Source organism: Mobula hypostoma, chromosome 23 (genome assembly GCF_963921235.1).
Source record: "Mobula hypostoma chromosome 23, sMobHyp1.1, whole genome shotgun sequence".
In the NCBI taxonomy this organism is placed as follows: Eukaryota; Metazoa; Chordata; class Chondrichthyes; order Myliobatiformes; family Myliobatidae; genus Mobula; species Mobula hypostoma.
This window is the reverse complement of record NC_086119.1, coordinates 53,553,947-53,673,647: the sequence shown is the minus strand read 5'-3', so window position 1 is coordinate 53,673,647 and position 119,701 is coordinate 53,553,947. Positions and strand designations below refer to the sequence as shown.

Here is a 119,701-nt window from a genome sequence, read left to right as displayed (position 1 = left end):
CTGTCCTACCACATACCCCAGCTATGTGACCTTAGCGTGGCCGAACTCACTTTTCGCGAGATTCACTGTCAGGTTGGCTTCAGACAGCCGTTTAAACAGTTCCTCTACTGCCACAATGTGCTCCTCCCACGTGTCACTCCAGACCACCAAATCGTCAATATATGCTTCTGCGTCCTTTAACCCTTTTATCACTGAATTAATCATTCTTTGGAAGGTCCCTGGGGCGTTTTTCATGCCAAAAGGTAAAACATTATACTCGTATAACCCGGATGGAGTGACAAATGCTGAGATTTCTCTAGCCCGGTTGGTTAAAGGAACACACCAGTACCCTTTTAGCAAATCGAACTTTGTGATGTACAGAGCTCTCCCCACTTTATCGATGCAATCGTCTACCCTTGGGATGGGGTAAGCATCAGTTTTTGTGATGGCATTCACCTTTCTGTAATCTGTACAGAATCGTGTGGGCTCATTGGGTTTCAGGACAACCACACAGGGAGAAGCCCATTCCGATCTGGGTGGCCTAATAATACCTGTGGCTATCATGTGTTCAATTTCTTTCTCCACTAGCTTGCCCTTCTCCAAGTTCATCCTATAGGGGTGTTGCTTAAAAGGGTGATCTGATGTAACGACAACATCATGTACCATCCCCTTGCATCACCTCGGGACATCTGGACACACATCTGCATGCCGGTTAATTAGCTTTATCAGCTGCTCGCTCTGTTCAGGGGTTAAGTGAGAGACCTTTCAGCAAACAACAGGAATTCTGCCCATACTGGAAATTCAAGCAACACACATAAAAGTTGCTGGTGAACGCCGCAGCAACTTTTATGTGTGTGGCTTGACCTTTCAGCAAAGTTGGCCAAAACAATAGAGTTCTCCAATCTGGTTGGCACCATATTTATCTTTTCAAGATGGGTTTTCCCCTTATCATTTGGCACCCCAGCCTCACTATATTTTTGTGATAACACCAACTAGATCTGCTTTCTGACCGTGGTAAGCTTTTAACACATTAATATGTACTAATTGGGTCAGCTTATGTCCATCCAGCGTTTCAATAACATAATTCAAAGAGTCTATCTTTTTAATGACTTTGTACGGACCGTGGAATCTTGCCTGGAGGGGGTTGGTTACCACTGAAAACAGAACTAAGACCCTATCGCCCACTTGAAATGCTTGTTCGCGGGCACATCTATCATACCACTGTTTCATTTTAGTTTGGGAGTGTCGTAGATTTTCTTTGGCAAGGTCACAGATCCTTTTAAGCCTCTCACAAAATTTAAAACATAATCAATCACATTGATTTGTACTGTCGGACTGGACCATTGCTCTCTCAGTAAGGTCAGGGGTCCTCTGGGCCGATGACCGAAGACGAGCTCGAATGGGCTGAACCCCAATGACTCCTGAACTGTGTCCCTTACGGCAAATAACAAAAAGAGGCAAGGCATCATCCCAGTCTCAAGTGTTCTCTTGACAATAAGTTTTAATCATGGTCTTTAATGTTGCGTAGAATCTTTCCAATGCCCCTTGGGACTCCGGGTTGTATGCAGAGGCCAAAATCTGCTTTGCTCCCATCTCATCCAACATCCGTTGGAATGTGTGAGATGTGAAGACACTCCCCTGATCTGACTGGATTTCCCTGGGCAGCCCCACCGCAGTGAAAAATTTCACAAGTGCCTTTTCCACTGCGGGAGCCTTGACGCTTGCCAGGGGCACAGCCTCTGGGTACCTGGTGGCGGTGCACATCATAGTCATCACATACTCCCGCCCACTCGCAGTTCTGGGCAGGGGACTGACAAAATCTACAATTATTCAGGAAAAAGTTTCCCCGAAAGCAGGTATCGGTCGAAGGGGCGCTTTAGGCAGGACCTGGTTCGGCTGACCTACCACATGACAGGTGTGACACCGTCTACAATACCCAATAATATCCTTCCTCATGTTCGACCAGTAAAACTCTTTCATAATTCTATCGACTGTTTTCCTCACCCCAAAATGTCCACCAAGGGGTATCTTGTGGGCCAGGTTAAAAATCTCGTCCCTATAAATTTTCGGCACTACCACCTGGTGTACCACCCCCCACTCCTCATCTGCGGGCACGGTACTTGGTCTCCACTTCCTCATCAGTACTTCCTCCTTCATATAATAGCCCACTGGTTCCCTTTTTATTTCAGCTTCAGAGAGAGCTGTCTCCGTCAAAACCATCAGCTCCTCGTCTCGTTCCTGTGTCTGTATAAATTCCTTCCTCGCTAATGATAAATCTACCTCAACTCCCTCACTTCCTTCCGCTCCACTATGCTCCTTCTCACTTTCTAACCCCTCCTGGTACAAGGCTGGTAAAAACGTCTCAGCTAAATCTACATTCGCTTCGGCAGCCTTTCTGGACATGCGTCAAGTTACTGCACAAATAGGATAAACTTGAGAGTCCATGGGCGGGTCCTCAGTCCTGGCGGGTTTGCTCATCAGCTTTACTGCTGGGTACACATCTCCAACTGCAAGGTCGTTACCGAGTAAGACCGCCACGTCTTTCATCAGTAATTCAGACCTCACCCGTATCATGACCGGTCAGGAGACCAAGTCACTTTTCAGGTATATCTGGTGCAAAGGTACTGCTTCAGTCCCCTTCCCAATGCCTTTTATCACACTGACCTCCCCAGTCTCAGTCTCTGCACTGAATTCTAACACCCTCCTTAAGATCAATGACTGACAAGCCCCAGTGTCTCTCCAGATCCATACTGGAACTGGGTTTGACCCCCCCCCTTCACTGACAATCAATCCGGCCAAAATAAACTTCTTGCGCCCTTCCTGAACTCTATCAGACCTCTTCTCCCCTAGCGGTTTGTTTGCCGGCTCAATACAGCCAGTCGGAGTCGTCATTTTTCCTTTCCCCGTCTCCTTCTTTGGGGCAAAACACCGGGACGCAATGTGACCGGCTTTCCCACAATTATAGCATATGACCCCAGGAGACCACCTACCAAACTGCTTCCTGTCTTCCTTATCCCTCTCACTAGTCCCCGGCTTACTTTCTGGCTTTTCTGCTGGACTTGCTCCACCCTCTCGACTACCCTTCTGGTAGCTCTTACTCGGGGTAAATTTTGCTTTGTGTGTCAACGCGTACTCATCCGCTAACTTAGCAGTTGTGGCTAAGGTGTCTGCCTCTTTCTCGTCTAGACAGGGCCTCATACCTTCAGGGACACAACCTTTAAATTGCTCAATCAGTATTAGCTGTAGCAGTCTGTCATAATCCCCATTGACCCCTTTCGAGGTGCACCAACGCTCACCATACATTTGCATCTCACAGGCAAACTCTAAATACATGCGGCCCCACTGTTTCCTCGCATTCCGGAACCTCTGCCGGTATGCCTCTGGGACCAACTCATAAATCCTGAGTATCGCCTCTTTCACCACATCATACCTCTGGGCATCTTCTGCTGACAAGGTCGAGTAAGCTTGCTGGGCTTTTCCTTTAAGTAGGCTCTGAAGCAAAACAGCCCACTTATCCCTCGGCCAGTCCTGACTTGCAGTGACTTTTTCAAAATGTAGAAGTACTGATCAACATCGGCCTCCTCAAATGGGGGAACCAACCTAACCTCCTGGGTCGCCCTGAACCCTCCACCTTGGTTCGGCATGGGCCCCTGTGCTAGCGTCATCCTTAACTTCTCCAGCTCAAACTCCCTTTCCTTCTCTCTCTCTCTTCCCGTTCTAACTGCTTCTCTTCTCGTTCTAACTGCTTTACTCTGAACTCGTTCTCGAGTCTTAATTTTTCCATCTGCAGCTGCACTGCCTCTCCGCCAGTTTTGCTCATAGACACCACCTCCAGCTCCCCGTGGGGAAACACACCTTTAGATACACGATGCTCAACAATAGCTCTGTGCATCTCCGCTCTCCTCATTGTTGGCTGCCCCTGAAAAAGATTCAACTGTTTTGCAACAGTCGCCAATTCTGATTTCCTGGCATCCTCTAATGCCTCCAAGGTTAGTGCCTTTAGAAATTCCTCAATCTCCATTTCTGCTGTTTGCCCTTTTTCTTTCGGGAATTTTAACCCAATCAATTTACGCAGTCCCAATTTTGGCGTTCAAAATCCCAGACAAGATCCCCACTTATGTTATATACCCCGTAACTGGATTACCGAATCAGCAGAAATGGACGCTCGTTGGCGTCTGTGATTACTAGGAATTATTAAAGAAATAAGTAATAATCGCAAGGATATAAATGTAACAGGTTAGCAATGATAATACACACATAAACACAGAAATCGGGTAATAGGAATCAACCAAGCTCTGTCGCAGTCCAGGGGTAAAATGATCAGTCTTAAGTGAAGCAGAGTTCAGTTCAGTTTAGTGCAGTTCGAAGTAATCGCTGTTGTTGTACCATTGGATTTGGGCAGACCTTTTGATGTCTTCTGATCCCGCTGTGGTCACCGACTGTGACCCCTCTGTTCCGGATAGGATCGCTCTTCCACGGTGAACCCGGCACCCAGGCAAGGGCGGACACACACCCCAGGTCCCCACCAATCGTACCTTTACACCCTGTGAGTCCCTGACCGATTCCCGCAAACCGGTCCTCCAAACTCCCACCAACTTGTGGGGGCACACTGCTCTTTCCAGGGTCTCGTGGCGTTCCTCGTGCCTTAGCAAACCTGCTCTTTTTATCCCCCTGCTGGGATATCACCTGTCCATCAAACTTCAAACAGTTCAGGTTCAAAGCAAACGGTCTGTCAATATCTGAATTGTGTTTCTTGCTCGTTAATCTCTCTCTTCTCTCTTATTAGCATTTTGAATGTTTCTCCATTGTCTTCCGTTATCTCTCTCATTAGCATCATCCGTCCGGTAGCTCTGCTTGGCATCACACATGACAACAGTAACAGAAATTTTGACCAGGAGTGCCCAAACTTTTGCATGCCATTGTACAACCTTCATACCTCCGGGTTCGCATCCACACCACAGACATCCAAATTAATTTTAATCAGCATTTCTGGACTGGGATTCACAGCTTTTAGGAACCCATTGTTAAGAGCTGCACTCCAAATTAAATGCATATTTTCAGATGTGAAGACTGGTAGCCAAAATCAATTGCTAAATGTATATGTCCTAAATCTAAAAATCACTAACAGAACTCAGTAGGTCAGTCAGCATCTTTAGAGGGGAACAAGCAGTTGATGTTTCAGGCATTTCGATTCTGACATGTCAGTCTAAGGCCTCTTCTGCTACCATGATGAGACCACTCAACCCCTAGCCTCCAAACTGGCATGAACATTGATTTCTCTAACTTCTGTTAATTTCTCCCCCCTCTCTTTTTTCATTTGCCATTCTGGCTCCCCTCTTACTCTTCTTTCCCTCACTTCCCTCTGGTACCCCTCCTCTTTCCCTTTCTTCCATATCAGATTATTTCTTTCTTCAGCCATTTCACCACTGAGCTTCTCACTTCATTCACCTTTCCCCTAACTTGGTTTCACCTATCCCCTCCCTACATCTTATTCTGGCATCTTTCCTCTTCCATAATTATAGGGCTCTTGTGATGGGTAATTTTAACTTTACTAATATTCACTGACATCTTCTCAGAGCAAGGGGTTTGGATGGGGTGCATGTTTGTTAGGTGTGTTCAGGATGGTTTTCTGATGCAATATGTAGCCAACTAGAGAAGAGGATGTACTTGATCTGGTATTGGGAAATGAACCTAGTCAGGTGTCAGATCCCTTGGTGGGAGAGCATTTTGGAGGTAGTGATCACAACTCTGCCTCCTTTACAATAGCACTGAAGATGGATATGAGCAGACAATTTATGAAGATATTTAATTGGGTAGGGTGAAATATGATGGTATTAAGCAGAAACTTAGGAGCATAAATTGGGAGCAGATGTTCTCAGGGAAATGAAGGTAGAACAACGGATGTAGTATATATGGATTTCAGTAAGGCATTTGATAAATTTCCCCATGCAAGGCTCCTTCAGAAAGTAAGGAGGCGTGGGATCCAAGGATACCTTGCTTTGTGGATCCAGAATCGGCTTGTGAACAGAAGGCAAAGGGTGGTTGTAGATGGTTCATATACTGCATGGAAGATGGTGACCAGTGGTGTTGTGTAGAGATCTGTTCTGGGACCCCTCCTCTTTGTGATTTTTATAAATGACCTGGATGAAGAAGTAGAAGGGTGGATCAGTAAATTTGCTGATGACAACAAAGGTTGGGGGTGTTGTGGATAGTCTGCAGGATTGTCAGAGGTTACAGTAGGACATCGGTAGGATGCAGAAACTGGCAAATGGACCACAACCCAGATAAGTGTGAAATGGTTCATTTTGGCAGGTCCAATATGATGACAGAATACAATATTAATGGTAAGACTTTTGGCAGTTTGAAGGATCTGAGATCTTGGGGTCCATAAGAAATAGGAGCAGGAGTAGGCCATCCGGCCCATCGAGCCTGCCCCGCCATTCAATATGATCATGGCTGATCTGTCCATAAACTCAGCTCCATCCACCTGCCTTTTCCCCATAACCCTTAATTCTCCTACTAAGTAAAAATCTATCTAATTGTATCTTAAATATATTTAGTGAAGAAGCCTCAACTACTTCCCTGGGCAAAGAATTCCACAGATTCACCGCTCTCTGGTAAAAACAGTTTCTCCTCATCTCTGTCCTAAATCTTCTCCCCTGAATCTTGAGACGATGTCCTCTAATTCTAGTCTCACCTACCAATGGAAACAACTTTCCTACTTCTATCTTATCTATCCCTTTCAAAATTTTGTATCCATGTCGATAGGACACTCAAAAGGCAAGCCAGTTCTGGATCCACAAAGCAAGGTCTCCTTGGAACCCATGCCTCCTTACTTTCTGAAGAAGCCTTGCATGGGGAACCTTATCAAATGCCTTACTGAAATCCATATACACTACATTCACTGCTCTACCTTCATCAATGTGTTGTCACATCCTCAAAGCATTCAATCAGGCTCGTAAAGCTCAACCTGCCCTTGACAAAGCCATGCTGACTATCGCTAATCAGATTATGTCTCTCCAATTGTTCATAAATCCTGCCTCTCAGGATCTTCTTCATCAAATTACCAACCACTGAAGTCAGACTCACTGGTCTATAATTTCCTGGGTTATCTCTACTCCCTTTCTTGAACAAGGGAACAACATTTGAAACTCTCTAATCCTCCAGTACTTCTCCCATCCCAATTGATGATGCAAAGATCATTGCAAGAGGCCCAGCAATCTCCTCTCTCACTTCCCACGGTAACCTGGGATATATCTCATCTCGTCCCAATGACCTATCTAATTTAATGCTTTTCAAAAGTTCCAGCACATCCTCTTTCTTAATGTCTATATGCTCAAGTGTTTCAGTCCACAATTGCCAAGGTCTTTTTCCATGGTGAATACTGAAGCATTCGGTAAGTGCCTCCGCTACCTCCTCTGACTCCATGCACACTTTTCCACTGTCATATGTGATTTGCCCTCTTCTCTCATGGCTTATCTTCTTGCTCTTCACATACTTGTAGAAGGCCTTGGGGTTGTCCTTAATCCTGTCTGCTAAGGCCTTCACATGGCCCCTTCTGGCTCTCCTAATTTCATTCTTAAGCTCCTTCCTGCTAGCCTTATAATTTTCTAGATCTCTATCATTACCTCCTGAGAGTAAACCCTGAGGACAAATCAGGAGCTGGAGTCCCTAAGGCAGTCGGTCGTTGCTTTCAATCTCACTCTGGCAACTCCAGCGACGTCACTGGTGCCAAGCTGTATCAGCGTTGCCCTTCCCTTGGACAACATCGGTGGCATAGAGAGGGGAGACTTGCTGCTTGGGCAACTGCCGGTCTTCCATACAACCTTGCCCAGGCCTGCGCCCTGGAGAGACTGAAGCAAGACTTTCCAGGCGCAGATCCATGGTCTCGCGAGACTAACGGATGCCATCTATCATTATCTGGATTTTGAACCTATCATATGCCTTTCTTTTCTACTTGACTAGATTTACAACAGCCTTTGTACACCATGGTTCCTGTACCCAACCATCCTTTACCTGTCTCATTGGAATGTACCTATGCAAAACACCATGCAAATATCCCCTGAACATTCGCCACATTTCTGCCGTACATTTCCCTGAGAACATTTGTTCCCAATTTATGCTTTCAAGTTCCTGCCTGATAGCTTCATATTTCCCCTCACAACACGCTGGAGGAACTCAGCAGGTCGGGCAGCATCCGTGGGAACGATCAGTCAACATTTCGGGCTGGAACCCTTCATCAGGACTGAAGAGGGAAAGGGCAGAGGCCCTATAAAGCAGGTGGGGGGAGGGTGGGAAGGAGAAGGCTGGTAGGTTCCAGGTGAAAAACCAGTAAGGGGAAAGATAAATATAAAGGGGTGGGGGAGGGGAAGCAGGGAGGTGATAGGCAGGAAAGGTGAAGAAGGAATAGGGGAAAGCACAATGGGTAGTAGAAGGAGGCGGAACCATGAGGGAGGTGATAGGCAGCTGGGGAAGGGGGAAGAGTGAAATAGGGATAGGGGAAGGGAGGGGGAGGGAATTACTGGAAGTTGGAGAATTATTTGTTCGATGTATGAGGTATTGTTCCTCCAACCTGAGTTTAGCCTCATCATGGCAGTAGAGGAGGCCATGTATGGACATATCCAAATGGGAATGGGAAGCAGAGTTGAAGTGGGTGGCAACTGGGAGATGCTGTCTGTTGTGGCGGACCTGTTCTCATGGTTCCGCCTCCTTCTACTACCCATTGTGCTTTCCCCTATTCCTTCTTCACCTTTCCTGCCTATCACCTCCCTGAATCCCCTCCCCCACTCCTATATAAAAACCCTTACTGGTTTTTCACCTGGCACCTACCAGCCTTCTCCTTCCCACCCTCCCCCCACCTTCTTTATAGGGACTCTGCCCCTTCCCTCTACAGTCCTGATGAAGGGTTTCAGCCTGAAATGTTGACTGATCGTTTCCACAGGTGCTGCCCAACCTGCTGAGTTCCTCCAGCGTATTGTGAGTGTTGCTTTCACCCCAGCATCTGCAGAGTATTTTGTGTTCATATTTCCCCTTACTCCAATTAAACACTTTCCTAACTTGTCTGTTCCTATCCATCTCCAGTGCTATGGTAAAGGAGATAGAATTGTGATCACTATCTCCAAAATACTCTCCCACTGAGAGACCTGACACACGACCAGATTCATTTCCCAATACCAAATCAAGTACAGCCTCTGTTACATGCATCAAGGAGATCTGTTTTTTCTGTGAGAATGACGTAATGGTCTTTTGGAGGTCACCTGATGTAATTTTCCCGCCAATGTGAGGTCACATGATGACATTTGCACCACGGATATATAAGGGAAGACCCCAGATGACACAGTTAGTTTTTAGTTTTTAGATTTCTAGCTAGAACATACTGTGTCTCCGTTTCTGTTGCGTATTTGTTTTTAATGATGCAGTTTCATTTTTAAAATGGAGTGTTGCATTCTGTTGCAAGGTACAATATTACTGAACTGGAAATTTTTGCTAGATGTGTTGGTGTACCTTATTCTAGCAATAGAAGGGAGAGTGAAGACGTTATCGAAGTACAGGACCCGAAGGATTGAGAGGAGTCGGTTTTGTTCGGCAGTTTAACAAAGGATCGACCTTATTGAGTCTTCGTTGAAGGAGTAGTGACCTGCATCGAAGATAACTCTTGCCAAAAGAGCAAAGAGTTCATGCAAAGGTTTGCTCTCTCTAAAAGAAATTAAGGTCAGTTGTTTTAAACTGTTTTATTTCCTGCATCGTGAATCCTTTGGACAGAACCAGCAGGAAAGTCGCGTCTATGAAGAAATCCTTCTCCAGAGAAATCTCTCCAAATTGAACGTATAAATCTGTTGGACTTTCGAATTTACCATTTTAAGAACTATATCTGACTTTACGCTTTAAGAACTGTTTTCGCATTTAACATTTTAACAACCAGTGCCGAGTGACGATTTGTTGAACGGCTGCATAGGGGTTAACTTCTGGTTAAGATTTTCGTTTTTTTAATCATTTATCCGTGTTTAATAAATGTTTGGTTATTTTTATATAACCTGTCTGGATTGATATTCCTTGTTGCCGGTTACGTAACATAATCTGTGGGGGCTTGCAGGAGATATTCCGATTTTGAATTTAAGTGCTGGTAATTGCCATTTTGATTTGGAAAAGGGAAATAGCTGATTTTTTTTGGTTTGATTGGTGTGTGTGTTGTATTCGGCAACAATGGATATTGACGAGTTTTTGGAGATGCCTGACTCGGGGTCTTTAGAGAATGCGAGAAAACCTGAGGTATTGGAGATTGCTAGGGGGTTGGATATTAAAGGATTTACGAAGAATTCCACCAAGGCTTTCATACAAAGAAAAATTGCTGAGCATTATATTACTTTGAAGTTGTTTGATGACGAGGTGTTAGATAAGTTTCCAATGAGTAATCTGGAAATGCAGTTACATCTTGAACAAATAAAGTTAAAGCAATTAGAAGCTAATTTGGAAAAGAGTTGGTTAGAAGCTGTAAATAAACAGAAGGAATTCGAGGCTAGAGAGGCTAACAAAATAAGGGAATTTGAAGAAAGAGAGGCTAATAAAAAAAGGGAATTTGAAGAAAGAGAAGCTGAAAACCAGAGGAAATTTTAGCTAGAGATGCAGAAACTAAAGTCCGGGAATCAGTCTTCTGGTTCTACGAAACAGTTTATTGCTAGTCGTGAGGTTATTTTGGCTCCTCCATTTAATGAAGATGAAGTGGACAAATATTTCCAGCATTTCGAAACCATTGCTCTGTGTTTAAAGTGGCCGAAAGAGCAATGGCCAGTGATGTTACAAAGTGTAATTAAAGGCAAGGCACAACAAGTTTATACAGCTTTAAATGCTGAGCAAGCACTGGATTATGATATTGTTAAACAGCTAATATTAAAGGCATATGAGTTGGTTCCAGAAGTGTATAAAGAAAGATTCAGAAATTTGAAGAGATCGGTGGAAAAAACTTATGTGGAATTTGCCTGTGAGAAATCTGTGTGTTTTGAGAGATGGGTTTCCTCTAAAAATGTGAATGGGGAGTATAATAAATTAAAAGAGCTGATTTTGCAGGATGAATTTAAAAGAAGCATTCCCGTTGAAGTGAGAACATACTTAAGTGAACAGGACACTGCTACATTGCAGGAGATTGCTAAATTAGCTGATGAGTATGTTTTAATTCACAAAAATACATTTTCTCCAGGTAAAATTTTTAAAAGGAAAAATAGCACGGAGAGTCAAGGTAAATCAGAAATTAAACCTGAAGTTAGTGAGACAAGTAAGGATGAAGGGAGTCATGTGAAGGAAAGACATTTTGGTGTTATTTGTAATTATTGTAAGAAACCTGGACATGTAGTAGCTAACTGCTTTCGATTGAAAAAGAAAGAGAAAGAAGCCGTCCCAGGTGCTTGTGTGCAGCATATTGAAAAACCTGTAAAGCCACAGGATTCAGAAAATATTAATGAAGATGTGTCAGAGTCTGACCAAGTTAAGAAGGAATATGAAACATTTATAACAGAAGGATTTGTATCCTTGAAAGAAGGATCCAATTCAGTACCATTAAGAATACTTAGAGATACTGGAGCTTCTCAATCACTCATATTAGACAGTGTGCTAAAGTTTAGTGATGAGTCTGACATTCGTGAGGTAAATTATATAAGAGGAGTTGGGAGTGCCCTTATGCCAGTACATTTACATAGAGTAAATTTAAGGTCAGGATTAGTTACAGGGGTTGTTAAAGTAGGATTACAATCCAGTTTACCTGTGAATGATCTTTCTCTTTTGTTACGGAATGATTTAGCAGGTGGACAAGTTTTTCCTGAAGTGCATTTGACAAAAAATTCAAATTCTGAGGAACCACAGAGGGATTCTAACACAGATTCTTCCTGTGTTGTAACAAGAGCTATGGCTAAAAAGACTGGTGTAAAGGATGAGGTTGTTACCCATGACAGGTCAAATCAAGATTCAAATTTTGAGAATGTATCAGAAACTTTCTTACCTACATTATTTGATCAGGATTTTGGTGGTAAGTCTGACCAGAAAGATTTGTCTTTATCTCGGAAGGAGATGATAGCAGAGCAGGGTAGAGATCCTGAGGTAGTTAAATTAAAGGAACAAGCTCATCCAGATAGTGAAATTGGAAAAGTACCAGTAGGATATTATTTTGAAAAGGGGGTATTAATGAGAAAGTGGAGATCGCCTACAATTCCTGCTAGTGAGGAATGGGAAGTTAATCATCAGGTAGTAGTTCCTAAAATTTACGAAATGAGATTTTAACTATGGCTCATAGTATTCCTTTGGGTGGTCATTTAGGTATAAAGAAAACTATGAGCAAAGTTTCTAAACATTTTTATCGGCCTAGTTTAAGTCAAGCTGTGGCGACATTTTGTAGAATGTGTCATACATGTCAAATTGTGGGTAAACCTAATCAGGTTACTCCAGTGGCCCCACTGCAACCAATTCCAGTATTTGGTGAGCCGTTCTCAAAAATCATTGTAGACTGTGTAGGTCCGTCGCCAAAAACTAAAACTGGACATCAATATTTATTAACTATTATGTGCACAGCCTCTAGGTTTCCAGAGGCAGTACCTCTTAGGAATATAACAGCCAAAACTGTGACAAAGGCTCTTATAAAATTCTTTACTTATTTTGACTTGCCTAAGGAAATACAATCGGATCAAGGTAGTAATTTTATGTCTGGATTGTTTCAGCAGATAGTTTATAACCTGGGAGCAAAACAGATTATTTCCTCAGCCTATCATCCAGAATCACAAGGAACTTTGGAGAGATTTCATTCTACACTAAAATCTATGATTAGGACATATTGTGTGGAAAATGAAAAGGACTGGGATGAAGGTATACATTTACTACTTTTTGCAGTAAGGGAGGCAGTACAGGAATCATTAGGTTTTAGTCCTTTTGAACTTGTGCTTGGATATAGAGTTCGAGGACCTTTGGCCTTGTTGAAGGAACAGTGGATTAATAAAGAAGTACACACTAATTTGCTGGATTATGTTTTAAAATTTAAAGAAAGATTGTATAAAGCTTGTAGCTTGGCCAAGGAAAATTTAAAGCTAGCTCAAGAGAAGATGAAGACTTGGTATGATGAGGAAGCTAGGATGAGGTCATTTAAGCCTGGAGATAAGGAGTTGGTTCTTTTCCCAGTGCAAACGAACCCATTACAAGCTAAATTTCAGAAAGCATGACCTGCCTTTCACAAAGCCATGCCAAATATTCCTAATCATATTATGCCTCTCCAAACGTTCATAAATCCTGCCTCTCAGGATCTTCTCTATCAACTTACCAACCACTGAAGTAAGATTCACTGGTCTATAATTTCTTGGGCTATCTCTACTCTCTTTCTTGAATAACGGAACAACATCTGCAATCCTCTGGAACCTCTCCCGTCCCCATTGATGATGCAAAGATCCTCCCTCGCCTCCCACAGTAGCCTGGGGTACTTCTTGTCTGGTCTCAGTGCCTTATCCAACTTGGTGCTTTCAAAAAGCTTCTGCATATCCTTTCTTAATATCTACATGCTCAAGCTTTTCAGTCCGCTGTAAGTCATCCTTTTTCGGTAGTGAATACTGAAGCAAAGTACTCTTTAATGTTTTCTGCTATGTTTTCCAGTTCCATACACACTTTTCCACCGTCACACTTGATTGGTCCTATTCTCTGAAGTCTTATCCTCTTGCTCTTCACATACTTGCAGAGTGCCTTGGGGTTTTCCTTAATCCTGCCCGTCATTCCTTCTCATGGCCCCTTCTGGCTGTCCTAAATTCTTTCTTAAACTCCTTCCTGCTAGCCTTGTAATCTTCTAGATCTCTATCATTACCAAGCTTTTTGAACCTTTTGTAAGCTCTTCTTTTCTTCTTGACTAGATTTACAACAGCCTTTATACACCACGGTTCCTGTACCCTACCATCCTTTCCATCTCATTGGAACGTACCTGTGCAGAACTCCACGCAAATATCCCCTGAACATTTGCCACCTTTCTTCTGTACCTTTCCCTGAGAACATCTGTTCCCAATTTATGCTTCCAATTCCTGCCTGATAGCCTCATATTTCCCCTTACTCCAATTAAACGCTTTCCTAACTTGTCTGTTCCTATCCATCTCCAGTGTTATGGTAAAGGAGATAGAATTGTGATCACTATCTCCAAAATGCTCTCCCACTGAGAGACCTGACACCTGACCAGGTTCATTTCCCAATACTAAATCAAGTACAGCCTCTCTTCTTGTAGGCTTATCTACATATTGTGTCAAGAAACCTTCTTGAACACACCTAACAAACTCCACCCCATCTAAACCCCTCACTGTTGGGGCATGCCAATTGATATTCGGGAAATTAAAATCTCCCACCACGGCAACCCTGTTATTATTACACCTTTCCAGAATCTGTCTCCCTATCTGCTTCTTGATATCTCTGTTACTATTAGGTGGTCTATAAAATCCTCCTACTACATTTCAATGGTTTTCCCAAACTATATCTTGTTTAAATTTAGAAAAAATCAGAAGTGTCACTTTTGACCCTTCGGTTTAATTTAAAGAGACTTGGAGGCCACTTATTCAACACTTTTGTATGATGTAACTTGACCTTTGCCGAAACCTTTTTATTAACCTTAAATATATGGACTGGGGAGCGAAGTTAATGACATTAATGATTGTAGCCGATGTAATATAATAGCCCAGCTTTATTTAGTTTAGTTTTCTTTAGTTCTTTTTTTTATAATTTGTTTTTTTTTTCCCCTGACATTTTTTCATTTTTCTTTTTATCGTGTTTAATTACATTAAGAGTTGGGAGGCTTGGTATATTTGTTATCCGTAGTTTAAATTCGCATATGCTAATTATCAATGTAATCCCAATCTCTTTGTACTAATATTGTTATGTTTATGAACTTGAAAATTAATAAGATTGATAAAGAAAAACACCCAGTAGAGTTATTGACCCCTTCCTCTTCCTAACTTCCACCCACAGAGACTCCATAGACAATCCCTCATCTTCCTCCTTTTCTGCAGCTGTGACACTATCTCTGATCAACAGTGCCACGCCCCCAACTCTTTTGCCTCCCTGTCTGTCCTTTCTGAAACATCTAAAGCCTGGCACTTGAAGTAACCATTCCTGCCCCTGAGCCATCCAAGTCTCTGTAATGGCCACAGCATCATAGCTCCAAGTACTGATCCACACCCTAACCTCATCCGCTTTGTTCATAATACTCCTTGCATTAAGATAAACACATCTCAAACCATCGATCTGAGCGCGTCCTTTCTGTCACCTTCCTATTCCCCCTCTCGCACTGTCTCCAAGCTTTCTCTATTTGTGAGCCAACCGCCTCTTCAGTTTGGTTCCCACCCTCCAGCAATTCTAGTTTAAACTCTCCCCAGTAGCCTTAGCAAACCTCCCCGCCAGGATATTTGACTCCCTGGGATTCAAGTGCAACCCATCCTTTTTGTACAGGTCACACTTGCCCCAAAAAAGGTCCCAATGATCCAAAAATCTGAATCCCTGCCCGCTGCTCCAATTCCTCAGCCTCGTATTTATCCTCCGCCTCATTCTATTCCTATACTCACTGTCGCGTGGCATAGGCAGTAATCCCGAGATTACTACCTTTGAGATCCTGCTTCTCAACTTCCTTCCTAACTCCCTGTTCAGGACCTCCTCCCTTTTCCTACCTATGTCGTTGATACCAATATGTACCACGACCTCTGGCTGTTCTCCCTCCCACTTCAGGATATCATGGACATGATCAGAAACATCCCGGACCCTGGCACCTGGGAGGCAAACTACCATCCATGTTTCTTTCCTGTGTCCACAGAATCGCCTGTCTGTCCCCCTAACAGTCCCCTGTCTTCCTTTCCCTATTCTTCTGAACCACAGGGCCAGACTCTGTGCCAGAGGCACGGTCACTGTTGCTTCCCCCAGGTAGGTCATTCCCAACAGTACTCAAGCAGGAATACTTATTGTTAAGAGGGACAGCCACAGGGGTACTCTCTAGTATCCGATTCTTGCCCTTCCCTCTCCTGACTGTTACCCACTTACCTGTCTCCCAAAGCCTACAGCTCCCCTCTATCACCTCCTTACTTTCCCTGACCAGACAATGGTCATCGAGCTGCATCTCAGTTCCCTAACACGGTCCCTAAGAAGCTGTAGCTCAATGCACCTGGCGCAGACGTGGCTGTCCAGGAGGCTGGGAGTCTCGATCAAAGCGCCAAAGAAAAAATGATTCCCTTTTCTACTCTTCTCACTGGTCTAATTCACTGACGTCCACATGCCTGCAGTCTTTCCTTGGTCTAATATGCCCCTCCTGATTAAAAAGTTCTTGGTTTCTGCTCCAACCGGTCACACACCAAGTATTTATCCGGATTAATTTTTAGTGGTAGTGAGGGTTTCTGCATCTACCACCCTGTCAGTCAGTGAGTTGCGGACCTTCACCAGACACCGGGTTCTGTTTTAAAAAAATGGTTTCTACTATCTATCAATCTGTGCTTTATTGTTTTTGACTTCTGCATAGGGAAGGTAAATGTGGTGCCATCCTGCCCTTCATAATTGTACATATCCTGTTCAGACATCCTTTTTTCACATAAACCCTCGCCTACCCACTGTGCCTCTGATGCTGCCGCGAGAGTTCTGTACTTGCACACATGACAATAAAGTGGATCCTCCCCTTTTGCTACAATTTTACAATTTTGGTAACATCCCCAAATCTCTGCACTCTTCAATCCTATCACATTTCTCCTGTTGTGGTCAGATCCGTGTTGGCGCGTGGCCAAGTGGTTAAGGCGTTCGTCTAGTGATTTGAAGGTCGCTAGTTCTTGGCTGAGGCAGCGTGTTGTATCCTTGAGCAAGGCACTTAACCACACATTGCTCTGCGACGACACTGGTGCCAGGTTGGATGGGTCCTAATGCCCTTCCCTTGGACAACATCAGTGGCATGGAAAGGGGAGACTTGCAGCATGGGCAACTGCTGGTCTTCCATACAACCTTGCCCAAGCCTTCACTCTGTAAACCTACCAAGGCGCAAATCCATGGTCTCATGAGACTAATGGATGCCTAAAGAAAGGTCAGATCCATATGCAGTAAATAAGTTTTTCCAGCATAATTCCTCAGCTGTTCTATTCTAGTCATGCTTTTCTTTTTGCAAGCTAGGAAGAGGCCATTTGGCCCATCAACTTACTGGCAACTCTGAAGACCTATTTCACCATCAATAGTTCCATTTAATATCAGAATGCATTCTATATCCTGAAATTCTTGGTTCTTCACAGAAATCCACAAAAAGTTATCCAAAGAATGAGTAACAGTAAAAACATTGGAACCCAAAAGCCCCCCCACGCAAAAGCAGCAGCAAATCAATGACCTTCCCCACCCCCACGTCTTTCATTTCTCATGCTATTAACACTCCTTTGATCCCTCTATCACTTAGCTACATCAGGGGCAATTTACAGTACCCTTTCAGCACACCATTGGAATGTACAGTAAACTAGAGTGCCCAATAAACTGGGTGTGCAAACTTCACACTGCCTGAGTGGGATTGAATCATAATTGTTTGAGCTGAGGAGGCAGCCACATTACTTCTACTCAAATGACTATTAAAAACCTCGTCATCCTGCTGCCTTTAAAGAATCACAGCAACTCTTGTCTCTTCCACCATATCACCGATGTCCTCCCATCTACTGTGTATTCTGTTATTTGTTCAATTTCCCCTCCATAGGAAAGGGTCCAGACAAGATTCATGAAGATGTAACCAGGAGCAGAGGGTTTATAAGGATAGGCTGCCACTATTTCCCCCAAAGTAAGAGAGTCTGAAGGGTGACTCACATCACATCACGAGCTGCATGCTGGCCTTCATCGGTCACAGCTTTGATTTTAGGAGTAGGGACATTATATTGCTGGTGAGCTGTACTTGGGAGTATTGTGTACAGTTTTGGTCTCCCTGTCATAGGAGAGACAGCCTCAGGCTGGAGAGAATGCAAAAGATATTTACATAAGATTGATGCCTGAATTATAGGAAGAGGTTGGTCAGGCTGGATCCTTGGAACATAAGGAAATGAGAGATGACCTCACAGAAGTTTAGAAAATCAGGAGTATAGATATGGTAGACCATCAGCCCATGGTTGGGGAATCCAAAACCAGAGGGCAGAATTAAGACAGGAGAGATTTAAGAGATCTAGGAGGTAACTTCTTTATACCCAGGGTAGTGCTGGGAGGAGCTGTTAGAGGAAGCGGTCGGGGCAGGTACAGTTGCGATATTTAAGGCTTGAAGGGCTTGGGCCTAACACAAGTAGGGAGAATGCTGTGGTTTGGCCAAAGGGCCCGTTCCTGTGCTCTAACACAGGGGTAGACAGTCCGAGGTGAATTACTTAATAAATTTACCATAGAAAGCAAGCTTTATTGAGTTTTGCACTACATAACTAGTTTCCTAACATTTTCAAAAGAATTCATACTGTTCAATATGTGCAGGATCTCAGAACACTTTGTACATCACTTTTCCCACTTACTACACTGGCCATTTTCTTGCCCTTTGAATGAGTAAAAATTAACAATATTTTAAGTAATTTTATGTATTGTGTCTCAGACAAGAAAGAGAATGGTCTATTTCGCAGTAAAGTTCACAACTCTTCAATTTACAGCATGACTCATATCCGGAAGATGACCGATCACCTGATCTGACCTCGATTACATTTTGTGTTGCATCAATCGCTTTTTATTCATGCACTCTCAGCTCGCATCTGTCTTAATTCATCCTTGTATTGCTCTTCAATTTTTGCAAGCACTGCTGGGATGTTGAGGGCCAAGTCTGTAACAAAGGCCAGGCTCTCTGGAATTCTGCTAATTCCATTCTCCTTCCACACATGATCCAAGCTGTTCAACCAGTGAATCCTCTGCTCCAGTTTCAGCTCAGCCATCTTTTGCTCTTCCAACTCACTAAGAAAGGCATGCTTGGCTGCTATTTCACATTTATAACATTGTTGAAGCTGAGAGATTTCCATCAAAAGTTCCTGGTACTCTTCCTGTGTGTGTAAGTGCTGCTCTTGAACATGGTCTTCAGGAAGCAGAATATTTTCAGGAATACAAAAAATATGCTGCAAAATTCCTTGTTCAACCTTTTCAAAGATTGCGTCCAAACGATCTTTCATCAACTGGAGAAAACTCTCTGTACAGGCACGGAGTTGAGATGGTGTGATGCTGTTGTCTGGGAGCTCTTTCAGTTTCTTAAGGATTACTCGTTCCACAACAAGCATCACATCAAGGAGAGAATCTTGGATTGCACTGTGAATTCGGAGAACACAAGTCTGAGGAGAAAACCCAAAGAACTGGGTTTCGTATGTCATCAGCCTATCTGCCATTTTAAAATCTAGAAAATAATTAAAATTAAAAAATGAATAAAAATGTAGATGGCCTCGGAACAAACAGTCCCCGACAATTCATAAATCAAAAAATATCTAAATGACAGGGAAGCAATGGAGCTGACAACAGACAAACATGCGGCTACGGTTTTCCACTCTAATGACCCTCCCTCTCACCGCCTTCATCAGCAGACACAAAATGCATCCAGAGAGGGAAATGAACAGTTAACATTTCAGGCCAAGACCCTTCATCAGGACTAGAAAGGAAGAGGGCAAAAGACAGAATTAAAAAGGTGGGGTGAGGAAACAATGCGAGAAGCTGGATGGTTATAGGTGGGGAGGGCATGGTGGGAGAGAGCAGTGGACGGTGGAATAAAGGGAAAGAAGGAGGGAAGAGAGTGAAGGTAATGGGCAAGTTCTGACGGCGTGGAGGACCCTGCTCCAGCACTTTGTGTGCGTTGATCGGGATTTTCAGCATCAGGATCTGCAGACTGTCTCTCTGCCTCCACGCCACGGCCTCTCCCACCTCCGACCCCCAGCCCAGCCTGCTCTTCCACCCGACCCTCCTCACCCTTCACGAAGCGTTCAGCCGCCCGTTTGACCGGTTCCGTTCTCCCGCCGAAATCCCACACATGCGCACCTGGCTGGGGGTGCCCGCTCGACGGTGTCCGTGTGCGGAAGTGACGCCAGCGGCACTGGCCGGAAGTACGAAGATGGCGTACCAGAGCCTTCAGCAGGAGTACCTGCAGATCCCGCTGGTGACCCGGGCTTATACCACGGCCTGTGTGCTCACCACCGCCGCTGTGGTAGGATCGGGGGCCGGACTCGCTCACACCTGGAAGGCGGGGGGCAGAGGCGAGAGCGGCCTGTACACGGAGGGGGTGTAGCGAGTGGTCGGCATGTGGAGGCTGGGCCGGAGGTTCAGAGTCCTGGCCGGGGATCTGGGTAACTTGGAGACACGGGAGTCTTCGACAGCAAGCGATCGAGCAGCGTCTGTGGGGCGAGGAGGGGATTGTTCGTTGGGGTGATGCAGAGTTTTCACCCGAATCATCGACACTCTCTTCCGACCCACAGCTGCTACTCGACCGACTGGGTTGTTCCGGCAGTTAGTTTGTTGATGTGGGTAACGTGGCTACACTGGCTTCCGGCTGGATGGAGAGCTGACGTGTTTGTCTACGAGGCCGGAGTCCAGTATCGGGTCCTGTTCTCCGGAGTCGAGGCACAGGGTTTGGGGCACGGGGGGAGCTGTGAGGACTCGAGTGCGGTGCAGAAAGTGTCATCGGGTGCAAAGGTTGAACATCAGCCGACATCATTGGAGAAGACGAAGGGTTTTCAACCTGAAACATTGACCATCTCTTCTTACACATAAGCTGTTGCATACTGAGTTTAGTATTTTCTGCCCTTATTTCATTTACTATGATGGAACTCGCAGAGGTTCCTTTTCAGTCTTTGCTGGCTGGATTTTCCCATTGCTGTGAAAGGAATTAGCAGATAATTCAGCAATTACAAATCTGTTAATTTAGGTTCAATGGTCGGTAAATTATTGGATTCGATTATGGTACAGTGTAGTGCAATAAAGAAAATACAAGATGAACTCAGGCAGCATCTGTGGAGGTTGACATTTTGGGTTGAGATTCTCCAGCTAGATTTGCAATGTAGTTCTTGTGATCGAAAAGAAAAACAGTGATTAATCAGTAGAGGTTGGTTTGGATTATGGGTATTTTTGGTGTTTTATCAAAGCACTTCTGAAAGTGCAGACAAACAAGATCAGCAGCACTGCCCTCTTGGGTACTTTTGTAGATAATGTAGAATAAACGTTTTAATTGGAAACAGTAGCTCTGAAATTACAAGATGTATGAGACATGATATGCTCCTTCCACCACTTATGCAGAGATTAGACCTATTCCTGAAGTATGACTGCCTTCTCCACTTTGTACAGTCATGGGCTCGATGTACCAGGAGTCAGTGCAAATGTTGCACTTTTTGCAGAGACTTTTGGCACGTCCTTGAATCTTTCTTTCCATTCACCTGATGATCTCTTCTGATGAAGCTGAAGATATTCTCTAGTTCAGGTCTAATGTCAGGCATGCTACCCTTTTACTGCAAATGCATTTGTAAAAAGCTTTTTGTGTATTTTAAGTTAACTCTTTGCTGTTTTTCTCTCTTTCAATCTCCTACTTGGTCTCCCTATATTTATGATGACACAGTGGCCTAGTGGTTAGCACAACACTTTACAGTACAGGAACCCTAATTCCTTTTGCTGCCTATAAGGAGTTTCTACGTTAACAGAGAATAGTGCAACATGGCTACAGGCCATTCAGCCCACAGTGCTGTGGCGAACCAGCTAGAAAGCAAATCAAAAACACCCAAATAAGGTTCAAAGGTGCATTTAATGTCAGAAAAATGTATACAGTATACATCATGAAATACTTTTTCTTCACAACCATCCACGAAAACAGAGGAGTGCCCCAAAGAATGAATGACAGTTAAATGTCAGAACCCCAAAGCCCCCCAGCTCCCTCCTCCCATGTGTAAGCAGCAGCAAAGCAACAATCCCCCCTCCTCCCCCCCCCACCGAGCACTACATGCAGCAAAGCATCAATAAAGACACAGACTTGCAGTACCCCAAAGAGTACTCGTTCACCTGGTATTCAACATACCACAGGCTCTCTCTCTCCCTAATAAGGGAAAAAGAGGTGTCGCTGTTTCACAGCGAGAGGGGAAACATAACCAACAACTCGCTGATTTAGGATGTTAAAAGTCCATTGCATCGCTTTTTCTGAGCTCTGTGCCCAAAGAACCCTGGTCTCTGGGGACACAGCTTGCTGCTTTCGATCTTCTGTTTCCCACGACACACCGACTTCCTGCAGAGGTTCTGACCTCGAGTCTGCCAGCCTCCAGAGAAATGAGATCCTGAAACTCTGCAGGCGCGCTTATCTTCTAGGCCGTGTCCTTGGTATAACGGCCAGTTGTGAAACCCCGAGAAGACCGGGTCCCATTCCCACAAAGAACCAAAGTCAGCATGTAACTCCAGGTCAGGGTCTTCAAAAGAACCCTGAAAGGGAAAAATTAAAGATAGAATTAGAGCTGTTTCTGAAGATGCAGGCAAAGGAGTCGGCGTTAGGCGCCGTTGTCTCCTACATTCCACCCCTTACTAATTCCTCCTACCTACACAATGTCCATATCCCTCCATCTTCCTTACATCCATGTGCCTATCCAAACGTCTCTTAAAAGCCTCTACCACCATACCAGGCAGCACATTCCGGGCATCCACAGCTGCGAGTATAAAAAAAAAACTTAACACTCACATCTCCCTTAAACCTACCCCCTGTCACCTTCAATGCATGCCCCTGGTATTAGACATTTCAACTTTGATAATCAGATGCTGTCTGTCCACTCTATCAATGCCTTCCATAATCTTGTAAACCCCTATCAGATCTCCCGTCAGCCTCTGGCGCTCCAGAGAAAACAACCCAAGTTCTTCTAGCCTCTGATGATAGCACATGCCCCCTAAACCAGACAGCATTGTGGTAACCTCCTTCTGCACCCCTTCCAAAGCCGCAGCATCTTCCCTATGGTGGTGGGTGAACAGAACTGCAATACTCCAGATGTGGCCTGAGCAGAGTTTTATACAGTTGCAACATAACTTCCTGACTTTTGAACTCAGTACCTCAACTAGTGAAAGCAAGCATTCCAAAAGCCTTCTTAACCACCTTATAGACCTGTGTAGAAACTTTCAAGGAGCTGTGAACTTGGATCCAAAAATCTCTGTGCTCTGCCCTTATCAGTGTACTATCAGCTTGTATTGGCCCTACTGAGGTGCAACTAAGACTGCATGCGTTTCCTCCCACAGTCCAAAGACGTACCGGTTAGTAGGTGACTTGGTCATTGTAAATTGTCCCGTGATTAGCTGGGTTTAAATCCAGGGGTTGCTGGGCAGTGCGGCTCAAAGGGCCAGAAGGGCCTGTTCCATGTTGTATCTCTTAGTGTCCTGCTGCAATATTAGTCTTACACATGTTGTATTTCACCTTTTCATTTGTCTTCAAAGATTCAGAAACCCTACTTTTCCTTGGATGGGATTATGTCTAATTCCACCAGGATGTTTCTTTAATATCCCATGTTTAATTATGCTTTATAATCGTATTTTGTGGGTCCTTTATTAATCATTGAAATTAGTCCCTTTTTAGTTAAAAATTTTCACTTCAGTTGATACCTTTCCCTTCTAAAGCTTCTTGTTGTTTCATCCAGTCCCATGTCAGCAGCTGATACTTGCCTAAGATTCTGGTGATCACCAAACCTTCAATCTCCTGCACACCACCAAACCTGGTCTCCTGCAGGGGTTGGTGTTGGGACAGGTTCTTTTCAGTTATATATCAATGAATTGGATGATGGAATTGATGGCTTTATGGCCAAGTTGGCTGATGATATGAAAGTCGATAGAAGGGCTGGTAGTGTTGAGGAAACAAGGAGTCTGCAGGAGGACTTCAACAGATTGGGAGACTGGGTAAAGAAATGGCAGATGGAATGTCGCTTAGGGAAGTGCATAGTCATGCACTTTGCTGAAGGAATAAAGGCGTTCAACTATTTTCTAATGAGAAGAAAATTCAGAAATCAGAGGTACAAAAGAACTTGGGGAGTTTTCGTACAGGATTTCCGAAAGGTTAACTTGCAGGTTGAATCAGTAAGGAAGGCAAATGCAATGTTTGCATTCATTTCGAGAGAACTAGAATATAAAGTCAAGGATGTAATTCTGAGGCTTCGTTATGCATTGATCAGACCATACTTGGGGTATTGTGTTCAGTTTTGGATCCCTCATCTAAGAAAGGATTGGAGAGTGGCCAGAGGAAGTTCACAAGAATGATCCCAGATATGAAAAGGTTAACTTACAAGGAGGATTTGATGCCGCTGGGCCTGTACTCGCTGGAGTTCAAAAGAATTGGGTGGGTGGAGGAGATATCTCTTTGAAACCTACTGAATATTGAAAGGCCTAGGTAGAATGGTGGTAGGGAGGATGCTTCCTATATAGGAGAGTCTAGGACCAGAGGGCACAGGTTAAGAATACAGGGACATACCTTTAGAACAGAGAATAGGGGGAATTTCTTTAGGCAGAGGGTGGTGAGTCTATGGAACTCTTTGCTACAGATGGCTGTGGAGATGAAGTCATTGGGTATTTTTAAATGGAGGTTGATAGGTTCTTGAGTAGTCAGGGCATGAAGGGATATGGGGAGAAGGTAGGAGATTGGGTCTGAGAGGGAAATGGATCTTAACCACACAGTCAGCTTGCGCAGAAGCTTTGAGTGTCCTAGGGACTCAGACCAGACAAGATCCCTCTGATCCTCCAAACTGCCATACTATATTCTGCCATGATATTTGACCTACTAAAATGAACCATTTCACACTTATCTGGGTTGAACTCCGTCTGCCACTTCTCATCCCAGTTCTGCATCCAATCAATGTCCCACTATAACCTCTGACAGCCCTCCACACTATCCACAACACCCCCAATCTTTGTTTCATCATTTGACTTCTTCCCCCTTCCTTTCCAGTCCTGATGAAGGGGCTCGGCCAAGACGTCAACATTTTTTCCCATCCGTAGACGCTGCTTGACCTGCTGAGTTTCTCCAGCATTTTGTGTGTATTGCTCCGGTAAACCTCTCACTTGGAGGGAAGCAATGATCTCTTGACGTCGGTGACATATGGCTATGGGAATATAGTATAAATAGATTGAGGGAGAAGAGGCTAAACAAACATATACAGAAGAGAAGCCGCAAATGAAGCTGGTAACAACCATAAATAAGTCTGAGGCAAAGGTGGATGATCCCACCCAATACCCACAGTCCTCAGCCACTGAAACATTTCACTTGATCCTGGTCGTTCCCCCTAATGAGAAACTGCATTCTGTTCCATTTCCAATGAAAGGCTGGCAATCTGAAAGGTTAACTCTATTTCTCTCCCCCCAGATGCTGAGGGCGTACAGTCTTTTCTAATTTTCTGCGGGTTTGCAGGATCTGCAGTGTTTTAGTTTTGCAGCGTTGCTTCATTTTTGATTCAGGTGGAATGCACTCAACAAGGAATTTCTGTTGTTCATGTTTCGTGAATCCATTCCCCTTTATGGCCTTGTGACTGTGCTGTCCCAGTCTGCATTAAGATAATGGACACCATCACTGCTCTGGCCTTGCGTCTTTTCTGTTCGTTTACAATATAACAGCTCTCCTGTTGTTAATTGGTCCAAACATCATATTTTTGGATTCAACCCTTTTCTATATTATATCATAGCTAAATCAATCAGTAATCAGCCATGTTTTTCCTGTATATCTTTTAACAAAGAACATCAGACTCCCAATTTTTCCTTTGAGCTAGATCTATGTTATTCACATTGCACCATTGTTTTATGGGATGCAGGTCTCAAAATCTCCCGCAGGATATAGTGTGCACGAGCTGACATTCAGCCCCACCAGTCTATGCCAGTGTTTTGTCTGCTCGGGGCTCCTTCCATCTTTCCGCAGATAATGAGGTACCCAGAGTATCTCTTTGTGGGCATGCTGTGAACACATCCTCAAGTGTGCTGGGATGTTAATGCAAATGATGCATTTCTCTATGTTTCCATGTACGTGTAATAAATAAATCTAAATCTGAATCTTTGTTCCCTTTCGTCCCCTATGCTTGTTGAGCCTCTCTCTAAGTCTATTTCTACTATATTCCCAAGCTTAACTAGCAGCAGGATTTCAACCTGGTGTACGGATTAAAACTTCTGGTTGTTACTGTTGCCCTAAAAAATACTGTAGCGTTACCCTGCCTGACTTTTGTTGGCATTTGTAGAGAATGATAGTCTGTTCTACTGTCTGTCAATGCTGGATGAGGACTATATTGCTACACTTTGCTCTAACTTCCCTTGTTTCCCCACTTTGCTGTTGACTGTTGCCCAAGACTTTGTTAAATTTATTGTTTTCATGTTTGTGGAAGCTTATAAACAAATTATTTGATTTTTCATGTATCGCAACTGACTGCAATTGAAAAGCGATTCATTGTCTGGGGTGGTTTAAGGTAGCTGTTGTGTGCAAGTATTTTGGAAGAAAGCACTATTTGTATGTGCTTCCATTTTTGTTGATGAAAATCATGTAATTCATTTTTCAGCAATTAGAAATAATCACACCATTTCAGCTGTACCTCAATCCAGAGTTAATATTCAAACATTATCAAGTAAGTGTTGTGTTTCTATCTCTAATGTATTATGACTCAATGTATGTGCTCATCTTTCTGATTTCCAGTGCAGCAAAGCCTTTCCTATTGTAAATTAGTACAATACTGCACATGTAAAATCCCCCTTCTAACTGAAGTAGCTGCTTTCATTTGTTCTGATTATGTCTTAAAATAATGGGATTTCTGAGTCTCTTCCCCAATGTCAAAATACCTAATAACTATTAAAGTTACTACATTGAGGCTAATTTTTATCTATCCCATTTCCCCCATCTGAAGTCTCAGTGTCTTAGTGACTGACTTTCAACCTTTTGCAGACCATTTGTATTTCCTCACAATTTGCAAATCCATCTATTTTTTCACATCATCAGCAACTTTGGCTGGAGTCCACTCAACCTTTCCATCCAAATCTTCAGTATAGTTTATAGATGGTTCAGTCCTGGCAACAACCCACAAGCATCCACTAGTTATTGAATGCTAAACTGAAAATGATGTATATCTTGACTTCCTGTTCGTTGTTAAGCAATGTTCCATCTGTCTATTTATGCTATTATATTAGCCCAACTCCATGTACTCTTGTGCTGCAAACTTTTAATATGACAACTTGTTGAGGCTTTCCGCAAATCTAAATGCACTACATTCTACTTGTTCCACATTATCTATCCTGTTTGTTACATCCTTTAGGAATGGTAGTTGAATTGTCAATTTTGCCTTCATACAACTTGCTTGATTTTGTGATTTTCTGTGATGTTAACCTGTGCTTGTTTTTGTAGGTTTGGCGATTAATTACAAATTTCCTGTTTTTTGGTACAGTGGGATTTAATTTTTTGTTTAATATGATCTTTCTGTATCCTTTTAACGGTTGTATGAATAGACAATTAGAAGTTTGATTTAAAAAAAAACTGCTTTATTGCACAGAACTATGCTGTTCTGTTTAACCAGTGACATGTCCATTTTTACTTGCCATTCTTTTATTTTGATGCATTCCCTTAACAGTTGTAACTGCAGATACCGGTACTGTCGCATGCTAGAGGAAGGATCATTCAGGGGCCGCACTGCAGATTTTGTCTTTATGTTTCTTTTTGGTGGCTTTTTGATGACCGTATCCTTCAGCCTTTGTTTAATGGCCTTTTTCTACAAAATTGTAAAAGTGAATAGAATACGAAATTCCTTTAAAGATTAGTAAACTAACTAACTGAATGTAACTTTTTTGAACTGTGCTTCTAAACTGTGGACTTCAATAACTAAAACTATAAAGGATGTAGACTCAGTTGACACTTTTAACCACCAACTCAGAACCTATTTATTTAACCTTGCTTTTAATGAACATCTTTTCGTCTTTTATTTTCATGTTTATTTTTATTTGAACTACATTGTCTGTTTGAAAAGTGCTCTGTAAATGAAGTTTTATTATTATTTCTAGTGTTAGATTAACAGTACAAAGCATTTAGGGTTGAGACCTGCATCAGGATCAAAAATATGGAAGGAAATATAGTCACTATAAAGAGGTGAAAGGGAGTGATGGACGATAAGGAGGGAGTAACAGGTGGATTGTGTCAGATGGGGGAAGAGGGGACTTTATAGACAGAAGCCACTGGGTTCCCACCAGCTTCTGTCTGTGAACTCCCCCACTTCCCCTCCTGGTGAAACAGCCAGCAAACTCAAAGACCTTTTCCCACCCTAGCCATACTCTTTTCCATACCCCCCCCCCCACTTCCATTGGGCAGAAAACACAAAAGCCTCTAAGGACAGCTTCTCTCCAGTTGTTATAGGACTGTTGAACAGTTCCCTAGTATGATAAGATGGGCTTTTGCCCTTACAGTCGTCTTCTTTATGACCTTGGACATTACTTCCTGTAACTAACACTTCATTCTGCACACTGTTATTTGACCTTGTACTACCTCACGGCACTGTTGTAATGAACTGATCTGCATGCATGGTAAGTTTTTCACTATATCTCAGTACACATGATAATAAATCAGTTTATCTGCCCATCATTCTTTAACTGATTCCGCCAGTCACTTACCAGCCCCGTCTCACCCCTGCCTCTCACCTCTTTATACTAGCTATTTTCTCTTTACACTCTCAGTTCTAGTGCAGGGTCATGATTTGAAAGGCCTATCACCCTTTTGCCTCCCCAAATGCTATTTGACCCACTGAGTTTTTGCTGCAGGTTCCAGTGTCCACCATCTCTTGTGTCTCTGTTCTTGTTAGACAAGATTTCGGTCAGCAGGCAAATTGGAAAAACCATACGATTTATCAAGTGCGATGCTAATTGTTTTATCCTTTCTCCTCTCCCCGTTTCCCTTACTAGATTCTGCTACTCTCATTGAAAACAGTTACTCTCCTTAATTTTGTTCCAGGTTTTTGGCTCGTTTGTCAATCTGGTGTTCCTGGGACAAGCTTTCACCATTATGTTAGTGTACATTTGGAGCAGAAGGAACCCTTATGTCAGGATGAACTTTTTTGGACTCCTTAATTTTCAGGCTCCGTTCCTGCCTTGGGTACTAATGGGATTCTCATTATTACTTGGCAATGCAATCATAGTGGATTTGCTAGGTAAGAAAACAATATCACAATCAAAAATATTTGCCAATGTGAGAGCTTTCAATTTCATTGTCTGTCTAGGCTTGTATCTCATTATTTTCTTTTGTCTTTTGGGGAGGGCACTGGAGGGAAACTCATGCCTCATTTAAATCAAATGTTTTCTTTAATCAAAATATGACCTGTGATTTTATTTGGAGCCTACATCATTTTCATGTAGACTGACCCAATATATTTATTAGGTTCGTCTGCCATTTTTTTAATCCCCCATTACTAGCAGTCCAATATCCACTCTGGTCTCTCTTTTACTTTCTATATCTAAAAAATCTTTTTTTTTCCCCAGTCTTCTTTTGTAATATTGGCTAGCTTACCTTCATATTTCATCTTTCTTTATGGCTTTTTTTAGTTGCCCTCTGTTGGATTTAAAAGCTTCCCAATCCTCTAATTTTTGCAATTTAATATGCACTCTCTTTTGTTTTTATGCTGTCTGACTTGTCAGCCGTGATTGCCTCAACCTCCCTGTAGAATACTTCTTCATCTTTGGAATATATATTTCCAGCGCCTTCCAAAGTGCCCCCAGAAACACTAACCTTTGCTGTTCTGCTGTCATCCCTGCTAGTGTCCCCTTCCATCAACACTCAAGAAACTTGACACCATTCAGTACAAGGCGGCCCACTTGATTGGTACATCTTCCACAAGCATCCAATCCCTCCACCATCGACAAACAGTTGCAGCGGTGTGTACTATCTACAAGATACACTGCATCAACACACCAGAGTTCCTAAGGAGGCACCTTCCAGACTCATGATCACTACTATCTAGAAGGACGAAAACAGCAGATACCTGGGAACACCACCACTTGGAAATTCCCGCCCATCCCCCATAAGTCACTCACCAACCTGACTTGGAAACATATTGATGTTTCTTCATTGTCACTGGGTCAAAGTCATGGAATTCTCTCTCTAACAGCACTGTGGGTGTACCTACACCTCAGGGACTGAGCGGTTCCAGAAGGCAGCTCATCACTACTTTCTCAAAGGCAACTAGGGATGAGTAATAAATGCTGGCGTAGATGGCAATGCCCACATCTTGTAAGTGAATTTAAAAATGTTAACTTTGGCCAGCTCCTCTCTTATGCCTCTGTACTTTCTTTTACTCCACTGTAATACAGGTTTCCCCCGCCATCCAAAGCTAGAGCCTTCCTATGAAGCGGTTCATAAGCCGGAATGTCGTAAAGCGAAGAAGCAATTACTATTTATTTATATGGGAAAATTTGTGAGCGTTCCCAGACCCAAAAATAACCTACCAAATCATGCCAAATAACACATAAAACCCAAAATAACAGTAACATATAGTAAAAGCAGGATTGGTATTGTAAATACACAGCCTATATAAATTAGAAATACTTCTCCACAATCATTACTGCACTGTTCTTCGTAGCGAAAATCTCACGCAAGCGCCGTCAGCAGAAAATCTCACGCAAGCGCTCTCAGCAGAAACACTCTCTCCAGTAACCTTCAAGCTATGAAGCTGCCAAATCATACCAAATAACACAAAAACACACAGCCTATAGAAAGTAGAAATAATGTATGTACAGTGTAGTATCACTTACTGGAATTGGGACAGCGCCAAGCACACTGATGATGGTGTGTTAGGCTGAGTCAGAGTTTGTGTGGTGCAGTGGCCCCCACCTTCCAAGCAGCGAACCGATACGGATCCGTGAAGCGTGCAGGGGTACAGCGGCAGCCGGGACGCACCCAGCATGTCTTTAAGAAAAAAGCCGAAACAAACAAGCTAATTAATTAGGTGCCACCCGGCACATAAATGCCGGCCCTGATCAGAGGCGAATTGTCTCTGATCTGGGCCGACATTTACGTGCCGGGTGGCACCTAATTAATTAGCATGTTCATTTCGGCTTTTTTCGTAAAGACGTGCTGGGTGCCTCCCAGCTACCGCTGCATTCTCCGCGAATTGGTATCTGCAGCCCGGGGGTTGGGTTGGTGGGACACTGGGGTGTCGATTGTTATCCTTTCCTCTTCCAATTGCATCAGCTCTTCATCTATCAGTTCTTGGTCATGGGATGCCAAAACCTCTTCAACATCATCTTCGTCAGCTTCCACAAGCCAAACTCACTTTGTCCTTACTTCGTTCACCACGATCGAAACGCTTAATTATGTCTAGTTTACACTAAGTGTAACACCCTTACGAGCTCTTTCAGGCTTTTCCAATACCTCAGAACTCATCTTGTAAACGGCTGCTCACAGGCACGTACTTAAGCAATGCTGGCTAGAATGCCTGGGGAGAGCACCTGCTCGGGGCGCACACTGCCTTTTATTGCGCACTGCTTTTTTTGTAACAGTGAAAACACCTTCTGTTAGCGAAAACAGGGAACTATTGTAAGTCTTTCATAACAGTGAGGTTTCGTAAAACAAACGTTCAAAAAGCAGGGGACACCTCTGCTACATCTGACTTTAGCTTCTCCCTCTCAAACTACAGGGTGAATTCTATCATATTATGATCTCTGCCTCATAAGGGTTCCTTTACCTTAAGCTCTCTACTCATTTCCAATTTATTACACAATACCCAATCCAGAATTGCTATCCCCCTAGGGGGCTCAAGAACAAGCTGCACTAAAAAGCCACCTTATAGACATTCTACAAATTACCTTTCTTGAGATCCAGCACCAAACTGATTTTCCCAATGTACCTGCATTTTGAAATCCACCATGATTATCACAGCATTGCCCTTTTTACATTCCTTTTCTTTGTCCCATAGTAATTTGTAGCCCACATTCTGGCTACTATTTGGAGGTCTGATAAGATATTGATTCCGGTAAGAAGGCACTTCATGTGAGCAGCTCCAATGGATTCTACATCTTCTGATCCTAAGTGACCTCTTTCAAAGGTTTTGATTTCATTTTTTTCACCAACACACACCCCACCCCCCTCTACCTCCCTGCTTGTATTTTCGATACAATGTGTATCCTTGGGTGTTAGGCCCCAACTGTAATCATCTTTCAGCCATGACTCAGAGCTGCCCACATCATACCTGCCAATCTCTGACTGCTACAAGATTACCTACCTTATTCTGTATACCGCGTGAATTCAGTCTGGTATTCATCGCCCTTTTGATTTTGACCCCTGCTACACTTTAACATCTCATAGACCGCAATTTTGCCATATCATCTGCCTGTCCTTCCTCACAGTCTCACTACTCATTGCATCTAGTTGTGTATACCGGTTGTCCCATCCTCAGCCCTATCACTCCAAATCCCATCCCCCTGCCAAATTAGTTTCAACCCCCACTCACAGCTCTCACAAACCTGCCCACAAGGATTTTGGTCCCCACTGGGTTCAGGTGTAACCTGCCCTTTTTGTACAGGTCGTTCCCTTCCCAGAAGAAATCCCAGTAGTCCAGAAATCTGAAATCCTGTCCTCCTGCACTAATTCTTCAGCCACATTCATTTGCCAAATCATCCTGTGTGGCACAGAGATTACTACCCTAGGAAGTCTCAGCTTTCTGCCTCACACCCTATATTCTCTCTTCAGGACTTCCTGTCTTTATCTACCTATGTCATTGGTATCATATACATACAATGACTTCTCGCTGTTCACCCTCCCACTTCAGAGTGCCGTGGACCCAATCTGGGACCCTAGTACCTGGGAGGCAACGTACCATCCGAGTGTCTCTTTCACATCCACAGAATCTGCTGTTGGCTGCTCTAATAATGGAATTTCCTATCACTAATGCACTCCTCCCCCCTTGCCTTCTGAACCACAGAGCCAGACTCTGACCATGACTCCTCCCTGGTAGGTAGTTCCCCCCCCCCCCGCAACAGCAATATATTGTTGAGGGGAAAAGGGTACTCTGCATTGGCTGCCTGTTCACTTCCCCTCTGTTGACAGTCACCCAGGTACCCTCCTGCAACTTTGTGGCAACTATCCCTGTGGCTCCTATCTGTCACCTCTTCATTTTCCCAAAGGTCATCCAGCTGCAGCTCCAGTTCCTTAACACAATCTCTTAGGAGCTGCAGCTCGGTGCACTTCATGCAGATGTTATCAGGGAGACTAGAGATCTCCTGGAGTTCCCACATCTCACCAAAAGAACATACCAGTACCTCCAAACACATGCTCAGCGCACTAGCTATGTACTAACAGGAAAAGATTACTAGAAACCTTATTACTTACTTGGAACCTCCCCTTGTACTTGCTCAGTCCTGTTCTTGCCTCAGCCTGTTGAGCCAAAGCCTGACCACTCTAACACTGGTCCACTCACGCAGTGGCCGCTCTACTTGCACCTCCCTTCTTTTTATTGGCCCTGCACTGATTTCAGCAGCCAAAAAGAGCCAAAACCAACAAGAGCTCTTTTTAAGCCTCACACTGCAGCACCAATGAGCGACCACTCACGCTGATTTCAGCCCGCCAAGAACATCAGATGAGCCCTTCAAAGTGAATCCATAGGTTGTGGAAGACAGAAGAGCAAATATGTAAAAAAATTACTGGGATTACAAAATTAGCGAGGTAAAATATCTGCTACCCTAATATCGACAGACAGCATCAAAGAAAAGGGTGCAGAAGGTTCAAAATAACAGGAAAAAATATTGGTGGTTAAAATTAAGGAAAACCTAAATGTTTTCTAAAGGACACAGGAAAACAAATTATTGGTTCCCCTCCAGTACTGTTTGCAGCTGAACTGGAGGAGGAACATCCTTGTAGGAAGGTTCAGGGGTTTAAACTGGAGTAGGACGAGAACCAGAGTGCCAGGACAGCTCATGGAGTTGTTGTGGGGAATGTAGATGTTAAGCTTACATCTACAAAGGCAGGAATTAAAAAGTAGAACATGGTGGGTATTGTGTTCTGAGTTGTTTCTGTTTCAATGCAAGGACTATTGTAGGTAAGGCAGGTGAGCTTAGAGTGTGCGTCAGCATTGTAGCTATTTGAGGGACTTGGTTGCAGGAGGGGCAGGAATGGTAGCTCAATAGTAGACCATAGAAGGGAAGGTATTAAAGAGGGAGGAGTGGCATTACTTGGCAAGGAAAATGTCATGACAGTACTCAGACAGGACGGTCTGGAGGACGTCCATTGAGGTGATATGGGTGGAATTGAGGAATAAGACTGGTGACCATGTTGATCAGAACTCCCAAGAGTCAACAGAATTTAGAGAAGCAAGTTTGTAGAGAGATAGCTGACAGTTGCAAGAAATATAAGGTTGTGATTTCAGCTTTCTACATATTGGCTAGGATTCCTATACTGTAAATGACTGGGTGGGGTAGCGTTTGTCAAGTGTGTTCGGGAAAGTTTTCTTAATCAATATACAGAGGTCACAACCAGAGAAAGTGTCATACTGGGTTTCTTTATAGGGAATGAGAAAGGGCAGGAAGTATGCGCAAAGGAACATTATGATCAAGTAATCGTAATTCAAGATAATTATGGAGAAGGATAGGACTGGTCCTCAGGTTAAGATTCTAACTTGGAAATAGGCCACCTTTGATGGCATCAGAAAGTATCTGACAGGTCTGGATTGCATAGGTTGTTTCCTGGCAAAGGGATGCTTGGTAAGTGGGAGTGCTTCAAAGGTGAAATATTGGGGGTATAGGTTATATGTTCTTGTTAGAATAAAAGACAAGGCTTACTGCTTAAGGGAACCTTGTTATTGAGTGGTATTGAGGCCATGGTTAAGAGGAGGAAGGAGGGGCATGTGGCAAATATAGGCAGCAAGGATCAAGTGAGGCTCTGGAGTATCAGAAATGCAAGTGAATACTTGAGAAGGAAATCAGGAGGATTTCTCATTTCAATGAGAAGACTTGACAGGGTATATTGTAGTGGTTAGTTTACTGGTCTATTAGCCAGAGTTCTGAACTGCTCATCCTGACGTGAAAGTTGGAATCCCACAGTGGTAGGTGGTTAATTTACATCCAAGTAAACAAGTTTTCATTTTTTGTGAACTTCTGCTGTCGGGATTGTAGTAGAGTGGGTGGAAGGTTGGTAGAGGATCTCAGTTATTTTAACAATGGTTGTATGAAAGGCCCATTCTCTCATTTGCTTCATTGGACATATTGGTTATGACTTGCGACTTGTGCTTGGAAATCCTCCCAGGTGTGTAAACACTGCCACCTTGCAAGACCAGGCCAGCAAAGTTATGGGACCACATCCAGGTTTGCAGTAATACTCAGATAGTAGTTTGGCACCCAGCTCACTTATTAGTCCGGAACCTAAGCTGATCGCTGAGTGGAGTTTGACCTGAGCTTGGGGTCTTGACTATGGGCTGATTGCATGGCTTGTGCCAGTGTTGGGATTTGAAACCCAAGGGGGCAGCAGTGTGCTGGGAGCCAGAGTCGAGAGTGCTTGCATATTTCCTGCTTCCTTTGAACTCATTGGAAAATTTAACGTACAACTGTGTAGCATGTAAAAAAAAAGTAAAATAAAAATGTCGTTGAGAATTAGTGGAATAACATCTCATTTTGGAAAATCTGCTTGTCCCAAAGCCTTGAGATTTCCAGATTATTGGAGTTCTACTGTGCACAGTTATTCTCTCAGTGTTGCTGAAGCTTCTTAACTAAACAGCAGTGTGCAGAATCTAGGGTAGAGTGCAAGCATTCTAAAAGATGTCTGATCATCACCATCTTGAGGTCACAGTAAGTTAATGGGGATAACTTAACAGCGGACTGAAACACTTGAGCATATAGACATTAAGAAAGAAGATGTGCTGGAGCTTTTGAAAAGCATTAAGTTAGATAAGTCGCTGGGACCAGTTGAGATAGATATACCCCAAGCTACTGTAGGAAGCGAGGGAGGAGATTGCTGAGCCTCTTGCGATGATCTTTGTGTCATCAGTAGGGACAGGAGAAGTACCAGATGATTGGAGGGTTGCAAATGTTGTTCCCTTGTTCAAGAAAGGGAGTGGAGATAGCCCAGGAAATTATAGACCAGTGAGTCTGACTTTAGTGGTGGGCAAGTTGTTGGAGAAGATCCTGAGAGGCAGGATTTATGAGCATTTGGAGAGACATAATCTGATTGGGGATAGTCAGCATGGCTTTGTCATGGGCAGGTCAAGCCTTACAAGCCTGAATGAATTCTTTGACGATGTAACAAAACACATTGATGAAAATAGAGCGGTGGATGTAGTGTATATTAAGGCATTTGATAAGATTCCCCATCCCAGGCTCCTTCAGAAAGTAAGAAGGCATGGGATCCAAGGAGACCTTGCTTTGTGGATCCAGAATTGGCTTGCCCTCACAAGGCAAAGGGTGGTTGTAGATGGTTTGTATTCTGCATGGTGGTCGGTGACCAGTGGTGTTCGGCAGGGATCCACTCTGGGACCCCTCCTCTTTGTGCTTTTTATAAATGACCTGGATGAGGAAGTAGAGGAATGGGTTCGTAAGTTTGCTGATGACACAAAGGTTGGGGGTGTTGTGGATAGTCTGGAGGATTGTCTGGGGTTACAGTGGGACATCGATAGAATGCAGAACTGGGCTGAGAAGTGGCAGATGGACTTCAACCTAGATAAGTTTGAAGTGGCTCATTATGGTAGGTCCAATTTGAAGACAGAATATAATATAAATGGTAAGACTCTTGGCAGTGTGGAGGATCTGAGAGATCTTGGGGTCTGTGTCGACTGGACACTCAAAAGCTGCTGCAGAGGTTGACAGTGTTGTTAAGAAGGTGTGTGGTGTGTTGGCATTCATCAACCGTGGGATTGAGTTCAAGAGCCATGAGGTAATGTTACAGCTATATAAGACCTTGGTCAGACCCCACTTGGAGTACTGTGTTCAGTTCTGGTCACCTCACTACAGGAGGGATGTGAATACTATAGAGACTGTATAGAGTATAGAGATTGGCGTCCTGTCGTACTCACTTCAATAATAAGCAAATATTTTGAGAGGCTGGTCAAGGATTACATCTGCAACTTGCTACCACCCAGACTGGACCCCCTACAATTTGCCTACCGACACAACCGATCGACAGATTACACAATAGCCACAGCTCTACATACCGTTCTTACACATCTGGAGAAGACGGATGTTTATGTGAGAATGCTGTTCTTGGACTACAGTTCAGCATTCAACACCATAGTTACATCCAGGCTCGACAAGAAGCTCAGAGACCTCAGCCTTCACCCTGCCTTGTGCAGCTGGATCCTGGACTTCCTGTCAGATCACCAGCAGGTTGTAAGATTGGACTCCCTCACCTCCAACCCTCTGACTCTCAATACAGGAGTTCCTCAGGGCTGCGTACTAAGTCCCCTCCTTTACTCACTGTATACCTATGACTATCGCCACCCACAGCTCCAATCTGCTAATTAAATTTGCCGATGACAGCTTGGCCTTGTCTCGAACAACAACGAGGTGACCTACAGGGAAGAAGTCATCTCTCTGACACGGTGGTGTCAAGAAAACAACCTCTCCCTCAATGCTGTAAAAACAAAGGAGCTGGTTGTGGATTACAGGAGGAATGGAGACTGGCTAATCCCTATTGACATCATTGGATCTGGGGCTGAGAGGGCAAACAACTTCAAGTTCCTCAGTATCCACATCTCCAAGGACCTCACGTGGTCTGTACACACCAGCTGTGTGGTGAAAAAGGCACAACAGCGCCTCTTTCACCTCAGACGGTTGAGGAAGTTTAGTATGGGCCCCCAAATCCTAAGAACTTTCTGCAAGGGCACAATTGACAGCATCCTGACTGGCTGCATCTCTGGGAACTCTACAGGACTCTACAGAGAGTGGTGTGGACAGCCCAGTGCATCTGTGTTGTGAACTTCCCATGATTCAGGACATTTACAAGGGCAGGTGTGTAAAAAGGGCCCGTAGGATCATTAGGGACCCAAGCCATCCCAACCACAATCTATTCCAGCTGCTACCATCCAGGAAGAGGTACCGCAGCGTAAAAGCCAGGACCAACAGGCTCCAGGACAGCTTCTTCCACAAGGCCATCAGACTGATGTACTCACGCTGATTTAGGTGTACTCTATATATTACGTTGACTGCTCTATTTATTATAAATTACTATGATTGCACATTTAGATGGTGACGTAATGTAAAGATTTTTACTCCTCATGTGAAGGAGGAGTATGTGAAGGATGTGAGAAATAAAGTCAATTCAATTCAAAGGAGATTTACAAGGGTGTTGTCTGGATTGGAGGGTGTACCTTATGAGAATAGGTTGACTGTACTTGGCCTTTTCTCCTTGGAGTGACGGAGGATGAGAGGTGTAAAAGATGATGAGGGGCATTGATCGTGCAGATAGCCAGAGACTGAAATGGCTAACACGAAGGAGCATTGCTTTAAGGTGCTTGGAAGTGGGTACTGAGAGGATGTCAGGGTAGGTTTTTCACACAGAGGGTGGTGGGTGCGTGGAATGCACTGCCAGTGGCGGTGGTGGAAGCGGATACAATAGGGTCTTTTAAGAGCCTCTTAGGTGGGTGCATGAGCTTAGAAAAATAGAGGGCTATGTGGTAGGGAAATTCTAGGCAGTCTCTAGAGTAGGTTACATGGTCAACACAACATTGTGGGCCAAAGGACCTGTAATGTGCTGTAGATTTCTATGCTCTAAATAAATAGAAACTTGCTGGGATAGTGTGATTGGGATAAAAGTGGATTGTAAGGAGAAAGGGTCACAAATTTATTTATAACTTTCAAAAGCACACAAAATTGGATAAGAGGTGAATAGGCAAAAGTGGTAGCGTTACAAGGAAAGACGAGAGGAGTGACGGAGTGAGACAGATTGTGCTTCAAAGAGCTGGTGTGGTGTAATGGGCTGAATAGTCCCTGTATGGTTTGGTTCTGGGTGTTGCGTGTAGGGTGCAGGTGATAATGCTAAGGAGGTGATAGTTCTTTTGGAATCATGCTCTACCTCTAACTTCCGCACTTCTGTATCTACCTGCTTGTTTTTCACTTCAGGAATTGCTGTGGGCCACATATATTACTTTTTGGAAGATGTATTTCCAAACCAACCAGGTGGGGGACGGCTACTTAGGACTCCGAGCATTTTGTAAGTATTACCAAAGCTTTTGTTGAATGTTTCAGTACAGGCAATTCCATTGGATTTCAATTGAAGCAATTCCACTGACTGTCTCAGTTTATAGTAGCAACCGAACGATGGTATTTATTTCAAACATTGTTGAATCATTTAATTTATCTACCTTTCCCATTGAAAGATGGGTCATCCAATTTGTGTTTGTTTTCACTGGTGTAAAAGAGATCACAATGTGAACACTGAGTGCTTGACATAAGATTGGAAGCAGGTGCAAGTGAAGCAATACTTCACTTGGAAGGACTGTGTGGGTTCCAGCACAATGGGAAGGGAAGAGGTGAAACGACAGGCATCTTCTGCAGTTGCATGGAAAAGTGATTTAAGAAGGGAAATAATAGTTGGAGGGGCTGAAGAGAAAATGGATGGAAGGGCAAGGTGTGTCTGGGTGTGGAATTTTATTCGAGTGGTGGAACGGGTGGCTGCAGAAACTGGTGGATTGGAAGGAAAACACCAAGGGAAAACACTTTGCTCTATCCAAGAGAAGAGTAAAAACAGGAGTGCTCTTGTATTATTATGAGATGCAATTCATGCTTGAGAAACAGTGCCTCATTTTCTGTTTTGGCACTCTGTAACCTTCAGGACTTGATACTGAATGTTGCACCCTCAGGTAACGTGCTTGCTCTGTCTGTATTAGCACTTTCCGCAGTAGGTCATCTATCCGCAATATTGACTGTTTCCCTCTACCTTTTTCTGACCCATTGGGCAAGATGTCTCCACAATGAACTCTACTGACATGGATGTCTACACAGAAATTTCTGGTTTACAAAAGTGCATTGTATATTTGCAGAAGAAACTCCTTATTCTCTGCCTCACCATCCCCATTCTCCCATCTTCCTCCTCTTGATGATAATTGGCCTTCTAAAGCTCTTCACCCTCCCCATTTCCTATCTTCCTTCTCTTGATGATAATTGGCCATCTAAAGCTCTTCCATTATTCTTCAAATCTCCTGAGTTTGCAGTCTTTAGTTGGAACTAAAATTACATTAAGCCAAGTCAGCAGTGAAATTGCATGTCACTCTTGATTATCCTTGTACTCAGTCATCTATCCTCCAGCTCTCTTCCCCATTCCATCCCAAAGCAACCCTTGAGCAGCATGAAGAAGTGGGGATCAGAGATAAATACTTAATAAGCAAGAGGGAGAAAGTTTACTGCAGGTTACTGGGGAGATATAGTACTGTGCAAAAGTCTTAAGACACCCTAGATTTTTTTAAATGACTTTAGTTATAGGTGTCTTTTTGTCTTCTGCATTAGTGTGCCAGTAGAAAAGAGTAAATTTCAGATTTACAATTATTCATTTTCCAAAAAATAGTTGCAGAGAAATTGTGTATTTTGTTAAAGAAAGTAACATATTAATAGAACACTTTTCAAAATCTTTATGACTTTATAGGTATATAGCCCAGTACATGTTTCAACAAAGATTAAAAAGACAGGTGCTAATGATAATGACATAATGACAAACTGATTAACTGAAACAGAATGGAAGGAATCAAATTAAGTGAAACTAAAAGGTGAGGGTATGGCAGATATGACAAGTTAACCTTCAAATAACCGTGGCATTTTTGAGCATAGCAACAAGACACAAGGTGGTCATGCAAGGTCTCTCCCAAGCAGAAATTTTACAGCAGGCAGGATTTTTAAGATCTGCTGTTCAAGTTCATCTGAAGAAACACAAAGAAACTGACAAGGCTGAGGAACAGAAATACCATGGAAACCAAGTACAGCTGATGAGATTTAGCAAACTGAAGTGCCTTCTAAATCAGAACTGCTATCAGCTCTGAACTCACAGAAAGCCCTCCACAGTCCAGAGAAGTCTTGTCAGAAATAGTCTGCATGGAAGAGTTGCTGTCAAAAAGCCATTCCTCCAAAGTGGAAACAAAGTCAAGAGACTCACCTGAACACAAGGACACACGGTCTGGGGTGCTGAGCAATGGCAGCAAGTGCTCTGGACCGATGAGTCAAAATTTAAAATGTTTGGCTCGAGCAGGAGGGAGTTTGTCCATAGAAGAGCTGGAGAGTGCTACATGAGTGAGTGTCTGGAGCCAACAGTGAGGCATGGTGGAGATTCCCTGGAGGTTTGGAGCCGCATTTCTGCAAATGGAGTTGGTTGTCTGGTGAGAATTAATGGAGTCTTCAATGCTGAGAAGTACAAGCAGATTCTCATCCATCACGCAATATCATCAGGGAGGTGTATGATCGGTCTCAACTTCATTCTGTAGCAGGACAATGACCCCAAACATATGACCATGGTCATAAAGAACTACCTTCAGCAAAAAGAAAAACAAGGAGTTCTGCACAGATGGTCTGGCCTCCACAGAGCCCTGATTTCAACATCATCGAGGCTGTCTGGGATTACACGAGAGACAGCCACAGTCCGCAGTGGAACTGCGGCATGTTCTCCAAGATGCTTGGAACACCTACCAGCCAATTTTCATATAAAACTGCACAACAATGTACTGAAGATAATTGATGCAGTTTTAAAGGCAAAGGATGGTCACACCAAATACTGATTTTGGTTTTTTATACTGTACCTCTCGTTATAGTAATTTTTTTGATATTTAGAAACTTTTCATTTCATTACTTTTGGAAGCATTTTTACTGTACAGGATTTTTTTACACGTGCGTAGGACTTTTGCACAGTACTGTGGAGATGAAGATACAGTTAGCTCAGTCATAGTTTTATTAAATAGTGGGTCATACTCAAGGTTAATGGCTTACTCCTGCTGCTAATTCATGGAATTGTATGCTGGAAAATAAAGGATGAGTGAAAAACGCTGCTGAAAGTGTGGTGTACAAACAAAGAAGCAAAACCCCGCAGCACAAAACCTGGCTGGAGTGCCTAACACCAGAGGTCATTCTCAAAGCTAGAGGATGTCATTTCTGGGATGAGAAATTTCTTCAACAGGGGAAAGAGAATAATTAGAATTTTTTGCTTGGGAGGGCTATGGAAGCTCAGTCACTCAGTACCAAAAATGAGTGCGATATTAAAATACGGAAACTCAAAGGATATGGTTAAGTTTTGGTAAATGTTGCTGAAGTAAGCATGATTGTATTGGAAAAAAAAGGAAGTAACCACAAGAGGCCAAATGGCCCACTCCTGTTTCTTATAAACAGTCAGTCAACCTTATCTGCACTTTCAATGAGGTAAGTGCATTCCTCTTTAAATGAGGAGACTGAAACTACAGATGATACTCCAAGTGGGCCCACCATACCCTGTGCAGTTGAAATAAGTCTAAATTCTTCTGATAATCCAAGCACCTTGCAATATGGATGACAAGAGTTTAATGTCTGCTAAGAGAGGAGATACAATGGTGACTAATATTCCATTACAATTAAGGTCTTTGGATTAGCTTTTGCAAGTGTGGTTGGATTGACCAGTGTGGCCCTCTCTGAATGCAACTGCTTCTCAGGAACATCCTTCTGTTGTACAGTTTGTAATCAGAGTGTATCTTGACATATCAAGTTATCTGAGCTGACCTTTATCAACCTGTTTGTCTGCCTATGTGACATTCTGCAGATGCATCATTAGCGAAGATTACCACTAGGACTTTTGTTGTCAACCATCTTTTGAGTCAAAACTCAGACAAAGATAGGTCTTGTCCCAACAGACACAGATAACTGCTGAACACTAACTCAAACTATGTACCCACGAAGTTTCAACCGGCCACACCCCTGTTTTCAACTGTACTCTCCCCTTCCCACCTTGTTCCTATAGACCCAAAATAATCTGCAGATGCTGGGGTCCAAGCAACACTCACAACACGCTGGAGGAACTTAGCAGGTCAGGACGAAGGGTTCCGGCCCGAAACGTTGACTCGTTTCCACGGATGCTGCCCGACCTGCTGAGTTCCTCCAGCGTGTTGTGAGTGTTGCCTTGTTCCTATAGACCGATGTTTTCCCAGCAAATTTCTAACAGATGCGAACGCCCCATCAGCATCTGCCACGAGGTCCCATCCCACCTAATGTTGCTAATGCAGCTCCACTGGTCACTTTGCTCCATTGTAAGGAAATGCAGCTCTTTTATAATACAAACTACTCCATTTGGAGAGGACGTCTCACTGTATGTTTTACTCCCTTGTACTTATTTGAAAAGTAGTGATGGCTTTATTAATGCAGTGGCCACGACACTTTGCTGTGTTTAGGTAACAGTGGTAATTCTAGCTTGGAGATGGACTGTTTACTTCTGCTGCCAGCTTGGAAATCTAAAAAGCTGCAGATACTGGTAGTCTAAAAACAGAAAATGCTGGAAATACTCAGCAGGTCAGGCTGTATCATTAGGAAGAGAAACGATCAACATTTCAAGTTGGAAGCACTTCAGATCTAGGAAGGAGATTAAAGAAGCTCATGGTGCATGCCTCTGATAAGTTATAAGTGAGGTTACCAAGCGGGTAAACTGTGAACGTGGTTACGTAATCAGTGAGTGAATGGGAGCATTTAGACAGTGAGAACATAGAGTGGACCCTAGAACATAGAGTGGAGTTTTGAAATGCAGGAAAACATATACTGTTACTATAGAGCCTACACACGAGTCATACCCCATCCATTCTCTGCATATTCACGTGTCAGAACTCTGGACTTGCCCTCCCTCCATCTTATTCCAGCTTTTGCGCCCTTCCTTTCCAGTCCTGATGAAGGTTCTCACCCCAAGACAACAACTGTTTCTTCCTCTCCATTTACGGTGCCTGACTTGCTGAATTGCATTTTGTGTGTGTTGTTCAACATTTCCAACATATGCAGAATCTCTTTTGTTTATTCTATATGATATTTGTGTTCACAAATCACCCCAGCATTAAGCTCTGTTTCTCATTGGCAGGAAAGCTATTTTTGACATTCCTGAAGAAGATCCCAACTACAATCCATTGCCTGAGGATCGACCTGGGGGCTTCAACTGGGGTGAGGGGCAGTGACTTGGAGGCTAGCCATGAACAACTGCTAGCCACACACACTCTTTGGAACCTCAGAGGACAGATTTGTTCTCATTTGCCTCCCTACTGCTTGCCGTGACCTTGGTTCATTACAAAGAATACAATCTTACAGATTGCCAATGACCCACCAACCAGCAAGCACCTCCTGCGAAATGGATAATTGCCTTTCCTGATGGCCAATGGTGCCTATGCCTGTTATACTGGAATAGCTGATAGTTTCCATAAGGTCTACTCAATGGAACTGGACATCTGCGATTTACATTAATTGTTTCACAGAAGATCAAATATCTGAGGTTACAGTCATAAGTGTGGCCATAATTTTTATAACTTTTTTTATGAACAGTGGCTGACTGGTTTCAGAAGTGTAAGTATTATTTGACAATGAAATTGGAACCCGACTATCAAACTTTCTCTGATTCTTGACATTAAATTACTGAGCAAAAAGCGAACAGATGGAGCTTTTGATCTGTGTTAACATAGTCCTCTGTTAATACAGTTTATTTAGACCAAGTTTACTCCACCTCTGCAGTCAGTATACTTTAGAGAATACTTAAACCCTTAGAGAAACTGAAACCCTTGCGGCATAATCCTGCACTTACGTGATTTGGGCAGCGCAAGATTGTTAGCGTCGTTAAATAGGCTAATCCACAGATGAGTTTTAACTTGATATGTGAGGCTGCTTTTAGGTAATTGCCCACTGGTGGTCTGAGGATATCTGCATATCCATATTGCCAGCAGTTGGCGGTATTTCCAGTTGAGAGAGAATGATGTGAGTTCAAACCTCCCTCCAGAAATCTGAAGATGAAAGTATATACTGATATTTCTAAGCAATATTAGGGGAATATAACACTGGAAAGCTCTGTCTCTAAAATGAGACATTAAAATGTCTGTCTTTTCAAGCAGAGGTGTAAAATTGCAAAGAAGTTCAGGGTCTTATTCCCCCAATTGACTTTGTTAGGCAGATGTAGGGATCATTTATCATTCTGCCATTAACGAAGGTTGTTGTGCTCAAATTTCGAAGTAATGAAGTTCTATAATGTCCTGTTTTAGTTAACTCACCCTCTGCTGCATCAATTACCTTGCTAGGTTGATGGCCTCACACTGCATATGAAAAGTACTAGACAGTGCGCTGGTAAGGGTGAAGAATGTATAAAATGCCAGGTCAGATGCTGACTTCCATTCATTTCTTGCACTTGTACATTAATTAGCAGCATCCAAGTGTAAAAGAATATCTGGAACAAACTGCTTATAAATATGCTTAATTCATTCTGGTGTGATTGTATTAAACATTCATGCTTCAGTTTGGCCATTAAGGTCATAGCTTGTTATTTATAATTTCCTACATAGATTTTAGCTGACTAGCTCCTTGTGTGAGGTTCCCAACCTCCTTGAATCTGAGCAAGCCTTTAGTTTCTTGGGTCATGGAAAACATAGTAGAAAATGTCATGGGCAATAGGATGGTTTATGTCAGAGGAACTGGAACTTTGCAGTAGTGCGACACTGTGTTCATTTGCTGAAAGGGTCACCTCTGGTGATGCAACGCAGGTGGAATGATTCTGGGGATTGGTTGGAAAGATTGCAAGCTGGCAAAAAGCTTTCTCACCAAGTGTACTGCACTGAGAGCTGTTCTCCACGGCTGTACTCACATCCAGGGCTGTGGTCCCACTCCAGAAGTTTGAAATTGCAGGCCAGATTGCCATCAGCGAAGTAGCAGGGGACAGCAGCACTGTTGATAGAGCAATCCTATCATAGCATGATTTGCGCTCTCAGATGAACGTAAAGGTCTGTGCGTTACTTTAAAGGTGAAGAGAGATGAATATTTATACCCTTGTTATCATCAAGAGCAGTCTGTATCTTTGTTAATCTGACTGCTGTTCTGAATCTCTGACTGAATGAGAAATATATTAGCTGCCTCTTTGCTGCGGGCAGGTTGAGAGGATGTGGATTGGCAGTCTATAATGCAAGTTCATACCAGTCTGACCCTGGTACTCTGTCAAGGTGAGTGAATTAAGGTCCTGTCAATGTAGGTCCCAACAGCTACTGAGGCAGAACAAGTGTTTACCGTTGGGAATATCCCTTAAATTCACAATGGAAGCTCAGCTGGTTCATTGTCAACTGGCCTTGGCATTTGGTCTGATTCATGAAGGGTTCAGCATTCCCACTACAGCTTCAGTTCGCAGGGTCACAGGTTGCCAGTGACTGCATCCTCATTAAAACTGAGACCTCCGTTTTATCTGATTGTAATCCTAATTTTATGTAGCTAGTGAGCTAAGATTTAATCAGATGGTCTTACTGTTTCTTTTCCCTTTATTGTTGGTAGTGTGAAATCCTTCCTGATCACTGAGTTTCGATGTGATTGATCGGTGAGCAGGGAAGCAGGTTCAGGCTGCTGCTGCTCTGCTTTCTGATTTCAGCACCCAGCCTGGGTCGTGGTTTGTATGCATCGACCAGGCTCAGCTGGTCAGTACAGTCAGCTGCCTGATTAATGGCCCGTACCCACTGCACTTGTACCTCATCATTCTGTCCCTGGCTACCTCATGAAGCTGAACAAGGGTACTGTCTGAACTGCTTGGAGACTGGATCTGGCCACCTGTATCACTGAGCCTCACACCTATGGAGGTGACAGCTAGATGTGGGCATCACATGGAGCTGCAGCTGCAGCTACCCCATGGATCTGGAAGCATCCCTTATTTCTGGCACCCTTGGGCCCGCCCCACAGATTAGTATGAAAGATTGAATCCTTTCAATCGGTTTATTATTGTATCAAATCTATGTCAAGCAAAGTACTTAGATATTTTTAATCATACTATGTGATTCCCATATGCAGAATATTGTGAAGCTGTTGGGTGTATATCTGGTTCCATTTACAGCATGTTAACTGATTATTTAAAAAACCTACACTTTGTAACTTGTTTCTTGTTCAACCTTTTAGTGATGTTTGACAAGAGTTTCACCTTTTTATTCTATGCTCATCTCCAATTTATGGAAAACCTTGTGATAAAAATTAAATTATTTTCATTCATATTTCTCAAATTCTTAAGGTTTTTCTATACACGTATTTTCACCCCGGTTGGCTTGGTAGGTACTCCCCATGAGAAGTAAAGTCTCTGTGGGAAGAGAGGGAACTGAAAAATAGCAGTAAGCTTATAGATACCTTCCTGAGAAGGGGGTATTTGAGAGAAGAACAAAGATTTCCAATATAAAAACAAAATGTCTCATCAGAACTGGGACATTTACAAAACAGCTGTGTTCTAGGTTGCAGAGAGGAGGCAAAAGTAGTATTGATGATAGAATTGAATTGACTCTACATCCTTCACACATAGGAGTAAAAATCTTTACGTTATGTCTCCGTCTGAATGTGCAATGTGCAAATTATAGTAATTTGTAATAAAATAGTATTTGCAGTAAGATATACAACAGAACAGTCAATATAGCTGATGGTCTGGTGGTGGAAGCTGTTCTGGAGCCTGTCGGTCCTGGCTTTTATGCTGCAGTACCATTTCCCGGATGGTAGCAGCTGTAACAGTTTGTGGTTGGGGTGACTCAGGTCTCCAATGATCCTTCAGGCTACCTTTACGCACCTGTCCTGAATAGTGGGACGTTCACATCCACAGATGCACTGGGCTGTCCGCACCACTCTCTGCAGAGTCCTGCGACTGAGGGAAGTACAGTTCCCATACCAGGCAGTGATACAGCCAGTCAGGATGCTCTCAGTTGTGTCCCTGTAGAAAGTCCTTAGGGTTTGGGGCCTCATGCCGAACTCTTCAGCCGTCTGAGGTGAAAGAGGCTTTCTTCACAGCTGGTATGTACAGACCAAGTGAGGGCCTCAGTGAAGTGTATACCGAGGAACTTGAAGCTGTTCACCCTCTCAGCCCCATATCCATTGATGTCAATAGGGGTTAGCCCGTCTCCATTCCTCCTGTAGTCCACAACCAGCTCCTTTGATTTTGCAAAATTGAGGGAGAGGTTGTTTTCATGACACCACTGTGTCGGGGTGATGACTTGCTCTCCGTAGGCTGCCTCGTTATTATTTGAGATTAGGCCAATCAATGTAATATGATCTGCAAATTTAATTAGCAGATTGGAGGTGTGGGTGGCGACACAGTCATGGGTATACAGAGAGTAAAGGAAGGGGCTTAGGACACAGCCCTGGGGGGTCCTGTGTTGAGGGTCAGAGGGGCTGAGGTGAGGGAGCCCACTATTACCACCTGCTGGCAATCTTGACAGGAAGTCCAGAATCTGACTGCACAAGGCACAAGGTCTCTGAGCTTCTTGTCAAGCCTGGAGTGAATTATGGTGTTGAATGCTGAACTGTAGTCCAAGAACAGCATTCTCACAGAGCATCCCTCCTCTCCAGGTGTGAAAAAGGATGAAAGGGAATGGTGTTGACCAAAATGGTGTAGGCAGCTAGTCCAGGTTCTCTGCAACTTAAAATGTGTCTATTTGCTAAATCATCTTAATTCAGGGAGAAAAGCTATTAATTTGAAACATTAGTTCTATTCCGTTCTCCACAAATGCTGCCAAGCCTGCTGAGTATTTCCAGCATTTTCTGGTTTTATTTGATAAACAGGAAGAGCCCCAGTTGATGTATATACAGTTCCCTGAAGGAAAAGACAAACACCAGGCAGGCTATAGGTATCACTATGAGGATTGAGGAATTGCTTCACTGAACAAGTGGCAAAGGCTCATGCCCCACGCCAGAGGCTCAAACAGGACACTGAGGAGGTCCTGCATTAGGGAAGTACCATCATTGAAATAAAATATGAAACGGAAGTATGTATAAGAACCTATTGTACTACTTCTGGGAAGGGTAGTTTATACCTTATGCCCAGTTTAATTTTCACTGAAGAGCGAATTTCACCCATAAATATAATTTTCTCATGGCAGGGAATAAACAGTTGATGTTTCGGGCCTATATCTTTCACCAGGACTGGTCCTGATGGAATGCATCGCAGGGTACTGAAAGAAATGGCAGAGGTTATAGTTGAGGCTTTGGTGATAATTTACCAAAATTCTCTGGCCTCTGGGCGGGTCACGGCAGACTGGAAGAAGGTGAATGCCACGCCACTGTTCAAAAAGAATGTAGGCAAAAGGCAAGTAACTGTAGGCCAGTTATATTTAACATCTGTAGCTGGGAAAATGTTTGAATCTGTTGTAAAGAAGAAATAGCAAGGGATCTGGAAAGAAATGGATCCATCAGGCAGATGCAGCATGGATTCAGCAAAGACAGGTCCTGTTTGACAAACCTACTGGAGTTCTTTGAGGATATAATGAGCGCAGTGGATAGAGGGGAACAGATGGACGTTGTTTACTTTGATTTCCAGAAAGCACTCGATAAGGTACCATATGAAAGACTTATCCATAAGGTAAGGATGCATAGAGTTGGGGGTGATGTATTAGCATGGATAGAGGATTGGTTTAACCAATAGAAAGCAGAGAGTTTGGGATACATGGGTTTACTCTCGTTGCCAATCGGTGGTGAGTGGTGAGCCGCAGGGGTCGATGCTGGGCCCACAACTGTTCACAATATACATAACAATCGGGAAGAGGGGACTGAGTGTAGTGTATCTAAGTTTGCTGATGATACTAAATTGAGTGGAATAGCAAATTATGCAGGGATATGGAGTCTGTAGAGAGATATAGATAGGTTAAGTGAGTGGGTAAGGGTCTGGCAGATGGAGTACAATGTTGGTAAATGTGAGGTCATCCACTTTGGAAGGGAAAATGGAAGATCAGATTATTTAAATGGTAAAAGACTGCAGCAGGCTACTGTGCAGAAGGACTTAGGAGTGCTTGTGCATGAATCACAAAAGGTTGCTTTGCAGGTGCAGCAGGCTATCAAGAAGGCAAATGAAATGTTAGCCTTCATTGTTAGAGGGATTGAATTTAAGAGCAGGAGGTTATGTCACAACTGTATAGATTACTGATGAGGCCACACTTGGAGTACTGTGTGCAGTTCTGGTCTCTCTACATGCGGAAGGATATACTGGCTTTGGAGGCAGTGCAAAGGAGGTTCACCAGGTTGATTCCAGAAATCAGGGTTAGACTATGAAGAGAGATTGAGTTGCCTGGGACTACTTGCTGGATTTCTGAAGGATGAGAGGAGATCTTATAGAAACATATAAAATTATGAAAGGGATAGATAAGATAGAGGCAGGAAAGTTGTTTCCACTGGTAGGTGAGACTAGAACTAGGGGACATAGCCTCAAGATTCAGGGGAGTAAATTCAAGCTGGAGATCTGAGGGTAATGGGTAATTTATATATACTGTTTCTAGAAGAGGGAAGACGACAGAATGTCTATGGTGGGTACAGGGGTGTCTTTGATTACTGAGTCCACGGAGGGGAGTTTGGTTTCCATGATGTGGCCACATCTCATCACAGGCCTCTGCAGTTACATGCAGAGCAGTTGTCATACCAAGCGGTTATCCAGATAAGACGGTTTCTGTTGTGCATTGATCTTGTAAGGGTCAATGGCAACAGGTCAAATTTCAAAGTTCAAAGTAAATTTATCAAAGTACATATATGTCACCATATACAACACTGATATTCATTTCCTTGCAGGCATTCACAGTACAACAGAGAAACTCAATAGAATCAATGAAAAGGTACACACAAAGACTGATAAACAACCAATAAACAAAAAGACGAACTGTGCAAGTTAAAATAAAGTTAAAAAGTAAATAAATAATACTGAAAGCATGAGTTGTAGAGTCCTTGAAACCGAGTCCATTGGTTATGGGATCAGTTCAGAGGTGAGGTGAGTAAAGTTATCCACACTGGTTCAGGAGCCTGATGTTTGAAGGGTAATAACTGTTCCTGAACCTTGTGGTATGAGATCTAAGGCTATTGTACTTCCTGATGTCAGCAGCAAGAAGAGAACATGGCCTGGATGGTGGGGGTCCTTGATGAAGGATGCTGCTTTCTTGTGGCAGCATTTACTTGTAGATTTGCTCAATGATGGGGTGGGCTCTTCCTGTGATTGTCTGGCATGTCTACCACTTTTTGTACACTTTACCATTCTTGGGCATTGGTGTTTCCATACCAGGCTGTGATACAACCAGTCAGGCTACTCTCCACTGTGCAGCTATAGAAATTTGTCAAAATTTTAGATGATATGCCAAATCTGCTGAAATGTCTAAGAAAGTACAGGTGCTGTCAAGCCATCCTTCTGTTGGCATTTGCATGCTGGCCTCAGGACAGATCCTCTGATATGGTAATAGCAAGGAATTTAAATCAGAATCGGGTTTAATATCACTGACATATGTCGTGAAATGAGTTAACTTTACAGCAGTGGTACAATGAAATACATGATAAATAAATATACAGAACAAAAAAAAACTAGTTACGTTGTTTATATATGTCCATTAAATAGTTAAGTTAAAATAAATAATGCAAAATAACAAATTTAAAAAATTGTGAGGTTCATGGGTTCAATGTCCATTCAGAAATCAGGTGGCAGAGGGGAAGAAGCTGTTGCTGAAACACTGAGTGTGTGCCTTCAGGCTTCTGCATCTCCTTCCCAATGGTAACAGTGAGAGGAGGGCATGTCCTGGCTGTTGGACATCCTAGTGATGGACATCCTAGTGATGGATGCCACTTTCCTAAGGCATTGTTCCTTGAAGATGGCTTGGATAATTGGTACCCACGATGAAGCTGACTAATTTTACAAGTTTCTGCAACTTACTTTGATCATGTCTCATTACCAGACGGTGATGCAGCCAGTCAGTATGCTCTACACAGTACATTTATAGAAGGTTTAGAGTGTTTTAGTTGACAAACCAAATCTCCTCAATCTCCTGAAATATAATCACCGTCTTGCCTTCTTTATAGCTACAGATTAGCGAGGGCTACTGAGGTGACTTTAAACTAGAATGGTTGGGGAGTGGGAATCAAATTAAAGAGGCTAGGCGTGAGGAGGTTAGTTCACAACAGGGGGATGGGAACCAGTGCAGAGAGACAGAGGGGTGTAAAGTGAGGGTAGAAGCAAAAAGTAGTAAGGAGAAAAGTAAAAGTGGCAGGCCGACAAATCCAGGGCAAGCATTAAAAAGGGCCACTTTTCAACATAATTGTATAAGGGCTAAGAGAGTTGTAAAAGAGCACCTGAAGGCTTTGTGTGTCAATGCAAGGAGCATTCGTAATAAGGTGGATGAATTGAAAGTGCAGATTGTTATTAATGATTATGATATAGTTGGGATCACGGAGACATGGCTCCAGGGTGACCAAGGATGAGAGCTCAACGTTCAGGGATATTCAATATTCAGGAGGGATAGACATGAAGGAAGGGGAGGTGGAGTGGCGTTGCTGGTTAAAGAAGAGATTAACGCAATAGAAAGGAAGGACATAAGCCAGGAAGATGTGGAATTGATATGGGTAGAGCTGCGTAACACTAAGGGGCAGAAGACGCTGGTGGGAGTTGTGTACAGGCCACCTAACTGTAGTAGTGAGGTCGGAGATGGTATTAAACAGGAAATTAGAAATGTGTGCAATAAAGGAACAGCAGTTATAATGGGTGACTTCAATCTACATGTAGATTGGGTGAACCAAATTGGTAAAGGTGCTGAGGAAGAGGATTTCTTGGAATGTATGAGGGATGGTTTTTTGAACCAACATGTCGAGGAACCAACTAGAGAGCAGGCTATTCTGGACTGGGTTTTGAGCAATGAGGAAGGGTTAATTAGCAATCTTGTCGTGAGAGGCCCCTTGGGTAAGAGTGACCATAATATGGTGGAATTCTTCATTAAGATGGAGAGTGACATAGTTAATTCAGAAACAAAGGTTCTGAACTTAAAGAGGGGTAACTTTGAAGGTATGAGACGTGAATTAGCTAAGATAGACTGGCAAATGACACTTAAAGGATTGACGGTGGATATGCAATGGCAAGCATTTAAAGGTTGCATGGATGAACTACAACAATTGTTCATCCCAATTTGGCAAAAGAATAAATCAAGGAAGGTAGTGCACCCGTGGCTGACAAGGGAAATTAGGGATAGTATCAATTCCAAAGAAGAAGCATACAAATTAGCCAGAGAAAGTGGCTCACCTGAGGACTGGGAGAAATTCAGAGTTCAGCAGAGGAGGACAAAGGGCTTAATTAGGAAGGGGAAAAAAGATTATGAGAGAAAACTGGCATGGAACATAAAAACGGACTGTAAAAGCTTTTATAGATATGTAAAAAGGAAAAGACTGGTAAAGACAAATGTAGGTCCCCTACAGACAGAAACAGGTGAATTGATTATGGGGAGCAAGGACATGGCAGACCAATTGAATAATTACTTTGGTTCTGTCTTCACTAAGGAGGACATAAATAATCTTCCAGAAATAGTAGGGGACAGAGGGTCCAGTGAGATGGAGGAACTGAGCGAAATACATGTTAGTAGGGAAGTGGTGTTAGGTAAATTGAAGGGATTGAAGGCAGATAAATCCCCGGGGGCCAGATGGTCTGCATCCTAGAGTGCTTAAGGAAGTAGCCCAAGAAATAGTGGATGCATTAGTGATAATTTTTCTAAACTCGTTAGATTCTGGACTAGTTCCTGAGGATTGGAGGGTGGCTAATGTAACCCCACTTTTTAAAAAAGGAGGGAGAGAGAAACCGGGGAATTATAGACTGGTTAGCCTAACGTCGGTGGTGGGGAAACTGCTGGAGTCAGTTATCAAAGATGTGATAACAGCACATTTGGAAAGCGGTGAAATCATCGGACAAAGTCAGCATGGATTTGTGAAAGGAAAATCATGTCTGACGAATCTCATAGAATTTTTTGAGGATGTAACTAGTAGAGTGGATAGGGGAGAACCAGTGGATGTTGTATATTTGGATTTTCAAAAGGCTTTTGACAAGGTCCCACACAGGAGATTAGTGTGCAAACTTAAAGCACACGGTATTGGGGGTAAGGTATTGATGTGGATGGAGAATTGGTTAGCAGACAGGAAGCAAAGAGTGGGAATAAACGGGACCTTTTCAGAATGGCAGGCGGTGACTAGTGGGGTACCGCAAGGCTCAGTGCTGGGACCCCAGTTGTTTACAATATATATTAATGACTTGGATGAGGGAATTAAATGCAGCATCTCCAAGTTTGCAGATGACACGAAGCTGGGTGGCAGTGTTAGCTGTGAGGAGGATGCTAAGAGGATGCAGAGTGACTTGGATAGGTTGGGTGAATGGGCAAATTCATGGCAGATGCAATTTAATGTGGATAAATGTGAAGTTATCCACTTTGGTGGCAAAAATAGGAAAACAGATTATTATCTGAATGGTGGCCGATTAGGAAAAGGGGAGGTGCAATGAGACCTGGGTGTCATTATACACCAGTCATTGGAAGTGGGCATGCAGGTACAGCAGGCAGTGAAAAAGGCGAATGGTATGCTGGCATTTATAGCGAGAGGATTCAAGTACAGGAGCAGGGAGGTACTACTGCAGTTGTACAAGGCCTTGGTGAGACCACACCTGGAGTATTGTGTGCAGTTTTGGTCCCCTAATCTGAGGAAAGACATCCTTGCCATAGAGGGAGTACAAAGAAGGTTCACCAGATTGATTCCTGGGATGGCAGGACTTTCATATTAAGAAAGACTGGATGAACTGGGCTTGTACTCATTGGAATTTAGAAGATTGAGGGGGGATCTGATTGAAACGTATAAAATCCTAAAGGGATTGGACAGGCTAGATGCAGGAAGATTGTTTCCGATGTTGGGGAAGTCCAGAACAAGGCGTCACAGTTTGAGGATAAAGGGGAAGCCTTTTAGGACCGAGATTAGGAAAAACTTCTTCACACAGAGAGTGGTGAATCTGTGGAATTCTCTGCCACAGGAAACAGTTGAGGCCAGTTCATTGGCTATATTTAAGAGGGAGTTAGATATGGCCCTTGTGGCTACGGGGATCAGGGGGTATGGAGGGAAGGCTGGGGCGGGGTTCTGAGTTGGATGATCAGCCATGATCATAATAAATGGCGGTGCAGGCTCGAAGGGCCGAATGGCCTACTCCTGCACCTATTTTCTATGTTTCTATCAATATGTTGCATCCAGGTTAGGTTCCTCAGAGATGTTGACACCTAGGAACTTGAAATTGCTCTCTCTCTACTGCTGATCTCTCTATGAGGATTGGTTTGTGTTCCCTCATCTTACCCTCTCTCAAGTCCACAATCAGCTCTTTGGTCTTGCTGACATTGCGTGCAAGGTTGTTGCTGTGACACCACTCCACTAACTGGTTTTTCTCACTCTTGTACCCTCTTTTGTCACTATCTGAAATTCTGCCAACAATGGTTGGTATTATCAGCAGATTAGTAGATGGCATTTGAGCTATGCCTAGCCACACAGTCATGAGTGTAAAGAGAGTAGAGCAGTGGGCTAAGCACACACCCCTGTGGTGCACCAGTGTTGATAGTTAGTGAAGTGGTGATGTTATTTCCAATCCGCACAGGTTGTGATCTTCTGGTTAGGAAGTCGAGGATCCAGTTGAAGAGAGAGGTACAGAGGCCCAGGTTCTGTAGATTTTTGATCAGGACAGTAGGAATGGTGGTGGTAAATGCCGAGCTATATTCAATAAACAGCATCCTCACATAGGTATTTGCATTGTCCAGGTGATCCAGGGCTGCTTGGTGAGCCTTGAGATCGTGTCTGCTGTAGACCTATTGTGGTGATAGGCAAATTGCAGTGGGCCCAAGTCCTTCCTGAGACAGATGTGGATTCTAGCCATGACCAACCTCTCACCTCTGATCCCCTAATAAGCACTGTCTCCCATTTCTTCCTCCTGTAGTCAATAATCATCTCTGTCATTTTGATGATATTGAGTGAGAGGTTGTTGTTGTGGCACCATTCAACCAGATTTTCGATCTCCCTCCTATAGGATAATTATATGCCACCTGATTTCATTCTTCATGAGCCTCCTGAGGAAATAGAGGTAATAGTGAGCTTCATTGGCTGCATGGTTAGACCAGGACAGACTATTGGCAATATTCAATCCCAGACACTTTTAGATCAGCTCTCTCAATCTCAACACAATTGATGTAGACAAGAACATGTGCACCACCTCTATTCCTGAATTTTTGTTTTACTGACATTGAGGGAAAGGTTGTTTTCATGACACAATATTACTAAGCTCTCTATCTTCCTGTACTCCGGACCTCTTATTTGAGATATGGCCCACTATGAAGGTATCATTTGCAAAACTGTAGATGGAGTTAGAGCAGAACCTAGCTACAAATTCTGAGTAGATTTGGGTGGGGGGGGGGGTTCAGAACATAACCTTGTGGAGTGTCAGTGTTTAGAATAATCATGACAGAGGTGTTATTGCCTATTCTGACTGATTACCATCTGTTGGTCAGGAAGTCGAGCAACCAGTTGCGATGGAAGTGTTGACTCCCATGGTCCGGAGTTTGATTGGAATTATGGTATTGAAGGCAGAGCTGTAGTCAGTAAACAATAGTCTAATGTGTGTGTGTGTTTGTCCATCGTCAACGTCGATGAGGACCTCAACACCATTATTGATGGTGTCGAGACTAGCGCGTGATTTGGATTTAAGTGAGGGAGAGTTGCGCAGCGTCAGCCTCACTCTCTCTTCCCAATTCCCATCTGGATCCAGTGGCAAGACAGAGTCTAGACGGCTGGAGATGGGACTAGGCGCAGTGGATGACCAGGACGTCTTCTGTGTCTTGTCCTGCTCTACACGTTCCACGACGCTTGCAGAGACCGCCTTCTTGACCGTTGGACCTTCCATTGGTCTCGTCCGCTTAATCCGCCAGAATCTGTCTTCACATGCTGGGATAGACAACTCCCTGTCTCACCGAGGGTTTGAGACCCGTCGGCTACCCTCAACTGGTTTAGCCGGCTTGTCGAAGCCGTTGCCCGGGGTGTGGCCGCTGTCGCATGCAACCAGCTACGGGGAGCCACAGGTGAGAGCTGAGTGCCAGGTGGGGACCAAAGGTGGACTAACTGCCTTGAAAAGGACGCGGCATGTTACCCCACCAGAGGTGCTACCCCTCCCTGACACCCCATACACCCCAATAGTCTAATGTAAAACAAGAGAAAATCTGCAGATGCTGGAAATCAAAGCAACACACACAAAATGCTGGACAGTATCAATGGAAAAGAGTCAACAGTGGACGTTTCAGGCTGAGACACCTTCATCGGGACTGGAAAAGAGAGATGAAAAGTCAGAGTAAAAAGGTGGGGGGAGGAGGAAGAAGTACAAGGTAGTAGCTGATAGATGAAATCGGGAGCGGGGAAGAGGTGAAGTAAAGATCTGGGAAGTTGATTGGTGAAAGAGATAAATGGCTGGAGAAGGGGGAATCTGATAGGAGAGGACAGAAGCCAATGGAAAAAAGGGAAGGGGACGACCACCAGAGGGAGGTGATGAGCAGATAAGGTGAGAGAGGGAAATGAGAAAGAAGAGTGGTGAAGGGGGAGAACAATTACCAGAAACTCAAGAAATCAATGTTCATGCCATCAGGTTGGAAGATACCCAGACGGAATATAAGGTGTTGCTCCTCCAATCTGAGTGTGGTCTCATTGAGGCAGCAGAGGGGGCCATGGACTGATGTGTTGGAATATGAATGAGAAGTAGAATTGAATTGGTTGGCCTCAGGGAGATCCCACTTTTTCTGGTGGACAAAGCGGTCTCCCACTCTACGTCTGGTCTCACCAATATACAGGAGGCCACACTAGGAGCACAGGATGACTCAAACTGACTCACAGGTGAAATGTTGCCTCACCTGGAAGGCCTGTGTGGGGCCCTGAATGGTAGTGAGGGGGGAGGTGTAGGGGCAGGCGTGGAACTTGTTCAGCTTGCAAGGATAAGTACCAGGAGGGAGATCAGTGGGGAGGGATGAGTGAACGAGGGAGTCACATAGGGAGCAAGTCCTTATATAGATTGGTTGACCTTGAGGTAAAGAATTGGTCATTATTTTACCAACTGGAAGACCACAATCTGTGCAGACTGGTGATGACATCTCCTCCTTGCTGACGATCAACACTGCTGTACCTCACGGGTGTGTGCTTAGCCCAATGCTCTACTCTCTCTATATCCATGACTGTGTGGCTAGGCATAGCTCATGATACAACCATTGTTGGTCGAATCTCAGATGGAGACAAGAGGGCGTACAGGAGTGAGATATGCCAACTAGTGGAGTGGTATCGCGGCAACAACGTCAGTAAGACGAACAAGCTGATTGTGGACTTCAGGAAGGATAAGACAAAGTAACACATACAAATCCTCATAGAGGGATCAGAAATGGAGAGAGCAAGCAGTTTCAAGTTCCTGGGTGTCAAAATCTCTGAGGACCTAACCAGGTCCCAACATATTGATGCAGTTATAAAGAAGGCAAGACAGTGACTATACTTTATTAGGAGTTTGAAGAGATTTGGTATGTCAACAAATATACTCAAAAACTTCTATAGATGTACAGTAGAGAGCATTCTGACAGACTGCATCACTGTCTGGTATGGGGGTGGGGGGGGGCTACTGCACAGGACTGAAAGAAGCTGCAGAGGGTCATAAATTTAATTGGCTCCATCTTGGGTACTAGCCTACAAAATATCCAGGACATCTTTAAGGAGTTGGTGTCTCAGGCAGTGTTCATTATTAAGGACCTCCAGCACTTGGGCTGTTTTTTCTCACTGTTACCATCAGGTAGGAGGTACAGAAGCCTGAAGGCACACACTCAGCGATTCAGGAACAGCTTCTTCCCCTCTGCCATCTGACTCTTAAATGGACATTGAACCTGTGAACACTACCTCACTTTTTTAATATATACTATTTCTGTTTTTGCACAATTTTTAATCTATTCAATATACATATACTGTAATTGATTTACTTATTTATTATTATTTTTTCTTCTTCTTCTATATTATGTATAGTGCTGAACTGTTGCTGCTAAGTTAACAAATTTCATGACACATGCCAGTGAGAAGAAACCTGATTCTGATTCTAAATGGTAGCAACAAGAAAGACTAATATTCACCTCTCTTCATCCATCACCACTCACTTCTAATAGGCCAAACTCAAGAATTCCTTTGTCCACACTCAATTTTGCCAAGTAAAACAGAGCCTATGTGCTTCTAAAAGTGTGTGGGATATTCTTAGTTTGAATTCTCCTCAGGTTCTCTCCCAGTACATGATCTATTTTTGCTGCTTTGCCCTGAAATGACATAGTTGTATGAATTTTTCTGCTAAATTCTACTCTTTTAGACCCATCTTTGAGTCTTGTTATTTTCATTTTGTTATTAATACCACCCATAAGCCTGCAGATTCCCAGCCTGCTTCCTGTAAGATCTCATTCCAATGCCCCGTTACTCCATTGCGTGGTATCTCTTCTGATAATGCCATCCTTCATACTATTGCTTCAGTTGATCTTTCTTTCTCCTTCACTGTGAATCTTTATCAAGAATTCTATAAACCCCAGTGAACAATATCCATCCCCATACTCTCAGAAATACAGTAGGGTTCCTTTGCCCTCACCTACCAATGAAACAGCCTCCGTGTCCAATGAATCATCTCCAGCACATGGTTTCCACCAAATACATACACCTTAGAAACATAGAAAATCTACAGCATATTACAGGCCCTTCGACCCACAATGTTGTGCCAACCATGTAACCTACTCTAGAAATGGCCTAGGATTTCCCTACTTCATAACCCTCTATTTTTCTAAGCTCCATGTACCTAAGAGTCTCTTAAAAGTCCCTATTGTATCCACCTCTACCAACATTGCTGGCAGTGCATTCCACACACCCACCACAGTGTGTGTGAAAAACTTACCTCTGACATCCCCCCTATACCTACTTCCAAGCACCTTAAAACTATGCCCCCTCCTGTTAGCCATTTGATCCCTGATAGCCTCTGGCTAGCCACATGATCAATGCCTCTCATCATCTTATATACCTCCATCAGGTCACCTCTCATCCTCCGTCACTTCAAGGAGAAAAGGCCAAGTTCACTCAACCCATTCTCATAAGGCACGCTCTCCAATCCAGGTAACATCCCTGTAAATCTCTTCTGTATCCACATGCTTCCTGTAGTGAGGTGACCAGAACTGAGCACAGTACTCCAAGTGGGGTCTAACTAAGGTCTTATATAGCTGTAACATTACCTCACAGCTCTTTCAACAACACTGTCAACCTGCACAGCAGCTTTGAGTGTCCTATGAACATGGACCCCAAGATCTCACTGATCTTCCACACTGCCAAGAGTCTTACCACTAATATTATATTCTGTCTTCAAATTTGACCCACTGAAATGAACCACTTCACACTTGTCTGGGTTGAAGTCCATCTGCCACTTCTCAGCCCAGTTCTGCATCCTTTCGAAGTGCCGCTGTAACCTTTGACAACCCTCCAGATTATTCACAACACCCCCAACTGTTCTGTCATCAGCAAACTCACTAACCCACCCTTCTACTTCCTCATCCGGGTCATTTATAAAAATCTCAAAGAGGAGGGGTCCCAGAACAGATCCCTCTGGAACACCACTGGCTACCGTCTTCGATGCAGAACCCAACACAGAACTTGTCTCCTATCCTTTCAGTATTGTACTCCTGTAACACTCTAGGTTCATTCATAAATCACTAACAACAGACTCCTTACTAATGAATGTGAAAAAAGCAACTCTTGCTCTTTTTGAAGCCATCCCCATGAGCCAGTTTTCCAGGTAAAGCCACAATTAGGGCCATGCACTAAGATATTGCATGGTTATTCAAGATGGGCAGCAGGGATGAACAGGGTAATTACTCACCAGAAAAATAACAAATTTCACAACGTATGCCTGTAATATTAAACCTGGTTCAATGTTAGCAGTAGGGATGCTACTCGGAAACATCTGGGGTGGGATCAATGATAGATAAGGTTTTGTGACTTTGTTAGGGGAAGATCCTGTCTGACAAGCTGGACATCTACATTTTCATTTTTAAAAGATAACAAAACACGATGAAGTTGATGAGGTTCACTTAGACTATATGACAAATTATTCCAAATGGTTAGAGCTCATGGGATCCAAGCAAAATTGACAAATTTAATTTAAAATTACTAACTTACAAACCTGTAAGATATGTGTCTATGTGTCTATATGGGAGCAGGATTAGGCCTTCGATCATGGCTGATTTATTTTCCCTGTCAACACCATTCTTCTGTCTTCTCCCCATAACTTTTGATGCCCTTACTAATCAAGAACCTATCAATCTCCACTTTAAATATACCCAATATACTGACCACCACTGCTGTCTTTGGTAATGAATTCCACAGATTCACCACCCCTGGCTAAAGAAATCCCTCATACCTGTTCTAAAGGACACCCTTCTATTTCTATTCTGGTTCGAAATTCTCCCACTATTGGAAATACCCTCACCACTTCTCCACAGCTTTCTTGACTTCTCTCTGTCTCACCCTGCCTTCTGTGTAAGGAAATGATCCCACACTCCCAGTTCCTCTGATCCCAATGAAGGGTCCTGACTGTTTATTCCCCTCCACAGATGCTGCCTAACTTGCTGAGTTCCTCGGCATTTTGCGTGTCTTCCCCATCCCTGTTGTATTTAATCTGATGATGCAATTTTCTTTACAGTTGCCTCTGAAATATCTTGGTGAACTGTGGCCCCTCCCCTGCCAGTCCACTTGTATTTCAACAGTTTCCTATGCCTCTGGTCTTGTCACACCTCCTCCAAGACAGGGCAAGGTCAGAGTTCTCCGGTTCTCACCTGCCTCGGCATTCAACATATTCTCCTCAATTTCTGCCACCTTTATTTTAAAGATATGTGGTAAACCATGTATATAGGTTGTAACTGGGTTACCTGTCCGGACATGCCTGGACACACCCCTCTGCTGACCGCTCCTGTGGGTCCTCCACAGACCCCTGAATAAAGGCGATTGTGTCACTGCTCCCCCCTCAGTCCAGGACAGATATTCAGCATGGACGTAGATCCATTTTAGTGTTAATAAAAGCCTTTCACTATTTACTCTACTTCCAGTCTTTTGGAGTAATTGATAGTGCATCAAGGTATTCTACTGCCATCACATCTTTGTCTTTCCTCCTCTTTCTGCATTTCAGGATTGTACATTTCACGAATCCCTGACTCACTCTTCCATTTGCACCAACCAGTCTAAACCTTTCCTTCTTCAAGCACTTTTAAAGTAGCTCATTCTGGACAACGGACTGAAAAAGCTACTCCCACGGCTTCCTATTAAATCTTTCCCCTCTAACCTTAATTTTTAACCTTAAACGCTCTAGTTTTTGATTCCCCTAATTCTGGTTTAAAAAAATACTCTTTAATGACCCGCATGATTTTAAATAAATTAAATTGCGGGTTTTCGGCTGTTAACATAATCTGGATGGGCACTTCACAGGACGCCCGCATTCAATGCGAGTGTCTCACCCCATCTTACCCAGCGGCCGAGCCGCAACTCTAATCGCTCCTTTCGCAGCAAACGCTGTGCTGCCCGTGTTTCTGATCTTCAGCCCCTGTCGTTCTCCGCTCGCCCGCCGACGTTTTCCCCACAGAATCGACAGGGGAGCCTCGACTGACTCTGCCCTCCGTCTCACCGCTCACTGCCCGGTGCTGCTACCTCCACCTCTCCCGAGTCCCGGTGTGCGGAGCCCGCCGAACGGCAGCGCCGAGCCGGAGCCGCGCACACCGGGCCGCGGGCCGAGCGGGATCAGTAACCCCGACGGGCGGCCGGTCGGCCGGCCAGGCCTGAGCATGACTTCACGGTTGTGGCGACTGGGAGGCTGTTGGCAGCTCGGACTGCGATGGTGGGGGCGAAGGGAGGCGTCCACTCCGGGCCGGGGGCTGAGGGAGGCGCCCTCCCCGGGCCGTTCGATAGTGGAGCGGGACGACTCCCCGACAGCCCGCTACATGGGGAAAGGCCGCAGACAGAGCCGCGTGTTTGTGTGGGGATATGCCCACACCGGGGCCTTGGGCCTCGCCGCTGCTGCCCGCCGGAAAGCCGCGAGTATGCAGCTGAGGCCTCGCCGCCTGGAGCTGGAGTCGGAGTCGCGGGTGAGAGGCGGCGGGGACTGAGGGAGGAGGCCGGGCTCAGGCTGCGGGGAGAGGTTGGGTTTTATCGGCGCGGGGGTACAACCAGCAGCCTCCGGTTCGGAGGACGGGAGACATACGGGCAGACACGTGTGAGAGTCTGCGGCAGCTGGAGGGACAGGGCAGCGCCTACAAAGTACAGGAGGAACTCAGCAGGTCGGGCAGGGACGTTTCGGGCTGAGACCCTCTGCCGTGTCAGTCTGGGAATGGGAAGTGAACACAAACAGGGCACACCAGCAGCAATACTCCATCAGCATTTAGTTTATCACCAAAGACTGGCGGATTTCTACAGATGTTCTGACTGATATGCAGGATCACAAGAGGCACAACATGGGCACAATTGTGGCATCCAATACCAAACACACACCGTCTGGGATAATGCCCTCTCTCATTGCTACCATCGGGGGGAAGTTAGGAGACTAAAGACACACACTCAAGATTTTAGGAACAGCTTCTTCCCCTCTGTCTTTAGATTTCTGAATGGCCCATGAACACTACTTCACTATTCCTCTTTCCGCACCATTATTTGTTTGTTGTAGGAATTTTTATGTCTAACACTGTACTGCTACCACATAACATTAAACTTCATGACATATATCAGTGATAATAAACCTGATTCTGATTCGGAACTGGAATTGAAATCGGGATTCTGGCTGCTGCAGCAGACAGAGCAAAGGTACTTAATGAAGTAGTACCCCAATCTGTGTTGGATCTCACTGATGGGCTGCATTAGGAGCTCCGAATTCAATGAATAACACTGACAGATTCACAGGTCCTGATAAGAGTCATGGTTTGAAATGTTGAGTGTTCATTCCCCTCCATAGATGCTACCTGACCTGCTGAGTTCCTCCAGCATTTTGTGTATGTTGAGATGTGAGGAGGAATGTTTTTTTTACACGTGATATGGAGTTCACTGTCTACAAGGATGGTGGAAGCAGCTAATGAGGATTTTCCAAAAATGGCTTGGAGAGACACCTTGGGGAAATTATTCGAAGAAAGGGGTGGAGGGATTGAAAAGAGAATTAACTTGAACTGATGCGTTTAGTGGTCTCCTGTGCAATAGTGATTCTGGGGGTCTGTAGGTTGGTTTTAAGGTGCATTTCAAAGGAGGAACAAGGTTGAGAGGTTCAGAGAGGGAACTGCAGAGCTTGAAGCTTGGTAGCTGGAGCTAGTGGTGTGGACAGATTCATTTGGAAATGCTCAAGGGTTGGAGAAGGGAGGATAAGTTATGGGGCATGGAGCTGTTGGAGATTTCAGAGATGGGGCAAAATGATAGTGGAATTTGACAACGAGAATAGTTATATTTAAATCACGGCATTGCTGAAAGTGAGGAATTGAAGGAGAGTTATGTGTTACCCAAGTTTAAAAATTCAGACTCTGTAGAAAAGGGGGAGAGAGCTGTTTACCTCGGTAAAATTGGGTGTGATTTATGGTCTCAGTGAGGGCTACATATAAACACAAAGATGGGGGATAGGTGGAATGTTCAAGTATTGCAGAAAGCAACTGATAGTAGCTTGTAAGAGCAGAGATCATTTTGAAAAGTTAACGATAATTGATTTTGAAACAGAGGGTAGGGTACCCAAGGAGTAGGGATCAAGACGATGGGTTTACATGGGAGGAAGTGAAGTTGGAGTACCTGCAGTTTAATGGGAGCCAGGTCATAGGAATAGTAGTTGGGCCTTGTTTGGTTTTGAGAGGAGATGGAAGCGAAATGTGGGAAGGTTCAAAGCTGGACATCTGGGAATTCTGGGGAAGGTTGGGGAGCTGGAGGAATGGAATGGTTTGGAATGACAAAGAGGTTTGTAGGTTGAGCTGGGGTTGGAGGAGACAGAAACAAATGAATAGAAGGTGAAAGTTTACACTGGAGAAGAGAAGGCAGAATAATTTTTCCAGTCCGGAATTTTCCTGAAAGGTGAGTGGTGGTTGTGTAAGTCTGTTTGATTTAAGTTTTGTGCTGTAAGTGTATCTGATATATTATTGTTGAACTTGATAAATTCAAGATATAATTGTTCACAAAATGTTCTCATTCATGCAACAGATCTCCTCTGCAGCATGTGGTTATGGATTCACATTACTGTCTTCACAAACCACTGACATCACCAAGCTGTGGGGAATGGGCCTAAACAGCGATTCTCAAATTGGATTTCACAGGAGTCGACAGGACAGGAGTGAGTTGCTGTTTACTCCATGTTTAGTTTTACTCGATCGGAGATCTGAGTTCAGTGTTGAGATTCTCATGATTACAGAGAATGATAATTCCTCCCTTGGTGTCTCTGGTGTTTCCATAACCATAACCATATAACAATTACAGCACGGAAATAGGCCATCTTGGCCCTTCTAGTCCGTGCCGAACGCTTACTCTCACCTAGTCCCACCGACCTGCACTCAGCCCATAACCCTCCATTCCTTTCCTGTCCATATAGCTATCCAATTTAACTTTAAATGACAACATTCCTAGAGATTCATCCCATTCCATTTAAATTTATTCCTGTGTTGTTTTACAAACAAGAGAAAATCTGCAGATGCTGGAAATCCGAGCAACACACACAAAATGCTGGAGGAACTCAGCAGGCCAGGCAGCATCTATGGAAAAGAGTACAGTCAGAATCAGGTTTATTATCACCGGCATGTGACATGAAATTTGTTAACTTAGCAGCAGCAGTTCAATGTAATACATAATCTAGCAGAGAGAAAAATAATAATAATAATAAAATAAAACATAATAAATAAACAAGTAAATCAATTACATATATTGAATAGATTATTTAAAAATGTGCAAAAACAGAAATACTGTACATTTTTTAAAAAAGTGATGTTGTGTCCAAAGCTTCAATGTCCATTTAGGAATCGGATGGCAAAGGGGAAGAAGCTGTTCCTGAATCGCTGAGTGTGAAACCCTTCGACAGGACTGGAGAAAAAATGCTGAGGAGTAGATTTGAAAGGTGGGGGAGGGGAGAGAGAAACACCAGGCGATGGTGAAAATTGGAGGGAGAGGGATGAAGCAAAGAGCTAGGAAGTTGATTGGTGAAAGAGCCATGGAAGAAAGAAAAAAGAGGGGAGGAAGAGCTCTAGAGAGAGTCGATGGGCGGGCAAGGAGATGACATGAGAGAGGGAAAAGGGGATGGGAAATGGTGACTGTCCGCTGTGGTCGTGTTAAGGCCACACTTGGGTTGGAGGAACAACGCCTTATATTCCATTTGGGTAGCCTCCAACCTGATGGCATGAACATCGATTTCTCAAACTTCCAGTTACGCCGCCCCCCCCGCCACCATCTTATCTCCTTGCCCGTCCATCACCTTCCTCTGATGCTCCTCCCCACCCCACCCCCATTTTCCTTTCTTCCATGGCCTTCTGTCTGTTTCACCAATCAACTTTCCAGCTCTTTGCTTCATCCCTCTCCCTCCAAGTTTCCCCTATCGCCCAGCGTTTCTCTCTCCCCTCCCCTACCTTTCAAATCTACTCCTCAGCTTTTCTTCTCCAGTCCTGCGGAAGGGTTTTGGCCCAAAACATTGACAGTAGATGCTGCCTGGCCTGCTGAGTTCCTCCTGCATTTTGTGTGTGTCCCTGTATTGTTTTATTCCCTTCTCTTGTTTATCCAGCTTCCCAGTGAATTCACAAATGCTACTCATTTCATAAGACAAAAGGAGCAGAATTAGGCCATTCAGTCCATTGAGTCTGCTCTGCCAGTCCATCAGGGTTGATTTATTGTCCCTTTCAACCCCATTCCCCTGTAACCTCTGACCCCCTTACTAATCAAGAACCTGTCAACCTCTGCTTTAGATAGGCGCAATGACTTGGCTTCTACAGGAGTCTACACCGATTCACCACCTAAAGAAATTCCTCCTCATCTCTGTTCTAAAGGGAAATCCTTCTCTTCTAAGGCTGTGCTTTCTGGTCCAAGACTCCCTCACTAGAGGAAACATTTTCTCCATGCCCACTTTATCCAGGCTTCTCACTATTTGATCTTTCAATGAGATCCTCGCTTTGGTTCCTATTAAATCTCTCCCCTCTTGCCTAAAATCTGTGCCCTCTAATTGTTTAATTTCCCAGCCCTGGGAATAAGACACCCCCATAGTTGCATTCTCTGTCTCTATCCCTCATGATTTTGTACATCTCTTTAAGATCAACCCCCCCCACCCCCCGCCACCGACACTCCAAGGAAAAATGGTCTAAACTGACTCAACTCAGTCCCTCAAGTCCTAGAAACTTACTTGTAAATTTTTTTTGTACTCTTTCCAGCTTACTGGCACCTTCCCAAAACTAGGAAGACCAAACGAAACACAATTTGTCAGGGGGATGGGAACAGGAGTGCTTGGGCTGAGGATGGGGTAATTTGTACACAGCTCGATGGAGTGTGTAGTGAGACGGTGAGGAAGAACAGACAGATGATGGGGCAAAATTGCAGTCAGTGTGGGATGAGTTGAGCAACACGGGAGCAGAATCAAAGAGGGAGATGAATACAGGACTGAAGGTGTTGTACTTGAATGCACACAGCATACAGAATAAGAACATAAAATATACAAATCTATAGCACATTACAGGCCCTTATGCCCACAATGTTGTACCAACCATGTAACCTACTCCAGAAACTGACTAGAATTCCCCTAGCTCATTCCCCTTTATTTTTCTAAGGTCCATGTACCTATCCAAGAGTCTTTTAAAAGACCCTATCGTATCTGTTTCCACCACCACTGCCGGCAGTGCATTCCACGCACCCACCACTCTCTGTGTGGAAAACTTACCCCTGACATCCCCCTCGGTATCTATTTCAAAGCACCTTAAAATTCTGCCCCCTCGTGTTAGCCATTTCAGCCCTGGGGAAAAAGCCTCTGGCTATCCACACGATCAATGCCCCTCATCATCTTATACATCTCGATCAGGTCACCTCTTTTCCTCCGTCACACCAAGGAGAAAAGACCAAGTACACTCAAACTATTCTCATAAGGTACACCCTCCAATCCAGGCAACATCCTTGTAAATGTCCTCTGCACTGTCTCTATAGTATCCACATCCTTCCGGTAGTGAGGTGACCACAACTGAAGACAGTACTCCAAGTGGGTCTGACCAAGGTCTTGTATAGCTGTAACATTACCTCACGGCTCTTGAACTCAATCCCACGGTTGATGAAGGCCAACACACCATACGCCTTCTTAACAATACTGTCAACCTGCACAGCGGTTTTGAGTATCCTATTGACATGGACCCCAAGATATCTCTGATCCTCCATATTGCCAAGAGTCTTACCATTAATATTATATTCTGTCTTCAAATTTGACCTACCAAGAGGAACCACTTGACACTTATCTGGGTTGAACTCCATCTGCCACTTCTCAGCCCAGTTCTGCATCTTATCGATGTCTTGCTGTAACCTCTAACAACCCTCCAGACTATCCACAACACCCCCAACCTTTGTGTCATCAGCAAACTTACTATCCCACCCATCTTCTTCTTCATCCAGGTCATTTATAAAAACCACAAGGAGGAGGGGTCCCAGTACACCACTGTTCATCGACTTCCATGTAGAATATGAACCTTCTGCAACCACCCTTTGCCTTCTGTGGACAAGATAGTTCTGGATCTGCAAAGCAAGGTCTCCTTGGATCCCATGCATCCTTACTTTCTGAAGGAGCCTTGCATGGGGAACCTTATCAAATGCCTTACTGAAATCTTAATTTACACTACATCCACTGCTCTACCTTCATCAATGTGTTTAGCCGCATCCTCAAAGAATTCAATCAGGCTCATAAGGCTTGACCTGCCCTTGACAAAGCCATGCTGACTATCCCTAATCAGATTATGTCTCTCCAATTGCTCTTAAATCCTGTCTCTCAGGATCTTTTCCAACAACTTGCCCACCACTGAACTTATGATGCAAAGATCATCGCAAAAGGCTCAGCAATCTCCTTCCTCGCTTCCCACGGTAGCCTGGAGTATATCTCATCCGATCCTGGTGACTTATCTCACTTAATGCTTTTCAAAGGCTCCAGCGCATCCTCTTTCTTAATGTCTATATGCTCAAGAGTTTCAGTCCGCTGTAAGTCATCTCCGCAATAGCCAAGGTTTTTTTCCCCGGTGAAATGGTAGATGAATAAGATAGATGACCTTGAAGCACTGTTAGAAATTGTCAGGTATCATTTGTGGGCATCACTGAGTTGTGGCTGAAAGGAGCTTAACATCCCAGGAACACATTATTTTGAGGATAAAGGATAGATACATGCCAAAGGTGAAGAAACATTCTAAAGGGGGATGACACAACTTTGGCTGACAAGGGAAGTTAAAGATAGATAAAAGCAAAAGAGAGGGGTACATAATACAGCAAAATTTAGTGGAAAGTTAGAGGATTGGGAAGTTTTTAAAAACCTGCAGAAGTTGAAATATGAAGGTAAACTGTCCAATAACATAAGAGGATACCAAAAGTATTTTTCAGATGCATAAAGAGTAAAAAGTGGGGTGATAATGGCTACTGAAGCACAGGACAGGTAGTAATGAGAGACAAGGAAATGGTGGACAAACTTCATAAGTATTTTGTGTCAGTCCTCTCTGTGGAAGATGCTAGCAGTAGACCACAAATTCAAGAGTGTCAGGGAACAGAAAGGAGTATAGTTGCTATTACTAAGGAGAAGGTGCCTGGGATGCCGAAAGTTGTGAAGGTACATATGCCACCTGGACCAGAAAGAGGTAGCTGAAGAGATTGTGGAGGCATTGGTAATGATCTTTCAAGAATTACTAGATTCTGAAATGGTTCTTGAGGTTATGCCACTCTTTTTTAAACTTTGAACTTTGAGATGGGGGAGGCAAAAGAAAGGAAATTATAAGCTGGTTAACCTGACTTCAGTGGTTGGGAAAATGCAGGAGTCCATTATTAAGTACAGTATGTCATTTCAGGATAATTGGAGGCACATGATAAAATAGGCCTAATCACCATGATTTCCTAAGGGGAGATCTTGCCTACTGGTGACAGTGGTTGCGGGTGACTAGTGGTGTTCTGCAGAGGTCAGTGTTGGGACTGGTTCATTTCACATTATACAGTAAGTCAGTGACAAAATCGATGGCTTTTTGGCCAGGCTTTCAGACAATACGAAGATAGGTGGATGTGCAGGTAGCTCTCGTCTACAGAAGGACTTAGATAGATTAGGAAAATGGGTGAAGGAAGTGGCAGTTAGTGTAGGGAAGTGCATGATATTGCACTTTGATAGAAGAAAGAAAGAAAGGCGTAGACTATTTTCTAAAAGGGGAGAAAATTCAAACATCAGAAGTTCCAAGGGACTTGGGAATCCTTGTGCCACATTCTCTGATGGTTAACTTGCAGGTTGAGTCTGTGGTAAGGAAAGCAAATGCAAATTCATTTTGAGTGAAGTAGAATATAAAAGCAAGAATATAATGCTGATGCTTCATAAGGCATTGGTCAGGTCAGACTGTACTTGGAGAATTGTGAGCAGTTTTGAGCACCTTATCCAAGAAAAGGTGAGTTGGTATTGGAAAAGGTCCAGTGGAGATTCAGGCGAATAATTCTGAGAATGAAAGGGTTAAAGTATGAGGAGCATTTGGTGGCTCTGGGCCCATACTTGCTGGAGTTCAGAAGAATGGGGGGGTGGGGTTCTCATTGAAATCTCTTGAATATTGAAAGGCCTAAATAGAGTCGATGTGGAAAGGAATGTTCCTATAAATTCAGGGGATATTTGCTTGGAGTTCTGCATAGGTACGTTCCAATGAGACAGGGAAAGGATGGTAGGGTACAGGAACTGTGGTGTACAAAGGCTGTTGTAAATCTAGTCAAGAAGAAAAGAAGAGCTTACAAAAGGTTCAAAAAACAAAGTAATGATAGAGAGAGAGAGAAGATTATAAGGCTAGCAGGAAAGAGCTTAAGAAAGAAATTAGGAGAGCCAGAAGGGGCCATGAGAAGGCCTTGGTGGGCAGGATTAAGGAAAACCCCAAAGCATTCTACATGTATGTGAGGAGCAAGAGGATAAAATGTGAGAGAATAGGACCAATCAAGTGTGACAGTGGAAAAGTGTGTATGGAGCCAGAGGAGATGGCAGAGGTACTTAATGCATACTTTTCTTCAGTATTCACTACAGAAAAGGATCTTGGCGATTGTAGGGATGACTTACAGCGGACTGAAAAGCTTGAGCATGTAGATATTAAGGAGGAGGATGTGCTGGAGCTCTTGGAAAGCATCAAGTTGGATAAGTCACTGGGACCAGACGAGATGTACCCCAGGCTACTGTGGGAGGTGAGGGAGGAGATTGCTGAGCTTCTGACGATGATCTTTGCATCATCAATGGGGACGGGAGAGGTTCCAGAGGATTGAAGGGTTGCGGGTGTTGTTCCTTTATTCAAGAAAGGGAGTAGAGATAGCACAGGAAATTATAGACTAGTGAGTCTTACTTCAGTGGTTAATAAGTTGATGGAGAAGATCCTGAGAGGCTGGATTTATGAACATTTGGAGAGGCACAATATGATTAGGAATAGTCAGCATGGCTTTGTCAAAGGTAGGTTGTGCCTCACGAACCTGATTAAATTTTTTGAGGATGTGACTAAACACATTGATGAAGGAAGAGCAGTAGATGTAGTGTATATGGATTTCAGCAAGGCATTTGACAAGGTACCTCATGCAAGGCTTATTGAGAAAGTAAGGAGGCATGAGATTGAAGGATACATTGCTTTGTGGCTTGCCCACAGAAGACAAAGAGTGGCTGTAGACAGGTCATATTCTGCGTGGAGGTCGGTCACCAGTGGTATGCCTCAGGAATCTGTTCTGGGACCCCCTTCTCTTCGTGATTTTTATAAATGACCTGGATGAGGAAGTGGAGGGGTGGGTTAGTAAATTTGCTGATGACACAAAGGTTGGAGGTGTTGTGGATAGTGTGGAGGGTTGTCAGAGGTTACAGCGGGACATTGATAGGATGCAAAATTGGGCTGAGAAGTGGCAGATGGTAGGTTAAATATGATGACAGAATATAGTATTAATGGTAAGGCTCTTGGCAGTGTGGAGGATCAGAGGGATCTTGGGGTCCAGGTCCATAGGACACTCAAAGCTGCTGCGCAGGTTGACTTTGTGATTAAGAAAGCATATGGTGCATTGGTGTTCATCAATCATGGGATTGAGTTTAAGAGCGAAGAGGTAATATTGGAGCTATGTAGGACCCTGGTCAGACCCTACTTGGAGTACTGTGCTCAGTTCTGGTCGCCTCACTACAGGAAAGATGTGGAAACCATAGGAAGGGTGCAGAGGAGATTTACAAGGATGTTGCCTGGATTGGGGAGAATGCCTTATGAGAATAGGTTGAGTGAACTTGGCCTTTTTTCCTTGGAGTGATGGAGGATGAGAGGTGACCTGATAGAGGTGTATAAGATGATGACAGGCATTGATCGTGTGGATAGTCAGAAGCTTTTTCCTAGGGCTGAAGTGACTGGCACGAGAGGGCACAGGTTTAAGGTGCTTGGAAGTAGGTACAGAGGAGATGTCAGGGGTAAGTTTTTTACACAGAGAGTGGTGAGTGGTGAAATGGGAGCAGCCGGGGAGAACCCACGCATTTCACAGGGAGTTGAACCTTGAATCTCAAACAGTAATAGTGCCACGTCAATCACTACACTATCATGGTTTCTGGCGGCACTTTCTCATGTAATGCTTGCCCTTTTTACTTTTGTCTTCCCCACCATGCAGGGACGCACACGAGTGAAGCACTGATTCACTTGCATTTCTTCTTGTCTCGTCTTCTGCATTTGGTGTCCAAAATGTGGCTTTCAATGGAGAAAGCGCATGCAGGTTGGCTGAATACAGGTTCATTCAGACCACCAGGGTGAATGGCATGTCCTGTTGCCCATTTAATTCTCCATCCCATTCTGTTATCTGTCTCCTACAGTATCCAGTGATGCTCAGATTAAGCTCCAGGAACAGCACCTCATCTTCTGACTGGGCTCGTTCAGCCCTTGGGATTCAATGTTGAATTTAACAACTTCAGAGAAAACTCATTCTTTTTCTCTCAACAGATGTTGCTGGATATTTCAGTTTGAGTTTATTTAGCTTATTTTCTGTTGCTCAATGCTGCTTTTAAAGTAATTATCACTGAAAGCATCAAGTTGGATGAGTCTCTGGGACCAGATGAGATGTACCCCAGGCTACTGTGGGAGGTGAGGGAGGAGATTGCTGAGCCTCTGGCAATGATCTTTGTGTCATCAATTGGGATGGGAAAGGTTCCAGAGGATTGGAGGGTTGCAGATGTTGTTCCCTTATTCAAGAAAGGGAGTAGAGATAGTCCAGTAAATTATAGACCAGTGAGTTTTACTTCAGTGGTTGGTAAGTTGATGGAGAAGATCCTGAGAGGCAGGATTTATGAACATTTGGAGAGGCATAATATGATTAGGAATAGTCAGCATGGCTTTGTGAAAGGCAGGTCGTGCCTTACGAGCCTGATTGAATTTTTTGAGGTTGTGACTAAACACATTGATGAAGGTAGAGCAGTAGATGTACGCAGTGTGTATGGATTTCAGCAAGGCATTTGATAAGGTACCCCATGCAAGGCTTATTGAGAAAGTAAGGAGGCATGGGATCCAAGGGGACATTGCTTTGTGGATCCAGAACTGGCTTGCCCACAGAAGGCAAAGAGTGGTTGTAGATGGGTCATATTCTGCATAGAGGTCGGTGACCAGTGGTGTGCCTCAGGGATCTGTTCTGGGACCCTTACTCTTCGTGATTGTTATAAATGACCTGGTTGAGGTAGTGGAGGGATGGGTTAGTAAATTTGCTGATGACACAACAGTTGAGGTGTTGTGGATAGTGTGGAGGACTGTCAGAGGTTACAGCAGGACATTGATGAATGAGAAGTGGCAGATGGAGTTCAACCCAGATAAGTGTGAGGTGGTTCATTTTGGTAGGTCAAATATGATGGCAGAATATAGCATTAATGGTAAGACTCTTGGCAGAGTGGCGGATCAGAGGGATCTTGGGGTCCGAGTCCATAGGACACTCAAAGCTGCTGCGCAGGTTGACTCTGTGGTTAAGAAGGCATATGGTGCATTGGCCTTCACCAACCGTGGGATTGAGTTTAAGTGCTGAGAGGTAATGTTGCAGCTGTATAGGACCCTGGTCAGACCCCACTTGGAGTACTGTGCTCAGTTCTGATCACCTCACTACAGGAAGAATGTGGAAACTATAGAAAGGGTGCAGAGGAGATTTACTAGGACATTGCCTGGATTGGGGAGCATGCCTGATGAGAATAGGTTGAGTGAACTCGAGCTTTTCTTCTTGGAGCGGCAGAGGATGAGAGGTGACCTGATAGAGGCTTGGAATTGGGTACAGAGGAGATGTCAGGGGCAAGTTTTTTACGCAGAGAATGGTGAGTGTGTTGAATAGGCTGCCGGCGACGGTGGTGGAGGCAAATACAATAGGGTGTTTTAAGAGACTGCTGGATAGGTACATGGAGCTTAGAAAAATATGGCTATGTGTAACCCTGGGTAATTTCTAAGGTAAGGACATGTTTGGCACAGCTTCGTGGGTCGAAGGGCCTGTATTGTGCTGTAGGTTTTCTGTGTTTTTTCTATGTGACACATTTGGCCAGCATTGCAGTGCATATTCTGTCTGATCTCTCCAATCCCCCCTCTCTGCACTTCTGTTTGTGTCCCACTTTTCCATTTCTGATCTAAAACACTGTTCCTCCCTTCAATGATGTGTCCTGCTAGCAGTTTCTGATCATGTAATGAATTCATTATTCCTTTTCAGCTAAGGGTTATGAATACGTACTGGAACCTTCCCCTGTGCCATTGCCTCTAGAGAAGCCTCAGGAGACACGAGTACTGCAAGTGTCGTGTGGGAGAGCACACTCACTGGTGATGACCGACAGTGAGGGAGGTCTGCACTGTTTCTATTTAAACACATTTACCCCTCTTCTCTTTGTATGATCCAAGTAACTTCCTTTGTATTCCAGTAGTTCTTCCTCTAAAACTCCAACATTTGTTTACAGTTTAAGTACACCCAGTTGGTTAATCGAATAAGTGTAATCATCAATGAAATACTTGAAGTAGGCAAGATTGCTCTGTCATGTTAAGAAAGAAGTGCCTCGTTCGGTTGCGCCTTTTGCCATTTCATAAGACTGTAAGGTATAGGAGCAGAATTAGGCCATTTGGCCCATCGGGTCTGCTCTGCCATTTCATCATGACTGATCCAATTTTCCTCTCAGCCCCAATCCCTTGCCTTCCCCCTGTACCCCTTCATGCCCTGACCAATCAAGAATCTATCAACCTATGCTTTAAATATACATTTAAAAACTTGGCCTTCACAGCTGCCTATGGCAGCGAATTCCACTGATTCTCCACTCTCTGGCTAAAGAAATTCCTCCTCATCTCTGTTCTGAAAGGACGCCCCTCTATTCTGAGGCTGTGTCCCCTGGTCTTAGACACTCCCGCCATAGGAAACATCCACCCTAACAAGTCTTAGACACTCCCGCCATTGGAAATATCCTCTTCACATCCACTTATCAAGTCTTAGACACTCCTGCCATTGGAAATATCCTCTTCACATCCACTCTATCAAGTCTTAGACACTCCCGCCATTGGAAACATCCTCTTCACATCCACTCTATCAAGTCTTAGACACTCCCGCCATTGGAAATATCCTCTTCACATCCACTCTGTCAAGTCTTAGACACTCCCGCCATTGGAAATATCCTCTTCACATCCACTCTGTCAAGTCTTAGACACTCTCGACATTGGAAACATCCTCTTCACATCCACTCTATCAAGTCTTAGACACTCCCGCCATTGGAAAGATCCTCTTCACATCCACTCTATCAAGGCCTCTCACCATTCAATAAATTTCAATTAGGTCACCCCCCATTCTTCTGAATTTCAGTGAGTACAGGCCCAGAGCCGTCAAACAATAAGCCGCTCAAGCCTGGGATCATTTTCATGAACCTCACAAAATATCATGAATTTCAGTCGATCCCTGAGAATTTGGACAGGTTCTGACCTGGTTACTCACACTACCAATGGTCACTGTCTGCTGGCCAGCGGTGATCCCCCATCTCTGATGCAGACAGCTGACAATCAGCTCAGGAGAATTACCACCCGGGCTTTGTGAAATCCTCTGTAAAGGGGGTTCCGAGGTCTGCTACAGAGCTAGGTGAGGTGGGCGGTGAGTGGAAGGAGTGTGGTCAGGATATCCTTTTGGTTGAAATGTGAATGAATTTAATTTTGACAGCATTTCACAGACTGGCACAATTATTTATGGAAGGTGGTGAGTGGATGGTGTAATTAATTAGTGGTCTTACTGCAGCACTACATTCTTCACATTGTTATACCTGTCGCACCTTGAGGTGCCTCTGCTGAAACTTGTAGAGCCGTAACAACATGAAACACTTTTTTTTGTAGTATTCAGTATGGGAAACAACGCGTATGGACAGTGTGGGAGGACCATTGTTGACAGCGAGGTTTATAGGTAAGCTACCTTGAACTCTGAATCTGAATCAGATCAGTAATATCTTCCTAAACTCAGTCTAGCTGTGGAGAACCACAGGTACTTACGACACAGAAGACCTTTTGGCCCAAGATGATTGTCAGGTCAAGAAATTCAGCTATTTGGGTTACTCCCCAGATCTCAATCCATGTTGCATTCAGCTCTTCATGTGTCCATCTAGGGGTCATTTAAAGTTTTATAGGTATTCCTTCCTCTTCCTAGTCCACCCCACTGCTCTTTCAGTGAAAATCCAGGTCCTCCACTCATTCACAGTTCCCCTGTCATTAACTGCTATGGTTTCTGCTCATGACCTCTCATGATTTTGTTTGTTTAAATCCCTTCCTGATCTGCTTTGCCTCGGTAGTAAGTACCCCATCTCCTATCCCTGTAGCTGTTCTTCAGCCCTGATACTATCCTTGTAAATCAGAACAGAAAATGTTGGAAACACTCAGCAGGTCAGGCAGTATCTGTGGTCCTTGTAAACATGCTGTTTGTCCTGCTGAATGCTTTCATCATTTTCTGTTTTTATTTCAGATTTCCAACATCTGCAGTTTTCTTTATTTTCACCAATGTCGGATATCTCTTTGGCGATTTCTACAATCCAGTCATAACCTTCCTATAGCAAGGTGATCAGAATTCATGAAACCTGGCCTGTTTGATATGGTTTCCATGTCTTTACTCTGGTTCAGCCAGTAAATAAAAGTACTCTATGTGCCTTCTTTTCTGGCTTACCTATCTGTCCTAATAACTCAGGGGTGCCTGTCTTCCTCTCCACTTTTTGGTATCATGTCTTGTCTTGTATGTTCCTTTTCCTTGTTCTTTCTACTCTTTGTGCATTAGCACATTTTTCTGGACTAAATTTCATTTGTAATGTTGTACCAACTAACCAGACCATTAATATCATCCTCTTGCCATGACCTTGGATTCTTACTATCAGTTACTGGTTTTGGTATCAAAGGCAAGCATCTTAATCATGGGTGCTGCATTAAAGTTCGCATACACCAGAGAAGGCAAAGGATTCCACACAAGCCTCCATTCACTGAAGCTCTCGTTGACCATAATTCTTGGCTTTCTCACATGAACCAGTTTTATAATCCAACTTATCCCATTCTTTTGGATCATGCAGGATTTTGCTTTCTTGATCAGTATTTGCTCACAGGACTTTGTCAAATACCTTGCTAAAATCCATGTAGATTACATCAAGTGTGTTTTCCTCATCAGCTCTCCTCAGCAGACTCAATAAATGTTCGCTCGGTATAACAGACTTGGTAACAAATCCATGCTGATTGTCCTTGATTTACCCTTTGCTCTCCCTTGGAGGTTTTTCCAATAATCCCTCCATCATTGCTGTGTGGCTAACTTTCCAACAGTTACTTGGTCTATCCCAATTCCCCAGTTTTAAATGTTAGCCGTCTTTCAGACACAATGCCTGTTGTCAAAGAGCTCTGAAGAGATGATAATCAAAACCTACAACAGAGACCCAGCTATTCTCCCTGCATCCATACTGAGGGGTCTTGTTAGAAATTTTGTGCACTTCCATCATGTTAAGTTGGCTAGACTTGTATTCACAAATTACGAGTGGGGAATGATCTTCCCTTATTCTTCGAACTAGTTAGTACAGGCCCAGTCAACTTACCTACTTCTGGGATCCCTCTGTTATCATCTTGCTCTCGTTTATGTACGAGAGGGTCCTTCCCTCCCTGGAGAATCTGCTTCCTGAGGCTAAACTGTACTTTGTAGAATATTTAGTTTTAACTAAATATTTAATGATCCAAGTACAAAGAGGCTTTGAATGGTGTAGGGTTGCTGCAGTGCCTGCAGTTCTGGGGTTAACAGCAGCGGGCTGTTGTAATGTGAACTACAATCTTGATGGACCAAGTAACTATAGGGTAGTCTGCCTCACAGCAATGGTGGAGTAATGTATACAACAATATTTGCTGATCTCACACACTGGCTGTGGTTAATTTTAATATCTTATTGTATTTGTTTCCAGTGGCAGCCAGATTATTCACCGCATTGAAGGTGTGGATAGTAGAATTGTTGAGGTAATATTTAAAATCCTTGTTCCTTTTTAAAGTGATGAAAGTGCGTGGGATTCTTGAGTAGTACAAGAAAAGTATCTTGAAACATTAAAGATTTGCCGTAGTTTGTTGTTAACTGTTCGAAATGTTTCTTAATTTATTGTGATTGTAGTGCTGCTTCTGTCATGTTCTGCCTTGGTGATGGCTCCTGTGATCTGTGTACCATTCAACAGGAATTATAAACCAGTTCCACTGAGAATTTTATCTTGGCAAAATGGAGTACAGAGCTAACAAATTCAACACTCGTCTGAATATTTTAGAAGGAAGCTAAACTCAAATATTTGATTTTTTTAAAAAGTTTTTTTTTCATTGTGGTGTTCCCAGCTTTAAGCATGAGCAAGTTTTCTCTAAGCATGTGCAGACCAGTTTGAAGAGCCTGCACACTTTGACAATTTATCCATGCATGACCCAACTTGTGTCCCGCTCCCTTAGATGCACCGGGACATTGCCTGACCCAGCTCACACCTACCCTCTGAGATACTGCAGTTCATTAACCTCTACCTGTCCGTGTGTCCAACTTCGTCAAATGCTAATGTGCTAAGGAACGGGATCTGTGTACATTTGGAAAGGCAGGGGCTGAACAAGCTTAACTGACATAGCTTTGTGTGGGGCTTTGTGACATAGCTTTCTCAATAACTTGACTGAGATTTTTTTTGTGGAGGTAACCGATAAGATTGATGAATACAGGGCAGTAGACATTGTCTGTATGAAATTTAGTAAGGCACTTGACAAGGTCCCACATTATACTAGGTAATCCAGAATGTTGGGATACATCCAAGATCACTTTGTCATTGGATCCAAAATGGGGTAAGTGATAGGAAGCAGGGGATAGTGATGCAAGGATTATTTTCTGATTGAAAATTATGACCTGTAATGTTTCACAGGGATTGGTGCTGGGACCTTTGTGATTTATGTTAACAACTTGATATGAACGCAGCAGGAATGATTAGTAATTTTGTAGATGTCACTAAAAACGGTATTGTGGATGATAAGAAAAGTTGTCTAAGGCTACAGCAGAGTACGAATCAGACAAAAAGTTGGATGGAGCATTGACAGGTGGAATTTAATCCCAACAAGTGCAAGGTGATGAATTCTATCATCAAATAGGGGAAAGGCATATACAATAACTGATAGGGCAATCAGGAATATTGGCAAATAGAGAAACCTTGTGGGAGGGGAGGGAAAGTCTATGAAGTGGCAATGCAAGTGCATAGAATGGTGAAGAAGGCATGTGGCATGCCTGCCTTTATAGGTGGGGGCACAGTTTTGCAGCTTTACAGAGCACTGGGCCACAGCTGGGGTATTGTGTGCGCGATATGATTACACTGGAGAGTGCACAGAGGAACTTCACCGGGCTGTTGTCTAAATTAGAGGCCTTTAGTTCCAAGGATATATTGAATATGATGGGTTTGTATAACCTGTGAGGAGATCTGAGGGGTGGCCTGATATAAATATGTCAGATTATGAGATGCATTGACAGGGTAGGCATTTATAATCTTTTTCCCATGGTAGGAGTATCAAAAACAAGAGGTAATAGGTTTAAAGTGAAGAGCAGGAGTTTTAAAGGGGATCATTTGTTACCTGGAGAGAGGTTGATAGTTGGGACATGCAGGCAGAGGAGGTGGTGAAATCAGATACAATCACTGTCTGGGAGACTTGGGCAAAGCACAGAAGGACACAAACCTAATGCTTCTGTTCTGTACAACTCTATGACCTTGTTAAGACTGCTCTAAAGTTCTGGCTTTAGGGAATGAAGGTTTCTGGGCAGAGAATATCATTTCCCTGTTTGTTGCAGTTGACACTGAGATCTGCTTTCACCACATCAGTGAGCGGAGCAGAGGAGTGAAGGCTGTCGGGTTCTCTCCTCATCCTCCTGGCTGTGTGGCTCAGTCACAGGCTACAATGTCCAGAGTCGATAACAGAACAAAACTAAAATTGTGACACAGGTTTGCGGGATAAAAATGCGAAGGTGTTCAGCTCATCTGATAGGATTAATGGGAAGCCATGATTCTATGAGCCAAATGGTGTTACCTTGGGTGTAGTGCTGTTCGACGAACTTTGTCTTTGTAATTCATCAGTGGACTGTCTGATTTACAGGTTGCTTGTGGGCAGGATCACAGTCTCTTCAGAACAAACAAAGGCGAGGTCTATTCCTGTGGATGGGGAGTTGACGGACAAACAGGTGGGGGTTCTGCGTGGCCCAGAGTTTGACCTGGTGTGGTCAGGATTCAGTTTAACAGTTTGCAATATCTCCATAAGGCAGCGTCCATTATTAAGGACCCTTATCACTCACAACATGCCTTCTTCTCGTCATTACTGTCAGGAAAGAGGTATAGGAACCTGAAAGCACACACTCAGAGATTCAAGAATAGCTTCTTTCCCTCTGCCATCTGATTTCTGAATGGACATTGAACTCATGAACACTACCTCACTTTTTATTATTTCTGTTTTTGCACTATTTTAATTTAACTATTTAATATGCATATATACTTTTGATTAATTTTTTAAATATATTATCATGTATTGCATTGAACTGCTGCTAGGTTAACAAACTTCACGACTTATGCCAGTGATATTAAACCTGATTCAGATCCTGATACGTCCTTACAACAGGAAACTATTTACTAGTGGAGTCAATACCAGGTCATCAAAGCAATTCTAATACGCCACTAAATTTATCTACAAACCCTTAACCCCACATTCCCAACAACTGCGCGTTTGATTCTATGGACTGGCAGTTTACAGCAGCTTGTTAACCTCTAACCCAGTGTCTTTGGGATGTGGGAGTAAACACATCCTGTTAACCTCTGACCCAGTATCTTTGGGATGTGCGAGGAAACCAGAGCAACTGGAAGGTGGAGGGACGGAGGAGTCCCTGCTGTTACAGGGGAACATGCAAGCTCCACATTGATAGCACCGAAGGGCAGGATTGAAGTGGTATGCCAGAGGGAGGGAACGTCGACTCAGACCACGAGAGGCCTGCGTCGGGCATTTTCATGCCTTACAAGGCACAGATTGGAAGTCTTGTGGGGCACCACTCCCTGCACAGACACTAGAGCAATCTGTGGTTAAGTGCCTTGCTCAAGGGCACAAACATGCTGCCACAGCTGAGGCTCGAACTAGTGACCTTGAGATAACTAGACCAACTCCTTAACCACTTGGCCACGTACCCAACACAAATGCCAGAGCTCTGCATCAAAGCTCCAAAGATTCTTTTTTTTTTTAATTTTATTTTTATTTGGATAAGGAGTTCACAATTATCATGTACTTTTTTCACACATATAACCTTTTCCATTTTTTTATATGTATAAAACTACAATTATTTATACATTCTTAAGTACACATTGAGATGATATAAAAGCAAGATAAACATTTAAATAGATAGTTATGTACTGTGGTAAATCTAACCTATTAGGCTAAGTAATGAAATTAGTTGTTAAGAAAAATGGTAATAATAGTTTCCATACAACCCTTCTGTACCATTTCCACTGGTCCAAAATGTTGCATACAAGCCTATATACCAACCATTGTAGGTGTTTATATCCCAATTTGTTCGTGCTTGTTCCTGCCCGCAGACATAATTATCCAATCCCTATGTACTTATTTACTTAATTTTTTCATTTTTTTTATCCCTTTCCCAAATCTTTCCCTTTACTTGTGTTAATTCTCTATTTTCCAAAAAAAAACAACAAACATTTAGACTAGGGGTGCTTACGTTAGCAATATTACTGTGTTGATGAGAAGAGCAATATAAATCATTAGGAGGGTCATCTAAAGTCTGCTCGCATTGGGGTTATATATTCAATCCATTTATTCCAGATTTGATAAAATGTTTCTTTTTGAGTTCTCAGGGAGTAGGTCAACTTTTCCATTTTAAATATTTCCAAGATAATTTCGTACCAATCTTCTAATGTAGGTGGTATTGGATTTAGCCATTTTCTAGTGATTGATTTCTTATTTGCCGCTAAGAGGGCCTGCAGCAACTTTATATCTTCCTTCTGTTCAAGGAACAATACATGCCCCAAATAGAGCGTCTCAAAGTTCAGAGGTATCTGGGACCTAAGTACCTTAACTAATGTTCTATGAATACCTTCCCAAAATAGACTTAATTTAGGGCAATCCCAGAAAATATGAAAATGATTTGCCTCCTTAGAGCCGCACCTTCTCCAACACATCACATTTGTATCTTTATATTTTTCCTGATATGGGGTCTTGAAGTATCTTATAATGTTTTTCCAACAAGTCAAAGAATTAGTCGAGGACCATTGAAAGCTGCAGATTTTCCCCCAAGCCTCCTCTGAAAGTACCAACCCCACTTCTTTCTCCCACTTCTCTTTAATATACAGTGTATTTACATTTTTAGCATGGGAGAGTGCATTATATAGGCGAGAAACTGATTTACTAGGTATTGAACTGCAAGCTGAATTCAGAATCTTGAAAATTTCTAATTCTACTGTTGATAGGTCTGTATATCTACAACTCTGGTTAACATAGTTTCGTATTTGAAGGTACCTAAAAAAGTCATTATGTTCTAGGCCATGTTTGTCCTGCAGGATTTGGAAACTTTGTAATACTCTTTTATCTATAAATGAGAGGTAGGTTGTAAGACCTTTCTTTATCCATAGCTCAAATCTTTTATCTCCTCTGTTGGGAAGGAATTCGGTATCATATGCACACCATCTAAAGAGTTTTAGCATGTTATTAATTCCACATGAATTAACCACCTTCTGCCATACTTTTAATGTAAGATTTATCCAAGCATTATTAAATTTTTCCAACTGGGCCATCAATCCTTTGTCAGCTATTGAGGCCTGAAGAGGAAAACTGTCAACTAATCCAAATTCTATTTCCTTCCATCTAGCCTTATATTCCCTATTACACCAATATAACAGAGGGGTTATCTGTGAGGCATAAAAATAATTTCTCAGGCAAGGAAGAACCATACCTCCTCTTTCCTTCCCTAACTGTAAGGTGTTATATCGAATTCTAGGTTTCCTTCCTTGCCAAATGAAGCGGGAAATCCATTTGTCCCATTCCCTGAATTGATTATCATCCACCTCCACTGGTAAAGTACGGAAAAGATATAATAACTGAGGAAGAATATTCATTTTTATAGTATTTATCCTTGAATTTAAACTTAAAAAGGGGATAAGATTCCATCTATGCATATCTGCTTTTATCTCTGAGATTAATGGCCCATAATTTACCTGTGACAGTGTTGAAAGATCCTTCGGCAGGGTTATTCCTAAATATTTTAATGATTTAGCTTCCCACTTAAGATCGTATGTATCCTGCAATTTTTTGGATGGTGTATAATTTAGGGACATAACCTGCGTTTTCTTTACATTTATTTTATAACCTGATATTTTCCCAAAGTCATCCAACAGTGTAAACAATCCTATAAATGATTTTTCTGGTTCACTCAGATAGACCAAAACATCATCTGCGAATAACGCCACTTTCTGTTCAATCCCTGCCACCTTGATACCTTTTACGATTTCGCTCTGTCTTATTAGTTGGGCAAGTGGTTCAATATATAGCGCAAAAAGGAGAGGAGAAATTGGGCATCCCTGTCTAGTGCCTCTCTCTAAAATGAAGGAGTCAGAGAGGTCCCCATTTATCTTAATTCGGGCTGTAGGGCTGTCATATAGAGTCTGAATTACTTTAATAAACCTTTCTTGAAAGCCGAATCTTCCTAACACTCTGTATAGGAATGCCCAACTAACCGAATCAAAAGCTTTCTCAGCGTCCAATCCTACTACCATTGTCTCTGTCTCGTTCTTATTAACCTGTTCTAATATGTGCAGAGTTCTCCTTATGTTGTCCTGTGTTTGTCTTTGTTGAATAAATCCAGTCTGGTCTAAATGGATTAGGCCAGGTAAAAGCTTTTCCAATCTGCACGCTAATATAGATGTAAATAGTTTGTAATCTAAATTAAGAACACTAATTGGCCGATAATTGCCACATTCTAGTTTATCTTTACCCTATTTAGGAATAACTGAAATAATCGCTTCTCTCCAGGAAGGTGGAGTTTCTCCTCTCTGCAAGATCCAATTAAAGGTGTTAAGTAAAGCTCCAAAGATTCAAGTGTAATTGTTAATTATTTACTGAAATCTTTGAACTTAGCAAGAAAAATTGAACACCTTTTTAAAATCTATCTGGATCCTCGTTCTTTTATAAATTGTAGCATAGTAGGTTGAAAAAAACAATAAGTTATGTAAAAGCACCATCCTGTGCACACTCCAATATGTCTTCCTCCATGGTATTATTGTTGATAAGGTTTGATAAGTCAGCTTATAGATTAAAGTCACTCATGGTAACTGTCCTACCCTGACTATATGCACCTGTAAGTTCCTGCTGGGTGCCATCCCCTGTATTAACAGGAGTATTTGGAGCCCCACAGACAACTCCCACCAGTGTTTGCCATGACCTGGTGATTGTTGGCTCCACCCACACTGAAACCACATCTTCATTTTCAGACCTAAGTGAAGTTCTGTCCTTCCTCTCAACCGCCCTCTGTCCAACAGTCCCACAGACAGTATTCTTGTCAAAAGATTCCATTGACTTAGTTTATTAGAATTTACTCTTTAGTTGTGGACTAGTTCAGTATTCCCTGATCTCTCTTTACTCAGGTCTCGGTCACAATGGTGCAGTGTCCAAACCAACCAGGCTGACAGGAGATATTGCTGGAGTGAATATTGTGAATATCGCAACATATGGCGACTTCTGTTTGGCTGTATCGGCAGAAGGAGACCTGTTTGGCTGGGGTAACTCTGAGTATCTGCAGCTTTCTACGGTTACTGAGTCCACACAGGTAAGCATGGTTCATAGAACACAGAACTGTAGAGCAAACAACAGACCTTTGGCCCACCATGTCCATACTCGCCATGACTAATCCCGTCTGCCTGTGTATGGTCATATCCCTTAGTTCCCTGGCAGCTCATGTGTCTGTCCAAGTGCTTCTCATCTCTGCTTCCAGTACCTCCCCTGGCAGCACATTCTAGGCACTCTGTTAAAATAACGAGTTATCCCACATCTTTACCTCCTCATCTTAAAACTATGCCCACTTAAGTTGTGATATTTTCAGCCTGTGAAAGACTCTAGCTGTCTATCTGTGCCTCTCATAATTTCGTATACCTCTATCAGGTCCACCATCAACCACTTGTGCTCCAGAGAAAATAATCCAAATTTATCATAGCTTCATTATAGCTGCTACTCTCTAATGCAGGCAACATACGGTGAACCTCTTCTGCATGCTTTCAAGAGCCCCCACATCCATCCCGTAATGGGATGGCCAGATCCGCACACAATAATGCAAATGTATTATATGTAGCAGCGACCTAACTTTTATACTCAGTGCCCCAGCCGATGCTGTGCATGTTCTTTCCCACCTATCTACCTGTGTTGCCACTCGCAGGGAGCTTTGGACTGTCCCCTAAGATTCCTCTAAATATCAATACTCCTCAGGGCCATGTCAGTTACTATACACTTTCCATTTGCACTTGATCGTCCAGAATGAATCACCTCACACTTGTCCAGATTAAACTCCCATCTGTCATTATTCCACCCAAGTTTTCGATTGCCCTATATACTGCGATATAATCTGACAACCCACCTCAGTATCCCTAATGTCCATGTTGTTTTTAAACTTGCTAATCCTCCATCCTCATCCAGATCATTTATGTCACAAACAACTGTGTTCCCAGCACTGATTCCTGCGTAACCACACTGGCGATAGAATAACGCCCCTCTACCACAGCCAAATCAGTCTTGTATCCAATTCACCAACTCACAGTGGATCTCATGTGCCTTGACCAGCCTCACTGTGCAAATTGGGAGGGAGAAGGTAAGGTCAGATGTATCAATATGACTGTGGAGTAAAGGGAATTACACAGGCTTGAGAGAGGAGCTGGCCAGAGTTGATTGGAAGGGGACACTAGCAGGGATGACAGCAGAGCAGCAATGGCTGGAGTTTCTGGGAGCAATTTGGAAGGAGCAGGATAGATGCATCCCAAAGAAGTAGTATTCTAAAGGTAGGATGATGCAGCTGTGGCTGACAAGGGAAGCCAAAACCGACATAAAAGCCAAAGAGGGGGCATATAATAGAACAAAAATTAGTGGTGAGTTAGAGGGTTGGGAAGCATTTAAAAACCAACAGAAGGAAACTAAAAAAGCCATAAGGAGCAAAAAAAGATGAAATACGAAGGAAAACTAGCTAATAATCTCAAAGAGGATACCAAAAGTTTTTTCAGATAAAGAAAGAATAAAGAGAGGTGAGAGCAGAATCAGACCGCTGGAAAATGACACTAGAGAGGTAGTAATGGGGGACAAGGAAAGGGCAGACTAACTGAATGAGTATTTTGCATCAGTCTTCACTGTGAAAGACACCAGCAGTATGGTGAAAGTTCGAGAATGTCAGGGGGCAGAAGTGAGTGCAGTTAGAGAAGGGGAGAAGGTGCTTGGGAAGCTGAAAGGTCTGAAGGTAGATAAGTTAGCTGGACCAGATGGACTACACCCCAGAGTGTTGAAGAGATTGTGGAGGCATTAGTAATGATCTTTTAAGAATCACTAGATTCTGGCATGGTTCTGGAAGAGTCTTAAAATTCACTTCATTCTTCAAGAAGGAAGAGATGTAGAAGAAAGGAAATTATAGGCCAGTTAGTCAGATCCCAGTGGTTGGGAAGATGTTGGAGTCGATTGTTAAGGATGAGGTTTCGAAGTACTTGGAGCACATGATAAAATAGGCCAAAGTCAGCATGGTTTCCTCAAAGGAAAATCTTCCTGACAAATCTGTTGGAATTGTTTGAGTAAATAACAAGCAGGATAGACAAAGGAGAATCGGTTGATGTTATGTACTTGGATTGTCAAAAGGCCTATGACAAGGTGCCATACATGAGGTTGCTTAGCAAGATGAGATCCCATGGTATTACAGGAGAGATACTGGCATAGACAAGAGAAAATCTGCAGATGCTGGAAATCCAAGCAACACACACAAAATGCTGGAGGAACTCAACAGACCAAGCAGCATCTCTAGAAAAGAGTATAGTCGACGTTTTGGGCCGAAACCCTCCAGCAGGACTGGAGAAAAAAATGCTGAGGAGTAGATTTAAAAAGTGGGGGAACGGGGAGAGAGAGGAACACAAGGTGACGGGTGAAACCTGAAGGGGGAGGGGTGAAGTAAAGAACGAGGAAGTTGGTTGGTGAAAGAGACAGAAGGCCATGGAAGAAAGAAAAGCAGGAAGGAGCACCAGAAGGAGGCAATGGGCAGGCAAGGAGATATGGTGAGAGAGGGAAAGGGGATGGGAGAAGGTCGGTGGGGGGATGGGGGGCATTACCAGAAGGTTGAGAAATCGATGTTCATGCCATTAGTTTGGAAGCTACCCAAACAGAATATAAGATGTTGTTCCTCCGAGCTAAGTGTGACCTTATCACGACAGTGATATAACCCATAGATATATCGGGATCGGAATAGGAATGGGTTTTAATTCCACGTCCCATTCCCATTCTGATATGCCTGTCTATGGCCTCCTCTACTGTCAAGATGAAACCACACTCAGGTTGGAGGAACACCACCTTATATTCTGTCTGGGTAGCCTCCAACCTGATGGCATGAACATTGACTTCTCTAACTTCCATTAATGCCCCACCTCCTGTTCTCACCCCATCCCTTATTTATTTATTTATTTTCCAGTTTTTTTTTTCTCTTTCTCTCTGTCTGTCCCTCTCACAATAACTCCTTGCCTGCTCTCCATCTTCCTCTGGCGCTCCCCTCCCCCTTCCCTTTCTCCCTAGGCCTCCCGTCCCATGATCCTCCCCCTTCTCCAGCCTTGTATCCCTTTTGCCCATCAACTTTCCAGCTCCTAGCTCTATCCCTCCCCCTCCTGTCTTCTCCTATCATTTCGGATTCCCCCCCCAACACTTTCAAATCTCTTACTATCTCTTCTTTCAGTTAGTCCTGACGAAGGATCTCAGCCTGAAACGTCGACTGTACTTCTTCCTATAGATGCTCTCTGGCCTGCTGCGTTCCACCAGCATTTTGTGTGTGTTGCCCAAGCACTAGCTTCAGTTTTCCTTCTATTTCAGTCTGATGTTGTGTTTTATAGTGTCTATTAAGGTCATGTCTTCTATTATGTGAAAAAGTGTTTTCACAAACAATGCACAACGGTTTTCCTGACGGACCCACTATAAATAAGAACTCATTTTCCCTCTGTTCATTGAATTCATGCTTACTATCACTCTCTGCTTTTCTTTTGCACTGTGACGGGTCACTGAATATAAAATCAAGGCTTCATTTTCAAAAAAGTACAAAGCAGCAAATGTTCACAAAGGACGAACAAGGCACAACTCCGTAGCGCACGAGTGTCGATTGTAAACTGACTGGCAAAAACCGGCGATGTACTGCTGGTGCAGACGCCTGGCACCTCAGGATCAAACAAGTATCAAGTGTGTATTCAACAGTTATGGAGCAACTGCAGAACAAAAGTCCTTCTTTCCTAGTTTGACTCATTAAACATTTTTTAAAAATTGAAAACAGATTAATGTGAAAGAAGATAACATTCGCCAAAAGATGTGCACGAAATAATAAAATCGCTAAAAATAATTGCTAAGTTTTAGATTTATTCTCAGTTATATCCATTTCTAGCTCTAAAAATTGAATTCCTGATGTAGATTTTTTTTTCTACGAATCGGTTTTTGGTTAATACTTTTTGCATGAGTAGGCTTACTTTTTTATTATTATCACTGGGGTGCAATGCGCCACTTCTAATCATCCAATGCGCCACTTTTGGTGCATGCACCATGGGTTGGCCATCCCTGATCCAGGACTTAGATTAGGAGAATGTGTAAAGAAGTGGCAGATGGAATACAGTGTCAGGAAGTGTATGGTCATGCACCTTGGGAGAAGGAATAAAAGTGTAGACTTTTTTTCTAAATGGGGAGAAAATTGAAAAATCTGAGATGCGAAGGGAGTCCCGCAGGCAAGGTTCCCTAAAGGTTAACTTGCAGGTTGAGTCAGTGGTGAGGAAGGCAAATGTCTTGTTAGCATTCATTTCAAGAGGACTAGAATATAAAATATAGAATATAAAAACCGGTAAGGCCTCACTTGGAGTATTGTGAACAGTTGTGGATGTGCTGACATTGGAGAGGGTTAAAAACAAGTTCACAAAAATGATTCTAGGATTGAAAGACTTGTCATGTGAGAAGCGTTTGATTGTTCTGGGCCTGTACTCACTGGAATTTAGAAGAATGGGGGAAGGGGGGCTCTCATTGGAATCTATAGAATGGTGAAAGACCTAGATGGAAAGGGTGTTTCCTATAGTGAGTGAGTCTCGGACCAGAGGGCACAACCTCAGGTTAGAGGGATGTCCATTTAGAATGGAGATGAGAAGGAATTCTTTTAGCCAGAAGGTGGTGAATCTTTGTCATTTGTTGCCACTGACGGCTGTGGAGGCCAAATCATTGAGTGTAATTAAGGCGAAGGTTAACAGATTCTTAATAAGTCAGGGCGTGAAACGTTGTGGGGAGAAGGCAAGAAAATCAGGTTGGGAGGGAAGTGGATCAGCCATGATCAAATGGTCAACAATCTTGATGAGTCAAATGGACTAATTCTCTTTCAATGCCTTATGGTCTATGGAGTACTCGATTAAAAGCTTTACTAAAGTCTGCGTGGAAAACATCCATGATTGTCACTTCCTCTAAAAACTCAATCAACCGGATAAGACAGGATCTCCATAGAAAGCCATTCCGAGTGTCCCTAATAAGTAAACATTTTTCTAAATGCAAGTAAACTGTCCCAAACAATCTTCCGCGGTAGTTTCCTTAACAATGGTGCAAATTGGTGTATAATTGGTCACTGGTCTATAAATGCATGGCTTATTCCTTTTGCTCTTCTAACATTCTGGGATCTTATTTGGGCAAAAGATGATACAAAGATCTTGGTCAAAGCCTCAGCATTTTCCTCCTTTGCCTCTCTCAATCAGCTGGCATAGATTCCATCAGACCTGGGGACTTATCCACTTTACTGTTTCTTAAGAGTCCCAACACCACCTCTTTCTTAATACCAACATGCCCAGAATGTCAACGTATTCATTCCTGATGTCACGGTCATCCATGTTCTTCTCATTAGAGAATACCAATGCAAAATATTTGTTTAGGATCTTGCCCAGACCTGGATCCCTTCTTTTGGCTTTGAATGAGCCTTCCGTTCCCCTCATTACCCTCTTGTTTTTAATGAATGTTTTAAATTCCTTGAGATTCTCTTTAATTCGACATGTCACGGACACTTCATGGACTCTTTTAGCCTTCCTGAATCCTTATTTATGTTTATTCCCGATTCCTTTCATTCCTTAAGGGCCTTCTCTGATTTAAGCTTCCTCAATCCTACATATACTTCCTTTTCCTTTCTGACTGAATTTACAATATCATTTGTCCTTCAAGATTGCTGAACTTTGCCATCCTCATCTTTCATCCTCACAGGAATGCTTAATAACTATCTTAAAACTTACAGAATTGTGATCATTGTTCCCAAAATGCGCCTGTCATTATGTATTCCCCAGTATGAAGTCTAGTACAGCCTCTTCCTTATTTACATTGGACAATCCACGAATTGTTTCAAGAAACCCTCCGGGATTCACCTAACAAATCTTGTACCATTTAAGCCCTGTACACTAAGGTCGTTTCAGTCAATATTAGGGAAGTTAAAGTCACCTACTACAACAACCCTGTTGTTTTTGCATCATTCTGTGATCTGCCTGCATATCTGCTTCTGTATCTTCCGCTGACTATTGCAAGGCCATCATGGTGACTGCACTTTTTGTATTCCTGAACTATACCTATATTGCCTCAGTGAAATGTGCCCTTCACTAAGTTCTTTTTGAGCACAGCTGTGGCATTCTTGCAGTTCTGTAATGCATTTTCACTCCCCCTCCCTCTCTATCACATCTGAAACATCTAAATCCTGCAACATTGAGTTACCACTGCCTGTCTTAACTAAATCTCACAGCAACATAATCCTGTGTACTGACCCAGACACTAAGCTCCTGTACCTTACCCATAATGCTCCTTGCATTAAGATAACTTTACTTCAGACTGCAGTTCAACTGGTCCAGTCTATTCTTTCAATTAGATTTATTGACCTAACCTCTAGACTAGTCCCATTCCTCATGTTTGGTCCAGATGCCTGTAAACCTTTCCTATCCATATATGTACACATCCAAGTAGCTTAACAATTTTGTTAATGTACTGTCCTCAACCACTTCCCCTGGCAATTCATTCCATCTTCGGACCACTCTCTGGGTCAATAAGTTGCCACTCATGTTCTTATAAATATCTTACTTCTGAACTCGAACCTATGCCCTCTAGAACTTGATTCTTCAATCCTGGGAAATTTCCCAAGAGACTTCCATGTCCCTGGCATCAGGGAGGCGACACTCCATACAGAATCTTTCTCACAGCCACAGAAATGCTGCCTGTGCACCTGACCAGAGAGTCCTCTGTCACAAGTGTCCATAGGCAGGGTACAGATAATTCAGGAGGGATCTTCATTCACTGGAGGGAGAGAACATTATCTCACCAACTCTGGGTCATTGGCACGGTGTCCCACCTGATCCCACACATCATTGTCCTCCTAACTCTGCCTCACACTCCGCTTTTCATCATAGAAATCCTACAGTGTCACTGGCCCCTCCCTGGCATTCAGACATGATTTAAAGCTGTTCTGTGCTGAGATTACATGGCTTTTATAGTCCAAGTCAAGGTCAGAAAGAAGCGCTTTGGTCCCATCCCACGATCAAACGATCTGATCTATGGCAGGGTTTTGAGCTTTTTATATAAAATATAAAATATATTAAAATATATTTAATATAAAATATAAGTTATTTTATATTTTAAGATAGTTAAAATAATTTTATTAGAACTTTTGTAAAATAATACATTCCTGTTTTGATGACTGCCATTTACACAAATCCATAAGAAGGTTGTCAAAGTGGGACATAGATCAGTTACAGATGTGGGAGAAATGGCAGATGGAGTTTAATGCAGCCAAGTGTGATTTATTGCACTTTGGGAAGTCAAATGCAAAGGGAATGAACACAATTAATGGTAGGACCTTTAATAATGTTGATGTAGAGGGGGATCTTGGAGTCCATGGCTCCCTGAAAGTAGCCAAGGAAGTAGATAGGGTGATAAGGAAGGTGTAGTTTATTGCATGCTTGCCTTCATTGGTAGGGGCATTGATTAAAATAGCCAGTAAGCCTTATAGGTATTAAAACTCTGGTTAGGCCAGACTTGGAGTATTGTGTGTAATTCTACTCTCCCCATTGCGGAAAGGAGGTGGAGACTTTGGAGAGGGTGCAGGAGAGGTTGACCAGGATGATGCCTGGATTAGAAGGTATGAGCTATGGGACAAACTTGCTTTGTTTTCTTTGAAGCGTCAGACGCCGAGCGGAGACCTGATAGAAGTTCATGAAATTATAAAGTAGAAAGTTTGGAACCTTTTTTCCAGGGTAAAAATGTCAAATACTGGAGGTATATGCACAAAGTGTGAGGGGGGTAAGTTTAAAGATGATGTGCAGGAAAGCTTTTTTCCCACGATGTGGTGGGTGGGGTGCCTGGAATGTGCTGCTGGAAACCAATACGATAGAGGTTTTAAGAGGCTCTTAGATGGGCATGTGAATATGCCTGGCAATGGAGGGATTGGACCATGTGTGGGCAGAATGGATGAGGTGTCATTAGTTTAATTCAGTACAACATGCTGCAGTGCCTGTACTGCTCTATGAGCAGAGATCAGTAACTCTCTCCCGTCCATGGCTTTGCATTCTTGCAGTATAACTATGAACTGCGAATTGATCTTCTTCAGTCATTTCTTTTGCTTCCATCAGTGAAAACCCAAATCCATAAAATCTCTGGAATGAAACCAATTTCTGCAGGCAGGTTGTCAATGGGAAGGAAGATGCTGAAAGTCGATGGGGAGAGTAGGATTCCAGAACATGAGAAGAGGATGGGTGGACTAGCAGTGGCCATTTGGAAACTTTTCTGTATGTCTGATTTGATCTTCCAGGTGAATGTGCCGAAGAAGCTCCCCTTTAAAGGCCTGGGACAGATAAAGTCGGCAGCATGTGGTGGTACTCATGCTGCAGTCCTCAATAGTAAGCTATCACCTTATGTATCAGCGCGTTCTCTTTAAGCCTTCCACTTCCTCTTCATCCTTTATCCCAGATAATTGGATTGTGCATCAGGGAGGGCTTCACACCTCTGAAAGCGAAGTTGTCTGTGACTACCAGCCACATTCGCTTGTGGTTCCTGCCTGCCCGAGTTAGAATGCTACATTGCCCCAAAACTTGTCAAACAACAACATTCACCCTGAGCAAAACTTTAACATTTTGTCTAAAAAAATGCAGTCCCTTGGAGCACTAGGGTATTGTTGGAGTCTCAAGTGTAGGACTGAGTCCACTCTCCTGTGTGTCAAATGTTCCTGCTGTCCATTTGTCAATCAGGTGACCCTTCTATAGCTCATTATCTGCAATTGTTCATGACAGTACTTGGACTTTCTGAACACATCTTCGCTTTGCCTAAAATATCCTTTGTTGTTTGCAGGTGATGGCAATGTGTTTGTGTGGGGGTATGGGATCCTGGGGAAAGGATGTAATCTCTCTGAGTCCAGACTACCAGAGATGATTCCACCAACTCTGTTTGGCTGCTCTGAGTTCACACCCCAAGTCCGAGTTGATCGTATCGCCTGTGGGCTCCACCATTTTGCCGCCATCACTAGTGAGTACCTTGTACAGTTCGCGGTGTTGGCGTTTTATCGTGCTCCAAGCTCCCGTCCTCCCAAACTTCTATGTCTCTTGGTCTGTATTTCGTTTCCTTTAGCTCATCCCTCAGCCTAACTCTACCAACCCTCCATTAAACTATTATTCAAGACTAAAGACTGAACTCCCTGGTGTCTCTGTCCATCAACATTTCTTAGTCCCCCCTACCCCATCCCGTATACGGATGTGCCACCCCATTGGATTTCCCAAAATACATCACCTCAGATTCAGATTTTTTTTTTTTTTTTACAGTATCTGTTTCATACAGTGAAATGTGTCCTTTGCGTTAACAGTCAACACAGTCCAAAGGTATCCTCACTTCCTGGCTCCATCAAAGCATGCTCACGATGTTCAACAGAAGTCAATTCTGCTCAGTCCAAAATTTCTAACTGCTGTATATATCCTGCTGTCGCCTTAGACAACTCTCTTCACTGTCCACAACACCACCAGCGTCCGTCTTCTCCACAGGGTTCGGCTGCCTGTGATGTTACTATGTGCTGCCATTGTTCAAAGGTCACCTCTCTTTCCTACATGGTCTCTCTATTCAACCGGCAGTTGGAGCTCTGTATTTGGGAGAACAGTGGATTTCGTTGTTTGCTTAATGGTCCTTGTGTTCCAGATCGTGGTGAGCTCTTTGTCTGGGGCAAAAACCAGCGAGGTTGCCTTGGCATTGGGAGCAAAGATGATCAGTACTTCCCCTGGAGGGTGAGTTCTCCAGAATATTTGGTGTTAGTTCTGACATTTCCAGGGCTAGCTCACAAAATTCTCTTAATAAACAAAATGATTTAATTTATAACCTGAAAAAAGACTAAATTGTGCTAATAAATCTAAAGCAGCAGGGATAGATTTTTGAGGATTAGAAATATATAAAAGTAAGTCATCAGCATAGAGTGATACTTTATGGGACTTTAAGCCCCGAGTTATCCCAATAATATTTGGAGATTCTCGAATGGCAATTGCAAGAGGTTCTAATGCAATATCAAATAATAAAGGACTAAGAGGACAACCTTGTTGAGTACCTCGAAAAAGAGGGAAAAAAGGTGAGCTTAAAGAGTTAGTACAGACCGAGGCCATAGGAGGATGATATAACAGTTTGATCCAGGATATAAATTTCGAGCTAAAGTTAAACAATTCAAGCACCTTAAATAAGTAAGGCCATTCTACTCTATCAAAAGCTTTTTCAGCATCTAAAGAGATAACACACTCAGGCACATTTTGTGAGGGGGTATAAACAATATTTAACAGTGTGTGAATGTTATAGAAAGAGTAACGACCTTTAATAAAACGCGTTTGGTCTTCCGAAATAATAAAAGGGAGAACTTTTTCTAATCTGTTTGCTAATAATTTAGAAAAAATTTTAGAATCATAATTTAGTAATCTTTCCCCTTCAGCCCGTAGAATGATTGCATTTCTTACTTTAATGGCGAAAAGATGTATTTCACAACATTAGAAAGAGACTAATGCTCCAACTATCTTTTTTTTGGTTTTCCCAGACGATATTATGCTTAAATTTGGAGAAAATTAGAAGTAATCTTTATGATTCTTCACTTAAATTTGAACAGACCTGGAGATCTTTTATTCAATATTTTCATTTAATGTAATTTTTTTTTCTCTTTTCCATATTTCATACTTATTCCCTTGCTTTTTTTAACTTTTTAATGGAGGTCGGGTTTGAGGACATGATTTTAAGTTCTTTAACTCTACCTGTTTCAAGTTAGCCCATTGCTTTGCTTTGCTTTTAGTTAGTTGCACGGTGGGATTTTTTTTGGTTTTTTTTTTCCTTTTCTCTATTGATATATATATAAAAATTAGTATACTATTATTTTACCTTATTATTTTATGTTTAAATTGCACTGTTTGTATCAATTTTTTTTCTGTATTAATATCTCCTGTAATTTCTAACAGTGTATTAGTGCTTATATGCTTTTGTATACTTATTCAATAAAAAGATTTAAAAAGAAAGAATAAACAAAATGAAATGAAGACAAGTAGCTGCCAGCAGCCTTTGTTGTTATACATTCCCTTTAATAAATCGCAGGGGGTCGATGAATTAAGGGGATCTCTCATCTATAACCATGCAGACATTAATACTTCAACAGAAGGTGTCCAAAGAATGATTGTTTTCCAAAGAAGAGGCACAGATGCAGCAGAGACTAGCTGACTTACTGAGCATTGATGTTCAGTTTTCAAACTTGATAAATCAAGGATGGTCAACTCCCTTAATGAAACAACTTTCTCAGAACCATTTCATTTCATATGCTTACTATCTGAAGTCATTTCAGTAGATACATTTAATAAAAACATAGAAAACCTACAGAACAATGCAGACTCTGTGGCCCACAAAGCTGTGCCGAACATGTCCTTACCTTAGAAATTACCTAGGGTTACCTATAGCCCTCTATTTTTCTCAGCTCCATGTACCTATCCAGGAGTCTCTTAAAACACCCTATCATATCCACCTCCACCGCCGTTATCGACAGCCCATTCCACGCACTCACCACTCTCTACGTAAAAAAAACCAACTTACCCCTGACATCTCCTCTGTACCTACTTCCAAGCACCTTAGAACTGTGTCCTCTCGTGCTAGCCATTTAAGCCCTGGGAAAAAAGTCTGACTATCCACACGATCAATGTCTGTCATCATCTTATACACCTCTATTAGGAAAATGTATACAATATACATCCTGAAATTCTTTTTCTTCTCAAACATCCACGAAAACAAAGGATGCCCCAAAGAATGAATGACAGTTAAATGTTAGAGCCCCAAAGCCCCCCCCAGCTCCCCCCACCCACACACAAGCAGCAAAGCAACAAACGTCACCTCCCCCAACAGCAAAAAAAAAAGCATCTGCACTCCCCCACCGAGCACTCAAGTGTGCAGTAAAGCACCAATAAAGACACAGACTTGTAGTACCCCAAAGACTACTCGTTCACCTGGTATTCAACATACCACAGGCTCTTTCTCCCCCTAATAAGGAAAAAAAGAAGTGTCCCCATTTCACAGTGAGAGAGGAGACATAACAAAACAACTTGCTGATTTGTGGTCTGTTGTGTTGCTTTTTCCGAGCCCTGTGCCCAAAGAATTCAGGTCTGGGCACACAGCCAGTAGCAAACCCACTGCTTCCGATCTTCCATGTTCTCCTGCGACGCATCAGTCGGCAGCAGCACCAGCCTTGAATCGGCCCACCTCCAGAGCCAGGAAAATCCGTATCCCTGAAGGTGTGGCTAGTCTTCCAGGCTGCGTCGTAAGGCAGCCGGTCATAAGACCCCGAGGGCAGGTCACATTCCCGCAAAGAACCAAAGTCAGTGCGTAACTCCAGGTCGGGGTCTTCAAAAGAACCTTGAAAGGGGAAAAGAGATGTCAAAAGATAGAAACAGAGCTGTTTCCAAAGATGCAAGCGAAGGAGTTTAGCGCCATCATCTCTCAGCACCGCCCTCCGAATAGCAAGTTGCAAGACAGAAATCCTCACTCAGACACATGTATCTGATCTGCACACTCAGCTTGTGGAGATCAAGTGGAACCCACTGCTCTGGAAGAGATGACTAATTGTATTTGTTTATGTGTTTCAGGTGACGGTACAAGGAGAGGTCATGGACGTGGCTTGTGGGGTCGACCACATGGTGGCAATGACAAAAACATTCATCTGACCGGATGGCCCATGAAGAGAATGATTACAAAACATGCCTGACTCTTGGCAAAAACTGATTCAAGTACTCAACTTGAACCTCCCACGGGGGCTCATTTTGAACGAGACATGGGTTTCCGGTTTTACTCCCGTGTTCACAATGGACCAAATGTGTTCAAATGACAAAGAGTGACCTGGCCATCCTGACTTCTATTTCTTTTAAGACTGAGTGGTGAAATTATTTAAGCACTATGCAGTGAAATTAATACTACAGCTGTGATGATGTTGACCAATGAATGTCACCTCACCCGCTCATACAGGGATTTCTACCTCAACAATCACGCCAACAAACGGGCTTATATGGATAAAAATTCCTCTGTTGCAAGTGCCATAGTTCTCAACTAATTTTTCACTATGATGTGGTTTCAAGATTCACAGCTTTCCCTGTTCGATTGTCTGCTGGCTCTGGGGTTTCATGTCAAGGTACTTGCAGTGAGAGAGCCGCATGGAAGAACTGAGCTGCTGTGACTTCCCCACACAGTGATGTGGCCACACTGCCGGTACCCAGTAATATAGGCTAAATAGCACACCAACTACACTGAGACAGGATTCATCTGTAAAATATTTCTCTACCTCAGTCAAACATCTCTTGACAATCATACAGCAAGGAAATGGGTGCTTTGGTCCAGGCCAATTGAACCATAGTCCTCTAAACCAGAGGGTCCCCAGACCCCTCGGTTAATGGCATAAAAACATTGGGAACCCTTGAGCTGAAGCTTTCCTATCCATGTACCTGTCCAAGTACCATTTAAATATTAAGGTGCTTAACCACTTCCTCTGACAACTTGATCCATATATGGATCACTCTCTAGGTGAAAAAGTTCCCCCTCAGGTTCCTGTTATATCTCTTCCCTCATCTTAAACCTGTGCCTCTGGTTCATGATTTCTCCATCCCTGGTAAAAATGTATAATTGTTAAAAATAACAATGGCAATGGGCACCCGGAGCCACCTCCCTGGAGAGCATCAAATGGAGTGCATTCCTCAGCTGCCAGTTCCTTTCTGGCAGAAGGGCTCTCCTAGTTTTAGAGGGATTTCCTCAGACAGTAGGAAATGGAACTGGTTCCAGACAGACATGGGTGGAGCCTGAGCCAGAGCTAGGGTGAATAAAGTGAGTAAGATTGGGTAGTGAACGTGACTTATGGGGGTTTCCAGTGGGTTTGTTGGAATATGTCTCAAACATTTCTAAGGAACCTGCATCCCAGCTTTATGGACAAACTGCCCTCTGTTGACGGAATATTGTTTCACAGTTAAACAAACATCTATCAGTTGACACTGGGCCTGAAGAGGGCAGTGAATCCCAGTCCCACAATAAACTCTCCAATTACATTACTCATCTGCCTTAAAGGGAAAGCAAGACACATTCTCATAACACTGGACAACAATTTTTTTCAAAAGTGTTGCTTCCTCAGAACTTTTTTTGTTTGTGATAGACTGCTTGAAGATGAACACAAATATAATTTCAGACTACTTGTATCACATCGGAATTTGGAGAAACAACAAATTAACTTTTATTGAATATAATGTGTTTAATTGCATAATGGTGCTGATGCTTTGCAATAGTTGAACTAAATTAAAAATATTTTGTTAATGATTTTCATTTGTACTCAGTGTTGGAGGCTTCTCACTTAAGTGTCCAACAATAATTCGCCACATTGATGGATTCCAGTTGCCCTGGTATCTTTTCTCCATGACTGCAATGTCCTGGTGAAACCTTTCACCATGCTCGTCACTAACAGCACCAAGCTTTGCAGGGAAGAAGTCTAAATGGGAATGCAGAAAATGAATCTTTAGTGACATATTGCATTTCATGGTTTTATATGCTTGAAGCATGCTTTCAACCAGCTGCATGTAGTTTGGTGCTCTATAGATGCTGAGAAAAATTTCAACAACTTCCTTGAACGCCTTCAATGTGATTTTCTCCGGTCCCACTAGAAATTCTTCAAATTGCCTGTCACTGATGACCTGTTTGATTTGTGGACCAACAAAAATGCTTTCCTTAATCTTGGCATCAGTTGTTCTGGGAAGCATCTGTCTCAAATATCAAAATCCTTCATAAAAATTTTTGTGCCTGGTGATAGCAAATTCTATGCTTACAGTCCTGAACCCAATAATTATTACTAAAACCTGTCCTGCCATGCAGCAGCCGGGCTGCCTAAGTATGCCCAAGCACGCCTGGGCAAGATAGGAAACTTTCCAGCTTACATTGTAGGCAACATTTTAATTGACTTGAATTATGAATTAAAATACTAAACATAAGTTTATTAAAAAATGGTGCGTGATAGGGAAATTTCATGGTGATTTTCATGATCAGTAGCCCAAAATTCATTAGATACACCTAAAGGTATTCAGGAAGCAAAATCTTTGTTGTCCAGTGTTATTGGCCCTTGAACAACCAAAACGACGGGGCTGGGCTTGGAATGTCAGCTCGCATTGGGTTATAAAATTCCTGCAACCATCGGGATCACCAGAATATCTGCCTGGTGGTGGAATACTCAGTTCCTGAACAGTCATGAGAGTCAGATCTGGTTCAGGTGAGGGAGCATTAGTGGTAGAGATTGCTGGGGCAGCAGAAAAGGAGGACCTGCGAGATGCTGGGAGTGGGTCTGAGGTGGCCTGAAGCTGCTGAACTGAGCTGCCAAGAACGTTACTGGCTGTCAGCTGACACTGGTTGTTCACAATAAGTTTGTGGCTGGTGGCCATGAGTGCAGAGATCGCAGACACCCGAGTCCGATTGTCTGCTGTTGAACAGTTGCGGCTTGGGACGATACATGTTCCTCCAAGTGAGACTGGGCTTGTTGGCAGGAGGTTATCTGCCTCATTGCCTCCGTAACTTCACTGAGAACAGATTCCATTGCCTGTAGCTTATCTCCTACCTGACCAATGAATCCTATGGCCAAGGTCAGCTGCTCTCTCTCTGCTGGGTCCATCTTTGTTGTTGAGACTTGCTGTCACCAGGTTCGGATAGGGCCCAAGTGCGGAGTGAAAGACAGTTCAGAGATTTTAATGCGAACAGTGTGACGGGGGAAATAAAACAATAAACACTAGGCCAAACAAGACTGTTAACAAAAACTCTCAAAGGGAAAACGAAGCCTACACTGCAGCTGAAAAGAACATTAAACATTAAACGAATACCGCTAGTCTTCAGAGTCAGGTGACTCGAAAGTCCAATTTCTCAGAGAAGGCCAAATACAAACAGCAGCAAAGCATTGCTGTGCTCTGTCCAAGTCTCGACAAGCGCTACGACAACGAGTATGGAGTTAAATACCACCATGATTAAATAATAATTAGCTGAAGTGCAAATTCACAAGCGCAATTGCCATATCTACTGTGCTGCCAAATCCGTGGTTGTGACAGGATCCCATGCCTCCTTACTTTCTCAATAAGCTTTGCATGGGGTACTTTGTCAAATACTTTGCCGAAATCCATATACACTACATCTACTGCTCCACCTTCATCAATGTGTTTAGTCACATCCTCAAAAAATTCAATCAGGCTCATAAGGTACGACCTGCCTTTGACAAAGCCGTGCTGACTATTCCTAATCATATTATGCCTCTCCACATATTCATAAATCCTGCCTCTCAGGATCTTCTCCATCAACTTACCAACCCCTGAAGTAAGACTCACTGGTCTATAATTTCCTGGGCTATCCCTACTCCCTTTCTTGAATAAGGGAACAACATCCACAACCCTCCATTCCTCCAGAACCTCTCCCGTACCCATTGATGATGCAAAGATCATTGTCAGAGACTCAGCAATCTCCTCCCTCATCTCCCACAGTAGCCTGGGGTACATCTCGTCCGGTCCTGGTGACTTATCCAACTTGTTACTTTTCTAAAGCTCCAGCACATCCTCTTCCTTAATATCTACATGCTCAAGCTTTTCAGTCCACTGTAAGTCATCCCTACAATCGCCAAGATCCTTTTCCGTAGTGAATACTGAAGCAAAGTACTCATTAAGTACGTCTGCTATCTCCTCCGGTTCCATACACACTTTCCCACTGTCACACTTGATTAGTCCTGTTCTCTCACGTCTTATCCTCTTGCTCTTCACATACTCATAGAATGACTTGGGGTTTTTCTTAATCCTGTCCACCAAGGCCTTCTTATGGCCGCTTCTGGCTCTCCTAATTTCTTTCTTCGCTCCCTCCTGCTAGCCTTATAATCTTCTAGATCTCTATCATTACCCAGTTCTTTGAACCTTTCATAAGCTCTTCTTTTCTTCTTGACTAGATTTACAATAGCCTTTGTACACCATGGTTCCTGTACCCTACCATCCTTTCCCTGTCTCATTGGAACGTACCTATGCAGAACTCTACGCAAATATCCCCTGAACATTTGCCACATTTCTTCCATACATTTCCCTGAGAACATCTGTTCCCAATTTATGATCCCAGGTTCCTGCCTGATAGCCTCATACTTCCTCTTACTCCAATTAAATACTTCCCTAACTTGTCTGCTCCTATCCCTCTCCAGTTCTATGGTAAAGGAGATAGAACTGTGATAACTATCTCCAAAATGCCCCCCCACTGAGAGATTTGACATCCGACCAGGTTCATTTCCCAATACCAGATCAAGTACAGCCTCTCCTCTTGTAGGCTTATCTACATATTGTGTCAAGAAACCTTCCTGAACATACCTAACAAACTCCACCCCATCTAAACCCCTCGCCCTAGGGACATGCCAATTAATATTTGGGAAATTAAAATCTCCCACCACAACAACCCTGTTATTATTACACCTTTCCAGAATCTGCCTCCCTATCTGCTCCTCGATGTCCCTGTTACTATTGGGTGGTCTGTTTAAAAAAACACCAAGTAGAGTTATTGACCCCTTCCTATTCTTAACTTCCACCCGCAGAGACTCCATAGACAACCCCTCCATGTCTTCCTCCTTTTCTACAGCCGTGACACTATCTCTGATCAACAGTGCCAGACCTCTTTTGTCTCATATATCACCATTTTCATTTCCTGAGGTTCATTTCCCTGCAGGCACACTCAATAAATCTATAATATAATAACCATAACAGAAATCAACAAAAGACCACACCAATCTGGGCAAAAGACAACAAACTGCAAATACAGAAATAAATTGATATTGGGAACATGAGATGAAGAGTTCTTGAAAGGGAGTCCATTGGTCGAGGGAACATTTTAATGATGGGGCAAGTGAAATCATTTCCTTTGATTCAAAAGCCTGATGGTTTAAGGGTATCAACTGTTCCTGAATCTGGTGATGTGAGTCCTGGGCTCCCATACCTTCTTCCTGATGGCAACAGTGAGAAGAGGGAACAAGAGAAAAAGGTGCAGGAGTAGGTTATCTGGCCTGTCGAGCCTGCTCTGCCTTCCTGCCTTCTCCCCATAATCCTTAATACCCTGCTGTGCAAAAATCTATCAAATTGTGTCTTAAGTGTATTTAATGAAGTAGCCTCTACTGTTTCTCTGGGCAGAGAATTCCAAAGATTCACTACAGGAAAAGCAGTTTCTCCTCATCTCCATCTTAAACCTATTCCTCTGAATTCTGAGGCCATGTCTCCCGGTTCTTGTCTCACTCACCAGCGGAAGCACCTTTCTTGCCTCTACTTTACCTATTGCTTTCAGAATTTTAGATAATTCTGTGAGATTCCTTCTCACTCTTCTGAATTTCAGCAGTATAGTCCTAGGCAAGTCAATCTCTCCCCATAGGCTAACACCCTAATCTCTGGAGTCAACCTGGTGAACCTTCCCAAATACATCAGGCATGAACATATAGTGGAGCAGACTCGATGGGCTAAATGACTTAATTTTGCTCCTATGTCTTATGGTCTAACATTCCATCTGCCTTCTTCATAACCTGTTGCACTGGCAAATCAACTTTTTGTGATTCATGCACAAGACTAAACCTCACTGCTCCCTGTTCATATTGATGGTGAAGATGTGGATGTGATGAGGACCTACAAATACCTGAGGGTGCACCTGGATGGCATATTTGAGGGGAGCACCAACACAGAGGCTGTGTACAAGAAGGGCCAGAGACGCCTCTACTTCCAGAGGAGACTGAGGTCCTTTGGAGTATATAGGATCTCCTTCACATGCTCTACCAGTCTGTTGATGCCAGTACAATATTCTATGTGGTGGTGTGCTGGGGCAATGGCATCAACTCAGATGATGCCAACCAGCTCAAAAACTGATGGGAAAGGCTGGCTCTGTTATAGGAGTCAAACTGGACACTCTGGAGGCTGTGGCAGAACAAACGACCTTACGGAAAATCCTGGCAATGCTAGACAATGTTTCTCACCCTCTGTGTGCCCCCTTGGCTGAACAGAGGAGCATTTTTGGTAATAGACTAAGACAACTTTGCTGCTTCAAAGAACGCTAGATCAGGTCCTCCTCCCTTAGTTGTCTTCCGTTGATTTTTAAAAGCTGCCAATCCTCTAACTTCACACCAACTTTTGCTCTATTATATGCCCCCTCTTTGGCTTTGACTTCTCTTGTCAATCACAGTTGTGTCACCCTGCCTTTAGAATACTTCTTCTTCCTTGGGATGTATCTATCCTACGCTTCCAAATAGTTTCCAAAAACTCCAGCCATCGCTGCTCTGTTGTCACGCCAGCTTGTGTTCCCTTCCTATAAATTCTGATCAACTCCTCTCTCATGCTTCTGCAACTCCTTTTACTCCATTGTAATACTGATACACTTGACTTTAGCTTCTCCTTTTCAAATTGCAGGGTTAATTGTATCATACTATGATCACTGCCTTCTAAGGGTTCCTTTACCTTAAGCTCTCTAAACAATTCCATTTCAGTGCACAACAAGTTTGCTGATGATACAAAGATTGGAGGTGTAGTAGACAGTGAGGAAGGTTTTCAGAGCCTGCAGAGGGACTTGGACCAGCTGGAAAAATGGGCTGAAAAATGGCAGATGGAGTTTAATACTGACAAGTGTGAGGTATTGCACGTTGGAAGGACAAACCAACGTAGAACATACAGGGTTAATGGTAAGGCACTGAGGAGTGCAGTGGAACAGAGGGATCTGGGAATACAGATACAAAATTCCCTAAAAGTGTCGTCACAGGTAGATAGGGTCGTAAAGAGAGCTTTTGGTACATTGGCCTTTATTAATTGTAGTATTGGGTATAATTGTGTTCAGTTTTGGTCACCAAATTACAGGAAGGATATAAATAAGGTTGAAAGAGTGCAGAGAAGGTTTACAAGGATGTTGCCGGGACTTGAGAAACTCAGTTACAGAGAAAGGTTGAATAGGTTAGGACTTTATTCCCTGGAGTGTAGAAGAATGAGGGGAGATTTGATAGAGGTATATAAAATTATGATAGGTATAGTTAGAGTGAATGCAAGCAGGCTTTTTCCACTGAGGCAAGGGGAGAAAAAAAACAGAGGACATGGGTTAAGGGTGAAGGGGGAAAAGTTTAAAGGGAACATTGGGGGGGCTTCTTCACACAGAGAGTGGTGGGAGTATGGAATGAGCTGCCACACGAGGTGGTAAATGCGGGTTCTTTTTTAACACTTAAGAATAAATTGGACAGATACATGGATAGGAGGTGTATGGAGGGATATGGTCTGTGTGCAGGTTAGTGTTACTAGGCAGAAAATGGTTCAGCACAGCCAAGAAGGGCCAAAGGGCCTGTTTCTGTGCTGTAGTTTCTATGGTTCTATGGTTCTAACACCAATCCAGAATAGCTGATCCCCCACTGGCCTCAACCACGAGCTTCTCTAAAACCAGTCTTGTAGGCAACCTAGAAACTCCCCTTGGGATCTCTCACCAATTTAATATTGCCAATCTACCTGCATATTGAGATCCCCTATGACGACGTAACATTGCCTTTTGACATTCACATTCTTTCTCTCATTGTAGACGACATTTTTGCTACTGTTCAGAGGTTTGTATAAAACTCCCAATAAGGCCTTTTTACCCTTGCAGTTTCTTAGCTCCACTCACAATGATCCTACACAATGAAGATGACACAAAATTTGGGGGGGACAGGCTAATAACATTTAGGCAGCAGAATCAATACAGTTAGATCTAAACAAAATCCAGATGTGGACAGATAAATGGCAGATGAAATTCAATGTAAGTAAATGTAAAGTATTACATATAGGAAGTAAAAATATTACAATGGGGGTCTTGAGTTAGAAAGTGCTCTGTATGAGAAGGATTTGTGGAGGATCAGAGGGATCTTGGGGTCCGAGTCCATAGGACTCTCAAAGCCGCTGCGCAGGTTGACTGTGTGGTTACAAAGGCATATGGTGCATTGGTGTTCATCAATCGTGGCATTGAGCTTAAGAGCCGAGAGGTAATGTTGCAGCTATGTAGGACTCTGGTCAGACCCTACTTGGAGCACTGTGCTCAGTTCTTGTCACCTCACTACAGGAAGAATGTAGAAACTATAGAAAGGGTGCAGAGGAGATTTACAAGGATGTTGCCTGGATTGGGGAGCATGCCCTATGAGAATAGGTTGAGTGAACTCGGCCTTTTCTCCTTGGAGCGACAGAGGATGAGAGATGACCTGATAGAGGTGTATAAGATGATGAGAGGCATTGATCGTGTGGATAGTCAGAGGCTTTTTCCCAGGGCTGAAATGGCTAACACAGTTTTAAAGTGCTGGGGAGTAGGTACAGAGGAGATGTCAGGGGTAAGTTTTTTTAATGCAGAGAGTGGTAAGTGTGTGGAATGGGCTGCCAGCAATGGTGGTGGAGGCAGATACGATAGGGTCTTTTAAGAGACTCCTGGATAGGTATGTGGACCTTAGAAAAATAGAGGGCTATGGGTAACTGTAGGTAATCTCTAAAGTAAGTACATGTTCGGCACAGCATTGTGGGCCGAAGGGCCTGCATTTTGCTGTAGGTTTTCTATGTTTCTATTTGGGCACCCTGATAGACTCGTCTAGACAATGCACTGAAGCAATTAAGAAGCCTAATAGAACGTTGGACTATATAATGCGCTCAGTGGAGTTCAAGTCTAGAGATGTTCTCCTTAAGCTGTGTGATATGCTTGTGAGGCCACATCGAGTACTGCGTACAATTTTGGTCTCCATATTTTGTGAGGGTTGTGAAGGCAGTGGAGGGAGTTCAGACAAGAGCATCTAGACTCATGTAAGGTCTGCAAGGTCTGAGCTATGAAGAAAGGATGAAAGAATGAAATCTTTTTAGCCTAAGTAGACATAGAATGAGAGGAGTGTTCGTAGACATAGAAGTGTTGAAAATCATTAAGCAAGGATGCCAACTGCTACTTCAAAACTAATCCATCAACAAGGACATGGGGCCATAGGTGGAGACTGGTTAAGGGGAAATTTCAGATTAACATCAGGAAGCATTTCTTTACACAGTGAGTAGTGACCATATGGAGCAAACTAAACAGTTGTGTAGTTGAAAGTAGTACCTTAGAGACTTTAAATCTAAACTCAATTGTTATTTCGGCACACTATGTGAATTGGAATTTTAATGAGGTTTGTTGGGCTGAATGGCCTGTTCTCATCAAAAACTTTCTGATGTTCTAGTGTACACCTTCCAATCCTATGTCACCTCTTTCTAATGATTTGACTTCATTTTTTTTTCATCAACAGAGCCACCCCACACCTCTGCCTACCTGCCTGTCCGTTTGATACAATGTGTATTCTTAGATGTTAAGCTTCCAGCTAGAGTCTTCTTTCAGCCACGATTCAGTGATGCCCAGAACATCATACCAGGGTCCGTGAGTTTCAGGGAGCAGGAGTGAGTGCCATTGCTATTTCAAAGGAAAAAGTACTAGGCAAACTCAAAGGTCTTAATGTGAATAAGACACCTGGGCCAAATGGACTACACCCAGAGTCCTGAGAAAGGTTGCTGAAGAGATCACAAATGCATTGGTCATGATCTTTCAAGAATCACTTGATTCTGGCATGGTCCTGGAGGACTGGAAGATTGCAAATGTCACTCCACTCTTTAAGAAGGAAGGAAAGCAAAAGAAAGGAAATTATAGGCCAGTTAGCCAATTAGTGGTTGGGAAAGTGCTGGAGTCTTGTTAGGATGAGGTTTTGAGATACTTGGAGACTAATAATAAAATAAGTCAAAGTCAGCATGGTTTCTGTGAAGGGAGATTTTGCCTGAAAAATCTGTTACAGTTCTTCAAGGAAGTAACAAGCAGGGTGGATGAAGGAGAGGTCGTGGATGTCATGTACTTGGATTTTCAGAAGGCATTTGATAAGGTGCCACTCATGAGGCTACTTAACAAGATAAAATCCTATGGTGTTACAGGAAAGATACTGGCATGGATAGAGGAATGGCTGACAGGCAGGAGACAACAACTGGGATTAAAAGGGGCCTTTTCTGGTTGGCTGCCAGTGACTAGTGGTGTTCCTCAGAGGTCAGTATTGGGACCGCTGCTTTTCACATTGTTTGTCAATGATTCAGATAATGGAATTGATGGCTTTGTGGCAAAGCTTGTGGATGATACGAAGACAGGTGGAGGGGTAGGTAGTGCTGAGGAAGCAATGCGATTGTAGCAGGACTTAGACAAATTGGAAGTGATGGGAAATGTATGATAATGCATTTTGATAAAAGGAACAATAGTGCGGACTATTATCTTGTTGGGGAGAATGTTCAAACATCAGAGGTGCAGAGGGACTTGGGAGTCCCCGTGCAAGACTCCCAGAAGGTTAATTTACAGTTTGAGTCTGTGGTAAAGAAGGCAAATGCAATGTTGGCATTTATTTCATGGGGTATAGAATATTAAAGCCGGAGATAGTGCTGAGGCTTGGTAAGACAAGGAAGGAAGTGATAGCGGTCAAGCCTTGCCACTACCGTTCAGTATACTTCTGTGATTCAAGTTTTGTCCAGAATCGCCACTTTGCATGTGAGATGGTTTTCTGGAGATCATACCGGGACCTTTAGCACTTTGCTTGGTCACCAGAACTAAATAATTCTGATCTAAATAACCAGACCTAAATAACTCTGATCTAAATGACCAGACCCAAATGACTCTGACCTAAATAACATTGATCTAGCCCTCAGCAGACTATGAATCTCTTGGTTCAAATTCTTTCAGGTTAATTGGCCCTCATGTGTGAGTGAGCGGGGAAGTTAATGAGAATGTGGGAAAGATTTAGAATGTGATTAATGTAGGATTGGTGTTGACTGTTGGAGAGAAGGCCCGTTTCTATGTTGTGTGACTTCATAACTAATTTGCTAATAGGGCATGTTGCAATGGGGATATGGGAACTCTGCATTGGGGTTTGGATAGGTAGAGTGGGCAAAACCCCACAGAAGTTTAATTTGGAAAAGAGTGAGGCCAGGTAGAGGAAGCAGAAGTCGGAGTATTATCTAAATAGCAAGACCATAAAACATAGGAGCAGAATTAGGTCATTTGGCCCATCGAGTCTGCTCCACTATTTCATCGTGTTTAATTTACTATCCCTCACAACCCTACTCTCCTGCCTTCTCCCCGTAACCTTTGACACCATGACTAACCAAGAATCTGTCAACCTCTGCTTTAAATATACCCAATGACTTGGCCTCCACAGCCAACTGTGGCAATGACTTTCACAGATTCACCACACTCTGGCTTAAAAAAATTCCTCCTCACCTCTGTCTAAATGGACGTCCTTCAATTCTGAGTTTGTGCCTACTGGTCCAAGTCCCTTCCACTATTGGAAACATTCTCTCCACATCCACTGTCTAGGCCTTTCAATATACAATAGATTTCAGTGAGATTCCTCATTCTTCTAAACCCCAGCAGGTACAAGCCCAGAGCCCAAAGCTCCTCGTGCACTAACACTTCCATTCTGAAATTATTCTCAGGAACCTTCTCTAGGCCCTCTCCAAAGCTAGAACATCTTTTCTTGGATAAGGGCCCAGAAGTGCTCTCTGACCAATGCCTTATAAGCTCCAGCATCATACCCTGGCTTTTATACTCTAGTCATCTCAAAATGAATGCTAACATTGCATTTGCCTTCCTCACCACCAACTCAATCTGCAAGTTAACCTTCAGGGAATCCTGCACAAGGACTCCCAAGTCCCTTTGCACTTCTGAATTTTGAATTTTCTCCCCATTTAGAATATAATCTACACATTTACATTTCCCTGCTCTATATTCCATCTGCCACTTCTTTGCCCATTCTCCCAATCTGTCCAAATCCTTCTGCAGATTTCCTGCTTCCACAACACTGCCTACCTTTGTAACATCTGCAAACTTGGCCACAAAGTCATCAATTCCATCATCCAAATCATTGACATATAACATAGAAACACAGAAAACCTACAGCACAATACAGGCCCTTTGGCCCACGATGCAGTGCCAAACATGTACTTACTTTAGAAATTACCTAGGGTTACCCATAGCCCTCTACTTTTTTAAGCTCCATGTACTTGTCCAGGAGTCTATTAAAAGACCCTATCGTATCCGACTCTACCACCATCACTGGCAGCCCATTCCACGCACTCACCACTCTCTGCATAAACAAAATTACCCCTGATATCTCCTCTGTACCTATTTCCAAAAAATGTTAGCCATCTCAGCCCTGGGGAAAAGTCTCTGACTATCCACACGATCAATACCTCTCATCATCTTATACACCACTATCAGATCACCACTCATCCTCTGTCGCTCCAAGGAGAAAAGGCTGAGTTCATTCAACCTATTCTCATTAGGCATGCTCCCCAATCCAGGCAACATCCTTGTAAATCTCCTCTGCACCCTTTCTATAGTTTCCACATCATTCCTGTAGTGAGGTGACCAGAACTAAGCACAGTACTCCAAGGGGGGTCTGACCAGGGTCCTATATAGCTGCAACATTACCTCTCAGCTCTTAAACTCAATCCCATGCTTGATGAAGGCCAATGCACCATATGCCTTCTTAACCACAGAGTCAACCTGTGCAGCAGCTTTGAGTGTCCTATGGACTCAGACCCCAAGATCCCTCTCATCCTCCACACTGCCAAGAGTCTTACCATTAATACTCTAGTCTACCATCATATTTGACCTACCAAAATGAATCATCTCATATTTATCTGGGTTGAACTCCATCTGCCACTTCTCAGCTCAGTTTTGCATTCTATAAATGTCCCATTGTAATCTCAGACAGCCCTCCACACTATCCACAACACTCCCAATCTTTGTATCATCAGCAAATTTACTAACCCATCCCTCCACTTCCTCATCCAGGTCATTTGTAAAAATCACGAAGAGAAGGGGTCCCAGAATAGATCCCTGAAGTGTCAACCCCCATGCAGAATATGACTAATCTACAACCATTCTTTGTCTTCTGTGGGCAAGCCAGTTCTGGATCCACAAAGCAAGGTCCCCTTGGATCCCATGCCTCCTTACTTTCTCAATAAGCCTTGCATGGGGTACCTTATCAAATGCCTTGCTGAAATCCATATACACTACATCTATGGATCTACCTTCATCAAATGTGAGAAGTGGTCCCAATACCAACCCCTGTGAACACCACATCATCAGCATCCAACCAGAATAGACCACCTTTATTCTGACTCTTTGCCTCCTGCCAGTCAGCCAAACTTCTACAAGATATTCCCTTATTGAAACCATGCTCACTTCAGCCTTTTTTATTATGTGCCTCCAAGTACCCCAAAACTACATCCTTAATAATCGACTCCAACATCTTCTGAACCACTGGGATCAGACTAACTGGCCTATAATTTCTTTTCTTCTATCTCATTGCCTTTTGAAGAGTGGAGTGACATTTGCAATTTTCCAGTCCTCTGGAATCACGCCAGAATCAATTGATTCTTGAAAGATCATTACTAGTGCCTCTGCAATCTCTTGAGTTACCTCTTTCAGAACCCTGGGGTGTAGTCCATTTGGTCCAGGTGATGTAACTATGTTCAGATCTTTCAGCTCCCATAGCACCTTCTCCTTAGTAATAGCAACTACACTCACTTCCGCCCCAACACTATTTTGGCATTTCTGGCAATTCTGTCTTGCACAGTGAAGACTGATGAAAAATACTTATTCATTTCATCCGCCATTTCTTTGTCCTCCATTACTACCTCTGTAGCATAATTTTCCAGTGGTCTGATATCTACTCTTGCCTCTCTTTTGCTCTTTATATAAAACTAATATTCTTGGCTAGCTTACCTTCATATGTCATCATTTCCTTTTTTTATGTTGTTTTAGTTGCCTTCTGTTGGTTTTTATAAGCTTCTCAATTAGAAGCTTCGCTAATTTTTGCTATAGTGTCTTCCTTTTGTTTTCATGCTGTCTTTGTCTTCTCTTATCAGCCATGGATGCCTCATCTTTCCTTTGGATTGCATCTTTGAGATGTATCTATCCTGCACCTTCTGAACTGCCCCCAGAAACTTCAGCCATTGCTTCTCTGCTGTCATCCTTGTTGGAGTCTCATAGTCCGGTCCGTGAAATCCGCATTCTGGTTTTTGGTCCGGTCCATTGTTCCTTATTCCAGGTTTTCCAGTTTTCCCTTGTCCTGTTGTGTGCCTTAATTGAGGCGAATGATTCCTATTTTGGGCTGGACTGTTCCCTTCCCTTCCCCTTCCGTCTGAAGCCTTGCCCTGAAGACTTATCTGCAACCTCATCTGCATTGCTGTCAAGTTCTATCAGCAGAGCAAGACCAGAGCCTTGTTGTTTCTAGATAAGGAACAGTCTTTCATTGTTTGGAACTGTCTCTGTGTCCACACTTTCGCTAGGTAGGTCCGGCCATTTGCCGCTACCTTGAGTTGGGAACAGTCTCTGTGTCCACGCTTTCGCTAGGTAGGTCCGGCCGTTTGCCGCTACCTTGTGTTGAGAACCGTATTTGTGTCCACGCCTTTGCTAGGTAGGTCCGGCTGTTTGCCGTGACCCTGTGTTGGGAACTGTCTCTTTGTGCCCTCGCCCCTGCTGGGTAGGTCTGGCCGTTTGCTGCTACCTTGAGTGGAGATCTGTCTCTCAGTGTTCTGTGTACGAGTCCCGGCCCTACGCCCTGCTCCCTAGGAGGGGTCCTGACTCTGTGTAGAGCCCCGGCCCCAAGTCCGGCTCTGTGTTCCATGTTCCTGTCTCGACCAAGGCTCTGCGTTCCTGTTCTCGCTCAACCAAGGCTCTGCGTTCCTGTCTCCCTCGACCAAGTCAAGGCTTCGTGTTCTCGTCCTCCCTCGACCAAGGCTTTGTGTTCCTGTTCTCCCTCGACCAAGGCTCTGCATTCCTGTTCTCCCTCGACCAAGTCAAGGCTTTGTGTTCTTGTCCTGTCCATGTGCCTCGCCCAGCCTAGTGCTGGGGTTCCCTCGTCCTGTCCAGGAGTCTCGTGTCCAGTCCTGTTGCCACTCCTCATCCTGTAGCCACGTCTTGTCCTCGCCTGGATCCGGGGTCCAAGCCCGAGTCAAGACCCCGGTTCCGGGTCCCTTTCCAGTCTCTGGCTCGGAGTCCTTGTCCAGGTTCCAAGTTCCAAGTCCAGGTCCCACTTTCCTAGTCTAGTCCCAGCCCAGTCCCTGTATCCTAGTCTTGTCCAGGGCCTGTGTCTTGTCCAGCATTGTTTGTCCCACTTCCCTTGCTTGCTTGACACACCTAGTCCTGTTCCTAGTACTTCAGTGTCCGTGTCTTGCATTTGGGTCCGCCTCCAATGCCCCCCTTTATGACATGGAGTCACCTTCCAATCAGCTTTTGCCGGCTTCTCTCTCATGCCTCTGTAATTCCCTTTACTCCACTGTAATACTGATACATCTGACTTTAGCTTCTCCCTGTCAAACTGCATTTTTTGAACACTGTCTGCCAATGGTTCCTTTACCTTAAGCTCCCTAATCAAACCTGGTTCATTACAGAACACTCAACCCAGAGCAGCCTTTCTCCGAGGTGGCCTCGACCATAAGCTGCTCTTAATAAAAAAGCCATCTTGTAGGCATTCAACAAATTCCATTTCTTGGGATTGGCACCAGACTGATTTTTCCAATCTACCTGCATATTGAAATCCCCTATGACTGTTGTAGCATTGCCCTTTTTAGATGTCATTTCATTTCCCCATTGTAATTTTTATGGCACATTCTGGCTACTGTTTGGAGGCTTGTATATAACTCCCATTAGGGTCTCTTTACACTCGCAGTTTCTTATCCTTGTCTGTAAGGATTCTATACCTTCTGATCTCGTGTCACCTCTTTCTCAGAATTTGATTTTATTTTACCAACAGTCACATCGCTCCTTCTGCCTGCCCGGTGTCCTGTCAGCACAATGTGTATCCTTGGATGTTGTGCTTACAACTACGATCTTTCAGCCACGACTCAGTGATGCCCACAATGTCATACCTGCCAACCTCTAACTGCGCTACAAGATAGAAACATAGAAAATAGGTGCAGGAGTAGGCCATTCAGCCCTTCGAGCCTGCACCGCCATTCAGTACGATCATGGCTGATCATCCAACTCAGAACCCTGTACTTGCCTTCCCCCCATACCCCCTGATCCCTTTAGCCACAAGGGCCATATCTAACTCCCTCTTAAATATAGCCAATGAACTGGCCTCAACTGTTTCCTGTGGCAGAGAATTCCACAGATTCACCACTCTCTGTGTGAAGAAGTTTTTCCTTATCTCAGTCCTAAAAGGCTTCCCCTTTGTCCTCAAACTGTGACCCCTCATTCTGGACTTCCCCAACATCGGGAACAATCTTCCTGCATCTAGCCTGTCCAATCCCTTTAGGATTTTATACGTTTCAATAAGATCCCCCCCCCCAATCTTCTAAATTCCAACGAGTATAAGCCTAGTCGATCCAGTCTTTCATCATATGAAAGTCCTGCCATCCCAGGAATCAATCTGGTGAACCTTCTTTGTACTCCCTCTATGGCAAGAATGTCTTTCCTCAGATTAGGGGACCAAAACTGCACACAATACTCCAGGTGTGGTCTCACCAAGGCCTTGTACAACTGCAGTAGTACCTCCCTGCTCCTGTACTCGAATCCTCTCGCTATAAATGCCAGCATACCATTCACCTTTTTCACCGCCTGCTGTACCTGCATGCCCACTTTCAATGATGACTGGAATACAATGACACCCAGGTCTCGTTGCACCTCCCCTTTTCCTAATCGGCCACCATTCAGATAATAATCTGTTTTCCTGTTTTTGCCACCAAAGTGGATGACCTCACATTTATTCACATTAAATTGTATCTGCCATGAATTTGCCCACTCACCTAACCTATCCAAGTCACCCTGCATCCTCTTAGCATCCTCCTCACAGCTAACACTGCCACCCAGCTTCATGTCATCTGCAGACTTGGAGATGCTGCATTTAATTCCCTCATCTAAGTCATTAATATATCTTGTAAACAACTGGGGTCCCAGCACTGAGCCTTGCGGTACCCCACTAGTCACTGCCTGCCATTCTGAAAAGGTCCCGTTTATTCCCACTCTTTGCTTCCTGTCTGCCATCTGCTTTATTCCGTATACTGCATGCATTCAAATTTAACACCTGTATCAGTCCTGTATTCATCACCCTTGTTGTTTTTGCCCCCATGTTACAGTTCACCTCACTCAATTGACTGCCTGTCTTTCCTCACAGTCCCACTACCCACTGCATTGACTTGTATACCAACTGCCCCATCCTCAGCCCTATCACTGTTTCCAATCACTGGAATTCAAAGAGAATGAGGTGTAACCTAACTGAAACCTAACAAATGGTGAAAGGCCTTGATAGAGTGGATGTGGAGAGGATGTTTCCTATAACGGGAGAGTCTAAGACTAAATCCTCCCCCAACAGTTCTAGCAAACCTACCCGTGGGGATATTGCCCCCCCCACCCCCCACCTCGGGTTCAGGTGTAACCCGTTTGTTTTGTAGTGGAAAGAGTGGATTCCTGAGGGATCCTAGCATTCTAGTGCAGGAATCAGGAATCACACAAAGGGAAACATCGGACACAGGACATTGGTAAGAAGGCCAATGAAGGTTTTTGCAATTAGTGTAAGTGGCTGGACTTTAACAACTGAACACTGTTACACCGTTGATCTGGGGGCACTGATTTAGGAAAGGGGAGACCAGGAAGGATTGGAGAGGTGATTGGAGAGATTGACATGAAAGAACCCTTAGGAGGCAGTGATCATAACATGATTGAGTTCACTGTGAAATTAGAAAAAGAGAAGCCGAAATCTGATGTGTCGGTGTTTCAGTGGAGTAAAGGAAACTACAGTGGCATGAGAGAGGAACTGGCCAAAGTTGACTGGAAAGGGACACTGGCGGGAAAGACGGCAGAGCAGCAGTGGCTGGAGTTTATGTGAGAAATGAGGAATGTGCAAGACAGGTATATTCCAAAAAAGAAGATATTTTCAAGTGGAAAAAGGATGCAACCGTGGTTGACAAGAGAAGTCAAAGCCAAAGTTAAAGCTAAGGAGAGGGCATACAAGGAAGCAAAAATTAGTGGGAAGACAGAGGATTGGGAAGTCTTTAAAACCTTACAAAAGGAAACCAAGAAGGTCATTAAGAGAGAAAAGATTAACTATGAAAGGAAACTAGCAAATAATATCAAAGAGGATACTAAAAGCTTTTTCAAGTATATAAAGAGTAAAAGACAGGTGAGAGTAGATATAGGACCGATAGAAAATGATACTGGAGAAATTGTAATGGGAGATGAGGAGATGGCAGAGGAACTGAACAAGTATTTTGCATCAGTCTTCACTGAGGAAGACAGCAGGATACCAGACACTCAAGGGTGGCAGGGAAGAGAAGTGTGCGCAGTCACAATTATGACAGAGAAAGTACTCAGGAAGCTGAATAGGCTAAAGGTCGATAAATCTCCTGGACCAGATGGAATGCACCCTCGTGTTCTGAAGGAAGTAGCTGTGGAGATTGCGGAGGCATTAGCGATGATCTTTCAAAAGTCGATAGATTCTGGCATGGTTCCAGAAGACTGGAAGATTGCAAATGTCACTCCGCTATTTAAGAAAGGGGCAAGGAAGCAAAAAGGAAATTATAGACCTGTTAGCTTGACATCAGTGGTTGGGAAGTTGTTGGAGTCGATTGTCAAGGATGAGGTTACAGAGTACCTGGAGGCACATGACAGGATAGGCAGAACTCAGCATGGATTCCTTAAAGGAAAATCCTGCCTGACAAACCTATTACAATTTTTTGAGGAAATTACCAGTAGGCTAGACAAGGGAGATGCAGTGGATGTTGTATATTTGGATTTTCAGAAGGCCTTTGACAAGGTGCCACACATGAGGCTACTTAACAAGATAAGAGCCCATGGAATTACAGGAAAGTTACATACGTGGAAAGAGCGTTGGCTGATTGGCAGGAAACAGAGAGTGGGAATAAAGGGATCCTATTCTGGTTGGCTGCCGGTTACCAGTGGTGTTCCACAGGGGTCCGTGTTGGGGCCGCTTCTTTTTACATTGTACATCAACGATTTGGATTATGGAATAGATGGCTTTGTGGCTAAGTTTGCTGATGATACGAAGATAGGTGGAGGGGCCGGTAGTGCTGAGGAAACGGAGAGTCTGCAGAGAGACTTGGATAGATTGGAAGAATGGGCAAAGAAGTGGCAAATGAAGTACAATGTTGGAAAGTGTATGGTTATGCGCTTTGGCAGAAAAAATAAATGGGCAGACTATTATTTAAATGGGGAAAGAATTCAAAGTTCTGAGATGCAACGGGACTTGGGAGTCCTCGTACAGGATACCCTTAAAGTTAACCTCCAGGTTGAGTCAGTAGTGAAGAAGGCGAATGCAATGTTGGCATTCATTTCTAGAGGAATAGAGTGTAGGAGCAGGGATGTGATGTTGAGGCTCTATAAGGCGCTGGTGAGACCTCACTTGGAGTACTGTGGGCAGTTTTGGTCTCCTTATTTAAGAAAGGATGTGCTGACATTGGAGAGGGTTCAGAGAAGATTCACTGGAATGATTCCGGGAATGAGAGGGTTAACACATGAGGAACGTTTGTCCGCTCTTGGACTGTATTCCTTGGAGTTTAGAAGAATGAGGGGGGACCTCATAGAAACATTTCGAATGTTAAAAGGCATGGACAGAGTGGATGTGGCAAAGTTGTTTCCCATGATGGGGGAGTCTAGTACGAGAGAGCATGACTTCAGGATTGAAGGGCACCCTTTCAGAACAGAAATGCGAAAAAATTTTTTAGTCAGAGAGTGGTGAATCTATGGAATTTGTTGCCACAGGCAGCAGTGGAGGCCAAGTCATTGAGTGTATTTAAGGCAGAGATTGATAGGTATCTGAGTAGCCAGGGCATCAAAGGTTATGGTGAGAAGGCGGGGCAGTAGGATTAAATAGGATAAAATGGATCAGCTCATGATAAAATGGTGGAGCAGACTCGATGGGCCGAATGGCCTACTTCTGCTCCTTTGTCTTATGGTCTTATGATTCACAGCCAATTCCTGGTTTGAGAGCATTGTTCTATGATGAACAGTTAAGAAATGGTAGACCTATATTCTTCTTGTTTAGAAGAATAAGGGGTAATCTTTGGAGCCAGTTTAAGTTTGCAGTTTGTGTCTTAATGTGATTATTTACAGCCAATAGGAAGGGTTCTAAAGAATCAACGCTTAGGCAGCAAGCCAGAGTAATATTTTACAGTGCACGCCGGGGGGTTCAATTCCCAACATTATCTGTCTGTAAGGAGTTTGTGGGTGGTTTCCTCATATATTGCAGAGTCGTACAGGTTAGTAAATTGTAGGCAATTGTATATTTAATATTTGAGTAATATTGTAAACGTACTGCGGCGAGCATTCAGTCCATGATGATAGACAGGAGCAGCTCGTCTCGTTCAGCCGATAGTTTTTGCCGAGATCAGCACTCTGACCCGGAGAGAGAACCCACAGGCGGGGTAAGTGATCATTACACACCCTGGTTATGGTCAGGGTGACACAAGCGAATACCTGTCTAACCCAAGCTGAAATAAATAAACTTTAACATCCCACCATAATCCCACGAAAGCATTTTCCTAGTGCTGGCCGCCTGGGATGCTGGAGTGGACTGTCGACCACAATCCGACCCCCACAGCGGCGCAATATTGTTTGATTAAGCATTTTTTTGTTGTTAACGCGAGTTATCTGCAAAAGTACGCGAACGCGGCGAGGGACGGGGTGGTTCAACTCGCTGCTCCATGAAGTTTGCTGGTGTCTGCACTGAACTGAGGCTGCGGCGTACAACTGACGGGCTGCAGTGATGACTGGTTTCGTGAACTTCCGTTCTGAATCTTACTTGCAAGGAGACAAATCCCAAACTTGTGTATTGTATTATATACACTTTGATAGTAAATACTATAGTCATAGTCATACTTTATTGATCCCGAGGGAAATTGGTTTTCGTTACAGTTGCACCATAAATAATTAAATAGTAATAGAAACATAAATAATTAAATAGTAATATGTAAATTACGCCAGGAAATAAGTCCAGGACCAGCCTATTGGCTCAGGGTGCCTGACCCTCCAAGGGAGGAGTTGTAAAGTTTGATGGCCACAGGCAGGGATGACCTCCTATGACGCTCTGTGTTGCATCTCTGTGGAATGAGTCTCTGGCTGAATGTACTCCTGTGCCCACCCAGTACATTATGTAGTGGATGGGAGACATTGTCCAAGATGGCATGCAACTTGGACAGCATCCTCTTTTCAGACACCACCGTCAGAGAGTCCAGTTCCATCCCCACAACATCACTGGCCTTACGAATGAGTTTGTTGATTCAGTTGGTGTCTGCTACCCTCAGCCAGCTGCCCCAGCACACAACAGCAAACATGATCGCACTGGCCACCACAGACTC

The 119,701-nt window shown here is 43.4% G+C and overlaps 3 protein-coding genes across 6 annotated transcripts; 2 read left to right on the top strand and 1 right to left on the bottom strand.

Annotated features, from left to right (window-relative positions):
* Window positions 1-18,343: 18,343 nt before the first annotated feature.
* On the bottom strand, window positions 18,344-20,076 carry mis12 (MIS12 kinetochore complex component). 2 transcript variants are annotated; one of them, XM_063031564.1, is made up of 2 exons: window positions 19,954-20,076; window positions 18,344-19,321 (listed from the first exon to the last, which is right to left on the bottom strand). In XM_063031564.1, exon 2 carries the CDS (start codon window positions 19,311-19,313, stop codon window positions 18,675-18,677), a length of 639 nt encoding a protein of 212 aa, XP_062887634.1. In that variant the 5' UTR covers window positions 19,314-19,321; window positions 19,954-20,076; the 3' UTR covers window positions 18,344-18,674. The 2 variants fall into 2 exon arrangements, with proteins under 2 accessions (XP_062887634.1, XP_062887635.1); XM_063031565.1 differs by having other exon boundaries at window positions 19,885-20,015.
* Window positions 19,975-47,020, top strand: derl2 (derlin 2). Its single transcript, XM_063031562.1, has 7 exons — window positions 19,975-20,119; window positions 26,448-26,513; window positions 27,284-27,357; window positions 27,519-27,612; window positions 28,874-29,069; window positions 38,953-39,043; window positions 43,895-47,020. The coding sequence occupies exons 1-7, from the start codon at window positions 20,027-20,029 to the stop codon at window positions 43,986-43,988; spliced, it is 708 nt and encodes a 235-aa protein (XP_062887632.1). The 5' UTR covers window positions 19,975-20,026; the 3' UTR covers window positions 43,989-47,020.
* A 15,335-nt stretch (window positions 47,021-62,355) lies between these two features.
* On the top strand, window positions 62,356-99,624 carry rcc1l (RCC1 like). 3 transcript variants are annotated; one of them, XM_063031559.1, is made up of 11 exons: window positions 62,356-62,978; window positions 65,053-65,182; window positions 74,737-74,865; window positions 76,383-76,449; window positions 78,461-78,512; window positions 80,646-80,730; window positions 85,181-85,362; window positions 93,604-93,691; window positions 94,140-94,313; window positions 94,974-95,059; window positions 97,925-99,624. In XM_063031559.1, the coding sequence occupies exons 1-11, from the start codon at window positions 62,679-62,681 to the stop codon at window positions 98,000-98,002; spliced, it is 1,371 nt and encodes a 456-aa protein (XP_062887629.1). In that variant the 5' UTR covers window positions 62,356-62,678; the 3' UTR covers window positions 98,003-99,624. The 3 variants fall into 3 exon arrangements, with proteins under 3 accessions (XP_062887629.1, XP_062887630.1, XP_062887631.1); XM_063031561.1 differs by lacking the exon at window positions 62,356-62,978 and adding an exon at window positions 63,098-64,926; XM_063031560.1 differs by lacking the exons at window positions 94,974-95,059; window positions 97,925-99,624 and adding an exon at window positions 94,648-94,870.
* Window positions 99,625-119,701: the final 20,077 nt, after the last annotated feature.

Coding starts and splice junctions, on each gene's coding strand:
- mis12 (XM_063031564.1), bottom strand. CDS start 19,313: ATGGCAGATAGGCTGATGACATACGAAACCCAGTTCTTTGGGTTTTCT.
- derl2 (XM_063031562.1), top strand. CDS start 20,027: ATGGCGTACCAGAGCCTTCAGCAGGAGTACCTGCAGATCCCGCTGGTG. Junction 20,120..26,447: donor TGCTCACCACCGCCGCTGTG/GTAGGATCGGGG, acceptor TTCATTTTTCAG/CAATTAGAAATAATCACACC. Junction 29,070..38,952: donor AATCATAGTGGATTTGCTAG/GTAAGAAAACAA, acceptor TTTTCACTTCAG/GAATTGCTGTGGGCCACATA.
- rcc1l (XM_063031559.1), top strand. CDS start 62,679: ATGACTTCACGGTTGTGGCGACTGGGAGGCTGTTGGCAGCTCGGACTG. Junction 74,866..76,382: donor GATGACCGACAGTGAGGGAG/GTCTGCACTGTT, acceptor TTTTTTTTGTAG/TATTCAGTATGGGAAACAAC. Junction 80,731..85,180: donor GGGAGTTGACGGACAAACAG/GTGGGGGTTCTG, acceptor CTCTTTACTCAG/GTCTCGGTCACAATGGTGCA.